The sequence below is a fragment of the Scomber scombrus genome, chromosome 2 (assembly GCF_963691925.1).
Source record: "Scomber scombrus chromosome 2, fScoSco1.1, whole genome shotgun sequence".
NCBI lineage: Eukaryota > Metazoa > Chordata > Actinopteri > Scombriformes > Scombridae > Scomber > Scomber scombrus.
The window spans coordinates 21,345,565-21,489,065 of record NC_084971.1 but is presented as its reverse complement, the minus strand read 5'-3'; the positions used below and the strand labels follow the sequence as shown (position 1 = coordinate 21,489,065).

The window sequence follows — 143,501 nt, the reverse complement described above, 5'->3', positions numbered from 1 at the left end:
GACTCTTAATCATACAGCTTGCTGAATATTAAAAGCGATCATAGCGTCTTTCAAATTAAAGTAAATGATTGCTCTGATTTTAAGGACTGATCCATGTTATTTTGAAACTGACACTAGGGGGCACTAAACTTTCAAATTTTTTAATTCTGCAGATGAGTTGGGTATTTAAAGGACCAGTGTTTAAAATGTAGTTGCATCTAGTGAAATTCTTTCTCTGCATGGACTTCTCACAAATAATACATAAAAGACAGAGCAGCCTTTTTTTTTTAAATTGTTTGGATGTAACAATACACAACATTGTGAAAAAAACAGAGATGTTGTAGAATACCATCATTTCAGGAAAGACTTAGGCTTATAACTAACTAGGCATTTAAAAGAAAAAAAATAATTTCAGTGTATTTCCTTCTAACACAATCTAAACAATCAGCCATCTTGTAGATTCACCATCATGTGACTTTGTTTTTAAAAAGAAACACCTGTCACTTTTGTGGTATTATGGATTAACTCGTAGTATTCCATTTCAAGTATCTTTACTCACATATCCTTTTAAAATGTATGATCACTAGCATTTATAGCATTTATAACAGAATGCCTTGCGTTCTCTTTTCATCATGAAATTTGAGGGTAAAATTAATTTACTGGTGTTTTTTACAAACAAAACCTTGTTAAAAAAAATGGGGAATTATATAATTTAATTGTAAATTAATGACAGTAAAACCTAAAAAGAGACATTGTCTGCACTCAACAATTTTCTTAAAAAAATGTAAAAATCACTGTGAAATGATGTGACATTTTACTGCACATTGTAAATTTACATTTTCATTTCCACTGATCAAATGTATTGTAGAGATTTAACAGGCATGTATTATGTGCCATTTCAGCAGCAGTCATGAAAATGTGTCCTCTTCTCTGATGTGAAACTAACATACACAGTAACTATCAGACCTCAGAGGTTTGTGTGTTCAGCTCAGTGCCATCATGTTGTAAACGATTCAACACAGTTAGCCATCTTTTAAAGATATGAAATTATGTAAAACACCTCTATAAGTTTACTTTTCTGCACTGCTGTATCAAACTCTCCAGGTCATGTTTTATTGCTATTTGCTTTACACAGTTTAAACTACATGACGCACAGATCAGACACCAGACAAAGTGTGACACTCATCTGATTAAATGTGATTAAATGATGCCTGAATTATTCATGTAAAATAGAGGGGAAACAATTTTTAATGCAACTAATGATATTATCCACCATCACTTAATAGCCTGTGACATTTTTAGCTTTAGGGACAGGAAGTGTTTATAGGAGGTTTAAATGGTGACATTTAAGACAGGGAGTGGCCCAAAAACAGTCCTCTGGGTAATGAGGTCTTACTGAGAGGAAACAGACTTGTTGACCTTCTTGTGGTCTTTCACCAGTGTGCACAGCTTGTGTTTATGTGCTCTGCAGAGAATGACCCAAAGAACTGCTGATAAAACTTTGCGGTGTTGCCATTTCCCTCAGAAAACAGTGAAGGGGAAGTAAAAGTTTATACAATACAAGTGTGGAAATAAAACAACACATGAAACAATGCAACATATACTGTAAAAACAAGCTCAGTAGGTGCACTTTAGGCTAATTGGTAGTAATGTAAACAGCGTGAGCAAGAGACACTATTTATTTTATTTTTATGAGAGAGATATGTTCATCAGCTTGAATTTGGATTATAACATCTTTTGCAAATGATTTCAGATCTCTGTGGTTGATATTTGAGTTTCAAAAGTATCTGAACGTTTAATAAAGTGAATCTTGTGATGCTTAGTACACTGTAAAATGCCTTAAAATTTGAGGTTCAGTCAAGACATACAAATAATTCTTCTAACAGCACCAAGAGTTGTCATAACTAAGAGTGGTGGGTTTAACTATATTAATTAATTCAGATTAAACTTAGTTTACTTTATATTTTCTTAATTTGCAGAGTCAGTTTATCATTGGACACAACAAACTTACAGCTATAGATGGTGCTGATAGTCTGAGTCACAATGATAATGCACAGCACTGTTATTAGGGATCTAATTGTTCTACAGCAGTAGGGAATGAATTCATTACTAACCTTTGTCATGGTTTGCATTATTTTAACTGCGATAAAAGAAACAATCATGACTTATTTTAACATTTTGTTTTCTTCTTTAAGGTTAATTGGTGACTCTAAATTGCCCATGAGTGTGAGTATGAGTGTCTGTCTCTATGCTAGCCCAGTTATAGACTAATGACCTGTTCAGGTTGTAGCCTGCCTCTTGCCCAATGTCAGATGAGTTTGGCTCCAGCTTCCCTGCGACACTCTGGTGTCTCTGGTCTCTGGTGAGTTTTAGCTACAGAGAACTGGAAGATAACTGGATTCAGCGTTGGAGGCGGGGCCATGTTCATTCCCATGAAAAGGAAATAAGTGGCAAATGACACCAAAAAAGCCACTTCCCACGATAAAGAAATTACCCAGATGACAACTAGAGACCTTAACAATTTAATCTTGACTTTCCAAATGTTATCGGACTGAACAAATCAAATTCTGATTGTGAAATGAGTCATTTCACAGGGGTTGTGAGCCTTTAAAAAATGTATTAAACATTTTAAAGCCTTTCCTTTTCCAATGATTGTGTACAGGAAAAATGATTTTTGGGCTGCTGGTGGACCCAGAAATTGTAATTTCACAGTTTGGCCACTATGTCAAATTGGCTTCAAAGCCCAGCACATTTCTTGGGGGGCTGCTAATCCGCTGACCATGTTTCTTTAAACACTATTTAAGTAATTTAATGAGTTGAGTGAACTCTCAGCAGTTCATTCATTCAACTCATCATTTCAAGTTTAAAAAAACGATAAGACAAAAATGAGTTCTGAAATGGTATTTAATTTAAACTACTAATTTTTAGTTTGAATTAACTGTTTTAAATTATGACAAAATGTGGGCTGACTCCAGTAAATTACTGTATGATGTCTTACAGTGTAATGTGTGATGTGCCCATACTGATGTTTTGAAGAATCTACATTTTTAGACTTTCAAACATAATAGTAATGCTACAAAATGTTTTAATTATTTTCAAATGAATTTTTATTTTTGTGTGTCTTTTGTTTTCGATGAGTTTGAGTGTGTATGTTCGTTCTTGACCTCCAGAATAGTCATCTGACAAATTAATCTTAACTCAAGGTCCATTTACTACCTTTTTTATTTAATCTTTTAATTAATTTGACTGATCTCCAGTTGAACATGACTGAAATTTTGTGGGTTATTTCACTAAAACATTTTCTCTCTGTGCAGACTTCACTTTTTATCCCAGATCATCTGCGCAACTGGCACAGTTTTGACCCTCATGTCTGTCAGAACTCAGATCAGACTGAAAACAGACTCAAAAAAACTGTAATCCATTTTATATGTGGAGCATGATTTTTTTTTACCTAAATGTTACACTGAGATACACTAACAGACTTCTCCATCACTTTATGGCCCTTACACTTGATCTCTTTTACTGAGCTTATAGTTGCATAATGCACGACCTTAAAATCCTGCAGCTATAAGCTTTGCTTTTGATGGCATCACTATTAAGGATTAACTGTTTCAAACTCAGACTGATCCAAGGCTTCTGACAGCTCTTGAATAGATGACATTTATCAGAGATTTAACCAACGTATTTGAATCATACTGTAAGAGTAACAAATGTGAGCAGAATAAACACCTGTTGATCAGGTTTGGGTCATTAAAACATCTCAGCTTAAAAGAGGACATTTAATGCACTTAATGTAAATTGTTTTGGTCAAAACTACCAAATGGATCCATGTCACATAATGCAAAGTTGTAAGCAAAGTAAAAAATCATAAACCTGTTTAATGAACAGAAAAAAGTTGGATTTTGCTTTAAAATACCCTGCAGATATTATTCATATGAGCTTTGTTGGATTTATCTGGTCAGGACTTTTCCCAGAATAAAAAAAAAGCCTTATCAGCTGGATTTGCATGTTTCTATGTTGCGCTTTATTTATTAATATATTTCATTCTCCTTGTGAGAGATAACACTGACTGGCTGCATCAGTAGGCTACCTCTCTCTGTCTCACTGGTCACATGTTAACACTCTTGCGCGTATGTTGGGCATCAGAGGTGCCAAAGTGATTTATTCCGCCTGTCAGCAGCGGCCTGAAGCAGATGTGACTGTAGATACTTGAGGAATGGCCTCTGAACGGGATGGATCCAACTCTACCAGAAATCTGACCAACCAGTTTGTGCAGCCGGCGTGGCGCATCGCGCTGTGGTCAGTGGCGTACAGCTCCGTGCTCTCTGTGGCTGTTTTCGGGAACTTGATCGTGATTTGGATTATTCTGGCACACAAGCGGATGAGGACCGTGACCAACTATTTCCTGCTCAATTTGGCTTTTTCTGATGTTTCGACGGCTGCTTTCAACACGCTCATCAACTTCATCTACGCGGCTCACGGAGAGTGGTACTTTGGAGAAGTGTACTGCAGGTTTCACAACTTCTTCCCGGTGACTGCTGTGTTCTCCAGCATCTACTCCATGACTGCCATCGCTATGGACAGGTAGAGACTGTGTGGGGGATAAACATGGGATCACACAGTTTACATAGAAGGCTTTATCACTGAGTTTCACATAATAATTAAGAGATAATTGTTTCTTGCAATTATCTTTTCCCCCCCATAACATTATCATCATAAATTCACACTATAAGGTTAAGTAACAGACATTTGGGTCAGTTTACCATGTTTAATTTAAAGCTTTTTGCAGTGCTCTGAATGAAGATTTAAGGATTTGTGACCTTCTGTGCAGCCAATATAATCAATGCCACATACACAGTTTCTCTCTTTTGCTTTAGATTTCAGTGTGTTTACTTCACATTTGTTCAAGTATTTGGTTTTAAAACTGATAACAAACTTTTAAGATGCTCTTAATTAATATTGGCCAAACTATCACTACAGAATTACAGCATTATCACTTTTCTTTTCACTGCTTAAAGTTTGTGTGACCTGTTGAATTGTTTCCTTAAGCAGCTTTAAACTTGTCTTTAAACAGATATGCATCACAGTGTTGTGCCTCAAGTAATAAAATGCATCACTCACGTAGTGAGCCACAGTAACTTATTCTGCAAGATATCAACTGTGAAGATAATGATAGGACTGCATTAAACCCAGCGTACTGAAACGATTATTTTTGTAATTTGTGAATTAACCATTAACAAACTCACAGTTTAAGACTATGTTGGGACCTGTGACCTGTAGGTACATGGCCATCATCCATCCACTGAAACCTCGTCTCTCAGCGAAAGCCACAATGGGAATTATCGTGTGTATTTGGAGTCTGGCTGTGATTCTGGCCTTCCCTCTTTGCTACTTCTCCACCACCCGAGCCCTGCCCCGCAGAACCCTCTGCTACGTGGCCTGGCCCCGTATGGCCGATGACTCCTTTAAGTGAGTGCACACATGACGCATGGATACACACAAACTAACAACAGACACTCACAAACCCTGTTTTTTTTTATCAGCATTCTCCTGACAAATGTTGGCTATAATCTTGTGTTTTGTATGTGCTTTGTTGTGCAGGTATCACATCATAGTGACAGTTCTGGTATATGTGCTGCCTTTAGTGGTGATGGGCATCACTTATACAATCATAGGGGTGACACTGTGGGGAGGGGAAATCCCAGGAGACTCATCTGATAAGTATCATGGACAACTCCGGGCTAAGAGGAAGGTAAAAAATGAGTTTCTTACTAAATTGTTAGAAATAGCAGAGCAGGTGGACCCAAATGCAGAGACGGGGCTGATTTGGGCTTAAAAAAGTACTTTATTCTTCGTCTGAGCAGGAAAAAAAACCCCAAAAACTGGCTGTGCTGAACAAAACAGATCACAGGACTGGTTGAATAAACCAGGGTAAAGTGAACAGAACAGTCTAAACCAAACAAAACAGAGAATCCAACAAAGCTGAACTGCTACCAAGTAGAAAGAAGTAATAAGGGAATGGGGAACAGGTGACGACACACAACAGCAGGCTGGGAGTCAATTGGCTGGGAAGACACTGGGAGCAGGTCAGGCCTGAGGACAAGTGCAGTGCACAGAAGGGAAACAGAGCAAACTGAAAACCAAACCCCTCTTAAAACACAATACTGTTAATACAGCCCAACATTACTTGAGCTGTCCAAAAACAACATCCCTCTCCTTACACCCTTGATTGCAATAAGAACAACTTTAACTGGGAAAATACAGGAAAAAACTCAAGAAGAGTAACAGAGGAAAGATTTCTCTTCTAGGAAAGACAGACATGCAGCAGATGTTGTGTGTAGAATAGACCAGATAACAAAATAAATAAAAAAATACAGCATGAAAAAGCATACAGAACTGTAGACAGAATTGTAGATGGATTACATGATGACATGCATGGAAAAATCTGACCAGGAGGATTTCAAGCAACTTCTAGGTGCCACCGAACAGATTTCACCTGAGCAAATGCAGCAGACTGGCAGATAAAATATTACTGCACTACTTACAAACTACCAAGTTCACACTCTGTGTTCTACATTTCACCTGGGTGTAAGACACATTTCCCCTCTGACAGGGAAGTTAACGTTGAAGTTGCAAGTTTATTAAAGAAGGAAAAAAGCTGAAATATTATAGAAAACACTAACTTCAATAGGCTGAATGTAATACAAAGTAGGCTTATCATTTTTCAATTTTCAAGCCGGCTCCCTTTCTGCAGAAAATAAAGACACAAAATAAACGAATACAATAATATCAACAAAAACCCAAAACATAACTATTACCTGCACTCTCAACAACTTAAATTTAGCAAATAGTACAAAGTGCATTGATGTTGTGCTGTACTCAGACAGTATAACCTCATGCACACATGACTACTTATTCAGTTGCATCTGCAGCCCAGAAGAGGAGGAAAACATCAGTTTTAGAGTGCAGAGACACTTGTTTGACATCATCAGCCAAACAGCGCACTGAGTGGTTTGCAGCAGCTACTCAGAGGCTCGGGTTAAACAGGGATTAAGGTCATCACAGTTGTCATGACGAGCATCTATCAAGACAGCTGCCCGATTAAAAGCAAAGAATACAATTTATTGATGAACATCACAAATACTGCAGGTTGACATGTTGGATTATTCAGAGAGATTTCACAAAGGTTAGGCTGTGGATGTATTCAGATAAAATATGTTTTGGATGACATTTTTCTTAAATCATGAAAACTATTTCCTCATCTGTGTATCAGCAACTTTTTTGTCATTGACCACTGATCAGTTTCTTCTTAATTAGGCTCATATTTATCTTGTAAAATGAAGTAAATAGCAATGCAAATTTCAAAACTGTACCTTGAAAATAGATTTATAGTTCTGGTACCACAAACCCACTTATTCAGAGACAGAGACAGACACAGGTGGAGGCTCGCTCTTTACAATCTTCATTGAAAAAAAACATCAGTGGCTCAGATTGCTGGCAAAATTGAGCTGTGGAAGATAAAAGAGATTTATAAATGTCAGGAAACAAAGCTACAAAACAATGTCAGGCCTGATTCAAAGGACCTTACTGACGAGATGCCATCTGGGGTGGCGATAAGAGGAAGTCGCTTTCATCTCTCTCGTGTTTCGCTGATGAGCTTTGGCTGATGCTATAATAGCCGCCTCCTTTTAACCCCTCACAACCCCGCATTGTGCTGTAACATGCTGATGAGTTCTGTGGCGCTCCTGTCCGCCCTACCTGGAACATGCTGGGTCCGATGCGTCATCACTGACCTTTCCGTCACTTCATACAACAACAATTTTGGAATCAATGAATGGAGAAGACTGAAGAGAAACAGACAACACCCTTTCCACTTCAGAGACAATGTGCATATAAAACAGCTGCCATGGCTTCAACTATTCAAAATCATAGTGAAATTAGATTTTTAAATTTTATCACTTGACTTTGCAGTTCCCGTCAACTCTGCTGAGCTTTTTAGCATCTTTCAGCTCCTTGTTTTCATCCCCGCAACTTCACTGTTCAATCTCACTGCTTTCTTAAATTTGGTTTCCTGCTGCAACAGGCTGCTTTTTTTTTTGTTAGTAAAAAGTTGAGTTATCGACCGGCTGTTGAACAAAGTTAAGCATTTACCAGCTAAAGAGACAAATATTTGTGACAGGAGCCATAAAAGGAGCCCCCCCACTGGTTACAATGTAGGTAAAGCACAGAAGTAATAACATTGAATTGAATCCCATTTAGCTGGTTCAGATTCAGGGTCCTGGTGTCGTGCATGTTGGCTCACTGTCACCCTGTCATGCTTTACTGGGACACTTGAATAATACTGGTTATGTTATTCGTAACACCTGTGCTCGTCCTACTGTGACATGTTAAAATGAAAGATACCTGTTGAAGTTTTTTTTCTTGTTGAGGATTTTTGCATTTTTCTCATTTCTCTTGCAGGTGGTGAAGATGATGATCATTGTAGTGGTGACCTTTGCCCTCTGCTGGCTGCCCTATCATATCTACTTCATTGTGACGGGCCTTAACAAGCGTCTGAGCAAGTGGAAGTACATCCAGCAGGTCTACCTGTCGGTGCTGTGGCTGGCCATGAGCTCCACCATGTACAACCCCATCATCTACTGCTGCCTCAACAGCAGGTGGGTACAACTAACACCACCTCACACACATGTAGGTCATGTATGTACACGACAGCAGGATGACATGTCGGGGAATGATTTGGGTGCAGGTTCCGGGCTGGCTTCAAGCGGGTTTTCTGCTGGTGTCCGTTTATCCGGGTGTCGACGTACGATGAGCTGGAGCTCCAAAACACAAGACTCCGTCCGGATCACCAGGGCAGCATGTGCACCCTCTCTCGGGTTGACACCAGCATCCTCAGCAAAGACAAGAGCACTCACAGGTCACGGTTCAACTCCGAGTCCATTAATAAAGACAGTTGTCAACAGTAGGTGCAGTTTTTTTTTTGACAGTAGTTTTTTAGGTTGGAGAATGCATTTGAAAATAGTTTTTGTTCACATGTAGTGCTGAGAAATTAACTTCAATGGGTTTGGTGAATCTATTTAAATCTGAATACGATGTAAACAGTACAAATTGTTCACTCACTTGAGCTCATTGTCTCTTTTTTGCCTCTGCAGTTGTGTGACGTTTCACTTTATCTAAATTATTAAAAATTGAAATTCATATAGATCATTTTTGAGATTAATGCTTTTTTCACATGAAATGTATGGATATACTTTCATTTGTATTTAGTCATAAAATCCTGCTTTTCATTCATTTTAAAAAAAAATAGGTACATTTTATAAATAGGTTAAATGAGTTTCAACCTTGTAAAATCTGAAAAAAAGATTGACATTCAGTTTGATCTGATGAATACATATGTGGGTTTTAAAGAACATTTTCAGCACTTCATTAATACCAAGAAATTTAAAATATTGTATTTTTATTTTTAGATTTTTTTTATCATATACTGTATCATTTATTGATATTTATTTATTTATTTATTCATTCTAATATATATATTTTTATTTAACAATATACATGGCAACGGTCCTCAGTCCAACAAAGCTTCATATAGACTACTATATAATATATATAATATACAAGCTATAAGTGTAATCTCTCTGTAGGTACTGTAGTAAAAAGACCCATTGAGCAAGCTTTCAGTTATCACACATCCCATGATTATGATAATGTATAAACATTTTTTAGATACCACAGGAAAGATATTTCTTGAGTATGGTGAACGATATATTTCAAGCTGCTTTTGACATTTTGTTGTCACATTTGCATCAGCATGCTATTATATAACATAGTGTAATATACTGTATGATTTGATGAAATACTTTACTCATGGTAGAAGTTCAGTATATTTAATCATATTAGACCATTTACTCAGTGGGTGGGTTTTATCAACAATCACTGCAGCAACAGTATGAATACCGCTCCAGCCAACTTTAATACCCTAAATGTTTTTTTTATAGTGACACTGATGGTAATAAATTAATCTGTTTAGATGTTACCTGCATTTAATTCACAAGTGCTTGTTGGTGTAGTTTTAGTTAGCTGAAGAAAACATGTGCCATTTTGAATTTGACTTTTGGGGGACTTTTTAAGGTACTGTATATGTAAGTATATATTTTTGTATATAATGATATGTGTGAGATGCCGTTGATAGCTATTTTGTACATGGTTTATTTTGTTAATTAGCCTGGTGAATGTGGAAGGGTTTTTGTTTTGTTTGTATTATTTAAACCTATTCAGTGCAATGTGTTTTGTCTTGCTTTTATTATGTAGAGTACTGTTATATTTGTATGTGTGAAATGAAATTATTACTGGAATGTTTTTAAATAATTTGAGGAACCTAAAACTGATTATGAAAGGCTTGTATTTGTGCTTTGTTTAGTTCCACAGTGCTGAATAAAATAAAGAAGCAGCACCCCTCAGACACTCTGCCTTGTTTTTCATGAGGCCAAAGGCTGCTACACTATAAAAGCTCAGATTGTGTGTGATGAACTGTTTCTGTGAGCTGTCATCTTTCAGTGCTTTGAGTGAAAACAAAAAATATTTATCCAAACACAAAAGTTAAAAAGTACACTCTCACTTTGAACAGCTTTTCACATACTGATCAAAAATCTTAGCGTCACATGAGATGATCAATTTAATTTCTATGGGTCAAACCTCTTGCATATGATTTCCATCAAACTAAATCAAAATTCAAATTTTTGCTTCATTACTCATTTAATATGATGTTTATTTATGCTTAGCTTTACTGCATCATCTCTTATACACATTTAGGTTGCAGCCTGTGTTTGAACTCTGCAACTGTTGTTGTCACATGAAAAGATATTTGCTGGTTAGTCCTGAAATTAACACATTTAAATGAATGAAAGGCATGACATGGATAGTTCAACCTGTTGTATTTGTGTTTGTATTTCAAAAGGAAAACTCTTTACATCTAAAAGCTGAAACTGTCATCAGAAATCCCAGATATAGTGAGATGATGATCTGATGGTTACATGTGTAACCCCAGCAAACTATCTTTCCAGTTCCGTACATACATCATAATATATTTAAAACTGGTTCAACTTAGAAGTTAGCAAGTTCCCCTGCTACCTTTTAAATTGTGAGTTTACTCAACCTATGTTGAACAGTTGAATAAATTGCAGGTATTAAGTTGAATCAACAATTGTTGAGTCACATTGACACTCTCTGCTCTCTTTAAATATTGTCAGTTTGAAGAGTCAGTTTTTCATTAAACACAAACTACTTAAAACTCCTGTTGTCCATCATGTTTGCATTGTTTTCATAAAAAAAAAAAACTACCATGACTTATCTCAGCGTGTATTAAAGGCACACAGCAGGTTTCCATCAGGTATACTTTCTTTAAACTAAATCCAAAAGGTCTCTAAAAAGTTTTTAACTCTCAAACAATGCATGCTGGAACATCTGCTAATATGCTGATCATGTTTCTTTAAAAACTTAACGAGTTGAGAGAACTCTCAGCTGTGTATTTTTAAACTTATCATTTGAGGTCAAAAGACTTCAGGTCAAGTGAGCTTAAGTTTATAAGTTCAAAAATGGTCTGACGTACATATTTAAGTAAATAACAAAACTTTAGTTGAATCGAGTAAATTCCTACATGTTTTACAGTGCATGCAGTGTACAGTAGAGAGATAGTCTCAACATGATAGAGAATGTACATATAGATATACATAAAGACAAAAAACACCCTCAGTCTAAAATTCAGAAAATGTGGTGAAGGTAAAAACAGTGATAGGATTATATTAATGCATCAGACTATAATAACACAGCAGTTGGCAAAGGATCACAGCAAAGCATAATTTTGCAGCCGTACTAAGGAGTGTGTGGTGTTGTGATAACTCCCAGAGCATCCTCAGACAATGAGTGTTGATGCTCAGCAGTTAAAGAAATAAAGAGAGAAAACCGCAAGCACCAACACAAGCCACTTAGTGGAGACGTCGCCTGGTGAGCTGCAGAGATGGAAACAGAGAGAGAACGAGGCATCAGTATCTTATTAGCTACAGTTGTAGTAGCCTGTTAAAATATCTTGAAGTATATCTAAGGGTCTATTTTAGGTGAAGAGCAGTTTTTAAACAATACCCAATTTTACATATCGCTACAGTAACCAGGCAGAACTTTTCTGAGCTTTGCATCTATTTCACATTATTTTTCAACATTCGCATATCACACACGTGTATAGAGCCTCAAAACTTGAGCAAATTTCATGTTTTTTATGAACATTTAAGCCTTACCGTGAGAACATGTAACAGTTGTGATAGCTGGTCATTTTTGAGTGTTTCAAACGTATCTCATTGTATCCATCGTGTTCTATTGCAGCCACCACTGTGAACTCTTCAGTTGGAGATATGACAGCAGTATCATCAAAATCATTGCAAAAGCTTGTCACGTTGACAAAGAAGCAAGTGGTGAAGAAGAAAAGGGTTCCCTCAGGTTCTTCATGTAGTGATGGGTCGGTATTAACTTTGGTGAATCTTCCAAATCTCACGTTTGAGCCATTTTTTGCTTCGTATCTATTGTCCGTCATAAAATACATCTCTTTACAGTGCTCTGGTTTCTGCAGCTTCATGGAGTCCATGAGCAGGAAGTGAAGAGACTTGAATTGGAAGTAGTTTTCATAGGTGCTAACATTTCCTCCCATTGTTTCCACTGCATCGTTAAAGACGTTCCTGAATTTTGTGCCTTTGTCTAGATACGCCAAAAGTGCATCAGTGTGCACCTGTACTCGTCCAGGGATCAGATTTGAACATTTATTGCTGCCCCACGCTGACTGGAATCCCTCACTGCTGTTTAGCTCTTGTCTTAATAGGCCTGACTGAACCATCTCCAAGGCCTTTGTGTTGCATCCCTTGTATAGGTCATCTACTGCTTCTGGGGCCATGGTCAGCCATTTTACTGCAGTCACCTTTAATTGAGTGTTGAATTTAAAATACAGCTTCAAGAGAAGACAATATGCATTTTTATTTACATAAAACCCTGAGGAAGGCAAGTGGTGTATTTTTATAATTTTCTATCTTACATTCATCAAAGCCTCTGTATTTTTAACCATCTACTTGAGTTCCTGGATATTTTTCTTCATACCACACCCCACCCATTGATCTTTTTAAAATTACATCACAACAAGTTTTGACTGAATATTTGCAAGAGAAATAACACTTACTTTGTAGCAGAGAGCTGTGAAAATCACAACAGCAACAAGTGTTTTTCTTCTGTACCACATTTTGAAACGGCTCTTCTCGTCTTTTTATTTGCACAGACTGCTGCAACAGGAAATAAAAGAAAAGCACTGCAGGACCAAACATGAATGACTTCCATGACGTTATACAAGTTCAGAACTAAAATGATCTGCATAACTTAGTCTCTTGCGCAAATACTTTGTTTAAACAAGCCCTCAATCTCCTCTTATCAGTTTTCTTCCTTGCCATGCAGGGCCAGATCACATAAACACAAATATTCAACCACTAAAATGAAAAGCAAATGCTGAAGAAGTTGAGAGGCACATACCTTAAACAAGGAGTATTCATATATGGAAGCAAATCATGAAATCAAGTCTGTGTACATCAGACTGCAGTGGTGTGAGCATTCTCTGCTGGAAGTTAGAAAAACCCTTATCTCACACAGCAAGTCCTTTTCTCTTCCTGCGGGAGGAAATTGCACACCGTCAGGAACCCTGATACTTAGTCATTTCTTGTGCCAGAGCTACTGAGTTACTGTAGCTTGTTTTGAATCTGTTGCTGATGTTCTGGTATATATTTATAGATAAAACTACATAGTCCCACCCAGCAAACTGTTCATTGTCTTCATTGCCTGTTTAAGCACGTGCTCTGTTGTTCTGTCTTTCTGGTAATTTTGGGGATAAATTTACAAACTGGCAGTTTTTCTTTGTTTTCTTCTTAAAGAGGAGGTCCATGGACTGTCTTAAAACAATACTGATATACTCATATGTACACTGGAACAGTTTTTGCTTGCAGTAATAATGAATCCTGCTCAAACTGGCCATTGAAACTGCCCTTAACAGCATGCTTCATTGCAAATGCATTCCATCATTTATCTGAAGTCAAGATGAGCTTGACTTCATCAGATCAAGTGGATATTTTCAAAAACTACATAAAAGGAAATGCACCAAGCTTTGCAGAATGTAGTCTCATCTAAGTCAGACGGGTTTCCACTGTGTATGATATGAATTTTGAATATGAATTTTAAAATACATCTCCCACAAGGCCCTTTGTGGGATCCATATATATATAACAATATACAGTTAAAACAGTGAAAAGACTACAAACCCGGTACAATTCCACTAAAACCAGCTTACATCATTGGTATCCACACACACAGATGACTGTACACAGTACTATAGAAACAGATTATACATAGCCTTTCTTCCTGCATAAAGACATACCTGATGACTGTGTTCAGTATTTATGTTTTCTTTGCTTTTCCCTTGAGACGAACCGTGTGAGCATTCTTCCATGCAAGGTTATGTTCCACCAGTTGACCCTCACTTCCTTCCTTTCCTACTTGCACAATATAATCCTGATGGGCTGGGGCTAAGATTTGTAGAGCACACTGACTCACAATTCTTTTCTTCTTATGCACAACTGTTTTTTCTGTGTGGGAGGATTAACAACATCCCATCCTGTCCAGATCCAAGGAGTGCCAGGCTGTAACGCAGTATGAGATAATACATTTATGGAGTCTTGTGAGTGCCACACGTTTTCAGCAGTTAATTATAATGAATTAAGTACTGTTTTTTAAAAGCAGTCTATAAAACGATAATCAAATGTACTTATATATTGTGGCATACATTCGATTCTAGAGTTGAAAAAGATTATATCATGGACATTACAGAATCCAGCCAGTATTTCTGTTTAATGATCTCTGTCTTAAATAAATAATATATTCATGACATTGTTTTTTTAAATACATTTTAAAGGCTTTAAAATTGTACTTTTTGTTGCAGCAATAATAATTATAATGATGAAATAATAATAATAATTCATGAGTAGTCCACCACAGCTATGACTGTCTGTGACCTCCAGTGTTGGAAAAGGGAAAATTCATCCCAAAGTCAAAAATAGCCTAAATGCAGATGCATAAATGTGCATGTTTCAGTAAGTGATGGAAACAGAACAGTGACCTGAACCGAGGTGTGGGCTACATAAGAGCTGCAGACGTTTGCAATTTTTCATTTGCACTTGAACTTGATACAGGTGGACCTAATGCAAAACATGTCTGCTAGAAACGACATACCTGGACAACTGATCACCTGGAAAACATCTGTTGAAGACAAGCTGTGGTATGCCTAAAGAAGAAGAAACCAAGAGGACAACCTTATTGTAAAAGTGACCTGCTGCTGGAGAAATGGCCTCTAGTGGACCCCCTGTGGAGGAGCACTGAGTCAAACGGTGGATCAACTATCCACGGGACACATCTTTTAGTATGATGCCTAATGTGTTAATTATTCTCACTGATACCTTTAAAAAGTGTTTCAGTACAACATTAGGACTTTATTCATATACATTCTTGAAGTTAAAGATGTACAATTCATTCACCTCTTTGAAAAACACAGATTTATCTGTTTTAAATAAATATTAAGTGGTAGGAGTGTGCTGATTTTCCCTGGATAGGTGTGGAATGCGTTAATACAAATTTGTCATCTATGATTTGGGAAAGGCTTCATTTAAATAATGAAGGTAGTACATTTAAGTTACAGCATATAAAGGCTGCTTTCATATTAATGCATCAGAAAAATAATCCATAGATATAATATTTAATAATATAACACAAGACCATTGTGCTGCATAATAGGTATTTTTACTTTTGATACTGAAAGTACATTTTGCTGAGAATACTTGTGTACTTTTACTTTAAGAAAATATCGAATTAATAACTTTTTAAAATTGTGGCATTGCTTATTTTACTAAATTAATAGATCTGAATACTTTTTCCACCACTGCAGTTAAGTCTGATAACCAGGTTAATCTGTAAATTGAGACAATTTACACAGTTTATTGTTAACCAGGGAGAATTGGAGACAGTGACAAGTGACAAATCCCTTAGTGCTGAAAACAGTCCTGAAAGAATTTTTGAAAATCAAAATAAATATTGAAGTCTTTAGACTGTATATCCGTGGAAGTGCATGAGACTCATTTAGTGACCCATGGGACATTCACTCACACACTCACAGTTGTTTTGACAAACTCTGTTTTGAGAAGCTACTATCTCAATCTACAATCACAAGAGTTACCTCGTCCTGTTCTGCTCCCATGGCTCTTAGTTTTCTTTTGACTAGCATTTTCGTCCTGTCCTGTCCTATCCTATCCTATCCTCTCCTATCCTATCCTATCTTATCCTATCCTATCCTATCCTTTACTGTTCTCTGCTATTATTTCACTTGACCACCTGAGCTGCTGCTGTTCACTCTAGATGAAAAGGTGATTCTGATCTTTATACATTTAGTTTATACATTTAATATAAGTGATTTAATCATTAAAGTTTGCCTCACTAACAATTTTTATCCTTGTTTTCTCTCATCCTACTCTTAAACATCTGAGCTGCTGCCACTCAGGTGAGGACAGGTGAGCACAAGCTTTTGACTCAGAAAGAAAGTGACCTGAAATAAACAACTAATATGAAGACAGAGAGAGTATTTTTTTAATTGTGTAAACTTAATAAGTAGCTATTGTGTGCTTCATCTGTTCAGTACAATATCACTTATTTAATAGTCCAAAGAATTTTCCGAACATTATTTTTCATTCTCTGCTCTCATCGTATTATAATACCTGCTGCTACTGGACTATAGTATAAATTGTAACGTTTCACTTTTTGAGACTAAACCATACATTTTCTGTTTGTGTTGCAGAGATAACAGCTATATCATTTAATAGCAGACACATCTCACTAGTTTGCATCAATTTTTGAATGCACTAGTATAAAAGAACTACATGCTACAGAAAGAAATGTCAAAAATGTTACAATATCTCAGATTTTCTGCACATTGCACATTTATTTATTTTTATCTGTATGAGGGTATATTCTGTATGTAAATCTCAGGAACATTCACATGTATAATCTCATGAACTTCTGCATATTGCACATTTATATATTGCAGATTTATTTACACAAAGATCCAGTTTATTGTATTTATCTATTTATTTAATCCTATTTTTGTCTTATTTATTGTTGATTCTATTTTTAGTACTCTTTCACCTTTACGCTGCTACTTTTTTTCTCTACTGTGTCAATTAATTTCTTCAAAGGGGGATCAATAAAGCTACATCTTATCTCTTTTTATCTTTCAACACTGCAGGTTTTAAAATCTATTGGGTCATCAAATATTTTTTTCCTAGGATGGCGAAGTCATGCTCAGGTTTAGGCAGGATGAATGTGATTGGTCAGAGTCAGGGTAAGAATATCAGGATAAACCAATCAGAGGCAGTGGAGGGCGGGTCATGACACCGGAAAGACATGACATACGCGCCAAAAAGAAAACAAGACGTAGTGACTTAAAAGTTTGTTTATATTTCTGTAGCAATCACTGTCAGAGTCTCCAGCCGGAATATTTAACATTAACACAGATTAACGTCCTTTGTTGCACTTTTTCACCATCGAACAATAACTAAGGGTGAGTTTTCACTCGTACATCATACAAAAACGGAAACATTGTCAGATAATTTAGGTTAATTTACGCATAAATACGGCTTTGACGCTCAAGTGCTGCTGTTTACAGAGTTACACTTCAATCTAATGTCACAGTGTCAGTATATTGTTTTAGCAGTTGGTGGGAGAAGTATCTTGACCTTACCTTACTTTACACTTCTACTTCACTGAATTTCTTTTACAGCTTCAATAAGTTAATTCTGAGGTTAACTATACTGAGAAATAAACTGAACATATAAAAAATACTGCATTTAAATGAAAAAAAACCCCAAAACAAATTAAACCCTAGCAGTTACAATATTTAAAGTTTACAGTAGCTTCACTGCGATGATCCACATAACATGCTCCTAACAGGCATCCAGTTATCTACAATAATATAACACTGACAGGCCTCTCTGCAGTCAGTGCTTTTTTCTTTTGATGCAAAGTTGAAAAGTAACACATTGAATACAGGATGTACTTAAACTGAGTAATTGTGATGAGTACAAGTAGCTATTCTGCAGTATAATTATACTGAACACCAAATGAGTCCTGAAATCTAAATATTGTCAGTATCAAAAGTAAAAGTACTCGTTATGCAGATTAACTCCTTTAAGTTGTATTATTGTATAATTATTACTGATGTCAACAAAGTTTGAATGTTAAAATTCAGTTGAAAATATTTTGGGATGTTTAATAATCTATAAAGATGCATTAAATGTTATCATATTTTACTGGTGCTGATCATATGTTGGTATGTAAAATTTGGGTCTTCAATAATATAGTTTAGCTACTCCCCACTTGCGTCCCAACAATGAATTAATCAACGTTATTGATTTTTACTGTTCAATGGATGACAGGAGGACTGAAGTGCCCCCGATAACTGAATTTCTACCAGCTCCAGGACGCTGCACTTACTGCTTATCTCACTAAGGAGGTGAACAAAGGATGAACAAGCTTCGCTGTGGCTGCAGTAAAGGCTTGAATAGAAGAGGTCAGTAAGCAGCTGAGGATGAAGAAGTGGGGAGACCGACTGAAGAAGGTTGAGCAGCTGGCTCAGTCGTTTCAGCAGAGTCCCTTGGCCACACGCTACAAACCTCGACTGTGGCCATGTCAACCTTCTTCCATCTGGAAGCTCTACCCTCGTCAAAGTTTGGCTATCAGCTTCGCTCAGAGCTGCAAAGAGGTAACAAAATACTTTGCTGACGCTGGTCTGCCCATGTTATCTGTAGGGTTTGAAAAGTCTTGGGAAGCACCGAATTCAGTTTTTCTCAACAAATAAAAAAGGCATTAGAAGGTATTAACATTTCTTCATGGCTCCAGCTAATGCTTATTTTTATTCTCAATAAATCTCATTTTCGCAGTGAATCGATCAGTCGTTTGGGCTATAACATATCAAAAAATGGTGAAAAATGTCAACAACTGTTTTCCAAAAGCCCAAGGTGAAACCTTAAATATCTTGTCTTGCCCCATTGAACAATCCACAACCCAAAGATACTCATTTAACTATCGCAGATGACTAAAGAAACCTTTTAAGAAACATTTAAGAAGCTGGAACACGATCATTTTTGTATCTTTTCTTACAAAATGACTCAAAACAATAAATTGTTCATCATAATTGTTGCAATCTGTCTGTTGACTTATTCATTCATTGACTAATCACTGCAGCTATAAATGTCTTTAAGTTCATGTATAAAAGTTTGAAATGTTTAAATGTTTAAATATTTTCTGTAGGCTGTTTAATCTTTTTTTGTGGCGTTTTCAGTCAGATCTGTAGCAAACATTGTCACTGCTGCCAGCTACAGTGAGCAAAAGGAAAGTGTTGATTTTTAGTAAATGTCATAAGCTTTTAATTAATCATATCATCAATAATTATTGTTGTATACATCTGTGAATTAGTTTTTTTAAAAAAGACATAATAATAGATCCTTTTCAGCCACATTGTCCTTAATGGTTTTCCATCATACTTGGAGAATCCTGCAGAAATTATGTCTCTCTTCAGTTTGCACCTTATCTGTGTGAATTTATTTTCTAATTTATCGGGTAAAAAAAATCTTCTCTACTCTTGTACTCTAACATTTTTTAGGCTGTTCACGTTTTTGCACTTGAAAAAGAAATGTCACCCCAGGGTCAGAGGATCTTCCTTGTTACCAGTTACAGTGAGCTGTGGCATTATTACAGGTGAAGACTCCCAGAATACTTTGTAAAATTAGGAACATCTATTATTGTATTTATGAATAGATGTGATGATGTGCAGTCATGGTGATCCATTCCTTGTTTTTTATTCTCAGGACCTACACTCAGACCTTGATGCACTGCTATGAGGTGATACCAGAGGGCACCGTCTGTAAGCTTTACTTTGACTTGGAGTTCCACAAGCCGTCAAACAAAAAGGCTGATGGGAAAAACATTGTGTCGTCACTTATCCAGGTTTTGTTAACTTTTGCATCTTCACTGTCAATATATTTTATTTGTATTTGCAGACACTGTGCCTGTTACACACACACGGGCGCGCAGCAGCACACAAACATGCAAAACATCACAAATAAAAGGACCACAATGTGAATTCGTATTATGATGTACATCAACATATTAAAAAAAAGTCACAATGACGTGCCACTATGTATCAGAATCAGTCAATCGCAGTAATGATCAATGAAACTGTCAATGTAGTCATGTGACCAATCGTGGTAAATTCGCCATCAAACTAACAATCCGCCAAGGTGAAAGCGCGCCTGGATAATAAATGGAATGGGAGATGACACTCTGATTGTTTACTGCGTGTTACGCCCAAAACACGCCTATGATTAATGAGGGGACTTAAGTCCGACCCTTTTAGACCATGCGCCTGGAGCAGTTACCATTTTTCCGCCGTTAAAATAGCAAAAGTGGATTTGGACACGCCCCAAAGGCACTTGCGCCACGCGCTTCACGCCATGCGCTATAGATCGTTAAAATAGGGCCCATCATGTTTTTATAGCGCAGCTTGATTCACACAGTGATGACTATTTGCTCGGTGAAAGAACATGAGAACAGTTTTGAAATATTAAAAATGTGAAAACTGTTAAGATTGTCTTGTTATTTCAAGCTGTAGGGTTAATTAATTATTAGTTTTCAAATTCTATCATTGAGACTTTTTTTAGCATATTGAATTTAAATAAAGACCATCTGGCCACAGGTTAAGAGTTTGGTCTGTAGTTCTCTTCCATTATACTGCATATATATCCCAATGTATTTTTTCCCCTTTCTGTGTTTTGTGCGTTGACAGTATGTTTGTGAAAAGCTGATGGACATTTATGGGATTGAATGCTCTGCAAAAAACATCCTCAATCTTGATTCCAGCACAGAAGAGAAGTTCAGTCGTCATCTTATCTTCAATCTCCAAAATGCGGCTTTCAAAGACAACATACATGTTGGTAGGTTACAGTAAGTGTCTGTTACATTTGATTTAATACGTAATTTATTAATATTTGGTCTGATTTTTTCCTTTAGGTGCATTTATTCATGCAGTTCTTCAGCAAGTCTTGAGCATAACCAAAAGTGGAAGTTGTTTGGATGTTGGGATTAATTCAACAGCAGAAAACAGTGAAACAGGGTTTGTCTTTTTAATCCTGTAAAATAAAATCTTCTTATTTACTCTGCAGTCATCACTATGTGTAACTTTTCACAATGATATACTGACAACAGAGCAAATGCTGATCTTGATGTGAAACCAGCAAAGACAGATGAGGAGGCTGAAAGACCGCAGACCAAAAAGCGTAAACAGGAAGAGAGAGACCTCAGCTTCCTTCGGGTGAAAAACAAAGATGGCCAAGATTGTCTATTTGTTGATCTGGGTAAGACAAATCTAAAGCTCGTGTTTGTCCTTTTTTACCCTTAGACAAATGCAGTTGCATAGCTTAATTCCTATCCTTTAGCCCCTTTTCACGTATACTCTCCTGTATGAACCTGTGGATTACAATTATAACAGTTATACATTTACAAACACAGGAGTTTACACCAAGAACAGAAATTTCCGCCTTTATAAGTCATCAAAAGTGGGAAAGAACGTTGCCTTCACCGTGGCAGACGACAACAAGTTCATTACCAAACCTGAGCAGGGCGTCTCTGCAGAGGAAAGCGTATTCTTGGCATCATTAGTCTGTAATGTGAGGTATGTTGATAACAACTGAATATTTTTCTGTGTGTTGTAAATATAATTTCTACCAAACTGATTTCTGTTTTCAGCTTCACAGGTCAGAGGATTCTTACGTGGGACATCCCACAAACAAAGGAAAGTAAAAGCACAGGGCCTCTTTGCCAGCAGGAAGCAGTGATAAATCCAGGTAACAAAGAGACTGCTCTCTATATTTTGCTTATAAATATTGTTTAATAATCAGACAGCATATGATTATAAATATTATAGATAGTTCTAGCTTGATATCCCCCCTTCTGGCATTGGCAGGCACAATCTCTGGCTGCCTGTCGTCTCCTCACCAAGAAGTGGATGACTTTGTGTTAACTGTGGTTAAAAAGGATGGCATACAAGGAAGTAAGTGCTTGAGCGGACACAGGATGCCCTCCAGTAGAAGATCTGTCAATTATAAAGCATTTCACAAGACGACATCCACGTTATAGCTGGGCATTATACCAATATAGTATGAATATCATGATGGGAGACTAGATATAATCTCAAATCTTGGTTATCTGTGTTGATTCCTCATTAGAATTGTGAAATAGCTTGAATTTATGTTTTTATCTGTTATAAGCTACTTTAAAGTCAAATGTCAGATTTTTTTTTAGCATATGATCACTGTAGGTGAGAGAAATTAACAATTAATATTCCTACTTATTCGATCATCCCATACACAACTGATTCTTTAAGAAAAATCATATGTACAAATCAGCTCGTTATGTATGTCAAAAACATGTTGTAAGGTCAAAAATGTTGTGATATTTGTGTAAGAACACCTTGCAAAAAGTATTTAGTATTTGTCCCCAGAAGATGTAAAGACTGATTTGTGTGTAAGTGTATCAGTCATATCAGGACAGTCGTGTCTCTTACATTCACATCAACAGGCATCAGACGATGGAGCTACTTTGCCGCTGAACAACTGCTCGTCTACGACATCGTTAAATACCGCTGGTGTGAAAATGTGGGCCGGTTCCATAAAAGCAACAACATTAAGTATGAATGCTTTTTTTTAATGTTGTGTAGTTTATCATCTGTGTGTGTGTGTGTGCGCCGTCTGTTTGACTTGGTCTCATCCTCTTCTGCAGGATTGTTGTGGATCTCAAAGAAGAAGCTTGGTACCAGAAGTGTCACGATCCTGAATGCAAGAACTTCAGATCCTCAAGTATGTCACCGTTTTTCAAAGAAAAAATACAGTAAAGCTTTTTTTACAGGCCTCTTCATTTATACTAATTTCCTGGACATAAATCTGGAGTGGATCATGGAATAAATTGCAGGTTTTAGAAGTTAATTTTTATTACATTTTACACAGATGATTGTGCAGTTTAGTACAAATCATAAGAAAAAAGAAAAAAAACGGTTAAATTGGTTTAGTTGGTAAGAACGTACTTATATTTTTCTTAATACATAGTTGTGAATTTCAGAAATTATTTTCCATTTGTAGTTTTGTGTGTCAAATGATAGGTCAGCATATTAGGACATTTCCTTGAAAGGGTATTTAGTAATATATGGAACATTTGCTCATTACAGAGTTTTTAAGAAACAACCTAATTTGTAGTTTGAGTATTTTCTGTCAATTGAAGAATTGTAAAGAATCTAATTTATTGAGAGTTTTGGCAAATTAACAACTATTAACCCAAATATAGTGGATACTGATATTTCTTATAATTTGTACCAAATTGCACCAACCTTTCTGTAAAATGTCCTAAAAATTAACTGTTAAATACGTCCAAGTTACCCAGAACATTTCTGGGAAAATTAGTATAAAATCATATGAGCTGTAGAATAAAGCGTAACCAAAAATACAGTAAATTGCACAATCTGTCTTGGGTTGTGAATAAATTACAGGTGGTGACACACCTTAGCTAAGCTAAACTATTCTCATGTTACAGGTCACCCGCTGCCACAGGAGATCTGCGTCAGCTACATCATGACACTGGTTAGTTCATTTCATTTCTTCCATTTTTTATGACTGAAAAAGTCAAAAAGTCTACATCCTGCCTGTCCTGTTGCTGCGGTGTTGTGTTCACTGACAGGATGAGGAGGACCAGGGGTACTTAATGGATGATGCTGGCAACATTGAACCCAGCCAGACACCAAAGCAGGCGTCACTGAGCAAAGTGTGTCCAGAGGAGGAACCTGCTGATGCGTGGGGAAGCGGACAGGAAGACCAGGACTACTTAGAGAGCCTCGAGGACTTTGAACAGAAAGGCGGGGAGATCTCAGATCAGCTTCTGCTCAAATGCATGGCAGACTTTGATTCCCCTTAGAAGGTGATGTTTGCACTGACAAAACACCATCGAATATACTTATTAATGCATTTTATCGAACCATTGTTAATATCAACCATAACATATATTAATTTACATAGGTTTCCGATTAAAAAAACCCAACAAAAACGGCAGTGTCTGAAGAAAGTATTTATTTGGTACAGTCGACAAATATAGATACTCCAGCACAAAACTGCTCCTTTGCCCTTTTCTTACTGTAGGTTTCCTTAAAAAAAAAACTAGAACAATATGGCTTTAGCTGTCAAGGAGGCCTCAACATGATTACATGTACACATTGATCAAAATTCAGCCCAAACATCTGAATTCACGACAAACGTTTTTTGTCCAACAGCTGAAATGCTGCTCCGTTTAACACAAATATGCTGCATTATTGACCATCAGTGACTTCTTAAAATTAACTGTGATGTCATCGTTGGCGGATATTTACGCTGAATACTTGTTCATCACACGAATGGCAGTGTGCAGTTTCATCCTGCAGCCTGTGGCACTGAAAATTGAAAAGACGTCTAATAGAAGTAACATGTATAGTAACATTCAATATTTCCCATGCATTGTTAACAGAAAAAAACCAAAAGCCCACCAAAAAAAGAGACATAAAATCTGTCAACATGGTTCCCAACAGGCTGCTCACTACATTGTGTTCTTAAACAGGCTCATTGGCCTTTCTGTCCTGAAACATGGGAATGCAGGGAATTAATAACACAGAATATCAGGCACGATACACATAACTTTTCAGCAAATACACTATTTACAGGTGTTATGATTACATTAAGTATCAGCTTAAATAGATTACCAAAACATTATTCTGATATATAAATAGTTAATGTGTCACTTGTTGGAAAAGCATGTTTAAAATCTCCCAGCTCCCAAAAATGGAAAAATAATCAGAAATGTGTTCAGAGGCCGGACGTTTCTGACCATGAAGTAGTAGGTTTTTGGCAGTTAAGGCATGAGCAAGTCACATCTCCCCTTTGCATGTTTTTATCTTTATCCATGAATAAATAATACCAGCAACATGATGACATGTTCTGAAGGAAAAATCTAGTGGTACAATTACAAGATGAAGTCAAAACTGAGATTTGTTACCCAGTCTGTTCAAAAACAGTCTCTACAAATGTGTCACTGGCAGAGAGACAGGAGAGGGAGGGGAGGGGAGGGGCGATGTCCTCTTCAGTTAACTATTTGGTTCTGGCTGTGTGCTATACATGATTGTCACCTTCCCAGCTCACATCTTGATTTTGGCATAAAGTTCATCAATCTGCTCTCTGAAGCAGCTCCGGAGCTCAGTCCTCTTGGCTTTCAGGGTGGGCGTCAGCAGGCCGTTCTGGACAGAAAACATCTCAGGATGTAACGCGATGTCTCTCACCTGCAGAGGGAGAACAGAGCATGAGGAGAATGAATGACAGAAAGAACAACTACTTATTTGTGTGCTATGTTTAGTAGCTTTTGGGCATTAATTGGCATTTGAGATTTGTAGCAAATAGCAAAAATATAGAAAATCAATAACCATCATTTGGTTCATAAAATGTCAGAAAACAGTCGAAAGCTTAATGTGACGTCTTTTCCTTAATGTCCAACAATGAAGAACAGTTAAAAACCCTTCTTTTTGTTAGCTGGTCATCTAGTTTCTATAAATTATTTCATCTCTACTTTGAAGATTGAGGAAGAAATTATTACTGAATCAAATAAGTTTCACTTTAAAAAGTTTTCTAGTGATGCAGTAGATGAATCAGAGTGAAATAAACTGAACTTGATGGTATTTTGATGCATTAAACTGAAATGTGGTAAGAATTACCTGCTCAAAAGACTTGAGTCCTGCTTCTCTGCCCAACCTCAGGATGTCCTCCAGAATGGCAGTCTTCACATCCTAGAAACAGTTAAAAAAATGTTAGCATGCATAGAAAGTTAGGCTGCATCTTTTTTTTTTGGACTGCTGCTGTAACAGATCTCACCTTGCTATTGCACAGATCAGAGTAGGATCCTTGAATGCCTTTGTTCTTGGCCCAAATCGGTAAAAAGTCAGGATCGGGTACCACGACTCCCACCAGACATGCCTTTAAAATACAACACAACATAACATGAAGATCAAACAAATATCAGTGTAGATACAAATGATAAAAAAAACAAAGAAAAGTGAGATTGATTAAGACTGAATTATTCACCTGTAAGCTATCACCATGAACAAATATCTGAGCCACTGGATCACTACGATTATAGACCATTTCTATTTTCTCGGGGGCGATGTATTCTCCTTGGGCCAGCTTGAAAATGTGTTTCTTTCTGTCGATGACCTTCAGAGTGCCGTTCTGCAAAGAACCAGATGGGAAACACAGTGATGTGAAGCAACTTGACATCATGTGTTCAGTACAATAATCAGAGATCATCGGGGCCACTCAGCCCATTGTGCTTACAGGAAGCCATTTCCCAACGTCCCCTGTGTGCAGCCATCCATCCTTGTCTATTGCCTCAGCTGTCCTATCAGGGTCATCCAGGTATCCCTGAAATACATTTGGTCCTTTGACACACACCTGGTGAGAGAGATAGCAGGGAAAAAAATAACATTTACAGAACTTTAACTTTTTGGCATTTTCTCATTTGATATTGGACATTTTTATTCTGTGTTTCATGTGTTACTGATGTTTTATGATTTTATCTGCCTTCTTTATTTTGCTCTGCAAGTGTTTACCAGCTACTGTCTGATTTATTTTGAGTAAATCCAACTGACATGCAGTTTATCTTCAGAGATAGAAAATACAAAAATGGAGCTACACCGGACTTGTTCATTCAAATTTAGCAACATGGTTCTGTATCATATTTTTAATAGTTTTTGGACCCAAGTGAAGTTGTATGGTAGCACTAGTTAGCAATATATATATAAATTTAGTTTTTGGTCTTTGCAGGGCAATTGTTGATGATAAGTTAAATATCTAAATAATTCTGTTTGCAAAATAAAAAGTCACGTAAAAAGTGTGTTTGTATTTGATTGCTACTTAAGCAGCACTCCTCACCTCTCCCTCTCCGTTGGCTGCCAGGTAATTCATTTCTGCCACATCCACCAGTTTGATACTGTTGCAGGGCAGAGGAGGCCCGACGTGACCTGGACACACACACACACACACACACACACACAGAATAGTCGGATTTTAATGTTATTATCCAAGCAGTCTTCAACATGTAGCGTCACGTTCTCTCTTTCTACTAGAACAGACGTAATTGTGTACGTGAAGAATATAAAATTTACCTGCTGTCCAGTCCCCAGGCATAGACATGGAGCACCCAGCTGTGCATTCAGTCTGGCCGTAACCTTCATAAAACTGTGGAGTGCAGGGCAGATTTTTAATGACATTTGTATTAAAAATGTAAAAGCTACTGATTAAAATGCCCAGATGGAAAAGAGTGACGTCAGTATTTTGGTAACCTGACAGCCCAGAGCAGCTCGTAGGAATGTCAGGATAGTTGGGGACACGGGTGCTGCGCCTGTAATCATGAGCCTCACACGTCCACCCAGACCCGCCTGCAGAGTGTGAAATAAACAGGAAGACAACTCAAGATGGTTGAATGTATACCAAAGTTTGTCGAGTGAGGGTTTAAAATACTTTTAATTGACAATTTAACACATGTCCACTGAATGTGGGTTTAATTTCCTTGTATGACAGACTTCGGCTGATGTGGTGTGTCGTATTTGTTTTGTGGCTCTTGCATATTATGAAGTGCCAAGTTATATAGTTGCATATCGGAGCTTTCGGAAAAATCCAATTTTCCAAGTATTGTACCATAGTCATAAACTTGTAATTAAAATAACTCCAACATGACATCAGCATGCCAGATGATTAAAATATTACAATGACATAACTAAATGACTAATGGCGTAACTAATATAATTTGTGAAACTTTACAGTCATGAGTTTATACAACATTAAAAAAGAAAGAAATATTGTGCCTTAAAGCTGAGTTTAACACGTGTATGTGTCAGCTGATATTGTGACACTGCGACTATATCAGAAGCCAATTGTGGTCCGTTATGAAACTTACACAAGAGTGACGTGGAAACTTGAAGCCTCCAGTGAACACACTATGAAATTAGACTTCTTATGTCAAACAGTTAAACTTTGAAATGAACAATATGTGCATATTTATAGATTCTGGACTTCTAAATGAGGAAAAGGAGAGAAGTAGAGTTTGTTAAAAAATATATTATTTAGGTAATTTAACTTTTTGTGAGAAAACTACATCAGAAACAAAATATTATACGCAGCATGGCTTATGAGGCAAGTGAAATGAGTGGTTTCTTGAAACCTTACAGTAGGTATAGTATAGTAAAATAAGTTTTAGAATGGAGCCAAAACTTTTAGGATCATGTCAGTGTTACCTGCACTTTTTTGAAGATGAGTTTGTCCCACATGCTGTCTCTTCTGACCACACCGCTACGAAGCTCTGCCTCCTTCCTCCTAAAAGCAAAATCAAGCAGCCATCTCTTCAGCGGCGTGTTGGCTTGACTAAACACCTGTAGAGAAATGGAAAACCTGTATTGTACAAGCCTCAGCCACAGAGGATCATCACAAAAGTATGCAACTGCTGACCATTAATACTATAATTAATGTCAAAATAGTGAACATAAAGCACCTTTAAGACACTTTTATTGACCTCACAATGTATCTGTGTCGACAATCAGTGAACAACATGATCAGATTTTAGTCTGACCTTATCAAACATGCGATTAAGGAGACGCGGGACCACCGGGAACACTGTTGGCTGCAGCGTCTTCAAATCATCCATCAAAAGCCGAATGTCTCCTTGGAAGTATCCGATACGAGCCCCGTGGATGAGGATGACACCCTGATGAAAACAGAGCTGCTTATTAATTCATCTGCAGGTCAGTATTTTAGCCACATGGTGGCACTGTTGTGGAGATTTTGTTCACACACATTCAATGCTTGTTATTTAAACCTTTTTGTGGTAAAATATGGATTTTACCACATTGAGAAGCAGCTGTCTGCTCTGCTGTGTTACTTCAAAAGCCAGAACCGTGTTGGACAAATTAATAAAAGCAGATAAAGGAGCACATGAGCATGCGTGTTATAGTTTCATAACACCACACACAGATTCACTCACTTCATTTAAAGCTGAGTTTTGGTACCTGCACTGATACTATAGTTGAGCTCCAGTAGATACCACAGTGCTACTTTTTTGAGGATTATAAACATGTTTTTTTTTCCATAAAACCCTTAAAAGAAATTAACAAAATGAGCCAAACTTCACCAGAATCTGCATTTAGTTTTGTCTTTCACAAAAAGCACAATTTATTATCATTTCAATAGATATCTGATCAAAGAATATGTAAACAGCAATCTGTTCAAGACTGATTAAAGTTTCAGTAGAGCTTTCTATACGTTGTGGTATGGACACATATTTCAGTCAATACTCAAAAAATATTGATATTCTAATCTATACCCAGTCATAAGTGTGTAAAAGTATCAAGAAAATTGTTATAACATACCACTATGTAAAAAATATCACATAATATGGATTTAAAACTTCTTTACAAATACATCTGAAGGAACCACAGACACAACTATAAGCATTCAAATAAAGTCATAAGAGACCTGACACTACTTGCTTCTCAACTATTCTGACAGTGATCCTTTAACTCTAACTTTAAACTCTACTTATGATTTCATGATACAATGGTAAGCAAACCCAAGACATACCTGTACAACCCTCTCAAACATATGAGCTAGGGGGAGATAGGATGCATGAATGTCATGAAGACTCAGCATGCAGTGTACCTGCAGAAGACACACAAAACACATGCGCGTATGCAGGTCAAGCATAGCGTACTATACCTCCACCACCCTCTCAAACATATGGGCCAAAGGAAGGAAAGAGATGAGCACATCTTTAGTGGAGGGCTTCAATAAGCTCTGGACGTCGTACACAGAGGAGGAAGAGATATAAGAGGAAGAACAGGAAAATAAAAGAGGACAAGGAGGGTCAACCTGGGTCACACAAGGATTTTAGATTATAGGCTTATAGTTAAATGCTTTGATTTTATTTGATCCAGATGTAATATATGTTTAATTTATCTACCATTAACATTTATCTACCAAACATGAAATCCTTATTATTTTTGTGCTTTCTATAATATTTGTAGTTTAACAAAGTTGAAATGTCCTGTGTAAATAGCTTTGATGGAATACTGTCTTTGCATCTTTATCCCAAAGAGCTTCATTGTCTTATCTTCAATGTTCAATTCTTCCGTCTTTTTGGAGAAATAAAAACATAGATTTTTTTTTGTTCTCGTCATGCCAGCAGTGTGGCTCTGGGGATGGCAATGTCAGTTGGTTGGCCCACCACTTTGGTCAGGACTGAAATATCTTGATAACTCACTATTCAATTTTATACAGACATTCAAGGTTCCCAGAGGATGAATCTTACTTTGTGAACCAAAACTTGTTTGATATTTGATGAGATGAGCTTATCAACATTTTTTTCAACTCCTTCCTTATCTCATCTAGATATAGTGACAACTACTAAGTGAGATGTTTAATTTTCTTAATGATTAAATTAGACTGTAAGAGTTGAAAGAGAAAACAAGGATTTTGAATAGTGAGCAGCCCGTGACACCAGTGGACATTACTACCTTATATTAGTGAATAGAAAGTCAAATAAAATATATTTGTTTGAAGACAAAAACAGAAGCATCTGTCTTAAAGCAAGAGGGAAAGAATCAAATATACATTATTAAACAATGAAGTTTATGTCAAGACTGAAACTGTATCAAGTTTAGCTGTTGTGTTTGTTTACCTGTGTTACTCTAATGAAAGCTGCAGTGTTGGAGATGACATTTCCATGAGTAAGCATTGCACCTTTTGGGTTTCCTGAAAGGAAAATTATGATAATGATTGTGCAAAAAACATAACAACAAGTAACATTAAAACAAAACATTAAATCTGCAACCATTTCAGTACTTACCTGTGGTTCCAGATGTAAAGCAGATAAGTGCAAGGTCGTCTGGTTTAGGAGGCTGTAATCAGATTACAGATGTACATTAAAGCATATGAAGCCTGAATTGCTGTTGCATTAAAATGTACATAATGCCAAATTAAATTTTTCCTTTGACAGAATCCTACTATTGCAAATAAATGATAATGATAATAAAGGATAAATTAAGCTGAAATGTGATTCCTAATTTAGTTAAGGGGCCTGTTTTTATGCTAAAGGTCAAACAAAGTGTGCTGTTTCTACTCACCACTGGTTCCTGGCGGTTTGCTTTACCTAAGGCCTGGAGAAAAAAAATACAAAATATACAATGAGATATAGTTTGCCTCTTCAGGAAGTGCTGATAACAACTACGCTTTCAAACACACACCACCTAATTTCCATCCAGATCTAATCAGACGTAGCTGAAGGGCAGAGTGACTCATACAGCCACAACTGCAGGTTCAGTTCATTTTTCTGAACATTTGTTAATGGTTGCTCGATCAAACGAGTCGATGCATGTTGTATAACAAGCACAGAAGGAATTATAATGTAGTTGAACTGAGAAACATGTTTGAACACCTCACTTCAATAAAATCTTTAAGGGTGTTACTCTCACCTCGAACTCCCTCAGGCTCAGTATATCAACACCACACTCCTTTCCGCGGGTCACCAGGTCACTGTCGAAGGCCTCCATTACCACAACCGTCTTCACTGTTCGTCCTTTTCTACTGACGCACTCCAGAATCATTTGAGCCTTTTCTGGTATGTCACAGATCACTGATGAGATGGCGGCTGAAAAAACACACAGCGACAAATGAACCGCTGAGTTTGTGCCGATATCAGTGTCCTTTATTTAAAACTGCGATAGCGCAGCAGATGGTGTGAGGTTAGTGTGTTTAGGTGCTCTTTTGTGTACCTTTGTCAATAATGTAGGAGATGGCCTCTGTGCCGAGTGTGTCGTACAGCGGAACTGCCACGAGGGAATATGTGTAACAAGCCAGCTCTGAAGTGGTCCACTGAAAGACCAAAAACATGCACAAACATAGATTTATGGTTTATTACAAATATCCAAATACTGCAACTTTGAGTTTAGTCATCAAAACATTCCAGATAATAATCTTTATAACATTTTACACTGAATAACTGACCACTATTTTTATTTTACCTCGTTTGAATGAACTTTTGCACAGTGCTGTATTTGTAGTGCGTAAAATGGCAAACACTGTTCAGGTGGTTACTCTCATCCGACAGTTACCTTTTTTCTGTCTTTACAGTTCATGGTAGCAGTTAGCTCTTAGTTGACACTGACATTTGGACAACAATGTAGGACACAGACTAATATATCTTTGCTTAAACAACCGTGCAACAGAAGTGCAGAGGCTAACGAGAAAAGAGAGGAATTAGAAAAATATCTATACATTTAAAAAAAATGTAATTATGCATTTGTTTAACCTCTGGTCTGTTCTGGGAAAAGATGCCAACGAACTTGTCTCCTGTGTGCGAGTGTCCTCTGTGAAGTAGAGCAGAGCCAATGTGCTCTGCCCTGTCTGCCACCTGTGCAAAGCAAAACAAAACAAAAACAGACAAGTGACTCAGATGATCATGTTGTTAAAAATAGATTATTTCATGTCTCGTAATCCACATCTCACCTGTCTGTATGACTGCCACTCGTAAGGTTGGTTTGGTTTTCTTGATCCTAAACAGGGTCCATCATCTGTGAGGGAAAGTTAGAAAGTTACATCTTCTCACACTGGAAGCATTGTAAAAAAAAAAAAAAAAAATCACTTGTCACGTACTACAGAGCCACACTCACTTGATACTCGGAGCCCTCGTAGAAACACCTCGTACATCGTGCGTCCATCATCGTAGAAGTGTGTCATGTGCTCATTGCTGTCGTTTAGTATGGACCTTCTGATACGTTCTTCACCCTAAAAGAAAACAACATGAAAAGTTATGACTGGCGCTGGCTGAACCTTCCACACCTCTACATGATGACATGTTATGTTTCTCTGATCGTCTGCAACCGTCAGCTGTTCAAAAGACTGAACAAATGTTGGAAGATTTTCAGTTTATTGTGTGGTACGCCTGTGCTCAGGAGAAATATTCTGACAACATGAATCCTGTTTACTAGCAGATCCCAAACTTTTTTATTGGACATTCAGCCCTATAAGATGAAGCACCCCTTCATGGACAATACCCATTATGCTCCAAATGTGTTCGTTTGAATGGATTTGATTGTTTATTTATTGTTTATGTTTCTATTAACTGTGCTACATAAGATGTACTTTGCTCCTTGAAAACTTACTGATCCTGGACTTGTCAATGTTTAGTACACAGCAAAAGGGTTCTTGGTTTGAACTGAGGCCCTTTTCTGTGGAGTTTTCATGTTCTCCTTGTGTGGGTTTTCTCCGGGGGCTTTGGATTCCTCCCACAGACCAAAAACATGTAGCTTAGGTTACGTGGTGAATTGTTTGTAGGTGTGAATGTGAGTGTGAATTGTTGTCTGTCTCTATTGTGTTAGCTCTGTGAGTGACTATCTAAGGTGTGCCACGCCTATGGCCCAATGTCAGCTGAGATTGGCTCCAGCTCACCCACAACCCTCTAGAGGATAAGCAGTAAAGAAAAATGAATGAATGGATGAATGAATGAATGAATGAATGAATGAATGAATGAATGAGCTGCTCCATAATACATGTACACCCTGACAACAGCAGAGGTACTCCTGTTTGGAAGTCAGTGCTCGATACAAAGCAGCAGTTTTAGATAGTGCTGAAATATTCACTGATGTATACTAAAATATTAAAAGTCACATAATTTTAACAAAGATGTGTACATTTTGTGCAACTGTGCAGATGTTACAGTCTACCAAGTGAAATCTGTAAGGACTATTCTACTTAATTATGAGCTCTAATATAATCATAATATTGCAAATTGACTTTTATTAACAAACACCCACAGCACTGTAGCATGACTATCACTGTGTGTCTCAGTGTTTACACAATGACATATTTATAATAATCACTACAGCGTCATAATAATGACGCTGTAGTGATTATTCCCACTTCACCAGCAGAGCCAGCTTTAACTATTCTGAGATAAACCTTTTATCACTTCAAATGTGACAAGGAGTGAGGAAATGAGGGCTTGTAATTTGCAGAGCTGCAACGAGGTCAGCTGTGATTAAAGCTGCTGGAGGGGATACCATTAACATTCCTGCTGAATGAGGCCTGCTGTCTCACTTTGTTTTGCATTCCAGTCGTTGGATCATTTTTTCCAAAGTTGTAGGATCTATTGTGCAGGAAAGAATCTCTCCCGTTTCTTTTTTAAAATATCACTGTAACTCATAAAAGTTTGAAAAAGAAATTCAATGCCATACAAATACACACTCCACAGAGTATACCTGGAAAAGAAAGGACAAGAAACAAGATCCCTTACTGGTATTTCCACTGACTGCGCGCTAAGGTCACAAGGTGGCTTGAGGGCTTTTGGCCGGCTGGCGAACCAGTAGGTGGTGAGGGCAGCGAAGGCACCCATGCCCATGAGCGCATTGGTGGGCAATCCGCGCAAATATTGCCGGACTTCATCCAGCTCGGGAATCCGCAGCTGTCTCAGGACTTCCTGAGCCTGCATGGCTGTTGTGCACTGACCCTGCAGGAAAACAGAGAGGGGAACATTCAATTAGGAAACGTTCAGTCATGATTCTGCACCAATTCTCCTGACTGGATTAAAAAATGTATTATCATTTGTTCTGGAACTCTTTTTAGAAGTGTTTCATGCCATCAAAAACATTTCTCATTGTTTCAAAAGGAAATGATCTCCCTCGTGAAGGGTCTTTCTGGTTATGTCTGTACTACAGGATATGGTGATGGAGCAGAAAGTAGTATTTTATCTTTTTATGAATGGGTCTATTGTTTTAGACCATTACATAACAAGAAGGCATGCTTAAAGTTAAACACCTTTTACTATGTCTATACTTTGTCTACATTTTCACAAATGCTTGCAATACTTCATGTTGTTGGATTTTTTTCATTCTGTTTTATATTAGTCCAGATTAGTTATTTTTGCATTTTTGTATTAATTTTTTAGGTCAGCAGTGAATGTTCAGACAAGAAACACAAATAGAGTGGAGAGCTGAAACAGATATATATGTTGTAGTTATATGGTATGCAGCTTAACCATTAGGCCACCAGGAAGACCATTTTTTCGTTTCTAAACTGTTAAAATCTAATATTTATGGCAACCAACAGCTGCTCAAACTAAAAACAACAAAAAAACCCAATTTGGATCAAACAGATGTGAAATTTCCTATCTACGCCTTCTATTTCTTCCTGGGTATCTGACAGAAAGCAGATTTTAGTGTAACACAGCTTTGATTTGAGCACTTGTTTCTGGTGCAGTGATGTAATAGTATCAGAAACATACAGTATAAATCCAAATAAAGCTTCAAGGACAGATCCTCGGTGAATCACACAGGGCAGGGTGATGCAGCAGCAGCAGCAGCAGCAGCGTTCAGCCTTGTGAAGTCAGAGATGATCCATCACTTCAGAGATACTGTGCTGGATTATTTGGCTCGGGCGATTATTAGATCTGCCTCACAGATATCGAGTTATTTGAATACATTTTTATATTAACAACAAATTTGAAGTAGTTAAATTTGGCCCAACTCACTGCAGAAATCTTAGCTGTAAAGATCTTAACAGACTATTTAACCATTAATATGTGTGGTCAGAAATCACCTTTTATGTTCAGCTACTGTTGTTTTATTTGTGTCTTCTTTTTAAAGTAGTCTATTGAAGCCATTAAAGTAGTGATATACAGATAAAGACGATCATTTAAGGTGAATCAGAGCAACTACTTGCTGTAATAAAATGTTTAAAAAGAAGAAATTTAAGACCTTGAATGAGACGAGAACATTTTTATCGACTGCAACCTCTATTTTTAGAGATATTGAATAAGCTATATAATCAATAAAACTACAAAAAGAGATGAATATCAATCAAAAATACACCCATAACACAAATTCAAGCAGTTCAGAAATATGCTGCTGAAAAACCTGCATTTTTACATCTGCTATGCTCTTATTTTTTGTATTCTGCACTTTGATAAATGCTGTATTAAAAAAAGGGAGATGTGCTAACCTATCCTAACAGCTGTGCACTCGGAAAACAAAGACACAGGAAGGAAATATGACTCGCCGCAAATTTTCAAAATCACAAGCCTCCGCAGAGATATAAAAGACAAACCCACAGCCACTGTACACACGGCGCTGAACAATACACCCCTCATATTTGAAGGGAAGGGAAGCTTAGCGGTCAGGATGCTTCAGAAATGAGATCACCGGGCTGAAAGCACAAACCTCAGACTCCCTGAAATATACGTTGCTGCTCTACTTAACCAGAACTGTATTCTAATTACATTTGAATGTAAAATACAAATGAAATGAGCCTGAGGCAAGAAAGACCGAGTTTAAGTGTTCAACTATATCTAACTAGCATTTATTTTTCAGTTCCAAATATCCAAATATGTAAATACATGAATTTAGTGGCATACTGTACTGTCTCAACATTATGAGACCATGCAGCTTTACGTACATCATATTGAATTCATTTGACCCTCAGAGAGGAAGGTAACAGCCCTTTAAGTAAATGAATGAGTGAACAACCACCACAGAGGTAACAATTGACTTATAACCTACTTCTATTATTAACACCAAGCCCATGACAAATGGGATTGGTGCCAAGTGGGGCAAAAGTACTTTAGAAAAGCTGCCATACAAGTTTTTTTTTCTTAAACTGACGTGGAGATTATAAAGCAATCATATTCTAAGTGCAGCAATTTAATGAAAGCGTTGAAATGAAATCAATGACAACCTCGAATTCTTCCTTTGGAGCATCACTCAGAAAAGTGTCAGCAATCCCTATTAAAGCATTATGTTTCTGTTTATCCCCTTCAGAGAGATATCTAAATTAAATCTCACAAATGTAGCACTTAATCTCGCAGGTGTCGCCATTAACTGCAATGAAAGGCGAGTAGGGATCACTGCTAAGTCAGCTCCAGGATGATATTAAACGCAACTAAATGTTTTTGTTTTTTTGTAAAAGTTCAGCATTGAGGGTTAAGACAAAATTAAATCAGGTGTACTCACAGCCGCACAATGTGTTTAAAACCAGAGGTAGGAGCTCCGTCCAGGAGTGGAGCGGTGTAGTTTATGTTTAAGGCCCTTGGCCGCAGAAGTTGCTATCAGAAGGGACTCGCAGTGACTTCTAATAGACCTCTGCGGTTCTCACAACTATGAATAGCAGAAACACGCCCCTTCCAAACAGAAACACAGACGCATGAGGCAGGCGTCACTGAGAGCCTCTAACTGGAGCGTAATTCAAATAGCAGCTTGATGTTAAACCACAAGATAGACTGTTTTATCTCATTTCAAACAGTATCTACTGCTTGTTTTATCCAACAAAATGAACAAATGAACAAGTGGACAACAACCAGATGACAGCTGTTCATGTTTCTGTGCAACAGCGGACGGGAATTTAATCTGGACTGTAAAGACTGATTCAAAATGAACGAGCTGAACTGAGAGATTTGAGTATTTTCAGTAACATTGATTCAAGACTCAATCATTGATACCTTATCAAAAATGATCCGAGCGTGTGTGCAATTCTTGCGTTGCTTGTTAGCGTCCAAACTATTAAAACATAATTACACCGCAATTACAGGAAAGTGTGTGTATTCTCCTGTCCTTATATTGACATACAGTGTTTGCTGAGGGAACATGCGCCTTATTTTTAGGTATTTTACACTTCACGAGACGAGTGAAAACTGTGGACAATGTTGATGTTGACACTAATATTTCACACATGCATTTTTACATTTCCTGCTGACACTGTCAGCTAAAGCAAGGACAGGGTAAATATTTGTAAGTATTAGATTGAGCTGTGACTATAGCAAACAAAATATACAAGATTTTTTTGTATCAGAAAGATATATTACAATACTGAAATAGATCAACACACATGAAACCCTCTCTCACGATATGCAAGTTAAGTCATGATATTGATCATGATTTAGTAGTTTCTGGATACAATAATCTGGCATGAATTTAAGTTCTTGGTTCATCAAGTGAATTTAACACCTGATAAATCAAGATATGTCATCACACCACCAAAAGAAAATTTGACATAAATCATTGAAGTCATATATTAAATAACAAATTAGCTACTTTTACAAACATCAGGATGTGTCACTTTTGTCTGATATCATTGCAAATTGACTGTTTGCATTTTTTCTTACTTTCAAATGTAGAAATTTTAATACATGATTTTGATCTTTGAAAACATGTTTTTGTCATCATTCAAAATAATACATTTTACAGACTAAACAATCAATCGAATGAAAAATCTGATGAATAGTCAATATGAACAGGATAACAGGTTTTAGCTGCAGCCCTCGATGTGTGTGTGTGTGTATATGTGTGTGTGTCTTTATGTCAGTTGACCAACAGCAGGCACATGCCATTGGTGTCATGCTTGGCTGACAGTCGTTGGAGGCGAAAGGTACTTCAACGCCCCCACCACCACCCTCTAACACTACCTCCACTCTCCATACTTGGCCTGAGAGGATGACAAGCCAATGGCAGAGCCAGCTCACTAGTCACCCCACACCCCAGCAAACACAAGACACTGGAAAAAAAGGGTGGAGGGGGTGGAAGGGAGGAGGAGGAGGAGAGGGGGGCAGCTGGCTCATCTGACACATAACAGAACATCAAGACTAGTTCCCTGAAGCTCAAGAGGAGACTACAGCTGCAGTTTCAATAAAGAGTAGCCCCAAACCACAGCCAGGAAGACACACACACACACACACACACACACACACACACACACACACACACACACACACACACACACACACACACACACACACACACACACACACACACACACACACACACACACACACACACACACACACACACACACGGTCATACTTGAAATCCTCAGAATGCTGAAGTTCCTCCTTGTGGACCAATGCACTGAGAGAGGATGTTAAGCATTAGGTCAACTGATTTAAGCTCATTATTACGACCTTATCACTGCAGGATTAGCACACAGAGCCTTTAAACACACAGTACGTAATCCCATTTTCACAAGACAGCGATTTACAAATCTGGGGAGCCACTTTCTCTGGATCTGCCTAATATGACACACAGTATGTCACGCGCAGCTGAACCGATTAGAGGATTAATCGACTGACAGAAAATTCAAAGGCAAATACTTTGATAATGGATTGATTGTTTCAGTCATTTATCAACGACGTCTGGTCGCAGACTCTCATCTCTGAGGATCTGCTGCTTTTCTTTGTCTGATGGGATGATAATCTGAGAATATTAAGGCATGGATGAACAAAATAAACATAATAAAATCATATAAACCAGGCGTAGATCTGGAAGTTTCCTTTTGTAAAAACGACCTATCATGTTATAAAGAGAAATGTGTCTTGCTTTAACAAGATTAAGTGTAATAATGGGAAAGTGTTGTGATGTAACAAGATCAAGAAAAAGGTTTCTCTTGTAAAAACATGAACAATATCTTGTTTTAATGAGAATATGAGCAATACTCAGAAGTTAATTAGTTGCAGCCCTACGGTCATTAATCTGTAAATCAAAGGATCTTCCATATCCATGATGAGCGTCAATGATTGTTTCACTAAAAAAAAGGAACAGGACTTCGTTTGTAGACTTGAAACCATAAATGTGGTACCAGACTTCTGCACGAAGGGTAAAAAAAATAACCCAGACACATTACAACATGCCCGTGCAGTCTAAACTCTCAAATTCTTCAAACTTGACTGCAGCTTCCTCATTTTCAGACTAGACGATGAGCACTCACTATTGATTTTGATCTAAAAATGCAAAATGTTGACATGTGAAATTCATGAGTTATTGACTTATGGGATCCTGTTGCTGCTGTTGGTCAGTTACTGCCAATAACTCATTGATAATTCAACAGTTTTACAAATAGTCCGGCACGTCACGAGGGAGGAAATGTAAATAGCAGGATGAGTCAATAAGTGCATGAATCCATTTACACACTTGACACATTTCTTGTTATGACATGACTGCTGAAAGTTGTTTTTACAAGAGGAAAACGAGTCGACGCCTAAATATAAGATATCGTAGCGAAGATCGTCTAGAACCACTGTCAGGTTTTCTTTGATTAAGGGTAATTTTGTGTTTGGGACGTCCAAAACATGATCCATCCCTTACTGAACAGGAAGAAGCAGACTAGAAACCCTCTCACTGTTTACCGCTGGACAGTTGTTTATGTCTTTCATCTGCTTCTTCCTTCTGCCTGCCTGACTCGAGTCCATCCTCCTCCGGTCAGGCAGGTTTTAGGGACACAAAGGCTGACCTCGCACAAGACAACCACACTCAGGAGTGCAGGTCCTGACCTTCACCATGAAATCACACACACTCCCCGGTCACATGGTGGCACAGTGGAGAAATGTTGGAGGGGGGGAGGGGGTGGAGGATGGGATTTGTGAACTGGAACAAAGGTCACTCGTCACCAGCTAGCGATGCAGCATCAGGACACACGACCTCTAACAGCAGGTCACAGAAAACATTTTCAAATGATTGTAAACAAGACTCGGAAAAATCTAACTAACGTGCTTTTAGCGCTTCCTCTAACGTGACTTTTAGAAACTGAAGAGTACGATCATCTTCATCTTCAATTAATCTGATGATTATTTCCTTAATTAATCCTTTGAATTTTAATTCATAAAACTTTCATTTCTAAAAACATTAGAAAATACCAATCACTCTACCCTGAAGTAGCGGACTGCATTGGGTTTGGGATCCTGCGGGCCCGGCGAGGCCCAACACAAATCTCACGGGAGCAGGCGGTCAAAAAATAAACTGTGGGTCTCAGGATACCAAGTGACTCATTTAAACATTTCCTTCATTTAATTCATGGACTTGGAAACTTTGTGGCAGTGCGGCCGACTCGGTTTTCAGTTGCGTGTGATGGTGATGTGTTAGTGTTACATTTAAATGCACAAAGGAACGATAATGAAAGACATAGAGAAACTAAACAAAAACCACAATGTAATTTTGCCCCAGAATAACTGTACTTATTGCACTAGTATGAATATAATTACGCACTAGAAATAATCTCCCTACGTTATCACCGACATCATTATCACTGGTATGCATCTCTTTATTAATACTACGCAGTAAAATAATGTGAGAAGACACAAAGAATTGTGAGAAAAATGAAAAATGACAATTATTTGATTATCAAAACAGTCAAACATTGATAGATCGATGTATGTTTTAGCACCTGTCATTAGTATTACTATTAGGAAACAGGACTACACAGTTGACTGAAACGAGCGAAACGAGGCCAGCTTTCATGCTCCTGTTTTAATCATTATTTTTTTAAACTGAATGATATTTTCCAAGAATCGGATGATTTATTTGTAACTCTCTGATATTTTCCAAGAAGTAACATGGGGAAAATCATTCAGCACAAACAGCACTCACAGTAATTCATTCTTCTCTTAACACTCCATACAGGAGCATGATCATTTGAGGCCGGTTCGTTAAACCAGATCCTCCACTTGCTGACTCACATGATTGTTTTAAATTCGATTTAGCCGGTTTACGACATCATGAAACAGTGGTTGGGATGGTTTTCTTGATCAAACCCCGAAGCACTGACATTCCTGCTTTTAAAAAAGGCCTTAAGTCAGAGCTGCCTTTGAGTGTTGTGTAAACATCAGCTAGCTTGGTATTTCGCACGCTATACAACCCCAAAACAGACAGGATGGGTTGATGCTGGTACTCTCAAATGACTGAAACAGGGTGATGGCAGGGTCGCGTTCTGCTCCTAAATCACAAAGTCACAAAGTGTCCTTCTGTTTCCTCTAATGAAAGCTGCTCCTGTAAGTCAGGGGCAAGAAAAACACATGATTGCACGGTCACTTTTCTGTCATCCCATGTAGTGTAGTGTAACTGCACTGCACTGCACTGCACTGCACTGCACGGCTAAACAAGCATTACCTCATCTTTTAAAAATGTTGTCTAAAAAAAAAAAAAAAAAAAAAGAAGGGTGAGGAAAATGAAAAACTCCACACCACATTCCTCAGATTCCTGATAGAGGAAGTTTGCTATAAAACTTCTCCGGTGCCGAGCTAAAATCCTCTCTGAAGAGGAACATCCACTCAAATTTAGCAAATACAATAAGTGTCCTTAACACATTTCTCCGTCAGTCAGACTTTTCATTCATGGATTTAAAGTGCCTTGTACATGCAAAAACAGACAGCCTGTCCAATATTTGATATGAATAACTGCTGTTTTACAGCCTCAGTGTAGAAGAACCACTCAAATGTGTTAGTGTATGTTTTAGTTCCTCACCTACAAATCATCTATTATATACTTTACACTGTTGTAATTTAAATGCACGTTAAGAGAGTTATGGATTAACTGCAGGCTACTGTTCAGGCACCCACTGGTTTCCATACATTTCCAGATGATTGAATCCTGTAATCCATCACAGTTACCATCTAATATGCATTCATTTTCCCCAAGTGTTACATTATCTTTGTGGGGCAACACAAACTGAAGCCTCACCAACAAATCGCTCTGGCTGATAATAACCTTAGATTTGTCAATATCAGTATCAGTAGAAGTAACAACAAATTGCATCACTGATATGACAAAAACAAAGGTGGGCCGGTGGGGGTTTTGACCTTTGTTGCATGTCATTTTCAATCTCTCCTGTCATTTGCATGTCATTTCTCCATGGCCAACTCTATAATAAATGCAAAAAAATGCTCAAAAAAAGTCAAAAAAGATGATTTAGAAGAAGTGTCTCCATTATTACAGAATGTGTCCATCAGAAAGCATTGACAACTTGGTCATTTAGGACAACACTGATACCACTCTTTTATTGTTCAGTTAATATGAAGCTGTCTCAAGAAGACATTACCATAGCTTAGCATAAAAACTGAAAACATGACAAACATCAAATGGGGTGTTCACTGTGACAGATAGCCTAACATCAACCCAGACACCTTTCAAGAGATTAGATTGGATTAGATTAGGAGCTCATACATGAGAAGGGTGAAAAAAAGTACCAGCATGGTTTTAATGCTAATCTCACTTCCTCATTTAGGTTTGCTGAACGACATGCTTTTGATAATACTGTCATGTTTCCCTTTTAAAACTTGTTATGATCTTATTTTATTGAGGCTAACTTCACTGGCGTCATCGTGCAGGCCAGGTATACAGATTAAATGGAGATTAAACTTTGAGTGTCAAAAACACTACGTATCATTTGAGACAGTAGCAGCCCTGATGCTACGTGTCCATATCTCTTATTGTAACGCAGTTTAAGAGGACGTTCACACGGCTTTATCAGCCACAGTTAAGAGTGATGAACACATTATTCTGATGATGCGGACTGAGCATGATGTCGATGTGAACATTATGAGCATCATTAGGAAGATATGATGCGGCTACGTAGGAGGAAAAACAAAGATACAAAACGTGGCTCTGGTCTATTTTAAGGCAACAATAAATTAAAAAAAAGAGAACAGCAGCTGGTTTCAAAGGGCTCGTCATGGCACCCCACTACTAAAATAACTCTTTAAATAATTATCAGTCAACAGTAACGCACTTAATATTTGAGTTTTTAAGTGTCAAAATGTGTCCACAAACCTGCGAGCTGCTGTAAATCCGGAGACTTCAAAACTGACTCTTCAAGAAGCAACAGCACCAGCAGCGTTACGTTACGTTCAGCTGGTGCAACTCAGCCAATCACAGACGGCCTTACGTGTTGTTTGGCCAAATGTTTGAAAGGAGTGATGTGATTGGTCTATGTGTCGTGACGACGCCGTTTGTGTATAATTTACATATAATGATGGTTTAAGTGACAGGCTGTGTGTGTATGCCAGCGGTGTATGCTAATGTTAACAGACACATCCTGGTGAAAAGTCACGTGCTGCCACATACTGAGTAGCAGAGAAAGACAAGCCGACGCTACACATTTTTCATGTGACATTGGGTTGATATGAGTCAATAAAAGTACACAGGGGATAACCATATAAGATAAGATAAAACTTAATTGATGCCACAGTGGGGAAAAGGAATGCCTACAGCAGCTCAAAAAGATAGTGATATGAGAAAAAACTAATCTATACAACAATAAAATGGTGGACAGTTTGGCCAAAACCCTCCTCTCTCCCACCACCTCTATGGAGTCCAGGGGGCAGCCATAATGATCTAGCTCTTTTTATCAGTCTGTTGAGTATGTTCTTGTACCGCTCAGAACATCCCCCTACCCAACACACCACTGCATAATAGAGTATGTAATAATAATAATAATAATAATAATAATAATAATAATAATAATAATAACAACAACAACAATAATAATAATATCAGCAGGGTTGGGAAGGTTAGTTTGGAAATGTAATTGGTTACAAATTACTAGACGTTACCCTATTTAAATTGTAATAATAAGTAATGTAACTATTTCTCTTACACTACTTAATCAAAGTAATGTAACTTATTACATTTGATTACTTTTTGATTACTAATTTTCTAACAAATGTTTTCAGTTGTTAGGTTAAGTGTACCCATTAAGGCCTCCAAAATCTAAGTTCAGGCGTTTCTCATGGATACTGACATGATTTATAAGGGAGATCATTTCTTATAAAGCAAGATTTATCTGTGAAAATGTATTCAGTAGTTTTTGGAACATAAAATAAGATTTATGAAAAAAGTCCAAAGTCTGGCATGGGATCAATTGGTACTGTGACGCCGTTTAAGCCCACGTCATGATTAACTTACAATATATAAAAATATATTGTTTTCAAAGAATTAAAAACAGCAATATATGTATTCAGTAACATGTTAAATAGTGAAAAATTAGGAAAAAACCCTCCTCTTGAGCAAAATCTTAAAGTTCTGACTTCAGATGTAACCACCTTTGTCAACATTTCCATAAGTTACTCTAACTTAAATACACATTTTTATTGTAACGGATTACATGTTACAATTTTGTAATTACATTACATAACGGCATTACATGAAACTAGTTACTCCCCAATACTGAATATCAGCCAAAGATGGGTCAGAAAAAAAACAGTGAGTTTTTTGTGACTATAAGCTGTGCATATTGTACAGCTTTTGAGAGGTTTTATAAATATTGCCCACCAGACTGCAAGAATTGTCTTTAGCTTGCTAAAAGCACAACAAGAACAAGGACAAAAAACAAAAAACAAACAACAAACAACAAAACAAAAAACAAACAAACACACAATAACATAAACTGCATGGTGTTGCTCACTAAAAGCACCACACAAATGTGTAACAAAAACACTGCAGCAAAACAAACTGTCACAGTCACATAAAAAAGCACAATGTTGCTCACTATAACTTAACATAACATATCACAACACAACACAACACAACACAACACAACATAACACAACACAACACAACATATAACATAACATATAACATCAAATCACATATAACATAACATATAACATAACATAAAACATAAAACATACCAGCATAACAGTATAACAGCATAACAGCATAACATCACATTACATATAACATATAACATATAACATATAACATATAACATATAACATATAACATATAGCATAACCACAAGAACTGCAACAAAACAAACAATCAAATAAACAAAAAGTATAAAGCACACTATAGTGGTTAAAAACAACTCATTGCATACTTAATAAACAGCAAAAGACATAAAAGGTTTTTTTTAGATTTTTGTTTTTTAATAGATAATTGCACTTGGGATATTTTTGGCGACCTAATGCAGCGCCATCAGTCCCAAATTAGTTTCCAAATTATTTGAGCAATTATATTTAATTTTTTCTTTATTTTATAATTATTGTTAACTTGACTGCATACAGAGATGCACTGACCCTGATCAAAACCTGTGATCACGAAGAAATTGTTGTTTTTTGGAGGATTTGGAGGATTAAACCAGCCACGACTAAGGTCTTTTTCTGTGAAATTGTTTTTTTTAGAAATTTAGGGAGAGTTATGTTCTCCTGTAGCAGGTATGAAAGTATTTAGGCTAATTCCAGTATTTTAAGATTACGTATTTGACAACTTTCAGGCCAAGAAAATAAATAAAGGACTCAGTATTTCTCCTGGTGAGGGCTTGGGAAAAGCATTTAGACCTTTATATTGGAAAGCTTCATTTCACAGGTCTGTATTCTCTTATTATTTCTTAGAAGAAGCAATGTCACCTGGTCCTGAGACTCTAACTAGTAAGTCCAGTCAGAATTTAGCTTTCTGTGTTGAGTTTATGAGTCCAAACTCAAAGAGTAAAACTTGCAGAAAATGTGACTGAAAATGTATGTCAGTAAAGTAAATAAAACAAATACAATATGATAAGAGACTTTCTGTATGGTCTTATGTTTGATTTATGACAAGTATTTCTAAAATCCTGGCTGCAGCTCTTCTGTCCAACAGTATGAAGTAGTTACAGTACAGTGAACGTGGTCTACTTTTCCTTCATTTTAATGCAATACTTTTACTTGAAATGGAGCATTTTAAACCAGCTCAACTTCACTTACAAAACACAGCTGATCAGCACAGAGAGAGAAAAAAACAGAACGAGGATCTGAGTACAGTACCACCACTGAGGCAAAGTGGCAGAAGCATCATGTTTGCAAAACATTAATAACGTCCTTTATATTTCAATTCTTAGGAGAAGCTATACATTTGAGATTTAAAGTCGTAAAGTGAAACATTTATCTGCAAAATTCCACATGTCAGCAATAACCTGTAGGTCTACTGGAAGCTTATCTGAATTTAGACTATTGATTCTCAGTTGTGAGTTTCTAACATCCTGATCATTTTAAATCTATGATATGACATTTTATGTTTTAACTGTCTGACACTTGAAAATCATGCTGTCATTACTGCATAAATGACGCTGTAATATAAGAAATAGACTTTATGTTGTGTTTTTTTAAGACAGAGACTACAGTTTGTTTAAGTGTCTGCAGAAAACTATGAGAAGTTTTTCATTTTATCTCTAAAATATCTTCTAGTTGACAGGTCACTGTAGTTACCAAAGTACACCACAGGAGGGAGCAGTTGTACACTTAAAAGTTTGGTTGATTGTAGTCCTTTAGCTTCAGTATTTGATTGAAAAACATACTTATACATACAAACATACTTAAATAAAGACATTTCCACCTAACTGCTGTAGTGATCCAACTACACACCAGTTTATCATGAATCAGAGATAAAATAGTAATCAAATAAATCTTCATGTTGTTTCATAATATTATTATTTCAACGTCTCCGTGAAAAACAAACATTTTTTAATCTCACCAAATGTAATATCATAGTATTATTTCTGTAAGGATTTAAGGAATCGATAGTGATTTAAAATAGTTTTAACTTGAGGACATTCCTGTGATATTATAATATTACAGAACATTTCGTGAGAAGAACAGAATAGCTAGGCTATACTGTTGTTCCCATGTTTACAACCTTTAATCAGTGCAACCTAGAAAGCTGCTGTGTTTGTTTTTCAAAGGAGCCCATGATGCCTGAATTCAGCCTTAGATCATCTCCCCGGGCTCAATGGGGACCGTGTGAACTGCTGCAGTTCAGGCTGAGGGTGGCGCACCAAGCCAAAGGATTGTGTCGGGGACCCTCAAAGGTCACCACGGGTCAGAGCGCAGCGCCTGACAACACGGAGTCCTCACAGGCTGCTGCTGCTGCTGCTGCTGCACACAGCTCTGTCACACATTAGGCTTGACTGGAGACGCGTTTATGTTTTCCTGCAGAGCTGCTGTACAGATAGTGAGACCTCTGGATAATACAAGAATAAAGATACAAATGAATGCTGGAATCGACACATATTGAGACACAATTAAGTCCATAGTCTAGCAATTCTGACATCAATTATTTGTTTTTTTTAGGGATTAAGTCTGTTTGTGTGCGTTTGCATGCGTCCAAGAGCCTGCAATAGGCTATTACATTATTATTATCATGCACAACCAAAAGCTTCTGTGTTACACCAATCATGCAGGATTAAGCTACAACCTCACTGTCATACAAAACATGCGCAATATGTTAATTCACTCTAATATTGTGAATTATTTTCATACCGCAAGAATGCAATGCAACTATTATTAAGGGCACTTTAGAGGTCTGTTGTGTGCAGTAGTGCTGATACTTTGTTCTCATTTGCCAAAATAGATTTCAATGTATTTCTGACTTTAATGCATCTGCATCTTTTCTAAATAAATAAATATATAATAAATATTACATGCAAAATAGCAACATGTGGATTAAACATTGAATGGACACTGTATTTTTGTTGCAGACAATTGTTTACAGTGACACTATCCTACAGTAGGTTAAGCGCATCTGCCTGATTGTGCAGCTTTACAGTATGTAATATTGCACAGGATTAGTGCGTCAAAACGCCAGAGTTTGAAGTAAAAATGATCACTGAAGCCTAATTTTCAGTCAGGTGCTGTGAACAGTAGGTCTGTCTACGGGAGCTCCAAAAAAAGAAAAAGAAATGTTATTTTCATATTATTAATATAACCACTTAATAGTCTAAAGTCATCAAGCTAGTTTATTTCCTATGACATCACTGTATTATGTTGCATTATGTGACAATTTGTTGGTGTGTTCCAGTGTTGTATCTTTATATACAAATTACTGTTCTATCGTCTTTTTTTTTTTTTTTTACCAATTTGAATGTACAGCAGTGAGTCAACATGCTATTAAATAATCTACCTATTGCATATTAGTGTCTAGAATATGACAAATACAATCAAAACATTGTCATACATTCAAAATTAATCCAAAATGAATGTGTTACTGTGTCCATTTATGCATAGAGAATGCAACTATTCTGAATAATGCAAGCAATCTAGACCCGTATTTGTACGATATCTGAGGAATAATGCTGCTGCTAAAACAACTCGACCACAACCATTAAACAGTTTGTTTAAATAATAACAATCATGGCACCGAGTCATAAAAGTTGCCAAATATTCCAATTATGGTGTGGTATAAATGTGGAAACGCAATGACTAGACAAATAATTGAGTCAGAAGAGCCCCGGCTAAATACTGTGCATGTTCATATATTAAAACAGACAGGTGTCAAACCAGTTAACAAATAATTTGGACACGGAAATACAAATTTCACATCAACGTAATACAAAAACTATGATGAAGTAAAATCCTGACGCATCGTTTGGCTTCGTACTGACGCAACACTTGGCTTTAAAAAGTCGGTCAGCAAAAACTTCCAGTCTTTAATTCAGTTTTTAAAAAAGCAACAACACAGACGTCCCTCCATATTTCAAAGGACAAACATATAAAAAGTGTTAAAATCTGCACAGCCAAGTAATTGGATTTAATGCCCTCGTCCCACTCGCTCGCGCTTTTCTCTCCATGGTGCTCTACAAACTCTCCAAACGCTTCAGATGTCTTGTGAGCCTTTCTTTCACAATCCGCTGCTTTTTTTATTCTTCGACACTGCTCACAGGATCAAATATATCCAAGCACGATGAAACTATCGAGATTAAAACGTTCTCAGTGGAAAAAAAAAGAAATCGGAGCAAACTGTTTTGGCGCATGAGAGCAGTTTGAATCTGTGAGAAGGAGCGCACACAATAAACCTGTTGTTAACCTTGCTGTGAAAATATGTTTGAAGAAAACAGCCAATTGTTGTATGAAATGTATTCAAGTATAAAATAATGCCCTTTGTTTGGGGGGAAAAACTTGAGCAATGTGAGGGTACAAAAGTCCCCTGTGGCATTTACTAGCACCCTTTGTGCAGTTTGCGCTTTGGCGTCTCCACTTGGCGCATTACCCAGGCCCCTTTAAACGCGATTGTTTCTTTCTTTCTAATGACATTTACCGGATCAAAACATGCTGTTAATTCGATCAGAAAGCTTCACCCTTCATAACAATGGCAGTATAATTTCTCCCAAAGTTTGTTAAGTTGACCGAAATTAGGCAAATGAATAGGGGTCTCCAGGCTATCCATCTTGCAGGTGACGGGGAATAATGCGCGTTCACACCAGCTGCATTCTTCTTTATTTCTCCCTTTCTTTCACAGCATTATTAAAATTTAGGCCAATGAAACTATTCATTCGACTGAATAGACATTTTCTTATAGGATAATAGGATACAAATTGAGCCTCTCCAAAGAGTCTCCAGTGGTGGGTAACCCTCGTGTGCCAGAGGCTGCTGGAGACGCTGGCCTTGACGCAGACGACGCTCGTGTGCCAGGGCTAATCACACACCTGCCGAGGAGTCCAACAAAATAAAGAATGTAAACAAAAAGCTTGCCATCTCTCATAAAAGATGGACGTGTCACCAAGTCGTGTGAGAAACGCCGAGAACAAACGGGGGGACTCCGTCTCCAAAAGATCTCCCCTGAACTTGGCGGAACAGCCTATTAAAGGCTTACTTAATTACTCTAATGACACTGGACAGGCCTTAAAACTCGGACCAGGCTTGGACGAGAGTTAAGATCGCTTGCTGGGATTTGTAAACAGGCGATCGTGTGAGAAACGCGAGTTGGAAGAAAGAGGGTTTCTTTTTTCGCCGGCTTTGTTTTCAGTGCGCACAGTGCGCCCCGCCGGATCAGGCGATCCCAACGCTCAGTTCTTATTTCCCGCCTGGGTTGTTACTATGCAAATAATATTCCAAAAGTAATCACGTGTCTTTTGAACAGCCACGTGGATTAACAAAGCAGGTTTGCCCCCCTGCTAGCCCATGGCTTTAGATTTTTACTATTTCTTTAACTGATCCTAAATGCACACATTTACCCAATGCATGGCTCTAATCCCATGGAATAATTTACACCATGAATGCAGGAGTCCCTTGGATGATCCCTTTATAAGGACCAGCTTTCCCCTCAAACCTCAGTCTGCTTCATCTTCTACGAGAGCAGCACATCTCTCCAACCACCAGCTGAAGTGATTTTTAATAAGTTTGTCTGAAATTCGTCGATGGCATCTAAAATGAAAGATCGGAAGGTATGCACTCCATGTGCGCTCTGTGTGAGGACTGAAATATTTGGAAACATGCCATTTTTAACACTTTTCAATCACTTTATGGAATTTTGTTCTTCATTATTGACATCGAATATTGTTTAACTACCACTTGGAGGTATTTTTATGGTAGAAGAAGGGACATCTATCGTGTACCTACTGTGTGGCACGCGTTACAGGATAACTACGGCGCACTACCGGTGTAAAAGAGCCTTTCTGACACTTATGTATATAGCAGCAATAATGTACTTAATTATGTTACAAACGCTTGGAATGTATTCAATTCACTGTGTTAAGTTTGCTGAAAGATATGTTAAGCATTTCTAATGAGGCCTCTGAGATATAGAAACTGTCTGGAGCGCAGCTGTCTGCCGCGCGCTCTAGAGCTGCGCGCAGCGCGCCAAACTCTCCAAGAGTTATAGATCTCATGATCAAGTTTCCAAAATATTTCGTCGCTGGTTAAGTTTAATATACATCTATTTTTCGTATTTCTGACACAAACAAAAACTGTAAATGTGATGTATTGTATTATTTTCGTGTGCTCATGTTTGTTCTCTCCCTGCTTTTACAGAGAACTCCCATCTCTCACAAAGTTATTGAGAAACGAAGACGGGACCGCATTAATCGTTGCCTAAACGAATTAGGAAAAACAGTTCCAATGGCGCTGGCAAAACAGGTATTGTACATTTAGTCATGTATAGCTATTCAGAAAAAAGTGATTATTACTATGATTATTACTTTTCATACAGTACTGATCATTTGGTAATGGGCTGTACATCGTATTTATAAGTTGATGTGATCATGGTGAATATTTGCAATCAGTTTCTAATGTTATTTTTTATATTTTGGCAGAACTCTGGAAAACTGGAGAAGGCTGAAATCTTGGAGATGACAGTTCAATATCTGCGAGCGCTCCACTCAGCGGATTTCCCCCGTGGGAGAGAAAAAGGTGGGAAAACTTAACGCACAGGAGTTATACTTTACGCATCCCAACACCACAGCTCTGCCAGCGAATAACACGCATTTTATACAGCGATGATTTGGGATAAATCTGGATTATTTGAAAATGTTTGTTGTTTTTAGTTCAACCCTAACTTCTGTTCAGACATTTTACCGCAAGTCCACTTTTACGCACCGGAATTAGACCTGTAAATCATCATTTTGTGTCATCAGGAGTTTAAATCGCAATTTACTTTTATTCATTTCAGGTGAACTGCTAGCTGAGTTTGCGAACTACTTCCACTACGGATACCACGAGTGTATGAAGAACCTGGTGCACTACCTGACCACAGAGGATAGGGCTGAAACCAAAGACATCAAGTACGCACGGATCCTCGCCTTCTTACAGTCCAAATCTCGTGCGGTCACCGAGCCAGTGTTCGGCTCAGTTGGCTCGATGCCAGAACCATCTGACTACCTCGGTCAGCTGCACTCATCACCGGAGCACCAAAGCCACAGCCCCACTGACGCCGTGTACCAGCAGAGCCCACCGGGACACTTCTCGTGGCACAGCACGGCCCGCAGCCCGGGCATCTCGTACCCAACAGTGCCGCTCTCTGCGCACACACAACAGCACGGTGGATACTTGTCACCGGTGCAGGGACTCGATCACCACTATTTCAACTTTATCGGTCACACCCACGCAAACACGTTCAGTTTGCACAGTGCGCAACATGCCATGTAAATAATTATGCCTTGTTTCTTGTTTTTATTTATATAACTGTGAATGATGGAGACAGACCTTGTACATGATGTGAATAAATATTTCTGATGAATATTCAGCCTCTTTGACATTATTTACACTGATTTTTAGGTGTTCAAGTGACGCTTTGGTGAGTAATTAGAGATCACCAAAAGCAATTACAACTCAAATATCTTCCTGTAAACATAGTTGGAAAGGCAGTAAAAAGAGAAAAGAGGAGATAAATTGTTTTCAAGGGCAACTTTGTGAAAATTATTTCATAATGTTTTTAACCTTTAACCAAATTATTAGTGATTTTACCATATTTATAAAAGTAAAAGGAAAAATGCTACTACATAGACTAGATAGCCTTTTACATTTATTATATGAAGGAAAATAAGAGCAGTACAGGATTTGGAGTAATTTTTCTTTGTAAAGTGAACAATTTGGACAAGACATGCTACTCAAAGTTTATTTAAAAAACTCAAAAAGGCTCCCTATTTGGTGTATTCCTTCCTTTTTCAGAAGAATTCAGACACACATATAAATAGCCTCTTTTATCCACAAAGAGTCTGTTCATGGACTGATCCTTGGGTTTAGTGGTGGATGCAACAGCAGGTTCCAGGGGGCAGACGTGAGCCTGATTCCCACTGGGCCACCACACTCCTGACTTAAACAAACCTGCACTTAACACAACCACTTGTGCACTCAACATCCAAGCCTCCTTAAAATTTAAATCCGTCCTTTCAACTCTGAAACTTTTTTTGAATCCAATAAGGAAAATAACAAAGAAAACAAAAGTAATTGTGACGTGTTTTGCACAAAGACTTGCATTTCTAGGATCTCAAAGATGATTTCAAGAAGAAAAGGGCGGACATTTGCCCCCTCTGAACTTCAATCAAAATGTGACATTCCCACATATGAAGGCAAAATAGGCTGACTATTCATTAAAATTAAAGAGGGAAGTTATGCAGGGGACAAAAAATTGGTGCTTATTTACATGTAAAAATGTACAATTCTTTGGTGAAACGCAAGCCACAGAGCAGCATTACTTCCATATGTATCATTTGCTCAACAAGAAAAGAAATCTGTAGGATTTACATGCAAAAAAGTAACTTGCTTCTAAGTCTTTTAAACTTTCTCTTTGTGAAGAGAAGACATATTGGGACCAGTTACTGGCAGAAGGGGCTCTTGCCCTTCTAAGAATAAAGAATTACTCCGATCAAAAGGGAATTGTTTTTGCCAAGCTTGTGTCTCCAATATGTGACCACAGTGTCTCAATAAATGCATTAAACTCCTTCCAGGCCTCTTCTGTCCTCCTTTAAGTAAGTTGTATAGTGTTAGATTGTAAAAGAGAGGTTAAAAAAAGAGAGAGAGAAAGGGAGGAAACTCGTTGTTTTTTTTTAACCAAGGAGCCCCATTGTGGTGCATCTGAAAAGGGAACAATCTCTGCGTCCTTGTGCTTCATCCTTGAGTGATTGCGAAGAAACATAATCAACACCATGAAATCAAAGTTTCTCTCTGAGAAGAGTGCAAGAAAACCCTTTTTTCCCCTCACAGTTTTACTTTAGAAGTAAGGTTGAAATTAGTACATATCTTACTCCTGTATCAACTTAAGCCACTCTACCTGATAATATTATTAAAGGACAAAAAAAAGGTGTGTTGTACATACAGATATGATGGATGGAAGAATCATTTCTGGGTGGATGGGTCGATGACGGCTGCGTGGATAAACCCGCATTAATCGCCTGGATGGTTGGATAAACCCACATTAACCAGCCCCTGACCAAAAAAGACAAGAAACAAGAGAGCAAATGAAAGAAATGAAAGACAGTGGCCATGCAGATGGAAAAGTGACAATGCGATAAAAGAGAAAATGCTTTGAGGGAATACTTGGATCCCCGCAGCTCCAATATTGGTTTAAATCCTGACTCTAAACAAAGTTTAGCAGGAAAAAAGACTCATGTTCAGCCAGATGAAAAAGATTTAGCCTCAGCACATCACATGAATAATAATAAATTGAGCAAGGATAAAAAAAAAGGACTCTAAGGACATTTATTGTCATGTAAACTGAGCTGCGGTGGTAAAGCTTCAGTTGGAGAATGTTTATCTTTCACGTCACATGCTGAACATTAACAATCCGCTCTTTTGAGAAATCATTCGTCAAAGAAAAACACATTCATGCTCAGAATTGAGACTTTGATAAGCATGAAGTCAAGGAAGTTTATAAGGGGAAAAAAAACAAGTTCTCACCCAGTTGAAACATAAGGAATATTGATGGGAATAAGTCCAGGACTTTATCATTATTTGACAAGGTCTGACAAGTGTTTATTTCATTCATGTGTTAGAATTTTGACATTAAACCGAAAGTGAAAAGCAGCTATGTTAAATGAGTTGTACAACTTTGAGAAGCTTTGTGTATGCAGCCATTTACTGTTTTTAAAACTGTTTTCATATTAAAGAGTTGATTCATTATGATATGATTGTTGCAATTAAATTGAAACATTGAACCTTCATTTTGTACATAATAATAATATATATTGTATTCTAGGTTTTACACTTACAATAATAAGTCAGTTTAGTGTAAAATATATTCTCTGTTTTCATTTTCTAAGTCCAGAACTTTATCATTCATTGGGAAAAAACAGCAGAAAACAGCTTCATTACTGCAATGCAAGCTTCCAGTGATGGTCAAATCAAGTTAATGTTATTTATATAGCATCAAATCACAACAGATGTTATCTCAGTAGGTCTAAAACTGTACTCTTTATGGTTTATAAACTATAACAGAAATACTGGAGGGATAAATCTAATACATCACAAGACCATTGTAAACATGTCTTTAAAAACATGGATACTTTAACCTCTTCATGCCTCTTAAATACTTCAAATGGAACAATCTGAAGAAAACTGTTCATAACTCATTTTCATACTGATGTAATGACCTGTGATTGGAGGGTCCCAAGGGCACATGGCATCATTATGAAGGAATAGTTCAACATTTTGTGAAATGCTCTCATTCATTTTCTTGCTGAGAGCTTGATGAAAAGATTGACACCACTCTCGTTTGTCCATTTGATATCACCCTAAGTGTAACATGTAGCTAGCTTGGCTTGGCATAGAAGCCAGAAACCATGAATTTATTAGATCAGGACATGGCACAGCCACTCCTCCTTGTTGACAGCAATCCCCTACAGCCCAAAAAGCATTTTCCCATAGACCACCATCATAAAAGAGATGTTTATAAATCTGAACAGAGTAAATGATTACTTTCCAGAAACCCTATTGCGCATATTCAGTGGCTTATGCACCAAGCAAGAAGTTTTCATTTAAATGAATGGGTGCCATCCAGTTCCTATAACACATCCATAGTGAAAATGGAAAAAACAAATCCAACACATAAACCCCAGGAAAACAACAAATTGTCATTTTTAACTTTTGTTTTTTGTACAGATGAAACAAACAAGAGATGATAGTGGGTGGATTTTGTTCTATATGGACATAGCTGTGCTAGCTGTTTCCCCCTGTTTTCAGTCTTTATGCTCAGCTAAGCTAATGTTGGCTGTAGCTTCATATCTAACAGACAGATATGACAGTGGTATCAGTCAGATCAATAGATTTTCAAAAACTGTTCCTTTACGACAGCCGTAGCCTTATGAAGGACACATAAGTAGTGATCTACCCTGTAAGTGTGTGAATGCTCCTGTTTTGATCTTTGCACCCGTATGAGCACCAGAGTCAGGCTTAGACAGTTAGATAAGCTTCTGAGAGTACAACAGCAAATCTCCTTTCCTTTACCATGGTGTAGTGTGTTTGTGTTGCCTCTGTTAGTGTGTGTGTGTGTGTGTGTGTGTGTGTGTGTGTGTGTGTGTGTGTGTGTGTGTGTGTGTGTGTGTGTGTGTGTGTGTGTGTGTGTGTGTGTGTGTGTGTTTGTGTGAATGATGGGTACAGTCGAGGTTTTGGGAGCAAAGCCAAAGCAGTACACAAGCTGTGAGAAATCCAACAGTCAGTCCTGATTGGTAATAAAAGTGCTTCAGTGGCATTGGGTCTCCGCCGGCTCACCTCAGGATGGTCGTCTGATCTACAGCATGAAAAGACAGAGACAGAGAGCAGGGGGGAAGGAGGGAGGGAGGGAGGAGGGGAGGGAGAGAAGAAAACAGTGAGAGAAACAGAAACAGCGAGAGAGAGCGAGAGAGAGGGATTGTTAAGAAAAGGAGATCATTCCCACAACAGATACCACTATCTCACAGGGTTTAAAGGGCCCCCTTTCCATACACCTCCCCCGTTCCCCCTCCTCTTTCTTCTCCTCCTCCTCCTCCTCTTCTTCTCCCCTCACTAATAATGCCAAAACTTGGCAGCCAACCCAGCACATGAGCAACAGTTTCCCATCAGAGAGAAGCAGCCATCCTACTGCCTTGGCACCAGCTATGTCTGAAGAATGACGGGCACTGTAAGAGGAAAGCAGACATGAATGGAGTCTGTTAGGAAAGAAAAAAAAAACAACAACAACACATATCAATGCCTTTTGATTGTCTGGGAGCATATCATTGTGATAATATATTAATAGAAGGGTGTTTGTTAGGATAACCGCAGAAAAAAACATGTTAATTATAATTTTACAGGCAGACTTTTTTAAATATTTTGTCCAGACAAACTGTAGAAAATGGATTTACAGTGTATTTTTTTATAGTCATCTCTGAACCCTGCCAAGAGATGACGGTTTCACCTTTTTGCACTTGGCACAGCCCTCTATGTGCTCACCAGCAATCCAACCCCAATGCCATCAGATTATGCAAATCCGTGGAGATGTCCTATTCAACTCCACCTCCATTTAAGACTGAGATAGTCGAGCCAAAAATGAATAGAGTGATAAAGGAGGCAGTGTTTTAAAGAAAGGAGAGCAGCAAAGGGTCAAAGACTTCTCTAATATAAATTAAAACATAATGAATACTGTACAGAATACCCCACTGTGGACCATCATTTCAGTCGTGCCCTTGCTTTTTATTCTTCTTTTGTCTTTTTCTGTTGTTTTTGTTTGGTTTTTCTTGTGTTTTTCTAATTCTTTGACATGGACAATCTGAGAAATATGGCGGCGTAGAGAAGAGCACGGCATGGGAACAGACCAACAAGCGTGCAACGACACGCTATAGAAAAAGAGCTACGAGTTAAAGAAACAAAAACAAAAAGAAACAAAATTGGACCCAAACTCTTTGTTATTCATGGGAAAAAAAGAGCAAGCTTGTTAACTTGCACAATTAAGGCATCATTTGCCAAGAGAAAGTGCAGTTCTCTGTTCGCCTTTGTTTTTGGGGACAAAAGGTTGAAAAAGCATGTTTCACGTTGGTCCTGTGAGTTTCATGCGGGTGGGTTTGGTTATCTGCTGTGCCACAACAAGGGGCACTTTTGTCACGAGCACAGACAGTGTGACATCGGAAAGTGCTCGAGATAAATCAGGTAATTTTGCATGGTAGTTAGACAAAGAGCACCATACATTCCAGTTCCTGTGTGTGTTTATAAAAGGAGTATGTGTTAAAAGGGAGGCAAATATAACACCGTGTGAGTCATTTCACAAGATGTCTCCAATAGAACGGCATAAATCTATAAATTAAGTCCTTTTTGTTAAAGCCTAATGGCATTAAGTTTGACAACATCAATAAATTATTCATATTTGAAAAAATATGCGAGATTAGAGAACCCAAATAGAGATATTTCTCTACAATTGCATTCCTTCACATTTACAATAATTGAGAGTAGAACTACTTTTGTTTTAAAAGATTTCTGGGGACATTTTGTTTTAGTTGGATGTCAGAAAGGATTCTGACTCCTCATTCCTTTATTTCACTTTGATACCACTTTGCTCTCAGCCAACTTTCTCTCAGTGAGCAATTTTTATTGGAACAGAAATAGATAAGATAGTGAAGTGTGTGGATTATCAAGAGGGACAACGTTTCTCAATGCTTTGAACACCACAAAATACATTTCGGTCACCTCATTGATTCAGGACTGAAGCAGAAATCTACTAAATTCATTTACTCCAGCCTTAAAGTCTCAGTCCACTAAAAAAAACTCTCTCCTTCTGCAGAATGATCAGACTTTGTTTTAACATTCATCTGCTGAGCTCACTATAAATATGAGTTTTAGGTGTGTAACTACAGTCAAGATTTGTGACATCACCGTTTCACATACATACATACAATTTAGTAGACAAAGTAGTAGACAGCTTGTAATCAGTAGTTAGACTTTTAAATGCACAATATTTGTATAATAGATTGTGGATTTTGGATTTAACAAGGCAGAAGGAATAGATGTTACTTCAAGGATATTTGACAATGTCATCAAAGTAATTGTTTTTTTTTTTGAGGGGAAAAAACATTTATCACAATTTATCATTCCAAGCTGAGGATTCCGTGTTTGAGCACTTAAAACATGACTGGGTGGAATCTTTATGAGCAGTTTTGAGGTACTTCATTTGGGTATTCCCATTGTACGCTACTTTGTACCTCAAATCAACCATGTTTCAGAAGGTCGAAGGGTATTGTATGGGTATATATATATATATATATATATATATATATATATATATATATATATATATGTATATACACACATACATTTAAACACAGTCGCCAATAAAGTTGGAATAAAATATTTTTTACCTCTTTCCATGAAATGATTGTGACAATGTGATTTATTCTTGATAGATAAAGTGTATATATTCTCAAAATTGTATTGATCAATCTCATTATACCTGGTCAAAGGTGATTACTGATGTATATAAATGGAAAATAAAAAGAGGAATGTGTCTGAAAACAAAATTATTCCACCTTTATGGGCGACCGTGTATATATATTATATTATATTATTACCATAATGTGTGAAGAGCAGTTAAATTAAGACCAAACTCAATAGGCAACAATGTTAAAATGCTGATTAGATGTAAACATATCTGTAATTAGATTCCACTATTGAAATATATAGCGTGCATATTCTGCTCATATGTATTCTTACTTTTTATACTTTAAATGCTTTATATTGTTCTGATAATTCTACTTAATTTTCATGTAGTACTAAACTTCTAAGAGAGTATTTTTACATTGTGTTTTTACTTGATACTTTTACTCAGTGAAGGATCTAAGTTTTTCTTCCACCACTGGAGACAGATATCTCAACCTGAGTAGATAAAATCAAAACTGTCTACATCAGTAGAGTGATAAAATGTGCTTCTTAGTAATTTGGGTGAACCGCTCCTTTAAGTTTTGTGTTCATAAAAACAGTTTTTCAGCTCATGGTTGAGCCTGGCAAGGCTTTCCTAAAAACAGCTTTCCTCTGTGTTTATAAAAGGAAATAATTCAATTAGCCTTAATGTATTGAGTGGTAAACTGCTCTTGCTGTTAATTTCCGTGCATCAATCACTCAGTTAACTCGCCTCTTGCTGCTTCTATTCTGCAAGCAGAGCTCAAGATCTCCAGCAGCACAGGAATCTCTGTCTTGGGATTCAATGAGGAGAGCCGTCCTTTCAGCTTCAATCACTCTCGTGCTTGTGGGATTGCATTCACGTGTAAAGGTTTTCTTTAAGAAAGCCTTTAAGTTGTAACTGGGGCTGGTTTACTCCTGCCAGAAATCTTTCTCAAACATAACGCTTCAGTGGCGAGTAGAGAATATGAAATCCGACAACGTGAATCAGGAGAATGCAACATGAAGGTCTTTGGTTGACTGAAAAGCTGTGTGTGATGTGGTCAGACGGTCACAGCTGAGGCACCTGACAAACTTGACGCCCCAGTCGACTCTTTGCAGGGCTAAAAAGAAAGGGTAAATAAAACCCAGAGGTCCTAATGTGCTCCCTGTGCGCTTGGCTGGACTCATGAGGGGCGAGCATGGTATGTTCACCCTTTTGTCCAGTGAGATGACGGCCGCTCTTCTGTATTTAGCTGTGTCCGGGGCCAGCGTAGGGCCAGCAAGGGGGCGCCCCGGGGCTTCACAGGTCACCCTCTGAGGTCACGATCTGAGTAACCAATCCAGAGAAAGAAATAAAGCAGAAATGAGATTGGCAGCCAGTGAGGGTGAACGGTCTGTCGAAGACTTCATCTCAAGTGACTGAATGAATGAATGAATGACGAGATTCAGCTAATACATTTTTATGTGACTGTGATAGTGTGACTGAAAGCTATTATTGTAAATGAAGGAGTTTTTTGTGTTTTTTTAAGGGGGAAGGGTAGTAACTTTAAGATAAATGGAGCTTGAGTTGATCCAAAGAAAGACATTCACACGCTGAGGGGAGACACAGGGACAATGAGAGCAGTGTTAAAAAAACACCAAACAACACTGTACATTTAAAGAATGTTTCCTTCAGTTTTTAGTATTTTAACAGTCTGACTGGTCATCTGGCAGTGGTCATCGTGATGGTGGGTGAAGAGGTCATACCCTCTCTGACCCTCCTGTGACCCTCACAGCAGGGCACCCATGTCTGACACCAAGAACATGATACAACAATAACACAGACTACAGAACAACAACAACGACATATGGCTTTCATGCAGTTAGACAGAATGAGCTACCAGACAACCATCTACTTTATATTTCTACAGTGTGATATGTCTCTATAAAACATAACTGCAACTACAGCTCCATGAGTATGTATGAGTACGTATTTTGGGATCATTTTTGTGCCTTTATTAGATGTCAAAATTGTCTCTGGCTGGTCTCAAACTGGGGACATTATCATGACATGCCCAGCTTCTTAAAACTCTTGGCTCCCAGGATACCAGCATCTTTTCAGACTTTGATAATATTCAAAATCTGCAATGTATTGTTCTTTATTCCTGGTCACAGAATACAGACATCATCAGAAATTGTTGATGCATTATATCACCAGGAAACAGTATGTTGATGCACATCAGTCTTTTTTTTATGTTGCTTATTAAAAGAGTTTTAATATAAATTCTATCACAAGTATCTACGAGGAAACATATCAGTTGTATTTTGATGTAAAAGGTTTGGAGGGGTGTTTCTTTCTTGTAGGATTTTGTTGTCTTAAATCTTTTTTTTAATAACCTTGTTCCAGTGTTTATTTTTTGATGATTATTTGTGATATTTATTTTTTTCTACATAAAAATAAAACACTGTGTACATACATCTACTGATGCCTAGTCTGGACGCATCCTCAGTGATGTTCCTGGGCTCATAGGGCGTTTCGGGTCTTTCAACATCATACGCCCTCCTCCAGGTGACCCAGCCAGGGCTGATCAGACCCCAGCTTGCGTCCAGACGGCTAGCTAACTACCATGACTCAATGGCTCCCCTCTTTTGAGCCAAAGCCATCTTGAGGCTCTTTCTGCCGCTTCGGTGGTGCTGCGGATGGCTCTCCTCTTTCTCTCTCCCTCGATGCCTAAGCTACTGAAGGCTCTGGCCAATGATCGGGCTGCGAAACCCCTGCATCCAACCTCCACAGGGAAACACCTTGCTCTCCAGCAATAACGCATATAATTCTTAGATAGATACCGATTTTCCAATAAGACAAGATTTTTTAGTTTGAAAGCAACCTGTTCAGGCAGCTGATTAACAGTCAGTGTAACAACTTTAAAGCTAAACATTGAAACATCCCATGATCATTTTCGTGGTCTTAAATATGACTTGATTTACTTTTTGCTTATATATTGTTACCAGTAACCTCGCAAAAATATCTGCTGAAAGTCCTGGGAAGATAAAATCTAATAAACTGTATGAACTGCATTCATTACAACTATCTTTCATATACGAGCGTGAAAGTTCACTCTTGACCATGGCAACATAAGTTTGACAAAATAAATTCTAAATCAAGATCATCTTGTCATCTTTCTTCAATCGCATTTCAAGGTCTTCATTGGTGGCTGGAGATTAAATCTCTACAACTCTATTCACTGATGAAGTCTGTAAGATGCTGCTAAAAGCTCTGGAAAAGGAAGCAAACCCTGAGCAAAGATTATTTTGTCAAACTATTTTTCATATCTTTATAGTTTATTTGACATTGTGCAGGCTCTCCTGCTGCTGCCTCTGAACTCTATCAGCACAGCGCTAACATACACAGAAAGGAGTGGTGTTTTTTAATACCCATTAGGAAAACAAACAAGTGCTTGTGAGCGCATCATTCAGAGATATCTGCTGCACTCAGAGTTGGCAGCTCTTCTTGCCAACATGCCAACACTGGGGGTGACTCTCAGGCTTTACACAGACTGGCTGGGATCCATTCAAAGCGACGACCGAACTGATTGTTTGAACAGAGATGAAATTGTTTGGTGTCAGACGTAAATCTAGACAAACAAATCTTCACCGTCAAATCATATATGTAGGTAGGGACATTGTACTTGCAGGAATTACTTCTCTAATCTGTGTGTTTTTCCTGTCTTTTTTCAGAAAGTCTCCTGTTAGTATTACCAGTATTATAATTCTACATATACAGAGATATGTTTGACTTGAACACATTATTGCAGCTAAGTGATGCTGCTGCTCTTATGGTGGACAGGAAGAAAAATAAGAAGTTAATTTTTTGTCTAGAAATATATATAAGGAAAAGATTGCTAGGAGAATGTATCATAAAATGGATGTTACTTTTACATATGGTTTCAGAATGATCATTACATTAAAACAAACTAAAACTTTTCAATCCTATGATGAGCAGAAAGTGCCAAGAAGTTTCTCTTTTAATTCAAAAATCAGGGAGATCAGGAGATCAGCAGTGAGATGCACAAAGTCCATTTGAAGCATCAGAGCTGAGCTAAAATGCCAATGGGAAACCTTGTGGATAAACAGCAAACAACAGGAGACAAAAAAAAGTTTCCAGTCTTAGTTTCAGTTGCACATTCTCTGCTAAAATCCAGCAGGAGAGAGAGAGAGAGAGAGAGAGAGAGAGAGAGAGAGAGAGAGAGAGAGAGAGAGAGAGAGAGAGAGAGAGAGAGAGAGAGAGAGAGAGAGAGAGAGAGAGAGAGAGAGAGAAATAGGAGGATTAAAACAGCCACAGAAACAAGTGGGGAGAAGACACCCACAGATAACTTTCTGAATGGCCGCTTACGCTTCTCCTTTTCTCTCCCCATCATAAGATAGGAGAGGAGAGAACAAGGACTAACAAGATGCACATTTTACATTGAAAACTGTTATTGTTCCCCTCCTAATCTGGCCCACCATCTGAGAGAGGAGGGCTGCGCTAAAGAGCGGGGGGCTTTAATGGGAGGACGAGAGCCAAATCAGGGACGAGGGTAGGAGAGGAGAGAAAGGGGGGAGGTGGGGGTGGGTTGGTCTTTGGCTTTAAGGAGGGGATCAGTTGGGAAGTGTAGAATGGATGTTTCTTTTTCTCTATGGGGGGAACTTTGTATTTGACTGTTGTTTGTATCTGTCTTTCAGTGGCCTGATCCCCGTGGGCCTGGACAGAGAGATGCTTCTATATGTGTTTGCATGTGTGGTGCAGTGTGTACGTCTATGTGTGTGTGTGTGTGAGGCAGAGAGAGAGGGTGATGGTGGGATCTACCCCTCTTCTTTCCTACAGCTGCAGCTCAGCGGATTAGCCGTCATCCACAAGGCAACATTACACAAGTAGCCTTTGAACAAAAGTCATGGATACTATTAATGATATGGTAATCCGTAATGGAGCTACCTCCCAGTAGTGATTATACTGACATGGGAAGAATGTCCAAGAGTCCTGGACGCAACTACCCAAACAACACTGTGGCTATTGTTGCCAGGCCTGGTCTGAGGCCTGCACCTACATCCACTGGCATCAGCCGACTAACAATCCCTTCCTGCCACACACACACACACACACACACACACTAAACTGCCCCCTGCTTTCTTGACACCCTTCCCTCCACCCCGATCACCCTATGAATAAAAATGAAAACCCAAAAATGGATGCGGAGAAAGAGAGGGAGGGAATGGGGTGGGAGCGGAGGGGAGAAAAACAAAGTGTCTTGGCCAGGATCAGCCAGGGATTTCTCCCTATGTGGTTCCCACACACTGACTCGAGCTGGATCCCTCATCTCTCTCTCTCTGGCTACCCGGTCCATCCTTTCTCCCCATGGCCAGGGAGGACCACACAAACACTAAATGATTTCACGTTTTAATCTCGGATGGTGGTGGAGAGGATGAGAGTTGAGTCAGTGCGCTCCTTTTCATTCCTAGTGTGCTACAAGCTTCGATAGTGGGTGTGTGTGTTGGGTGGGGTGGGGGTGGGGATAGAGGACACTGTTTGTTGGGGTAAATGTTCTCTGTTGGACAGGCCAGGTCACAGCAGGGGTATTTAACCCTAAAAACTCCAGTTATGAAGGTGAACACAGTCAGGGTGCATAAAGTCATAAGTGTGTATGATGTTATACCAACTGCAAAGCTGTGATCAATTTAATAAATACCCTGAAACAACATGCAGCATGTAATAAATCATTAAACTAACAGATTAGAGTGAATGCATCGTAATAACTTGCCATAACAGTACATAAAAAATATTATTAAGTATAGTAGTACAAAGTATAAATATGTATGACTCCTTAAGAACCCAGGTCCTCTTTAACAGCTAAAAAAAAAACATGTTTAACATTGTTTCATCAGTTAAATAAAGTTTGTAAAGTTTGACGCAGGAAGGCATTTTCACATTCATCTGCTAAACGGGGAAAATGTCTCTGTACTCATAACATAACTAGTTTGCTGCCAGCAAGCAGGGTACAAAGGTGATGAGGAAACTTGAAGCCTGCAGTGCACATACATTGAGAATGCAATTTACAGTGAAGCAAGAGGTTTTTTAAAACTGACGATTTTTTTGTGGAAAAAAACAAAAAACAGACAGAATTTTACTATTGCTAGCAGGGGATTTTTATGTGTCCTAAAACATGTCTGGAGGGGATCTTTAACAAGAGGTAGTTTAGTCATTGTTGTTAAAAACATTTAAAAATGATGTTATTTTATCATAATTTTTTAATGATTTTTTCAAAATCAGGTGTCCTATATATCAGAATGGGAAATGGTTTGTGAGATATTTGTCCGTCCATCCCTCAGGGGTTGACGTATTTATGTGTGAACGTGTGTGGCATTTGGGAGGCATAATATCTGCATAATTAATCTCAGTGGGCTGCACTCAGATGTTGTGATTTCTGCAATTCTTTACACAACGTTGTCACACTGGACGTGTCAGAGACTGATTTCAACACTTTAAAAAATTAAAGTTATTGTCCAAAATTATTTTTGCTCCATGTTACAATTGAAACTTTTGTAAATATTCATGTTACTGATGTGGAAGTCCTCTTTCTTTCAGCTTAATCTCTGGTTCAGCCTGTTTAAAATTACAAAAGTTTGTTAAGATCATGTTAAAGGGGCAGTCCACCAATTTTATACATAAAGATCAGTGAACTAGTCATGCAGAGCATTAACTCAAGTTGTAAAAAAAAAAAAAGAAAAAAAAAAAAAGAAAAAAGTTTGATGTGAGGCTGTGGAGGAGCTTTCTCATGTCTGAAAAAAATAACTGGTGATGTCATCCTGTTATCTCATCTTGAGCTCAGAGACTGCAGCTGTGCAACAGAAAGCCTGTGATAAAAATTTGAGGCTTGGAGTTTGAAAGCAGGCAGGGAAGCTCTAATACAAATATTCTTTTGGGCTTTTGCATTATTGGAAATGCAGGATCCTGTATTTTAGTGAAATTTGTGACAGATTTGTGAAGGATTTAAAAGAGTAGCGTAAAATCGAAGATAAAAAATTAAATAAGACAGATGAAATGGGAGAATACGTTATGTCAGGTGTGAATTTGTTTATTTACAGTTTATTCACCTGTGTGAATGTGTGTTCAGTAACTATTCCCCCAACATTATATACATGTTTTTAACCAGAAAAGGCTACATTTTCTGTTGAAAATTGTAGGAGCGAACAGTGTGAACACATTAAAATGTCTTAAAATGTTGTGTACCAGTTGCAGTTGAAGCTGAAGTAGTTGAAGCTGAGGTTGAAGCACTGAAAGGCTTGAGGTGTCTGCTGAAGTGCAATTGGTGAACAGTTTTATTATCTGTTAAAGTTTAGCATTGATAGCCATTGAAATTTTTGACTGACCACCGCTCAGTGTAGCTTGAATAGTGATGTAGAGCGAAGCAGCTATGAGCAGCTGCTGGCAGAGTCTGTTTGAGCTTTGATGGTCACTAGAAGCACGTTCATGTCTGTGTGTGGTACCTCTGTTGTAGCTGAGCTAGTGGCTCTACTACAAGTGGCTCTCCAGTGTTTGTGTGTATGTGTGTGTGTGTGTGTGTCTGTGGGGGAGTGTCAGTACATAGCCATATCCCTACTGTTCATCTCAGTTAACGTTACGTCAGCCCTGAATATCTTGTTAAGGCCTGAAAATAGCAGCTATCAGTATTGTTTTTACACCACAGGAAATAAATAAATCTCCCATTTATGTATGATGTCACCTCTCTGCCGTCTCTTATCAGCAGCTGTGTGTGAGAGCAAGGATGTATGAATGTAAAAGCTTGATACTGGACTCAAATATGGCGCCTATTCAGCAATAGTAAAAAAAAAAAAAAAGTACAATAAGAATTGCTCACCTGGTGCATATGCCAAAAAAAGTTTCTAGCTTCCAGGTTTACTTCCAGGCATTTTGCAGCCCACTGATTATGTGCAGAAGTGTTTCTCCCACTGGCCCCACTCATAAGTTCCAGCTCTGCCCATAGACTTTACATCGTGGTGACGTCACAGATTTTTATATTGCTTTTCTTGAATTGAGGTACCACCATGGATCAAAAACTAATAGCAGAAAGAGTCATAATCGACCTTGTGTGCAGTTCCAAGTGCTCTGACAACAATTTTACAGACGTCTACTTTGTAATGGTGGTCTATGGGGAAAATGCTTTGGGCCATAGGGGAATTTTTCACTGCAATACCGTGACTGACTACTGGGAAAAATTGGAAGCAAGGCACGGCAGTGGCGCCACATCCATCTTTTATGATACATCCACGTGTGAGAGGCACAGACTGAGGACACAGTTAGCCAGTGTTCTGATATTTACACTTGGCGAAGCAGCCGATATATGAAGTGGACTTCAGAGTTACGTCACTGGTAGGGAGGGACAGAGAATTTGGCTGAACTGCATTTTTTAATCCAAGCATAAATTAGATAATTTTGAACAGAAAAAGCTTCTCCTCTTCTTTTTTTGACAAAATAAGTGTATTAGGCCTATATATTAACATCATATGCCAACATAATCCTCTGTGATTACATGTACAGTGTAAAAAAAGTGATTTATAGTGTAGTTACCTTTTAAGTGTGTTAATAGTCAAAGTGTCAGTTGCTATGCAAACAGTATCAGTGGTTGAATTTAAACTATAATAAATTATTAATATGTTTTATTAAGTATTTTCCAATATCATATTACTGTTTAAATATTTATGCAGTGTTTTATATTATAAGCTGCTCCACACTCTGTACACTTTGTAATGAAGTCATGCATGATGTAATAATACTGTTGTAGAAACTATAAATCATAATAAAGCCAAGCCAAACCACTTTACTGTATCAAAGTATGATGCTGCAAGCTTTCATGCTCTCAAAATTTGAGCATATATGATATGTTGCTGAGGCGATTTGCGGCAGTGTGTTTCAAGAGGGTCTCTTAATTAATGCAAATTTACAAACAACATTTAAAATGCCACTTCTTAACCATTAGGCTGCCTCTGGATCAGTCCTCTTTGTAACAGCTCTGTCCTTGCTTGACTGATATGTCAAAGTTGAGGACGCTGCGGAAAGCAGAGAATGAAAATGCCACACAAGCACTGACATAGGGATCAATCCGATTGGAATGATTTAGCATTTCTACATTTTGAATAAAAATGAGTGCGCTAGACGGTGGAGCAGTTTGATTAGTGGGATCTCTAAGTCCCTCGAAGCCTTCATGGCCCTTTCTCTCTTCCTTCACTGCTAGAAGAAAAGTCTTCTTTCTCTCTTTTCAGAAGTCCCTTGGTACCCCGGCTTTTTCCTCAATGTTGGTATTACAAAATCCCCATTCAAAACAACCCTTGTCACCTGTCAACTAAGCCCGGCTGGTTTGCTAGGTCTTTATCCTCAGCACATACACTCACACGTACACAGTGACTGACTCCCAGCCCCCAACCCCATTTATGCACATATCCCCTACATTCATACAGATACATAGACACAGACACAACTGCAAATCCCAACCGCACACACACACGCTCACACACTAAAACCACATGTCTGAGAGCTGTTACTATAGCAATTTAAAATTCATTACCCTGTTCACTTTAACAAACGTCCACACTGGGATCTTTCAGCTGGGCTTTTCGCTCACAGTGGTGAGGCCCAAGACTTCACGTGCACCAAGAGACAACCCTGATGCATTGTGGGCCAAATCTGCTGACCATTTCTGACAAATTTACACAAACAGGAAAGGTTTAGACATTAAAAGGAAAGGATTAAAAGCACAGTTTGAATTTATATTGGCTGCAGAAAATTAAGACTTATAGGTCAAAGTATTTTTGTTTGTTGTTGTTGTGGTATTTTTACTGCTGTTAGTTAATCAAACACTATATTCTCCTTTTGATCTCACATGTGTTATGATCTTTGATTATTCTCTTCATCTAAATCATTAAAAGTCAGTCTTATATATGTTGAACATGGATGTTTTCTGTGGAGAATTCTTTTTCCTACCTCAATTGTGGAGTTATTGTAGTTTTTAATTGCTTATAACTTATCTATAAAGTATGAACTATTAATAAAGTCTTAAGTAACAAGTTACAGTATAAAACCTTCATAAAGTACGTCCTATTTGAAAGTTTCTGAAATTGGTAGCACCCTTGCAATTTAGTATTTATAAACGGCATATTACAAACAGATTAACAAAACACTGTAATGTAGTTATAAGCATGTACTGACAGTTTTAAACCCACCTGTAAATGATTTGCACATCTGTTGCACAGTTAACAAATACTTTATAAGACACTGTGAGGATTTGTTCATAAGTATAATTGTGTGTATATACAAAATCAGATATGTACAATCAGATTACATATGATTACAGCTGTGTTATACTGTATAACTAGTTTATACATAAATGATGGATACACATAACTAATGCCCTTATATCAGCTTATATTATATTATTATAATTAGGTGTTTATATAGTGCTTATAAATGTAAAATAAGGTGGTTAAAGGTTAACACCAGTGTTTGAAAAAGATTTTGTATTAAAGTATAATGTTTACAGTGATTCTATTGATGTACATGCATATAATAATGTGTCATTTGTGTGTGCCTGCTTGTGTTGGGAGGGGTCCCAAGCTGCCATTACGATGAGGTGGTAAACATTTCCGTTGTTGAGAAGTGAAAGCTTGAGTAGCAGCTGTACAAACCTGAGCTTAAGCAGGCTTCAGTCTAGGAGGGGGGAGGAAGGAAGAGAGAGGAGAAGGATGGGTGTTGTGTGGCGGTGGAGGTGGAGGGATGTGTAACTGATGGCCGTAGAGAGGCATAAGGGTCAGAGCAGAGGGTGGTCATCCGGACAGGTCACTTAGCCAAGGCCCAGCGCGCCCCGAGCAGCCGTCGCTCATTAACCCGCTGACAGGAGCTCCGGACACCCAAGCGCAGTTGCCCCACACAGGAGGGTCACGGGGTCAATCAGCCCTCTCTCCGGCCATCAAATCAAGATGGACGCACAAGCAGCGACTTATCCCTCAATCAAAGGGTCAGTGACGCATTGTCAGACACACTTAAACACAAACACAACACACACACACACACACACACACACACAGAAACACACATCAAAACAAATTGATTTATCAAAGGTGTTAAGGCTTATTCATACTAATCTACTTTTAAGGTTTTCAGATAACCGCAAATCATGTTTCAACAAAGACGAGCAGAGTATGAAGATGTTTGGCTTGTTTTGGCTAAACTTTTGTGACAGTTAGAGGGTGTTTTAGCATTTCAATTATTTATTAGCAGAAGGTGTACATATGAGGGATAGAATAGAATAGAAATGCATTGACAAAGATTTCACTCACCTTAGCTGTGGTAAAAATATTTCAAAACCAAAATCACAGGTTTAATGTTCAATGTGTAGTTGTAGTGTTTTGGTGAAATTATACAAACTCTTCCAAACGGGTCTGCATCTTACTCAAATAATAAAATACAATTCATATATTACAAGATCTCAAAGGTGATGTCTTCAAATTGCTTGATTTGTCAAACAAGATATCTAATTTATGATTATATAAAACAAAAAAAAGCAACTCTGCACATTTGAGAAGCAGTAAGAACGTTAATGTTTACCCAATGATCTATTGATGTCTGAAATGATTGCTGAATAATTTTGTATCTATGACCTTAATAATTAATTAGACAACTAATTCAGCACTAAATTAATCTTAAACCATCCTTTTAATTACATTTAGATTGCATCTTTTGGAACAACATATATGTTAGATTTAGGCTTTTCTCCTTTACACTGTAGTTGCCAATCTGAAGCAGAACTGGCCATAAAGCAACTCCTGTCTTACTTGTCGATTTCCCCTGCTTGCCTTACCACAAGTCATACAAATATACAGGAGTGGACAAAATTACATGCAAACCAATACAATAGTGCTATTATAAATGCTACTGAAGCTTCAATTCAACTGTTTTTGTGGCTGTAACGGGTTCTGATTATTTTATCCATCTTGTACTTGTAGCGTCCAAGTCTGGGCTGGATTATCTGCACTTCATGCTGTGGTCATGCCCACATTATATTCAAAAGACTTATCAAGTACCATTACAGTGTAATGAAGACAGACATGAAGGATAATTTCTGAGTAATATGTGTGCAGTAAAGCTAAGCACACTTGGAGACATTTCCCAAAGCCTTCCTATGTATAAATGGATGACGTAATCCTTTTTTTTTTCTTGTTTGAAAGTTTTTACTCTGAATTCAAGAGGAACATAAAAGATGTTCTCAGCACTAGGAAGGAGCAGAACCTCTCTACAACATAATGTCCATAATAAAAACCAATACATTTACATACCAGCACATTTGCACAATAGAGCTACTGCAGGTTAAACCCTTGACATGCTGTGTGACAAAGTCTTACTCATTACACACTCATTCCAGATGAGATTATTTCACAGCTAAAATGACCCACACTAATTTGGGACTAAGGGCTGTTAAGAGGGTTCAGAATCCGTCTTAAATGGCCTTGAGTTTTGAAGAGGTTGTTGTCTTTGTGGGGAGGAATGAAGAATGAATGAATGTAGTTCACACACTCGTGTAGGATGGGACCATCATCTTAAGGGTGCTACAAATATATTACTCCTCTGAATTGATTAGTTTGTCTTGAGCGACCGCCGGTTCGAGTGGAATTCTTTCTTTGTGAGCGAGAGATGAGTGCTGCTATTTAAGATTTTCTACACTTTGGTGTAAAGAAAACAGGGTAGCGGAAGGTAAAAGGGACTGAAACGTCACAGCAGAGAAATTAGAGTTTTTGTTCTGGCCCTATGTTGTATTGTGGGGTTGTTGCAAAATCCAAGGGATAACCATGAAACACAAGAACTACATTATTTAATTGGTGGAATTTAACAATATTGTGATATTCTGTTAGCATAAAACCTGATTATTCATCTGTTACATGCATGTTAGACAGACTGAAGTGTGATAACTGTTTTAATAAAGAAATTCGAGAAATGAATGGGAGACAGAGAAAACAACAAAGCCACACAACAAAAAACAAAGATTTTATACAGGATAATGATTCACATCCTGCGCAGTGAACATTCAAGAAAAGTCTAATTATTCCTCATCAGGCTATTTTATGACATTAATTACTTTATATTTATTTTATAATGAATGCCAAAAACAGGAATAACTAATAAAGATACCATGTCTACATACATCTACTCATACAAACACTCCCCCTCTCTCTTCTGCTGGGACTGGGACTGATCCTGATCATTCTCATTCCTAAACCCTGAAGATGGACTGTGAGCAAAGTTTACTTTGTCTAATTCATCCAATTTGGGGAAGTTAATCTGTGGAGTTTCTGCCTGCACTGGTGCTTCTCATTCTCAGCTTCACAGCTCGAGTATAAACAGTGTGACACTTTTGAACTCTGCAAACTTTAATCACAAAAGCCACTACAACACTTAAGTCAAATGCAATGCTGTGTTGACTCGGCGTAATTAAGTAAGTGAATGAAAAAAATCTATTTTGTTTTGATTTATTAGGATCCCCATTAGCTGTGCCCCAAAGCACAGCCGGTTGTCCTGGAACCCACATTTAAAAACATACATTAAACACTGAAATCAACACAATTGGCAAACATAAGACATATTAGAGTATAACATTAATACGAATGAGTCAGACTTACACTGCAAAAAACAACACATTTGCATATGTATTGCATCCTACTAATAAGAAGGATGCTATAACTTAGTGTTAAAGAAATCCATGTTTTCAATGCTCCATATACTGCTGTTTGTTTCAGAAAATTAGTATTAGTAGGGGAGTAAAAGCCAGCCCTCTCTTGCCTGTCTGGTGGCATGTATGACGGATTGTAAAGATTGTAAAACTTTCCATGTTGAGAGTATAAGCGCAGCGGTCAACCTGTCTTCAAGTTTTGGCCAGTAGAGACGGAGGTTCGTGCTATCGAGCAATCAGTCTGGGTTTACACAATCTGATGCATTATACAACAGTGGTCCAGCACACACATGCACGCGCGCACGCACACGCACGCACGCACGCACCCACACACACACACACACACACACACACACACACACACACACACACACAATTCAGAGACCACTCTGTTTCTCTGTTGAGAAGAACCTCCAAATACATTTGCTAAGATTTGTGTTTGGATTAAAAATATATATTTTTATAGTTAAAAAGCTGAAAATGTAATTGTAAATGTGATTTTGAAGGATTTGATAGCACCACTGTGGCGACTAATAAATATCAGTATTGTCACTTGCAGTTTTCCGACCTCACATTCAGACCATCATACTCTGCCAAGTCTCCTCCGACCACACGAATGATCACAAGATATTTTTAGATGATAACCATACATGGACAACAGATAGTGAGCTTTAGAAACAGTCCTGTCAGTCAGGCATTAGCAAAGCCAAAGAGTTTGAACCCCTCCAACCTCAGATTTTCTAGTCGGCCTCTTTTTCTACCTCCATCTTTCCACCTCAGCACCACTCCTTCTCTCCCGTTCTTACTTACACCCCACCCCTATTTCTCATGGACTTCTTTTCTTTCTGCTTCTCTCCCTCAGCCCCAGTGTGTCTCACCCTCCACCCCCACTCCTGCCATGTCCATCGCTCCGTCTCCCACTGACTGTGTGTCTCCAGGTCTTCCTGATTGGTCATGGGGATTTCTCAGTGTGTGTGTGTGTGTATGTGTGTGTGTGTGTGTGTGTGTGTCCGTGTCCACTTTGGATGGTCTGCCATGGGCACTGCCCCGACTGCGGGGTGAGCAACATCAGCTACATGATGCTCTCTCTCTCTCTCTCTCTCTCTCTCTCTCTCTCTCTCTCTCTCTCTCTCTCTCTCTCTCTCTCTCTCTCTCTCTCTCTCTCTCTCTCTTTCTTTCACACACACACACACACACGTGCCTTTGACGCATATTGTCCACAGTCAGCTTTTTTAACGTTTAAGAAAACAGGCCAACAGCCAAGAAATGGCACCAAAGAGAAGAGGGTGAACTCAAATAATCTCCTTCACCCTGAGCTCAGTCTCTCTGTCTGCTCAGGAGAGCCCAGTGTGCATCCCAGCCTGCTGGATTTGAAGCCACAGGATTGTATTAGCAGCATGACTTTCAACAGGAGACTCATGGGAGCGCACATTGTTCTGGAATAAACAACCAACATGATCGTCTCTTAAATAGGAGCAGGCTGAGCTTTTGTCGACTCTGTGTTGTTCTGCGCAAAACCTGCGGGATAATGCTGCTGGTTGTATATTATATTCAGGCTGCAACAAACAACATATTCATTGTCCAATTATATGCTAATTACTGCCTCACTTAATCGTTTAGTCAACAAAATATCAGAAAGTAGTAAAAAGCACATTATGATCACAAAATATCTAGTTAACTATCATATATGACACAAAACAGTAAGAGATACTGTCATTTGAGCAGCTAGCACTAGAACATGTTTGGCATTTTTGCTTGGAAAAATTATTTGAATGATTTAACAATTATCAAAATCATTGCCAATGAACTGCAAACATTGTGGAGAGGTAATATTTTAATTTAAGGAGAGACTGATCTCTGAGCAGATTCATAAACTAGAGTCAAAAGCAGCCACTCGTCCCATGCTGGCCAGTTTTGACCCTAATATCTGTGGTTTTAACCCTGTCTGACATTCATAATCTCTATTATCTTTGAGCCTTTACTGGTCTAGGATAGACAGTAGGGGATCAGACGAATTATAAAGATGTTTGTCACAGTTGTTTCTTAACAGATATTATCAGTGACTGTATTGGCGCAGGACGAGCTGTGCGCCAACGGCTTTGTGTGTGTATGTGTGTGTAAGCGTGCATGCATGTTTATGTGTGTGTCGGGGGCAGGCTCTAACTGTCTGACACCTGCAGCTCTTCATACTCAAAATGCAAATCCAAGCACACACACACCCCCCCTGCCCCCCCAACCCTTCCACAACCCCTCCCTCCATCTCTGAGATCCAAGGTAACTGAGCAACGACTTTTCCCAAATCTAAATCAGATTTAAATAATCATGCAAGAAGAGTTTAGGCGGCATTAAACACAAGAATTAAAGCCTGTCTGGAAATAATAAGAAAAGCAAATTTTCTGATCTAGAGCACGTGTAGACCAACAAAATGTTAAGTTTACTGGGCGACTGTTGGTGAGCTTTACAATAAGTCACTCTAAATTAAATCTTTTTGGAAATAAGCAAATGAAAACGTCTCTCAGTCAAATCATTTAAATTATAGCAACTAGTTGATTATTTTGCAGATACTAATTATATAATATAATATAATATATATAGAGAGAGATAGATAGATAGATAGATATTATATTATATAAACAATCCAGGGAGTTTGAGTTGCACATGATTTTAACTTCACTGATGGAGGAATGGAGGAATGTCTATGATGTTAATGATTTTAAAGCAAATCATTATTTTAATTGTATGTTTTAATGTTTCCATGTTTTTACTATTATTGGGTTTTATTTTTATTTCTCAAATTGCATGTTTTTATGTTTTTTTCATTTCCAATTCTTACTGTTAAATATTTGTTTTATGTAAAGCACATTGAGTTGCCATATAAATAAAGCTGCCTTGCCTTGCCTTGCCTATGAGAGGCAGAAGTTGTATCTACCTGTACACCTAAATACCTGACATCTCAGAATGAAAGAGTTTAGAAGAGTAACATGTGAGTTTAACCCAAGTGTTTCTCTATGTGCTCTGAAACTGGAAAAAAGTATGACTTTTGCTTGCAAAAAAAGCAGGTGCAAGCCTCTGTGTCAGCAAGCATCTGCCTTTACCGAAGAATTGAAGTGAACAAGATGCTGAATCTCTAACCAGCTACCAAGGCTCAGCAGCTGAGTCTGACCTCTGACCTCGTTGGTGGGAGCTACTTAAGAGTATTTCCCTGCGGAGAACAAGTAAAGTGGTGTGTTATTTGTGTTATTGTGTGTGGAGTGTGGAGTAAATGAGGAGAAAGCACCTGTTTCACTGGGTACCACGTTTTTGACTGTGAGGACGTTGAGGCAGCTCTTGAATGTAACCCAGCTCTTTAGTGCCACCCACTGACTGGTCTAGAAAACACAACACAGCAGCAGGGAGATGGGGAAAGTGGAACCACGGTCTAAAGTAGCCTCCAACATACCACCCTACAGATAAAATTGTATAACTGGAAATCTCAGTGTTTTTATTCCCATCCTGGTAGTCACATTGGTCTATACACTAATTACATATCACTAGCGTTATTAACTCTAACATGCTGTTTGGGACCCATTTTGATATTTTAAAGCAGTAAAGACACTCTAAATAATATAATTTAAAAATGAAATGTACTGTACCAGTCAAAAGTTTGGACACACTTTCTCACTGATGTAAATGACAAAGTGTGTCCAAACCTTTGACTGGTACTGTATATATTTTCCTTAAGTGTCCCAGAATATCCACCAAAATTATGTATTTTTGTGCAGCTCGTATAAATATTTGTACATAGAGGGTGTTCTGAGTTAAAACACATTTATAAATGACTGATATATCTATGAATGCAAATACATATTTGGTTCAACATTTGGTGTAGGTAATAATTATATAGGGATACTTGAGCCAGATCAAAAATGACCCACTGCGTACTATGACCAGAATATGAACAGAATGTAGCTAGGGGTTAAATGTGGGAAAATAATCTTTAGGAACAAATTAAACTACAATTATTTAGTAAGAGTTAGTGAGATAACAACACAGCAACACCCTTGGATTTAGTGTAATACCTGTTTTTCCCTGTATTATAATCAGTACTATTGTCAATGCTAGTGTTATTAGTAAAGTTATCAATATTGCTATAGAAATTATCAGTATTACTAGTTTGATATAATCATGTTAGGAAAATTCTCGACAACGTTGGTAGTAACTGCACACAGTCGAGGAGCGCCGACAAGTGGTCGTAAAGTGGAAGTTTTAGTCTTGGAAAGAGGACAGAGTGTGAAACTTCAAAAACACAACGCTGTACATTATGTTCAGAGTCAGAGAGACTATGTATAAAAGTATGACCTCTTCACTGCATTAGAAAGAAGCCAAGTTGGCCCGTTTACCAGTTTGGATCGTGTTGCGTTTTCCATTCAGAGCAGCGAGGCGTTGCGTCCTTACTCGCGTCAATGCCAGTTAGAATAAGCTTTCCGATGCGATATTTCACAATAAATTCCACTCACACACGGTTGTTGCCATGTGGTGTAGTAACAGACAGTTTGTTGTGAAGGACACACAGCCGTTTCCGTTCTCACTGTGTCTCATCGTGTCCTTGTGCGGGCTTGACACATGTTTCTAACAGGTGCTAAAAATGAATGTGCAGCAAAACTGTCCGCGTGGAAAAGGCCAGTCTAAAAAGAAATACAGTAACAGTTTGACAGTATCAATGAGCTGTATTTCAACCAAAATGACAATTTTCCCTCTAATAACAATAACAACAACAACAACAACAACAACAATAATAATAATAATAATAATAATAATAATAATAATAATAATAATAATAATAATAAACAATGTATAGGCTACTTATGATTGTACCTTTCCTAGAAACATTTGTGTTTGGAAATACTGAGATCAATGAAGTCCCTGTATGTGCACGTGTGCCGTGCCTCTCTCTCTGTGTGTGTGTGTGTTTGTGTGTGTGTGTGTGTGTTCATGTAGGTTAAAAGGGTCATCTTTACTACACTTAAGCTCTGAGATGTTAAACGTGGCCTATAAAGATGGTCTGACCCATTATAAACGCATCCTACTTGTAGAATTCCTGCCTTCATTTTAAGACTTTTGTAAACTGAGTTGATCTATAAATCCAGGCTGTGTTATGTCTGGATTTTAGATGAGGATGCTGCTTTACAGAAGGATTGCAGGTAAAGGTTTTTACCATGCTGAGGATTGGAGTAGGGTCGAAATTAAAGTGTGTTTTTATTACAATCAAATAACATAGATTGTGTCCTTTAAACGTCCCCGGCTTGGGCGACTCTTTCCTTGAGGAACATGGCGCACGTCTTGAACTTTAACCTCGGATATTTATCCAACCTCGTTTATCGGTTTGACAAGCTCCAAATCCATCACTCAAAATTCTCGCGATAAATGACCCCCATATATTAGGGCAGATGGGGGGGACTCGTCCACTTGAAGGAGCGTCGGGTTTCCTTGAAGACCGTGGTTAGGTTTTGGAACAGTCAGGGGTCTCACATCCTGCACAAGAAAGATCCAACCATGTCGGACGCGGTGGTTAGTTTCATGAAGGACTTTTTGGCTGGTGGCATAGCCGCTGCCATCTCCAAAACAGCTGTCGCTCCCATTGAGAGAGTCAAGTTGTTGCTCCAGGTAAATAACTGAACCAACTTTTCCCCCCACAGCTGGACCGCATATTCACTATTGTGTGCGTAAAGTGTGCGTAAATGTTGGATAACTGGTAAAGCAAACGTTAAAACTGTAAAACTGCTTATTAAAAACATATTTTTAATGGAAGACAAGTGCCACTGTGCTAGTGGGTTCATATGGTCTGTGCGTAATGTCAAGGAGCACGTGAGAGGTCCTTCGTTAATGAGGAGATAGTTTTACGCACTGGCTCTTGTAATGTTGGTGATGATGGCAAGACTGCCTGACAGTATACAGTTTGTGCTTCAATAAAACGGCCATAATATACATTTTCTGAGCTATTACTATGTGTAATAAGTTAATTATTATTATTACAGTTGAACGGATGACCGCAGTAATATTCAGTGAAAGTTAATTGCTAAATTTAACTTCAAGTATGTAATCTAATCCACAGCTGATTCTCAAATGACAGGAGTGTGCCTGTAGACGGCAAGGCCTACAACTAATTCACAACTCCTGGCTGGAGAATATTAAACACCGGCTAAGATAGTTACAATTAAAATATCACAATTACAATTTCACAAAAACAATATGCAGCTGCTCAGAGGAAAGGTGCCCTGGCACAGTTACTTTCCACCAAGTTTTTCTAAAAGACTCGTCACATTTGTTGGGAGGAAGAATATTTCTTTTTTCATGATCTTTTTTCTGTCCGTGCTTGCAGGTCCAACATGCCAGCAAACAGATCACAGTGGATATGCAGTACAAGGGAATCATGGACTGTGTGTACAGGATCCCAAAAGAACAGGGATTTATTTCCTTCTGGAGAGGCAACCTGGCCAACGTGATCCGTTACTTCCCCACCCAAGCCCTCAACTTCGCCTTCAAAGACAAGTACAAGAAGATCTTCCTCGGTGGTGTGGATCAAAAAACACAGTTCTGGCGTTACTTCGCTGGCAACCTGGCATCTGGCGGTGCGGCCGGTGCGACTTCCCTCTGCTTCGTCTATCCTCTTGACTTCGCCAGAACAAGACTCGCTGCCGACATCGGCAAGGGCTCAGCTGAGAGAGAGTTCACCGGTCTTGGAAACTGCATCAGCAAGATCTTCAAAACCGATGGCCTCAAGGGTCTTTACCTCGGATTCAACGTGTCAGTCCAGGGTATCATCATCTACAGAGCAGCCTATTTCGGATGCTTCGACACAGCCAAAGGTGCGCACATCTGTTCGACTCGACCTTTACCCTTTTTTATCCTCCTATAGGTGTATTTTCTTGTGACTTTCGTGTAACTATACTGCTCTTCCAACAGGTATGCTCCCAGATCCCAAGAACACACACATCGTCGTCACCTGGATGATTGCCCAGTCTGTCACCGCCGTAGCTGGTCTTATCTCATACCCCTTCGACACCGTCAGACGTCGTATGATGATGCAGTCTGGACGTAAAGGAGGTGAGTGTCACTAAGCTTGTGAATTATGTCATTACAGTAACGGATTTTGGCGCTATTGCGCACTTTAGGCATGCATTTATGAACATTGCGCATCACTATCCATGTCTCCATTTCCACAGCTGACATCATGTACAAGGGCACAATGGACTGCTGGAAGAAGATCATTAAGGATGAGGGATCAAAAGCATTCTTCAAGGGTGCCTGGTCCAACGTGATCAGAGGCATGGGTGGTGCCTTTGTGCTGGTGCTGTACGACGAGATCAAGAAGTACACATAGGCTACTAATGTCTGTAATCCACCAATCCCCAAAGAAACCCTCCACCTCTCTTAAGTCTTAGTTTTTGTTATGAAGGGATAACAGCTCGTGTTACAGCGCGGGGAAAGTACGTATATTTGATGTGTCTCCTCAGAAAAATCTGTATATATATCCCGTCTACACTGTGCCAAAAGGCATGGCCAGTCTTTTCAGTGTGATAGTCAAGCTGGTGGTTCAATGGAGTTGTGCTGATGAGGATGTCACCACCTTTTATATGCTGAGGCCCATGTGTTGTTACGTTGTGACCATTCTGATTCTGTATCCCACTTCATACATTATTTAAATAAGAATAAAGATTTCTTATTTCTCTTACTCTTTATGTGATGCCAGTGTTCTGTTGTCTTGGCGAGCTGTCGTTGACTTTGAAAGAAAGAAGTCAAATAATTATTTTTTGCTTTTGTTGCGGACAAAAGATATCCATCATAAACACACAGAGACCTGCAGTACAGAGGTAACCTCTAAAATGATCAATATTCAAGTTCAGTTTCACATGATTCAAGTAATCAAGTCATTTTTGGAAAAAACATGCTCAGACAGTGTTGTATCTGTTCACTATTCTCCCATTTGAAAGTGAAAAATTACTAAAATACCAAGTGCTAAAATAAGCAGCTTTATTTAGCAAGAAGCAATATATAGAAAGCAAAAACAATATTTCAAATGCATTTCTAAATGTGTAAAAACTATTCTCAAGTGCAACAAATAGCGGATGTCATCAATGGGAGGCAGTGATGTGCTGCTTTGTAGATCAGATGACTGGAAACAGCAGTGTTGTTAGCACCATGCGGGTCGGACTGAGCTGAGTTTTTTTGACGTGGGTACAGATGTGCTGCTGAAGTCACTGGTGATGGAGGCTGCTCTGCTGTGGTGGGCAGTACTGGCCGACCTGGAACCCTTACCTGCTGGTGTGGACAACAGAGAGAGGTTTTCTGGTTACAGGTTAACTGTCACATACTCAAATCAAAAACCAAACTTTTTACTTTTTTTTTTTAACTCCAAACTTCCACTGAGAAAGAAAATAAAAATTGACATTTAATACGTAAACCTTATCAAAACATGTACCAGCAATGACTTTAAGTTTATACAATATGATGATATATAATGATGAAAAATCTCACCGTTTTTTCTCATCAACACTTTGCCATTTGAATTGGCTTTGATATAAAGTACTTGGAGCAGTAACATCAGTCTTTACTGATCTATGAATGAATGGGTGAGTCTTACCAGTCATCCACAGCCGTCTTACACTGTTTAAAACTCTTCGCCTTCAGTTAACTGAGTCTCTGCAGCCACCTGGAGGCGGCAGGTCATATATGTGTGATAAATCTGCAGCCTCCAATATGACAAGTGGCGCGTCACAGTACAGTGCCATTACACACGCTGAGCCACGTTGTTTAAATCATGATGCACAAATGACACAAGTCTGCTACAAAACACAGACACGATGTAACCTTTTGTATTACGGACCAGTTTACCCAGGACTGCCGTTTTACACAGGACATCCCGAGACACCGGATTACTGAGGCTTACTGGTGTGTCTCTCCAATGTCACCGTGTTGCAAAATAAAACCGGCAACATTAGCAGAACACAAGTCTTGATTGGATTTTGAGCACCCGTGCACAAGAGATTGAATATTTCTGTTATGTAAAAATTACAGATTATTTCAGATATGCGACTTAAAGTTGGTATAACACTCATATTTAGGAAGTGCTGTTTAGTAAAACGAGTACACAAAATGACAACCGTTCGACGTGGGGATAATAATTTTACAGACAGACAAACACACACATACATCAACCTGCTCATGTGGAGTCAGATCATTCACTGAAGGTTAGGTGTATACAGCAGATGCTTTCTCACAGAAGGTCTGTTTTAAAGGTGATAAACCACATTTCCTCGATGGTTCTCCTCATATGTCCTCATATGATCGAGAAGCAAGTTTAATGGTACATACCTGGTATGAGCAGGTCACCATACTGTCATACTGTATGAGGTACATAAATTAAATAACATTTAAGCATTTTTTAAGCACAGTAACACTCAGACCTTAACAGTTTGTAAGTAATTTAACCTGATGTGGTATTAGAGAGTGCCAAAGTGTCAGATTGGATATGATACATTAATTTAGCATATTAGTCTCATTCACAATCTTATCACATCTGTTCGTTCTGAATGAGCCATCGTCGTTTAAAACATGTTTTGATGTAGATATGAGTCACCTACCTGAGGCTATCCTGCTGGTGGACCTCTCTTTACTTGTGGTGGATGTATAGATTGGGGGCTGGGGACCTCCTGGGTATCCACTTAGGCGTTGATAGTCTGACAGTTGTTCTGAGCGCTTCAGTCCAGGTGAAGCCTTGACGGACTCCAACCTCTTCAGGAAAGCCTGAAAAAAACAAAAGCAAATCCGTACATAATTAAAACCATAATTGCAAATGTCCTGACATAAGATGTGGGTATATAAAGTGTGTGAGGTCAGTGTCAATAGCTTTCATGGGGAAGCTATCAATCATTTTGAACATAAAGTGCTTCATTATACTGTATATACTCTACAGGAAGTCTTCAGTGCCTCCAAGTGTGTATAACAGCAGAATTAAATATGCAGCAGGAGTTTTTTGTGAATGAAAAAGCTTTTTCTAGCCTCTGATTCAAAGAGCCATTCACTGTTAGTGGACAATCTTTGTTCCGGCTGTTGACCAACAAATTATAACAAACCACATCATATTTAAAAAGTGTTTATCATTCATAAAATGAATGAGTATTTGACTCAGAAATGAAGCACAAAATTGTAATTCTACAAATCCCTATTAAAGTATATAAATAGACTAAATGTGGCGCTTCGCAGCAAACACAACCGAACAGCACGAGGTTGAACAGTGAAGGCTCTTAAAGTCACACTCCCACATGCATGCTGTGCACACATCGCTCACTAAGCAAAAGCTCCACGTAAAGCAGAACAACTGGGAAAAAAACCCAACAGTCGATAGCAATTCCCCTAAAGTGCATAAGTCCGTTAGTCGTCACAAAAAGACATTACTGGTTCCTAGCTGGGAACAGACTATAGTCACCTACTGCATTTCCAGTGTGTAAGCACAAATCTCTTCAAACTAAATCTAAATCACTTTTTTGGCAGAAAATTAAGCATATTGTGTAATTTACCAATTTTTAAATACATAGAAGTAGTTCTACTTGTGCAGGACAAATGAGGTGTATTTTATATGATGTGTGGGGCAGTTATACTGACTACACAGCATATTCAGTTACTTCACTCTAAGAATAGAGAGGGCAAAAAGCATCCATGACAACGCAGGGAGTTCGACTCAGGAGAGGGGACAGTCTGTCCTGAAATGGTTTGAGACACATTTCTTGATAACAACAACTCTAAAGATCTTAAAATCAGTGATAATGAGAAACATTAGTGACAGTAATGTTGAAGAAAATAACACAAGTTTTCTGTTTTCACTTTACAACACCTGTCTGAGGTGGAAGCGGCATGCTGCTGTTGGCCAGTGACTAATCTAATGATCGTTTCCTGATTAATTTGAAAGGAAGTGCCACTTGTCGAGCCCTGGGTTTCTATCATTAGTGGTCAGGTGAGGTTAATGTATGGGGTGAGAGGCTTAAGCTGAAGAGGTCTTATAATGTCACTCCGTGGCACTGCCTGAAGTCTGCCACCTGCTGCCATCTGTCCAAATCCATCCGTGTCTGCTTTCAGGGGAGGCTCTCTCAGACTGCCAGCACCTACAGGATCTAACCAGTATCTAACATATATGAACACTTAAGGAAGCAAATACATGTTAAAATAATAAGTAACATAACTGCCCAAAATCACAGTTATGTACACACAGAGTAAAATATGACTGTGATTAGTTTAACTACCTAAACTGCGGACATGTTTTCTTTTGGCGTCTACAATAGCTGATTAAAACCAATTACAGAACATTTAATTAAAAACACGTCAGCATATCAAACTCAGACATGTGGACAAGTTTTTAGAGGAAATCACAGCCGTTTGTGAAGGCGGCTGCACCGCCACAATTAGTTGATTCATTGATTGAGTGCCTGAACCAGGTTTTTCTTTTGGATCATAATTCTTCCGCTCTCTTCAATTAGTTGATTGTCAGAAAATTAAATTTGTAACCATTTTGATAATCAAATGATCATTTTAGTCAAACTTTTCTGTGTCATAAATGATAATAAAATGGATATCTCCAAACAAACTTTGAGCTTTAAGAAATTATCAAGGGAATTATTCTTTACTTTCTGACATTTTATAGTCAAAACAATTAGCTTATTAATCGAGAATATAATGGGCAGATTAATCGATAATGAAAATAACCGTTAGTTGCAGCCATAGCCACTATTAAAATACATTTGCAAACAACACATCTTCACTGGCAAACCAAGGATGAGAACTTACATATAAAGAAGCAACAGCGGCTACGTATTTTAGTGTCTGTTTAGATACAATTACGCAAATAAGAAACCCTGAATCTTCTTTCTTGAGACTAAACGTCACCAATATCACCCAACGATCACGTAATTTAATTTAAATAACTGAAAAGCCAGCAGTGTGAATGCAGCTGCATATTTGCAGCTGTTTGTTGTGACTGAGAAGCATTAAATATCTATATACTTCATCAGTTTTTAAACTCTTATTGTTTAACATTGTGACTAAATAACCGCAGATTTGTTTTAAAGATTATTTGGCACGTAGGCTTGTTTGGATGGATCAGTTTAACTAGAGATGGGAATTAATGTCACATGTCAAAGGTTTTTCATCAAATTTTTACTCTGAGGTAATTTCCTGCTGCACTGCTCTAAAATTTGACACCAGTGCTACAGTGAATACAGCAAATTAGGGCTGAAACTAACAATTATTTTCATTATCAATTAATCACTTGCCTATAAAATGTCAGTAAAGATAGAAAAATACCTGTCACATTTCCCATAATTCAATAAGATGTCCTAAAGTTTCTTATTTTGTTTGCAATGACAAAAGAAAGCAGCATCCTCTTTTTCAGAGAGCTAGAAATAGTTATTTAAAAAATTATTTATTATTATTATATTATTATTATTTATTTCAATTATTTATCGATTATCAAAATAGTTGCGGTTTCATTTTCTATTCATCAACTAATCGACCAGGTCCAAATCAGCTTCCTAAGATCTTGTACTACTACATGGTGATCCAAGGAAACATAATTCTGATGTACAGTGGATTTAATGAGCGTAATTGACACTGTTTAGCTACAGCGAATGAATCATTAATGTGAAGCACAAGAAACATTTTGCTCTGTGCAACTTTCCTTCGTTTTAAAGAGCACTGAAGAAAGTGGTTTGAAGTTCCCACACTGGAAGGCAAACTCACTAGGTTGTCCCTCTCGATACGTCGCAGTTCCCGCTGCCTTTTGATTCCCTTGCTGGTGGACCTCTCTTTATTTGTGGTGGATGTATAGATGGTGGGTGGAGGACCTACTGGGTATCCACTTAGGCGTTGATAGTCTGACAGTTGTTCTGAGCGCTTCAGTCCAGGTGAAGCCTTGACGGACTCCAATCTCTTCAGGAAATCCTGTAAAAAAAAAAAAAGAAGAAACTATTTTGAATATAAAGTGCTTCATTATACTGTATAATTAAGTGTAATTAAGTGTTTATCATTCATAAAATGAGCGAGTATTTGACTCAGAAATGAAACACAAAATTCTAATTTTACAAATCCCTATTAAAGTATAAAAATAGACTAAATGTGGCACTTCACAGCAAACAAAACCAAACAGCACGAGGCTGAACAGTGATGGCGAGTTGCTGAATGTGAGACATGCAATCACACTCCCACATGCATGCTGTGCACAAATCGCTCACTAAGCAAAAGCTCCACGTGAAGCAACGCAATTGGAAAAAATCCCCACAGTCGATAGCAAAAAGACATCAGTGGCTCCAAGCTGGGAACAGACTAGTCACCTACTGCATTTCCAGTGTATGAGCACTTTGATCAAATCTCTGTAATTTCCCAGCTTGGGATCAATAAAGTATATCTATCTATCTTCACTCTAAGAATAGAGAGGCCTTTGCTACACGGTGGTCCAAGGAAACACAGATTTGATATAGATTTGAAGAGCTGCAGTAGTGTTGACATTGCTGAGCGTATCATCAATGACATTAAGCTACAGCTAATGAGATACAAACTTAAAGCAAAAGAAATGTTCTTCTCAGCCTTCTTCAATTTTAAAGAGAGAAGAAAGTGAAAAAAAGTAAATATGCCAAAGAAGTGATTTTCTAACCTCCGGCCAATATTTAATAAATATCTAATGAATATATTTTTTAAATGATCAAGTTCCCACACACGACTCACCAGGTTGTCCCTCTCGATGCGTTGCTGTTCCTGTTGCCTTTTGAGCCCGCTGTGAGAGTGTTGAACGACAGGCAAGGTGTTCCCTGCGTGGGATTTCCTTCCCGCTGCACTTCCCGGTCTGGACGTTGGAGAAATGCGCGACAGCTTACGAAGAAGTCGCTGGTTCTCCCGATCTATGCGCCGGACGTCATCGTTGGTGAACGAGTAGTTCTTTCTGTTACTCCTTCCTGGACAGCTGTAGACCACTTTACCTCCGAGCTGAATCTCTGAGATGAGAGAGCCTGATTTATGGAAAGGGAAGTTGTCAGTTTAATTGGTCTTTAAAAGGTAGTTCCTGCATTTTATGTGAAGTACAAATGGCTCTTTGACTTGAGGACGAATTGTCAAGTACGGTTTTGCTTCTTTCCATCAAATACATCCAGAATACATGGAAAATATGTACAACAATTAAAAAAAAAAAAAAAGGCTATTTCCTTTAAATGCTTTTAAAAATAACATATATGATATACATCATCTTAAATGTAACTGACAGACGACAATGGCAAAGTTTTACTCACACTCCTCCACATCTGGATCCGAGTCCTCATCGTGATGTCTGTTACTATGGCCAGTGGAGGACACACTCTCCTGCTGCTGCTTTTTAAGGCTCCCGTCTTCAACCCCCGTGTGATTCAGGTCCAAATACGGGACAGGGCTGATGTCAGGAGTTGAGAGGGGGCTCACATCTGTCACTGAACCGTCTGACTCCACTGTGCGGACTCTGGTTCTTCTCGCTCGAGGGGATAAAGAAGGCGACCTTCCTGAGTTTGTGTCCGTGCTGACCTCACTTGAAATGGGAGACGGACTTCGGCGGTGTTGTGTGGGGGATTTTGTATTCCTCCCCTTTGAGTGTTTGGGATTGGATGGTAACACTGCTTCAGTCTCATTGGTGTCGGCCAACAGAGCCATAAATGTTCCACTGGACTTTTTTGAGTTCAAATTAGAGTCCTTCCCACAGTTACCAGCGTTATTGATTACTTTATGTGATTTAGACAACACGCTGGACCTCTGCGCCCTGCTCCTCACGTCTTCCTTCAAATGAAAGCTGTTGTCCTGCTTTTGGTACTTTTTGGTCCGATCAGTACTTGGGGACAACCCACCTGCTGTATTGCATGTATTTTCAGTCTTCGAGCCTCTGTCCATCTTTTTCCCTCCATCTCTGCTGGCATGGCTGTCATCACAGTCGCTGTCGAAAAACGAGTGATCCACCTCACCTTCTAGCTCACTGGGGTTGAACATGGCAGTCTGTGTCAAGTAAACACTGGACCTGTTGTGTAAGATTGAAGTATAGTTAATTTAAAGATTATAAAGCGAACATGCCACCAAATCACATATACGTACATTACATGAAAATCTGATGTTTTAAAGAAAATGAATGCCACTCCGCACATCCACTGGTTTCTATTTGTACAAAAAAATCAATTACCAAACTCTTTTGCTTGTGTTAATTAGTCCATCACAATAGATACAAAGTAGTAATATTATTATTAATAATAATAATAATAATAACTTTATTTGTATAGCACCTTTCATACAGTAAATGCAGCTCAAAGTGCTTTACAACAAAATAAATTACGAACACCAAGTGGTTTCACATAAAATGAGCATAAACAATGTTAAAAAAGAACAGAAAAGAAATAGGAAAGAAATAAAAACATTCATGTAATATAAGATGGGATATAAGAGTAAAATAACAGTACATAGTAAAAGTAACTAAACATTATATTACATATACTATTATAAGAGAAGTGCAGTAGTAAGTAATATAAGAGCTAATTAAAAGCTAAAGTAAAGAGCTACGTATTTTGCTCTCTCTTAAAAATACTTAATGAAAGTCTGAGACAATCTTTGACTAAATTACTTTAATCTGCCGATTTGAAATAGAGAAAAGCAACAAATGTTAAGCTGGAACTGAAGAACAATTGTGTGAGAAATGACTGAAATGATTATGTGATATTATGAGTAAATGTCAATTAATTTTCTGTCAGTCGACACATCAATTAACTGACTAATCATTGTACAGTAGCTCTAAATTACATATTACCAGACAATTTGTACAATTGCTGTTCACTGTGATCCATCGCAAAGGTCAAGCAGGGTTCAATTATCTGTGAGTTGTTTTTTAAACTATACATAAATTAATGGAAATCAATGGCTTCTTCAACAGGAAGACAAGTACATCTGAATCATACATGATTATTTTACTCTTGTAAAAATGTAGGTATATGCATAATAAATTAAGATATGGTTTTATGTTATGGTTATTGGTTTCTTAGTTTAAGTAATCAGCACGTTGATTAGGATGCTGTGATTTTATGGGAATGAGTTTTCATGTTCATGGCCTGCATTTGATGACAGAAAAAAAAGTGTGTGACATGATTTTATTTAAGGAGCTAAAACCTGTACAACCACTAATTTAACTACTGTCACATTATTGTTAAGTTATCTCATAACAAAGTTGGTTCAGCTTTACTATAATGTCTGCAGCTTATTGACAGCACATACATTAAGGAATTTGGCATGGCATTTGGACATTTAGGGCAACGTTACTGCCATGACAACACTTTCCACATAAAGTAAAGTTTAAAACATGAATACTCTACGATGCTTGTGAGGGTAAAGCACAGTTTAAAATGTTCATATTATCACTTAAACCTTGATAACATCAGGTTAACTAGCATTGCTAAATTTGCTAACATTAGTTCAGTGCGGATATAGCTTTAGCTAAAGCATTAGCTGTACGATAACGACATCTCACCTGGTAAAAGGTCGCACCATAAACAGTCTGTCACGTTTACATTTGCATTTTTTGCTGCATGCTGCCCTTTAAGGGATTTATTCCGTCGAGCAGACAAGTAAATTAAACGTAAAGCTGCATTAAAAACAACTTGCTGGTGTTGTCTCTAGGCAACGTCACTTCCTGACAACGGGACCGCTGCAGTAGTACAGCCAGCTGATTTATTTTTGCTAGGCCTCTTTACACTTTTGATGAGTGTTGCTCCACAGAAATGACACATTTTTAATATGAAAAAAAAAACTATCGCTCGATTTTTTTTCTTTCAAGTCTGGAGAGCCTGGAGTTTAGTTACGTCGTGGACACCGCCATATTTGTTCGCGCAAAGTGACTGGGTAGTGTACTAACTAACGTTGCCATGGAGATTGTAGTTTTCACTGAACTTCCTAAAACCATGGATGGATGGATGGATGACATGTAACATCCTTCTCTAAATTATTAAATAATCTTACTAAACAAGCCATCAGGTTACCATTGAGACGACTCTGTAATTTCTGTTTCGCGTCATGTGTATCTAGTGTATTATAATATAATCCAGGTTGATAATCTGAACCAAACTGTAAGGATTAATGTAAACACAGTATAAATTGGCATAACTATGTCCTAAATATCACTAAATGTCAATTATAACTAGCTTAATCTGCTGATAAAATCATGTTTGGTGGGGGAAAAAAACACTAAATTAACCGTAATAAAATATATCCCATTTGAAGATTTTGAAATGTGAATGTACATCCATTGATACACTGGTCTCCATCAAGGTCAATACAAAAAAAATATATATATATATAATCTGACTAACAAAGAATTTGAGTTTACACATTACATCATTAAGAAGAGCTGTTTGGTGAGTCCCCTGAATAATTATAATTTGTTTATTTGTATTTATTCTTTTTATGTATTTCTGTATCTTTATGTTTTCAGTAAGTGACGTGAATCAATGTATTAAGATCGGTCAACTGAGCAGCTCAACAGCAAAAACGTTCTGTCTCAACTTTACAGAGAAGCCTATAGAGTTCACACTGCAGTGATTTGCCCTTGCAATCAAAAGCTTAAATAAAAAAATACAAAATCTTATCAGGGAACAGAACCTGTGGAGGAATAGAGAAGAGGTCATTTGCTTTTTCCTTGGGGATCTATTATGCCAAAGTAACTGCTCTCCCTGGTGCATCTCCCATCAACAGAAAGGGGATTATCTGTAGGCGCGTCCCCTGAAATTACAATTTGTCACGGGTTTTCTTTTAATAACATAGTTAGACCTAGAAGTGACACACACTAATGAAATACCAATGTCCTGGGACAATAGCACTTGGGGGAATATATCGTAAAACCTGTGTCTGGTCACTGTCATATAATTTACATGCCAATGCAGGATGGGTAGAGATGAGGATTGAATGGGGGGGATTTCTGTTGCAGTCCCATAGTTACACAATCAACCACAGGGCAACAAATCACAAAGAGTGACAATAAGGCATCTGCAAAATGTCCTGTCGGTATAAGCTTTAAAGATTTTTAAAGAAAATTCAAATTTTCTAATCTTTATGGCAACTCGTGAGAAGAGAAAGCTTCCATTTTGACTCTGACAATTGACTGGTTGTGAAAACTCAATTACAGAGCGTGATTGTTTTCCAATAATGGGCTGTGTCAGAGGGATCAGTGCAGTTCAGGACACATTCAGAAGCAGCTTCTTCTACACTAGTAGTTCTCAGAGTGAGACCAAAAGCGCCGGGAGGTCGTTTAAATGTTTCCTGGGGGTCTGCAGCAAAATGAGGATTAGCGTTACTTCACTTATTCACTAGCAAATATCAAATTTTTGGAATTTGAATGAGAACTGTAGTGATAGATTTCTCTCTACAGGTATAAATATGACAATTTAAAAAAAAAGATTTGTCCGGTGAAAGTTTGGAGCTTGTGTCATTTGATTGACATTAAAACATATGTAGCACCTAACCAATAACTCCAATAAATCAATCTGTTAATTAACTAATACTAAGTCAGTAAAAGTAACTATTTTTCGACAACAACAAAAAAAAAAGCCATATTTGTTGGTTCAAACTTTTCAAATGTGACGGTTTGCTTCTTTTTTTTGGGTCATATGTGATAGTAAACTGAGTATCTTTACGTTTTGGACTGAAAGTTAGACAAAACAAGTAATTCTAAGACAACTACCAACTCAGGCTCTGAAAGAATTATTAAGAACATTAAAAAAAAAACAACCTTTTTTCTGACATTTTAAAAGGCAAAATTATCAATTAATTGAGAAAATAACTGTCAAAGTAAGCAGTAAGGACTGATTGACATCATTTGTTGTAGCCCAAAACATTTTAACAGAGGCAGGAAGATTGAGTACATAACAGATACTTTATAATTTAATTATTTGTAAAATCTGCCATATAGTACAATGGAAAAGGTCTTCTACAACATCAGGTTACATCATCCAGCAGTAGATCAGAGTTGGATTTGGGATCTTTAGTCTACCAATAACATAAAACAATGATCAAACTAGTTCACACTAGTTTCTGCAGAGCCTATACCGTACATTTTACTGACATTTTTCATATTACATTATAACAATTACAGGAAGTGTATAATCAGTTTATCTTTTCAATAGAAAAACTACATTAATCTGTGACTGTGCCTTTGTTTTATGAACAATTATTGATAAAAGGCTGGACTAAAACTGTTCGTGTTAAATACAAAAATTTAACATCATTACAGAAATTATACCAATTTGAAAAGTTGGATATGTTCCTGTCAAAGCGGTTTAAAGTTTTTAATGTTGTACCGATGCCAAATGATGTCACACTGACAGACTGAGAGCTCAGATGACCTTTGGCCTTTGAGGCAGACACAGATTATAATACGCAGTTTGATCCCAAAACTCTGGTCCTTTCCAGCCACACCAACCCTGAGAAGGATACACAACATGGTCAACACTTTCAACATTTTATACATAAACTTACATTATACAGTGAGACATAATATACAGCTAACCTTGTCTGTTACGACTTGTAAGTCCTCTGCTCCTGTGTAATGTGGATCTAGGATCAGATAGCGGATCTGCCCGGTGGTCTCACTCCATGCCACACCCAAGATAGTGTGAGCCAAAACTCCCCCTCCTGCAACAAAGAGCAGACGAAAATCAAAAAGTCATTTATCTAAATTATTAAAATCTTGTAAAAGGGAATTAAGATTTGTTTGTCTTTTCAAGCCATAACTAAGCCTTTGAAAATGTTGAACACCTCCTTTACCAAATCTACAATATACAGAATATATAAACATAAACAGTATGAATATAGATATGCTGTATATTCACATATTAAGCAGAATCAAAGCGCAAAACGAACTACAAAATAACTGAACTGATAATTGAGGTATGAAAGAGTTATTTCACTTATGTTTACAAATGCTGCTGATGAAAAAAACCTTTCACTACATCAGAAAACATTAATAACTTAGATTAAGATGATGGTGTTCTCGTCAAATATATTTTAAACAATGTACAAAATTACGGTTTTTGTAGGGTGTTAAGCTCAAAAAGTTAATTAATCCTTTAACCCCAGAATGGTTGTAAAAGTGATTTGACATTCAGCTCACCAATCATGATGGGAGACCCTTCAGTAAGGAAGTGGTTGGCCAGTTCTCTGCCTTTAGACGCCAACTCCAACCCCTGACTAAAGAGTACAAACATGTCATCAGATAAATCTATAAAAACAATAATCCACATCATGCACACAAAGTGCAAGGCATGATCACACAACACACCTCACAAACATGATCTTGGAAGTGACCCCGAGCAGCTGGTTCAGAACAGCCTGAACCTCAATAGATCCAATCCACTGACGTGATCCCACAAAGGAAGATTGTTTGTCTCCGACGTCCACTAAAGCCTGAAGAGAAATTAGCCAGATAAAAACAGCTGTCTTTGAGAAAAGCACAAATAATACCAAGCAGTGATTCTTATGCAGTGTATTATATGTACAGTGTCACTACCTGCTGGATGTCCTTGTGAGTGGGTACAGACCGCTCTACGTAGCCTTGCTGCTGAAACCAGGAGCAGATGGTCTGGAGGGAGCGGTAAGCGCAGCCCCAGCCATTGTCATCCATACGGTCCTGCATGTAGTGGTGATAGCTGTAGATCCCTTGGACCAAGTACACCTGAAAAACACAAAAAGACAAATCAAGTTTAACATTTCTTGGACAGTACGTTTCATTACCTATCTTAAAAAGAGGAGACAGACTGTGATGTCTTTAAAGGTATAATATGTAAGTTTTCTGCATTGAAATGTGTAAAAATGACTAGACCAATGTTATACATTGTGTTGAATGTGATTATCCCAAATGTTTCCACAATTTTCAAACCCAGTCACCTGTTAGTAGTGTCATATCCCTTTTGCGCATTCTTAATCATTGTGCTTGTCTCCAGAAATGGTAAAAATTTGACTTTTAATCCAGTACAACTTTTAGATCTTGGTCATTTTTAACTATATCTTTAAACCCGGACCAAGGATTTTAGTAATCGGACATCTGGATCGTAAGTTATTAAAGAAACAAGCTGAGCAAACGTTAGCAGCAGCTTGCAGTCCCTTCAGACATCCAGTGTCACCCACCAGGGTTGAAGAAAAACTGAATTTTAATGTGCGACTGCCTTATTCAGTGTTATTCCCGGTTTTAATCACTGTGTTCATTTGTTTTGGAGAGAGACCTCTGAGGATACTTTTGCTCCAAGTAATAAACCTCTTGAACCATGAACACTGAGGGAACACTAACTAGGAGAAACTGACTGCAATGAAAAAGACAACAACTCCCACAATCCTACACTACTTCACAATGTCTTCAGACTCCGTCTTTTGTTATTGTTTTGAATGAGAGACTCCTAGTGGCAGAAAATTACTTATTTTGTGATTAGTATGTTAAATCATATGAATATTTGAATGGTTTTACCTTTCCGTTGTCCAGGGTGGGATGTGTGAGGACTTGATGGGGGTTTCGGAGGTAACCGTCTTTGAAGGGTTCATTGGGAAAGTGGTAAGCATTGGCTCTTCTAAAATAAGGCTTGTCTTCTGGGAGCTCAAAGCGTTGATGTAATTCCTACTCAGAAAGAGATTAGTGCAAAATGAAATGAAAAAAGAAAGTTGCTGCCGCAAATGTTTCTGCTTAACAAAATGACAAAAACAATTATTAAGTTATCAAAACAGTTGCTGATTAATCAAGTAACCAACTAATCAAAACAGCTCTAAACTGCATGAACAGTTAGATTTTCTGTATTTCAGCACTCATATCTCTTGTTGTCATATGTTGTATGAGTGAAAAAGATGCTCACACAGAAACAGGAACTACAATACATGCCACCTGTTCATGGGGGATTTTAACGAAATTCACTCTGTGGTTCTTACCCTGCGCTGTGTCTCTAGTTGGCTGTCAGGCACTCCTGCTGGATATACCACAGTCACCAGTCCTTTTGGCTCTGGGAGGAGGAAGTGGAGCGGTTCAGGGACCAGCAGCGTGGTTCCTTTCATGTGATCCAGGGTCACTTTCTCCATCTCACACAGCTGATGAGTTAGCGCCTCCACCAGGTGCTCACAGGCTCTGCAACACCACAACACAAATCTTCATGGATCTGAATTCACGGTTGTAGCCAGTAGTGAATTCCTGACAAACTTACTTATACTGACACACTAAGCTTTCAGATTTTTTTCGTATCATTTAAGGGTGAAACATACTTTTTTGTGGTGTCACTGTAGCTGGTGCGGACGACACAGTCCATGGGAAGAGTTGTAGACAGAAAGTGTGAATTCTGGGCTGTTCTGCTGAGGATCGGAGCTGAGGCTGGGCCTCGTGTGGTCATGTCCATCATCAGGTGAAGGTTTATGACATTCTGAATGTGCATTTATATAAACACAGAAACACACACCATAGAGACAACAGGTTCTATGTGAATATGCTCAAGTTAATTCAATTCAATGCAATTAAATTCAGTTTGTTATCATCAAATTACAACAACAGTTATCTCAAAGCACTTTTCACATTGAGCAGGTCTAAACGACACTCTTTAATTTAATTTTAAGACACTCAACACTCCCCCATAAGCAAGCACTTGATGACAGTGGCAAGAAAAAACTCCCCTTTTATAGCAAAGCAGTTATAAATTAAGTTATAGAAGTGTATGTAATTCTTCTAATATGCCATAGCGGCATATCTTCATATGAAAAATATCAACATACCACTGCTGAGCTCTTCTTGTTTTTCTTTTTTGAAGATCTCTTGCTCTCTTGTTCATTTGTCCTGAAATAAACATTTGGAATTAATGGAAAATAGGCAACAGATTCCATACAAGAAGAGAAGGACTTACTGGAGAACTTACTGTATCCACTGATGTAAATCTTCACACGGTGCATTACCACTTTTGTTTGGCCAAATAATAACAGGACTGTCACAGATGGTGAGAACACAGGACTCAGATTTCACCTTGGAACGGAGGGTCTCAAATGTTCTTGAGATTACTTTTTGAATGATCAGCGCTGAAAGAAAACATTTGTTATCATTGTTAAACTTTTATTTAACCAGGTGAATCCCATTGTGATTACAAGATCTCTTTTTCAAGGGAGCTTTGGCCAAGATAGCAGAAATAGCAGACAGTGTTTCAAACAACATACATGCAAATATTTAAAAACACATGAAACAAAACATACACTAGGAACTCACAAAATCATATATTACTGCAATATCACTGCTTTACCATTACTACACTGTTATGATTCTTATTTTTGTCTTCTGTTCCTGTTTCCTTTTATGCACAATGTAGCACTGAAGGACCAGAAACCCTTTGAGCATTTTTGTACAAAATGAATGTTTGGACACACTGTGGATTTTGTCTTCCATCACTTAAACAGAGCGTGCATTGGGAGTGGATCTTGTAATAGCCAGTATGAACCAGAGGAATGAGTACAGTAAGTAAAACCACTTTCAGTGTTTATATGGACACCTGATATGGATCAGCGGCCCTGCTCTGTGGCCCGAGGTAAGGAAGCTAAAAATGCTATTTTTTGCTTTTTTATCTAAGACTTTTGGATGCAGTGACCATCGGGCAGTGTAAGGTCAGGTTTATGAATATTATTTGCTCCTGTTTTGTCTAACTCAATGCAGCATCCAAGATGGAGACAGGAGTATGGATAGGGAAAACGATGCCAGTGACATTAAACTGCATTGGTGGAGAGTAACTAAGTGCATTTACTCAAGTACTTTATTTTAGTAAGACTCTTAAGTGTTTATACGTTACTAAAGTATTTCCATTTGATGCCACTGTATACTTCTACTCCACTACATTTCAAAGGGAAATATTGTACTTTCTACTACATGACATTTATTTGAGAGCTTTAGTTATTTTTCAGATGATGTTAAAAATTAAACCAGTTGGTTCCAGTCTTTTGCCCTCTTACAAACAGCAATGTGTAGTCAGGGTCACATAACTCCAGATGTCTAGGAGTTGTTAACAGCTCCACCAAATAGTGATTTTACCTCCAAACTTCTCTCATGTTTTCATTTGTTAATGCAAAAATGCTGCTGACACAATGATCAATAATCTAATGATATCATAGATAATGTCAGTCAAAGGGACCAAACCAGTATTTTTACTTTAATACTTTAAGTACACTTTGCTGCTAATATTTATGTACTTTTACTTAATGAGGTTTTTTCATGCAGGACTAGCAGGAATACTTTTTCCACCACTGTTAAACTGTTGCTTGTGGCCCACTGAAGCATATCTGGTACAGCTCTGGGAAACATGATTAAATGCATTGTGGTTAGAAAGTCCATGAATGTTACCATCTGTGCTGTCCAGCTGACATCTGAACTCCAGCGGCCCTCTGACACGAAGGATGGTGACAGTGTCGGAGGGATGTGAGTCCATAACCTGAGATAACAAAAAAAAAAGTCAGCAGCTGCCTAGAAAAGGAGTTAGAAGAGTTTATAACCTTAAAAATATCTCTGTTGTCTTATCAAATGCCTACAACAAACTGCAGCACTGTGTCATCCAGCTGGAGCTTTTCTAGGGCCCAGCAGCAGGTTGAGAATAAATTGAAGCTACAAAAAGCAACACAGACATTTCCCTTCACTAATTAATCAATTAACTTACCATTGTGGAGTTCAGTTCAGTAATTTAAGATCACAAAGCTAAGCTATCCGTGGTGCTCTGTGTACCGGAGGCTGTCATGTCTGTTGTAGGAAACGTGTCTCTCTCTGCTTCATTCTATTGGACCCCGTTGACCGCGCCCACTTCTGTGGCGTTCAGGGTAGCTCGTAATTTGTATAACTTATTAAAAAAAACGTGACAGCCTTATTTATTCACTCAGATCACTTTATAAAAAGGCTGTATTTCATATTCAATAGATTTTTTTTTTGGTAAACACATACAACCATCACACAGTTTCTTTTTTCTTTTTTTTCACTTCGTAATGTAATGAATGATCCATATAGTCTTTCATGATAAAGGGATCAGTCAGATATATAGTATTCAAACATGGGTGAGAAGACACTGTAATTGTATTTTGTAAATGTATGATAGCATGCTGAACTAATGAACTATATTTATATATCTACATCTATATAGCCTTGCAGACAGTCTCCAAGTAGATACATTACACCCACTGTAGCTCCAAACATGCTGTAGATGTACACTTTAAAGTCTTCTGTAGTGGTGCTATTTATATCAAGTATGTCTCTAATGCTGGTTTAGTGTCTACTAGGATGGAGTGAAGCATACTATATATCTAATTATTCCAGCATCACTGCCCATGTCACCCGTCTTATGCAACATTTGAAATCATGCGTGAACTTTCTTATATTCTTATCTTTTTGTTCCACCATATACTTGTAATTTTTACTTACCTTTTTTTTCAAGGAGGTAAAAATAATGCAACTAGACACAATTAAATACAGAGCAGAGCAGTGAATGGAGTTTCTTTGTGCATTGCCTGTTTGCGTCAGGTCTTGACATGGCAGCAATGCGTGATAGACCAGGCAGAGTGACACTGTATGTAGTTTTTATGCATGTAGAAGTGGTAGCTTTGGTTAAGCAAACATCACACCCAACCTCAACAGCTTCAGAGAAATAAATCAACCTCAAAGCTTCATTTGGAGCAACAAGATAAATCAGGTAACTGTGTGTATTTACCTGCTTTTTGCCAAATAAAAGCAACTTTTCTCAGCATATAAATAAGGGGTAAACTATGTCTTGCTTGGCAGGATTCCCATTTACAGCTCTTTGTAATATTATGGATATTTTACACCTGAATATGTTTGAACTTATTAACTGTTCTTTGTTGTTATGGCAAAGTTGAATAATCACAAAAGAGGCCAAGCTGAAAATGAGGTCAGCTTTCGATTAGTTATGTTTTGCTCTAACATTGCCTCTGGATAAAATCATGAAGGGTTTGTTAGGATTACTGGGAAAAGGAGCTGAGATGGTCCTTTTCATACACGTTGAAAAAAATAAAAAATAAATCCTCTGAGTGTAGCAGACTGTCAGGAAAAAATTAAATAAACACACTTGATATCTCCAATGTTCAAGGCTGGACTGGAGTTTTAACACTACACAGGCAGATTAAATGGTTGTGTTGTACAATTCCTCAACTTTAATAACTGTTTTGAAAAGACAGAAAACATAATGTTTTATAACGTAAAAATGAAAGATGAGTTTGTGCTGATCCAAACCTCGGCTGGTGTGTTTACTACTATTCAAAGATCCACTGTAAAATGGAGAACAGAACAGCACCAAAGATTAACTGCAAGTATCTTTTAAAGGGCTTCATCTGCCTGAATGTTGCTATCTGCCTGAAAAAAGGCTTCTTTTTTTAGATTGAGTGCAGCTATACTTATACTGAAGTCACTACTGTTGAGCTCTGTGGACTTTGTGTGCTAGGCTTGATTTGTGATGAGATTTGCTATCTCACTGCATATCATAAACAGAGTATCAGGATCTCTGGGAGAGTGTGTGCAGGGAGTGAATATATGGCACACGCTATGGAAACTTGCATTACAAAATGCACATTCATCATATAGACGTCAGCAAAGGTTATCTTTGGACACATCTGTGACAAAGTGACAGATGGCGGGATGTAACAACAGGGATGAGACAAATAATTTGTGTACCTGCCATGGAACTGCAGATGGAAATGAGCTAATAGCGAAATCAATCATAAATAATCTTGAGATTAATATTTTTTTGTGCGTGGTCCTTGTTTAATAAAGACTGAAGACTTTAGTGGAATAATCAACTTCATCTCTCTGCTTCTACTGTTTTTTCATTTCTTTTCAGGAATGTTCAAATGCTTTTTCCCAAGATAACACACTATACTGGAAATTCTCTGTGCAGCAAAAGTGACATACACTGTGTTCAGGTAGCTGCATTGTGTGTATGCTGCAGGGGCTGAAAATAACCAAAAATAATGTAAAACTAACCGTAAAAAAAGCTTCTATTTCACCTGTTGTTTCTAGTGACATTTAATTTTTTATTAAACTCTCTGTTATTTTTGGTTATATTGCATCGGGCTCATTATAGCTTATCACCTTAACATTGTCATAAGCACCATGGTTGCTCAAGTGAAACATTTTTATCATGTTGTGCTCAGGGGATGCACTGATAAAACAAGATGCTGTTGGTCTGTGTGTGTATGTGCATGCAGTTGTGTGTGTGCGTGCATGTGTGTGCATGTGTGCATGTGTGTGTGTGTGTGTGTGTGTGTGTGTGTGTGTGTGTGTGTGTGTGTGTGTGTGTGTGTGTGTGTGTGTGTTTGTGTATCTGTATGTGTACTGTGCTTTCCAAGGCTAAAAGAAGAATGTAGTTCATACTAATGAAATTCTGCATCTATATCAGCCAATTGCCATCAAGTGAAAACATTGTCTCTCCAGTTTTGGTGAGGACTACATGTTCCTTCATGGGTTTAGACTGTCTGATGCACTTGTCTGATACAATTGGCCCCTAAAACTACTTCAAAGCCCATCAGATCATGTTAGAATGTATTTTTTCCTCCAAGCTTTTTTCAAGCTCCTGAAGTTGCCATTTTTGGAAAAATATGACAACCCTCAACAGCTACTTCATGCAATCCAGCTGTTGAGGTTTAATATTTCTTAAATGATATCATTTCCACGAACAGTAAGAATCTTTGAGAGATAACAACTGCAAAACAGGTTAGTCCATGGAAATATCTTGATGCAGCATACAGCACAGACATCTTTTGCCTCTGGATATCCAATGACCTTAGCTTCACATCATTGGTCCTCTACTGAGCCATGATTCTCTGAATCCTGGTCCTGAGTCATCCTCCACTGCTAATGGGTTTACCCGGGGACATCACCATCTAAGAGATGAACAGATGAAACAAATGTTCAACATCACGCCTGATTCCAGTGGTGGAGGCTAGCTGAGTGCATTTACTCAAGTACTGTACATAAATACAATTTCCTGGAACCTTTACTTGCACATTAAACTACTTTATACTTACACTGTTCTACGTTTCAGATGGAAACATTTATTTTTTTTACTTCACTGCATTTATTGGACAGCTACAGTTACTTGTTACTTTGCAGATTAAGATTTCACATACAAAATGTGATCAGTGCTGCTACAGATAAAATTTCCAAAGAGTACAAAAGGCAGCTTCACATCTGCCAGCTACACAATAAAAATGCTCTGCACATGCCAGTGCATCAGTAATAAATATTTAGTCATATAATTAATAATAATAAAAAACTGACAAGGGTAATCCTGTTGAATTATTTGCTTCTTCTCTTGCATCTGGTCTATACTGCCTCTATCCTTTTTTGTCTGAACCACAACCTCTTCATGATTCCTTGTAGCCCTGGATGAGGACGTCCATCTTCTTGCAGATGAGGAGAGTCAGTGGAGAAAATCTGAACCACATTTTCTGCCTTCCCCATTTAGGAGCATGTTCTATGTGGACTGAGATTTAAAAAAAAAAAAAAAGGGTTAGAGAAGTGGCCTGCAGTGTGATCGTTGCTCTCATTTTGTTGGACGGATGCTTCGGGACTCGATTCGGGCTGTCTTCTTCACCTCTGAGTTCTCACTCTCTTGGCAAAGGTCAGAGGGGGCATGTTGTAGATAATAGAGATTGGTTCATGCCCATACAGCTGGTGTTACCTCCTCTGGGTCCCGGTGAGAGGCAGCAACAACAGCTGTTTCCTCTGTGGTAGCAGATGGGTCACTAAGACTCGAGGACAGCCTGTAAGATCTGCTTCAAGATGTCACTGAAATGCATTTGCATCTGCATTTTCGTCTTGAACCGAAAGAACTAACAGAGGAAATTTTGAGTATGTCTGTCATGTAGAAGAAAGAAGCATGTCAGTGTTGTAACATGGTGCAATGCTGTGACTTCAGTGTGCTGAAGGGGTCCTTGAGGAGCTTCCAGGGAGCTCCTCAGCAAAAAGGGGAATCATTTATTTTCACTGTTATTCCATCCATAAGTAACATGTCATCTTCATGGGTTGCATATAGACTTTCTGTAAAGACTTTTCTGTAAAGTGTAATTCTGTAAAGTGGGAGTCTGTGTGAGTTTATAACTCCTTGATGTGAAAAAATGTAACCACTACTGTAGAAACTCTTTTTTTTATTTTTTTTATTTCCATAATAAATTCAGCTTGTTGCTTTTAATAATCTTGTTTCAATTTGATACAACTCCCAAATAAGCAAAAAAAACACTGAGATTTAATTCACTTCATTTTCATTAGATCCTCATCATAATACAAAGTTGATTTCCCTCGATAAGATCATGTGAGATGTTTGACCACTTTAATCTGTTATTTGGCCTCTAAAAGTGTTTGACAGCCATCCCTTTCCATCCAGCACGTTCTCATATAGAAACGACCACATAGCTTGATTGTAGCATTCACTCCAGAACTAACCACAGGAGTTTTTTCTTATAGGGCCCTTTCCAAAACCATTTCAAATCAGTTAAAAAATAATGGAACTCAGGTTAAATTGCTTTAAGATATTAAGTGATACCATGATCTCAATTAATTTTGCACTCTTTGCCTCATGTGTAATTATTGTTAAGAAGGTTTGCAAAACACTTGATTTCTACAAAATATATATATATATATATGTATAGGTATATATGTATATATATATATATATATATATATATGTATAGGTATACAATCCAAGATCAATGACATAAACTGCACTCTTTAAAATAGAGAGTTTAATGAATTATCTGCACCAAGGAACTTGGCCACCTTGTAGCCAGCTGAAAGGATCCCCCCTTTAATCTCTAACCTATGAACTTTTTGTTGTCACATGAGAGCAACATCAACATCCCAGGCCTCGTTTTGAACTACAGCCAACATAAACAGCGAGCTTCTCCAGAGCTGTCCTGCGAGAGTAAAAACTCCCAAGGGACGATGCTGTTTATTATTTAAGCTCTGATATGGATTTATTATATTAGACAACGAGAATACTCCTTTCAGACCAAACAAGGCCAACAAGCAGCGCTGCAGCCTCAGTATGGCACATGGATTTTTTATAAATGATCACCAAACATGTCTAATCATCACTGAACATTTTTCTGACCACTTTTAAATAAAACTAATTATTCACTTCATGTTGTACTTAAACAAAAATTTGTTCTAGCATGTATTTATGTGAGATATGGAAATAACTCAAAAGAGCCACTGTGAGTGTGGAAAATATTCTAATGTTGTAGTAAATTCAATTTATTTATTTATACGTAGTAGGCATAATATAATCGTCATTTCTCTACATGTGCCAGCTGGTGTTAGCTGGCTGGCTCAGCTCTCAACTGCGGTCCTTTGGCAAGATGTTCTCATACCAGTGAAGTGACAACTTAAGAAATACAAACACGGGACAGTAAGATGCCAAAGTGACGATAGCAACAAAATCACAAGATACAAACCACACAGAGTGTCAAGAAGCCGCAATATAATAATTACATACACTATTTATTAAGATAGATAGATAGATAGATAGATAGATAGATAGATAGATAGATAGATAGATAGATAGATAGATAGATAGATAGATAGATAGATAGATAGATAAATAGATAGATAGATAGATAGATAGATAGATAGATAGATAGATAGATAGATAGATAGATAGATAGATAGATAGATAGATAGATAGATAGATAGATAGATAGATAGATAGATAGATAGATAGATAGATAGATAGATAGATAGATAGATAGATAGATAGATAGATAGATAGATAGACTAAAGGAGTTGCTCCTGTAGGGATTACACAGTCCCCTCAGCAGATTGTGTCAGCTTGTTAACTTTAGACACACATACAGGCATATGTGTCTGTTGATGCTTTATCAATCTTCAAACTAAAAAATACACTATACACTGACTATATATACACATCCATATGTATTGTTTTATTTATTTATCTTTTGTAAAATGATACTAACTTCCATGCCAGTGTTTGCTGATTAGTTATGTTTGATGTACTGTTGTTGTTTTATGTGTGTCTTGTAAGGTGTCCTTGAGTGCTTTGAAAGGTGTCTTTAAATAAAATGTATTATCATTATTATTATTATTGTTTTTACTATACAAACCAATGAAAACCAAACCAAATCAATAAATAATAAATAAGTCAATTTAAAATTGCAACAAATAAAAGGGCAAAAATTTAAAAAAGCATGGAGACAATAAGACTAATACCAGTGAGGGTAAAAAGTTGATGAGACATGACAACTGATTGTACTAACTGTACATGGACATGCAGAGGAAAATGTGCAAATGTGCAATAGAGGTAAAGAGAGAAAGAGAAACAGAGAGAGAGAGAGATAGAAAATATAAAATAATAATAATTAATACATCACTGGATCAACATGTTATTGAATATAGCACCAATACAATACTGAGTTAACTAAAAACTGTCACAAATTTATTGTTTCTTGTACAAAGGATGTACATATGTCAGTCAAAAGACAAACAAGTTATTAATCATCAATAACAAACTGCAACATTTAAGTTTTAAAAGAGCAGACAAGTTTATAATAAGCTTCAAATAACCCAACAGTAAATAAAAAAACATAACAACCCCTTGTCTTAGCTTAGTAGCTTTCTGTGTTGGTGCTATATTGACCCAAATTGGATACATTTTGTCAGTGATTTTCAGTAGTAGAAGATACATATGTTTAATCAAGTATTGTACTTAAGTACAGTTTGGAGGCAATTGTATTTCCATTTTGTGCTATTATACTTCTACTTCACTACCTTTTTAGAGGGAAATATTGTACTTTTTACTTTTCATGTAGATATTTAATACATAATTCATATGATCAGTTTGTCATACAGTATATGTTATGTTATATATTAGATTATTCAACAGTAAAGGTGTTTCACCTTGACAACAATAAAATAAGACTTCGGCCTTTATTAAAACAACAGTAAGTTGCCCAAATGAACACTGAAATAGGTTTTTCCTTCTGATCATACTGGCCATTAAATGATCCACAGTTCTCCTTCTGTGCAAAAATGTCTTTAAAAGTTTATCTGAAGCTAATATGAAGCTTCAGCCCTCCAAATTAGTCAAATCAAGTAGATATCTTTAGTGTTGAAGTCATTCTTTTAGTTACAATAGTCTGCTAGACCTCAGAAGGGAAGCACTGTCTGAGGAAACATTAAGAGGGAATTTGATGCTAAAAAGACTGTAATTGTGGCAGATATCCACTTGATATGACTAACTCAGACTGCTGAAACATCCATAGAAGCTTCAGATAAACGTTTGAATGCATATTTGCACAAAATGACACACTGTGGATTTTGTCCCATTGCTTACATTGAAAGCACATTTTAAAGTGATCATTTAATAGTCAGTATGAACAGGAGGAATGATTGCAGCGAGGGAAAACCTCTTTCGGTGTTTATATGGACACCTGACTGCTGTTTAAAACAGATTTGAAAAATTGTGATCCTTACTATCCTTTAAGATTACACTGAGGTCCATGTATATTTAACAGTGATGCTATGTGGGGACCAGTTTCATATTATGGGACCCAGTCCAGAGGCTGATTTGAGTAAGTAAAAAAGTCCATTGCATGCGAGGAGTCGGCTGGAAATAATTTCTCTTTGCTGATAGGTTGCTCAACCACTCCAGCCCCACTTGCGCATGGATTGGTCTGCTACTCTTTTTTCTCCAGTTTCTCATTGGCTTTTGGTTTATGGATGGTTCCTTGCCATTATTTGCCCATGCAGGTTTCAGTGAATATTGTATGTGGTCTGTGGCTTTGGTGCTGATCATATCAGCTACTCGCAGAGAGGAAGGTAAATCCTGGATGAGCACACCAGATGATGGAATTTCTCCCGGAGACCGCAGCTGCTCGACCAGGATTGTCTCCCTCCGAAATCAGATAAATAAAAATTAAAAAAAACATAGGGAGAGAGAGAGAGAGAGAGAGAGAGAGAGAGAGAGAGAGAGAGAGAGAGAGAGAGAGAGAGAGAGAGAGAAGCCTGGAGATCACAGCAAAGCGAAGATGTTCTGCGCGAAGCTGAAAGAACTGAAGATATCAGGAGAGTGTCCATTCTCCAGCAGCGCTAAGAATAATGAGCTGGGAGACTTTGAGCAGCGCTCAAGTGACGCTGCGGATTTATTGCCTATTTCTCAGGACGTGCACGGGAAAATAGGTGAGGCTATACCTCGGCAGAAGACAAGCAGAGGCAAAGTTAACCTGCATACACTTGGGGAGAGCATCCGAAAATTGGCATGCCCGGAGGTGAGTTAAAATGTATTATTATTCAGGATGCAACTATGTTTTACATATGAAAAACATGTCTCATGTGTCTCGTCTGCATTAAGGCACATGCATCACGCATGTTTATGCATTTGAGATACATCAGATGTTTTCATTTAATCTAACCTTTTGATCCTGCTTTTTTTATTTATTTATTGGTGCTTGCATAATTACAGCTGCTTTTAAATCCTGTCTGACGATGACCTTTAACTTGCTGGACACTTTGTCACACAGTTTCAAAGGCTGCATACTGCCGTCCAACGAATGATGAGGCTATCAGTTCAAACCAGGGACTCTGAAAGGTAAAATGTGTCATCAAGACTTCAATAGCAGCTACACCGCTGCTTGACAGCTACAAATACCATTACTACTGCTTAAATTAAACCTCTGCAACAATGGCATGTACCCATGATAACATGATCTCATTGTTGGCCTACTGTTTAGCTTAAAGATACCTCAACATCCCTTCAAAATGTCTCCTGCTTGATACAGGGTCAAGCTGCTGTGACTAAATATATAAATAAAAAGAAAACATACATCTGCTGAAAAACATATGACTAGGTTACAGCAAACAATAAAACATTCTGTATTCTTTTCTCTAAATATGATCTAATCTGAAGCTGCAGTAGAATATTTGGTAGACTTATTAATTGGCCACACACTGCTTTGATAATTAATTAATCATTATTTTTCAATAAGTATTTTTTCAAGTATAACTGGCAAACATTTGCTGGTGGCAGCTTCTCAACTCTGAGCTGCTTATTTGGCACATATGATAGTAAACTGAATATCTTTGGGTTTTTGGATGTTTGGGCGGACAGAACAAGAGAGTTTAAATGTCGCCTTGGACTCTGGAGAATGATAAAAAGCGCCTTTTCACTTCTTCCAGACAAAATTATTCATTTATTAATTTTAAAAATGTGGCAGAATATTTGATCATGAAAATAGTGATTAGTAAAAGTCTCATGTAGGCCTATTTTTCTTGAAATTTGGTCTGGTTTACATGTCTGACTTTGCTCTTTGTTGTCTCTGCAGCCCAGTAATTTGTCGCACGGAATGTCAGAGTAGCAACGATGAACCAGAACATTTCGTGGACATGATGAACATTTATTCAGCCAAAACAGGTAATATTAAATCTGAAAATAATACTGTAAAATATGTCATGTGTATCGTTAAGTCCTTATAAGTCATGTGTGCTTCACATCTTCACCTGTTTCCCTTCATGCACCCGACAGCAATCCCGATGGAGGCTTTGAAAGTTTCTCTTGGCGAGGAGCTCTTTAACATGTGTTACGAGGAGGACGGACACATTTTGAGGGTGGTGGGGGGAGCTCTTCATGATTTCCTCAACAGCTTCAATGTCTTGTTAAAACAGAGCAGCATGCCACCCAACCTGGACAGAGAGGATTGTGTAAACGAACCTTCGGTGCTGTGCTTAGACAAGGATCCGGGTCTGCTTACTGTCTACTTCTTCAACCCCCGCCCGACCACTGAGCTCTTTTTCCCTGGAGTTATCAAAGCAGCTGCCCGCCTGCTGTATCACACCACTGTGGATGTGTTGATGGATCCTCCCAGTGCTAAAGACAGCATCTTGCAATCCAGCCCGCAGCCCAGTCTTCTGTACACAGTTGTAGTTAAGGATGCTAAAAATCTGAGCCCCAGTCCGCTGCGGGCGACCTCAGCTGGGACCCTTCCTACCTCTCTGTTCTCCACTATCTTCCCTTTCCATCTGATCCTGGACCAAGACCTAGTTCTGGTGCAAATAGGATATGGGCTCAGGAAGAGGCTGAGCAGAAAGGATGGACTGAGACGGTCTGCTACCTTCCAAGAACACTTCTCTATTGTCTCCCCCCAGATCAAATGTACCTTTCAGGGTATTCTGACCATGCTGAACACACAGTTCATCATTAGGATCAAGCACGGAGTGTCCGCCACAGATAACCCAGGGAAGGTATGTCGGCATATATGTGAGATATAAGTGACTGATGAGGTGGAAAAATTTTTCCAGTCATTGTTTTTATATTCAAAGAAAAAAGAATCAGGCTGTTTATAAGCAGTCCAGCTTATTAGGGGTGTATTTGTGTGCACTTGGTCTGAGGTAGAGATCAACAGTAAACCCCCAGCGGAGATCAGAAGCAAATGTCAAACCATTTTATGCATCAAAGGCACAGCCATGCTTATGCCATTTATGTAAGGGTGCACTGCAACTGGTCGCCATGACGAGAAAATGAAAGTCTCAGTGAGCAAACATGACAGTGGTATAATGACCAACGACATTCAGTCAGAGATGATTCGACTTTACAGTATATAGACACCAGTCGTACAGAGGGAGGTGCACCTTTAGTGGCTGCAGTCCAAATAAAACAGGTGAAAAATCAGCGAGTGGATGAGCAATAAGCAGAGGCTCAGTGATGTAGAAATTAATGAATTACTCAGCTGACAAGTCTGCTGTGAACAAATGTGACTGTGTCAACAGAAGTGGCCGACATGTCACACGAGACTACTGTTGGTTTAACAATCAACAAATGACGACAAAGTGACGTCAGCAGTTGAGCTTGAAAATGTGTTGCTTATCTTTAGCAGTCGTGATGACGTAAATGTAATAATTTGCCAGAGGGTGAATAAGAATCAGAAGTTAAAGTATGACGTCAGAAATTGTTGAGATGCTTTGATACAGACATATCTAGGGCTGAAACTAATGGTTATGTCTGCCTCACATGTCCTGTGGTGACATCCTCACATGTCCTGTTTTGTCCACAACACTCTACAACCCAAATATATCCAGTTTACTATCACAGATGCCTAAAGAAATCATAAAATATTCACATTTGAGAAGCTGGAATCTGAGAATTTGGATTTTTTCTCTCTCGAAAAAAAGAAAAGAAAAAAACAACTAATTGATTATTAAAATAATTGACAATTAAATAGTTGCCAAATAATCTATTAATTGAATAATTGTAGCAGCTCGAGATACATACACCTTTTTACACCTCAGTGAATCCAAATGTGGTGTCAGTTATTAAGTGAGAAGTTGTTGTTGTTCTTTTATCAACTATAATTCAATATTTCAGTTAAGCATGTTAGCATATTATCTAACATGCAAAGTGGCATTACACATAATATGCCGCTGAGATGTATGTGAATGTCATTGATTTTGAAGGTATATTTGGTCATAAACCAAAGTATTGGACACATTTTGAACCAATAATGGAGCGAAAATCAGGAGATCACCAAACTCATATATCCAATATGACCAATAATGTTTGTATCAAGGTTCATGGCAATTTGTATAATATTTGTCGAGGTATTTCCGTCTGGACCTAAGCTGTGCAACAATCGATCAACATTGCTTTACTGCTTAGTGTGGGAAATAAAACCGTACTTGGGTTGGATGGGATTTTGTTTTTTTCCCCCTCCAAATAAATAAACAATAAGTTTGTTTTTCCCTTTTCTCAAATGTTTACATTTCTATGAATATCTTCAAGAAGTAAACATTGTATGTTTTCCATAATGCACAGACACAGGCAACCTTTTTTTACTCCTTCCTTAAAGATAGTTTAAAAAAATCTTGTTTTTTCTGTGGGGAATTTGAACTTAAAGAAAATAATATGGGACTGCTGCTGCAGGATGTATTGTAAACATTCATCTTCATCAATCTACCTTAAAAAAACAAAGTCATTATGCAACGAGAGCAGTTAGTTCATATAATTACGCGATTCCTACTAACTTCCAACAAAATTAACTCTTCTCATCAACTGATTTTTCCTTTCAGCTCATGGACCTGAAAGGCCAGATGATCTATGTTTCCGAGTCAAACGTCATCTTGTTCTTGGGTTCACCGTGTGTGGACAAGCTGGAGGAGCTAACAGGCCGTGGCCTCTACTTGTCAGACATCCCCATTCATAACGCATTGCGTGACGTAGTCCTGGTCGGGGAACAGGCCAAAGCGCAGGACGGTTTGAAGAAGCGTCTGGGGAAGGCCAAAGCAGCTTTGGAGCATGCTCACCAAGCACTGGAGGAGGAGAAGAAGAAAACAGTGGACCTCCTCTTTTCCATCTTCCCTGGCACTGTGGCGCAGCAGCTCTGGCAGGGTCAAACGGTCCAGGCCAAAAAGTTTGACCGAGTCACAATGCTATTTTCTGACCTCGTGGGCTTCACAGCTATTTGCTCACGCTGTACCCCAATGCAAGTGATCACCATGCTCAATGAGCTGTACACCAGGTTTGACCACCAATGTGGAGACCTTGATGTTTATAAGGTATGTTAATGGTACGTAAGAGCATTTGTAGAGCTGATGCCAGAACCTTTTTTTAGCAGCTGTTGAGCATCTGACAAATTTCAGATAAGTAGCTGACATTAGACGGTTACACTTCACAAGATGGAAAAACGTAAACAAAACATTTAGGTGTCAGTAGAAAAGGTCCTTTAAATTGGGCAAAAAAAAGCAGAAATCAGCAAGTGAACAGTCTTCTGAATGATGTTGTGCAAAACTACGTCATTTCAAATTCAAATTTACAAGAGAGAGTGAATATTTTTGGTTTATTTTATCTATTTTACAGCATTACAATGATATTTTTTTGTATCCTTGTAATAGTTACTGCTGAAAAATCTTATGTTTTAATTGAATTTTACAAATGATTTGATCAAATCCTGTAAGAACTTTGTAGCTAGAGTATTTATTTATTTATTTATTTTCCAAAATGTTGTTTCAAATCCATCTCTGCACTACCAGATATGTAATTGTGGAGGAAAATTTGAGGTCTCTTTAATGTTTATTTAAAGCCTAAAATAGTCAAGTTTTAAGATATCAGCCTAAACATTAGAATGATCGTGTGTATACTCGTCTTCATGTCATTAACACCTTAAACCTTAACCAGAAATATTACCAATGACATGACCTGAGTGTCCTGAGTGGTAGCTCCAGCCCTGCCTGTAGCTCACTACATACGCCTACATTTGCTTTTAAATTAATAATTTTTGATGCTGACAAAAATGAAAAATAAGCAAAAAGTTGAGATTTTCAAAAGTAGATCATTACAGTAGCTAAAAAATCCAAACACAGAGATGCATGTTTCCTTTTTTGACACCAGCTTAATAATTCATCAGGTAGCAGCATAAGGTTGAGGAGCCAGCCAAGTCATTCAAAACCAATTACTTCATTAATTAAAAAAATTTGAACAAGAAAATGATACAGTGTTCCACCGCAAATTCAAAAGACAAACTGTGACTGCAGCTCAAACAACTACCCTTGTGTCTGCCAAACGCTCCTAATCTGCAGGGAGGTTGGATAATGTAATCAAAGTGTCACAGAAGCATAACAGAGAGAGCAGCATGTTTGACAAATATCTCGTAAAACGCTAGGAAGTCAGAGGTTCCTCCAGGACCCTGTTTCCACTCCACATGTATGCACCTAAAAATAGTTCCACTTTGTCTCTGCCACATAGCTGTTGAGTGCTCTCCGGTCCAGATTTACATGAAAGAAGAAGAAAGGACTTTTTAATATGGCAAGGGATAAAGTACTATTACAATTTAAGTTTTATTACTCCTTGATTTTTCTGCTCTCTGTCTCCTACCGATCATTAAGAAGTTTTGATAAATATCCACTTAACATTTGACATTTTGTTCACGGTGGATTATCTACATTTTAAATATAGGTTTAGCTTTCTGGTTGAGCACAGTATGTGAGCTTAGATTCACTGACAGGAAAGCCTTTGACTTTGTGTTGGAGGGGCAACAAACAGCTTCTGAAAATTGTTTTTTCATGTTCATATTAGATATAATTGTAATGATCATCCACTGTATTCAGGTGGAGACCATTGGTGACGCATATTGTGTAGCTGGTGGCTTACACAAGGAGAGTGAGACTCACGCTGTTCAAATAGCACTCATGGCCTTAAAGATGATGGAGCTCTCAGACGAAGTTATGACGCCAACTGGAGAACGAATACAGGTTAGGGTCAAGCACTGCTTACTGTTGTACTACTCATTCAAAGTGATGATATAACTTCCAATGATGCAATTTCAAAATGTTGCTCATCAAAAAGTTTCCACATCAAGAGTTTTCATACAACAGGAAATTATGAAAATAAATGATGCCAACTCTAACAGAAGGGTTTCTGTCATATAAGTAAAATGTAAATTTTAGCCGTAAAGACGTCCTCATAAAGTAATCATGGTTTTGACTGACGGGTATGTATACTCAATTTAAAGTACTGATTGTTGAACTGAAATGTTGAAATAATCTATAACTTTCCATAATAGTATAATCCAGTGAATAAATCAGGAAATTAGCAATCTGCATTCTGCTTCATTTTAATTAATTTTAATTAGGTTCTTTAATTAAATAAAGAACCTAAAATGATAATAATAAATAAATGATTTTTTTTTTGCATCACAAACAAAACAGCTGCCATTTTATCAGAGCCAGTTTAAGTTAACAGGAAAAATATTTCATGCTTAATTATAGTTGTGTTAACACAATTGTGCACATTTTTATCTGATGCAAATGTGCAGCCATAAAAAAAGCATGCTAATATGGTTTTATATATTTGACCAAAATAATGATATTTAACATGTATGATGGATAATGTCTGACATTGTCGTGCAGCGTAGAAAAATATTTTTGTATCTATAAATCTATTAATGAAGTTTTAGGGAAACCTTCAGAGCTGCGTTCACTGTTATTTAACTTGTACATTTAAACCAGACCAAACAACCTCAAAATACTAAAAGAGTTTAAAGGATGGGATACCATATATTTTACTCATGTCAACAAATCACATAAAAAACCAAAACCAACCATGCATGAGTGTGTTGGTCTTTCTCTTAATACTTTCCAGCTTCTTTGCCCCATCTGTGTCTCTTAGCCCCAAGACCATCAGCTCCTACTGAAGACAGACATTTTTAAAATTAGAATATACACATTCATTTTTGAGAAAGACTCAGTAATTTCTTCTAAAACAACTTGGCACTGTCGTTTATAGCAAAAATGTTACTTCAACAGTGCATTTTTGGGGACTACTGGGTTCGCCAGAAAGTATATATAGCAAGTCGATGTGTGTGGTATTGCTTAAGATTCAATTTATTGTTGATTTTTGACTTTTCATGGGATTGTTTGACAAAAAAAAGTGTAATATCAAACAGAAATGAATTTGCAGATGCAGAGCAAATACAAGAGCAGTATTAATGCCAACGCCAGCTCTCATATACCGTACAGTTACAGAGTGAAGTAGAAGCCTTCGATTCAGTTCACAAACTGAGTGTTGAATATTGTATTTTTTTCCCAGATGCGTATCGGCCTCCACACTGGTTCAGTACTGGCTGGTGTAGTTGGGGTGAGGATGCCACGTTACTGCCTTTTTGGGAACAATGTCACATTGGCCAATAAGTTTGAATCCTGCAGCCAAACAAGAAAAATCAACATCAGCCCCACGACCCACAGGTAATGCTAATTCACTCTTAACTTCCCTCTCTCAAAACATTTTATTTGACTTTAAGACTGAAAAACAAGGAAATATTGATCATCTTAAATAAACAGTGGTCACATTTCAATGAGCCAACACTGAATGGTGTCATTTGTTTCCAGAGTTGCAGAGAGAGAGAAAAAAACAGAGTGCTCTGGATAGGAAACTGAGGTTTTAGAAGGAGCACTGTGTTTCTTCTTCTGTCAAATAATTTGCCACATTGTTTTTAGATTCATGTTTTATTTGTGTGCTCTTTGTCCCAGATTACTGAAGGATCGTCCAGAGTTTGTCTTCATTCCCAGGAGCAGACAGGAGCTTCCGGCCAACTTCCCAGAAGACATCCCTGGAGTTTGTTACTTTTTGGAGGCGTCCTTCAAATCTTCAAAACTGACTCTGAAATGAAGTCAAGCTGCTGCAGAGCCCCCCCCCCCCCCCTGTACCAACTCCAAAAAAAACCCCATAAGATATGAAGACATATCCAGTGAATACAGTGCAAACACCTTACAGTATATATTTTGATTTGGGTTGTTTAGATATTGATGATATTGTCTATCACTGTCTATCTATGCGGCTGCTTAATTACAGAGAAGTCAGTTTGCTGTCAAACATGAGTCTTGTTCCTTTACAATTACCCATTTGTACAGCTGTAGTGGAGAGAAGTACTCACTTCCATAATTTTTCTTCCAGAATGAGTCATCTCTATACATTTATTTTAAAAAAAAGTAGTACTCTTTGCAAGCTGTTGAGTTAGGATACAGACCATCATTCAAAGATTATGAGAGATGAGAGAAGATTATTATTTTTTTTTACATTTAAGATGTAAGATGAAAATGATGAAGCAAGCCAGAGACTGTTTGGAGCGTTGTAATGAAATATGAATCTTTCATCTTGTTTTATGTAGATAAGATAATGAAATGCATTCTGGATCCTCAGCGTGATGTTATAAAAGAGTGTCACCTTTTATCAAGTTTTTGTTCTGTAAATATCTTACTGGTCCATTCACATCTGTCTACACTGCTGTGACTGGGTGGGTACCTGCTAAAGCACCTTGACTTGACAGAAAAAATGCAGATAAACGCTAAATCAGCTCAGTGTGTTTTTAGTGGAGAATTTGGAGACATAATCTATAAAGCTGAAGCACAATTAAAGATTAAAGATACATATATAAACCAAGATTAACTCAAATGAAAGGGTTAGCGATACAGGCTGGATCATAGTTTATTCCTACTTATTTTTATTGCTTATCAATATACACATCAATAAGGGACAGGGACAGTAAAACAACATTATTTTTGAGGTGTGTGGTTCCAGCTCAATATATATTTGTAATAACATGTAACTACAACTTCCATATATATATATATATATATATATATATATATATATATATATATATATATATATATATATATATATATATATATATATATATATACGACATGAAGCATTCCAAGATCCCATTTTCCAAATAATAATTGTATTTTTACTTTTTTCACTGTACACATATTTATACTATATTTATTACATTGGTTTCATAGCACTTCTTTCCCATACAGTGGGGATATGACACAACAAGAATACAATGAATGTTCTACTATCACTCATAATGATGTGCTTTAACCATTAATGTAATGTAATCAAAGCGCAATAAATATTAACATAAACTGACATCACTCACTGACTCTATGGTACATGCAATGCTCTTTATTACAGAAAATGTCCAATGTTAAATTGGGCTGTTGGCCAGTGGTGGAAAGTAACTAACTACAATTATTCAAGTACTCTACTTAAACACATATTTGAGTATTTCCATTTTATGCTAACTTAATATTTAAACTACACTAGATTTCAGAGAGAACTTTTATACTTTTTTTTACCTCACTACATGTAGTTGCCACTTATAGTTACTACTTTTCAGAGTTTAAGATTTAAGATTTTACACAAAAAAATCTTAACCCTAAACCTCACTTGTTTAAATGTTATACTATAAATCTACCCTAGGTATCTAAAATTGGCTGTACATTGATTAACTACAACATAAAAATGCTCTACATGTACGTATTACAGATACAAACAAACAAATACTATAATACTATAATACTATAATACTATAATAACATAACACTCTAAAAGATGCCAGTCTATGAGTATGAGTGTGAGTCTATGTAAGGAGTACATCCACTTTTGATAGCCTACTTTAAGTACATTTTGCTGGTAATGCATCTGTACTTTTACTTCACTAAAAAATTGAAGTCAGGACTTTTACTTTTAATAGAGTATTATAGTATTTCTACTTTTACTTTTAAGTAGATGCTATTAGTACTTCGTCCACCACTACTGTACACAAATACAAACATTATATAATATACACTAGAAGAAAACAAGTACTTGGGTAGTGCCTTACTCTTACTGCACTACATTTCAGAGGAAAATATCTTTCTTTTTACTCCACTACATATCTTTGGCAGCTATAGTTACAAGTTACTTTACTTTTACTTTAGTTACTTTGTTTTATGTCAAAATGAATACATAGTCTTATTGCTATATTTGATATAGCATATAAAGTTGTTGAAATTAGTTCCCCTTTGACCCCACCCAAAAAAATATCAAGATGCTGTTTAGATGTTAATAAATAAAAAATAATGATCCAATAGTAATATACTCTACTTATAATTTTTGCTGAAACAAGACATTCTGCACAATGACCATTTTTACAATTGATTGTTTTATTCCATTTTATTGATAATAGCCCTGTACTTTAAAACAATATGAGATTCTTTTACTAGTTTAGTTGTTAATATTTTCATATCATTGGATTTTAGTACTTTCATTGCTGATAAAATTACATTATAGTTGAATTATTGATTAGTTACTAACTATTAAATTAAACACCAACTATTTTGATAATCAATAATTTGTTTTGTGTCACTTCCTAAGAAAAAAACAGTCCAAATTCTCTGATTCCAACTTCATAAATGTGAATATTTCTTGCTTTAATCCTCTATGACAGTGAACTCAATATCTTTGGTTTGTGAATTTGAGGATGTCATTTTGGGCTGAGGGAAACAGTCATCCCCATTTTCACAATTTTCTGACATTTTATGGGAGCAACTAATCGGTAAATAGAAAATAATAATTAGATAATCGGCAGATGATAATTACATATTAGGCTAGTTGCAGCCCTATTTGATGGCATATATCATGTTTTGAATGTTATCCCATTCAGTCAAATTACTGCTTTTTTAACACATGTTTAGCCTACTTCTTACCACAAAACGCAGATAATATTACTTGTTCTAATAAAACATGCTGTATAATACGAGACGCTATAGGAAGATTTCAGGTCCCACCAGCATTAGTAGGACAACCGTGGCGTCCTTCTCATTGGTCAGCTATCGTTACGTGACACCCTCTCTGGCCTGCTATTGGTCAGGTTGGCCGTCAGTCTCCTGCTGAGGCTAAAAGAGGGGGCAGAGACTGTCATCAGCATCTGCTCTAAACGATGACGGTAGTGCCAGAAACAGCAGTTTTTGCTTAAAAATAAGGGGAAAGTCAGAGCAGCTGCAATCATGGTACGTATCCATTGATTTTATTTACTCTTCTAATGCTGGTAAAATGATGTGTTTGTATCGCGACGCTATGCGTTTGACATTTCCTGCTAGTATACCTCTCTCCTCTGCGATGTACGATAATTTCCCTGATAAGATATACTGTGCATATTAACAGGTGAACAAAAACTGCATTTGTGTACATTTTAAGTATATAGTATGTTTGGAGCATGTGTTATGTAATGTACAACAAGTATGAATCGCCCAGCTTAGGTAATTATATGTTTCAGGGGAAAAAAAGAAAAAAAGTCTGTTTTACATAATATTCATGTTCGTGTTTTCCATAAATTTGCAGTATGGTTTTGTGAATCACGCCTTGGAGCTCTTGGTTTTAAGGAATTACGGGCCGGAAGTGTGGGAAGACATCAAGTGAGTTTGTGGATCATGTGTGTTTACTATCCAGGCCCTGCTGGTATCATAGGTTACACTGTGGCCAACCAGAGCACAAACAAGGATACAAGACAGGCCTACTGCTCAGTAAGCAGCACATTTTGAGCTCTAATACATGGACAGTGTTTCAGCAGTAGGAATGGATGTTTGCTTGTAATGATTTACCACTATCATCTGCAGGCTTACACTGAAACTCTGAAGCTGATAAAAAAAAATAAAACAAAACAAAACAAAACAAAAAAAAACAAAAAATATATATATATACACACACACACACACACACACACACACACACACACACACACACACACACACACACACACACACACACACACATATTACAGTTCAATTTCTGTCCCACAGTAACACTTCACAATTTCTCCAGTGATTGAAGGCTGAATTAATGATTGGAAAATATATACTTGATGTTAATAATTACACTTAGTGGCAAAATAAGTTGTATTACTCCTACAACAAAAATCTCACTTAAATATAATGTATGTATGCAAGTAAGATCAATGGACTTCAACTAATGGTCAGTTTCATTAACAATTAATCTGTCAATTCTTTTCTTGATGTAGTTGTTTGAGTCTATGAAATGTCAGAAACTGGTGAAAACTATTTCACACAGCCTGAGGTGTGAGGTTTTGTCCACAACAAGATATTTGGTTTAACTAACAGAAGTCAAGAAAGAAACCAAAAAATATTCACATGTAAGAAGAAAAAAAATTTCTTGTGAAAAAAGTACTCTAAATACTGAATCAATGATCAAAATCTAGTTGTTGACTAATGTAATAGTTTAGCTCTATATTACAACAATGTAAAAATACTTCTGCATTAAAAGTCTCATCTAAATAAGTTGATGCAGTTATGACCAGCAAAAGGTACTTAAAGATCATATCAGAAATAAAAGTAATTGATTACTAATTTGATTACTATTACTAAGGCATTGAAGTACTAGTGTGTAAGATTTGGTGGCATCTAGTGGTGAGGTTGCAGATTGCAACCCCCCCCCCCCCCCCCCCCCCCCCCCCATCATGTAGGAGAACCTATAGTGACTGTGAAAATCATACAAAACTGCGACAGACCCTCTCAGAGCCAGTGTTTAGTTTTTCTGTTCTTGGTTACTGTAGAAACATGGTGGTGCAACATGGCGGGCTCAGTAGAGGCATTTCTGCCAAGTCCGTTCCAATAGATGCCACTAAATTCTACGCACTGCACCTTTAATGTGTAAGTAGCATTTTAGGGGCTTTTCACACTGCACTTAGTCCAGGACTAAAAGTGTTGTTAGACCCATCTTAGCCCCAGGTTAATGGAGCTATTAAAGAAACCTTTCACACTGACACGTTTCCAAGGGGGCTAACTCTGACTTTTGTGTAGGGCTTGCTGGTGCAGTGTGAATCATAAAGCCCTGAGTTTAGGTTTACCCTGGGTTAACAATGTTTGTGTGAAAAGGGGCTGAATTATCCCAGAGTCAACTCTTATTCATAGACCTGGGCTAAAGGATACCCTGGAATACAAATATGCAGTGTGAAAAGTCCTGTAATGTAGCTGATTGAGGTGGAACTATTTTTAATGTCTTTATATATTGGTGGGTAACAATTTGTGCATATGTTTTGTATATAAAAAAATTGCAGTGTAAAAAGGATTAATTAGTGATATTTGACTGTTAGATAAATGTTGTGGAGCAAAAATACAAAGTAGCATAAAATATTTCTCAAGTAAAGTATCTGAAGTACCTCAAAGTTGTACTTAAGTACGTAAGTAAATTTACTTGGGCTACACCTAACTTCATTGTTGATTAATCTGTAGATTATTTTCTTAATTTAATCGATTAGTTTTTGGCCTAAAAAATATCAGTAAACTAAAAAATGTTTAATGTCAGTGTCAAATATTTTAGTTTGTCCTGACCAACAGTCCACAACCAAAATATGTCCACTTTACTGTCATAGAAGACTCCTGAATGTAGTTGATGATTATTTTTTTGTTAGTTGACTAATTGATTATTTGACTAATGATTGCAGCTCTACAATTTACTGCTACTGTCTCGTTGTAGGTAACATTTTAATGGCCAGTCTGCAAGCTGATGATGCTGCAAGTAGTAAACTAAACTACTGTAGCCTTCTGTCGCTGTCCAATGCAAAACATGTCCTTATTTGGTGACTCTGAATTTTCCAGATAGGCTTATGGATAACTTGTGTCTTTATGGGTTGAGGAATTCTTTCTATTCCTTGTTTAAAAAACGCTTTGTTTATCTGAAAAATGCATCATCACAAATCTGAAAAAAGGGATGTTTATCTTAGCTCATGAAAAGTTTAGGTCTCTGAGATATATAGTTTTCATAGGACAGAGATCTATTATAGCTTCAACGATTAGTCGATTATTCAATCAACAGAAAAGTAATTGGCAGCTATTTTGATAATTGAATAATTCTTTTAATCAATCCAATCATTTGCGAGTTTTAGCCTCTCAGATGTGATGATTTAATGACTGTCATTCAACTTTTCTGTCATTTTACAGGCAAAATGATTGACCGATCAAAGAAGACAGTTATCATCAGATTAATCAATAATGATAATAATCGGTCAAGCAGCAGCAGCAGCAGCAGCAGCAAAGTATCATTAAACAATCCTTTTAAAGTAGATCAGCCTAAAAAATGTGTTTTATTCTTATGTAACTTGAAAGAGTTTTCTCAATTACAACACATTTGATGAATGTAATTCCAGTCCTCCGGTATAATGTTAACATTGTATTTTTTCAGCATGTTGAAATATTTGGCTCAAGATTAGTTTATTTTTCATATGTAGTCTTAACTGCCCTACTCCTGACCCGGCCTAAAAGAAAAAAAAAGAAAAGAAAGCAGAGCAAAACTGCAGCAGCTGCCTTATGTAAATGTTTTCTAAGTTGTCATTGTCCAGCTTTAAAAAAACCCCAAAACCTTATTGTGCTCTGCTGCGTCATATCTCCACAAATGTAACTTATTGTTATTTAATGCACAATTTATCACGTCTGTTCTGTTTTCAGACTTTGATGAGTTGAGTCATTTTAAAATGAATTCTTATTTTCTTTGCAAAGCCTTTCATAGTTTGGTATGTTTCTTCAGCTGTTGTACGTCCTGTTAAAATGGTGATTGCTGGTCAGCTCTGTAAATCATTTTTTGTTTTCTCAGTTAAACAGTTGTAATCAGAAACTCATTAAGCCCAAACACAGTTTTGTAACAATTGGACTGTTAAATGTATAAATAGCAAAGTGCACCCTGACTTTTGAGCTGTGCTTTTTACCAAAGGACCTGCATTACGTACATCTAGTCCTGCATCATTTAAACCCTTCAGCAATGCAGGTTTGAAACCACACAATCACTTCAAAGCAACATGGAAACCTTTTTCATGTTACTGTAATAAAAAATCAGGTTAGCTCACACTGACTGGCCACAAATAAAACCCAGCAAAGCAATTCCAGAAAGACAAAGCCACAATGTATTGGATTCATGAACATGTTGTCTACAGTGACTGTTTACTTGCTGCTGTGATGTTTGCGCTGGTTCACGAGTAACAACTTCACTTTGTTTTCAGGAGAGAGGCCCAACTTGATATCGAGGGTCAGTTCCTCGTTAGAATCATATATGAAGACGCCAAAACGTATGATCTTGTCGCCGCTGCAAGTAAAGTTCTCAGTAAGGGCTTTTTTTCTAATTATTGGAAATAAAAACATTGTATGTGGTAAAAATATATGACACAAATACAACTTTATAAAACAATAAGAACTTGTGATTGACCATACTAGAGCTTTCAATCACATCACAGTCCTTTCCAGCAGATGGAGTTTGTCCAGCTGTCATGGATTTGCAGATGTATAAATTGAAATATTTCTCTGCAGTTAAAGGATTTCTTTGATTGAAAGTCAAAGCCTAAGAACTACAATTGATCCTTTCTGTATTTCAGAGATAAATGCAGGAGATATCTTGCAGATGTTTGGGAAGATGTTTTTCGAATTCTGTCAGGAGTCCGGATATGACACCATCTTGCGAGTGCTAGGATCGAATGTCCGTGAATTCCTGCAGGTGAGCTCCTTTGTATATAAGTGAGCTGGACGATATTACTAACCAAAACCAATCTTAAAGTGGATGTATCATTCACATTTTCAGGTCCATACTGGAATATCTTTGTATGAAAAACTCCTTATGTATCTGGTCTCAGTTCAGCGTCTGTCTGAAACATGCTGTTTTAGCTCCCGTCTCTGTAAGGCCCCACTCTCCTGATGAGCCCACTGTGATCTGATTGGTTAGCATCCATAAAACAGTGTCATGCCCAACTTCAGGTGCTGCTGGGGCTTTTAAAAAAGAGATGTCTATAAAACTGTTGACAGGACAATTCGAACGGCAAACAAGGTCAATTATGACAGTTTCTAGTAAGAATTTTTGATCCATAGAGGTTTTATATTTGTAAAACTTTCCTCAAGCCCAGAAAAGCTATTTAAAAATCTGTGACATCATCACAATGTAAAGTGTATGGGGGAAACATCACTGCACATATTCAGTGGGCTGTGCACCATGGAAGCAAACCCAGATGTTCTTTTTTGTGTATGTGTCAGCTGAGCAATTCTTATTGGACTAAACGTGTGCCATTTTCAGCTCGGTATCCAGCTCTTATAATACATCCCTGGTAGGGTTTCACTACTTTTCCTGCTCTTTCCTCAAAATGTCGACTTCTCAAATATGTCCATACATGTTCAAGCTGAAATCCATCTGAAATATGAGGACAAAGTGAACAAGACATGGAAGAACCTTAACAACATGCTTACCAACCAATGCACAAGTAGCTGGTAGGAAAAAAAATGACGTAGAAAAAACTGTCACAAACTGTCAAACTGTCATTCAGATCAGGTTGAAACCTGGGCTTTTGACTAACAGGCCTGATGACCTCACGTTTGGCAGTGTGACTATGTTTAGTATAGATATACGACATCATAACAGTATATATATAACAAAAAAACAGAAAAAGCTTATATCCCCTTTGAAATTTCAACCATTAAAGGGTTTAACATGGAGGTAATTTTACTTATCACAAAGAGTACTACTACTAATACTCAGCCTGTGTCCTCAGTGACCTAGCAGGAGGTTTGTTAAGTCTGAGACATTAACCCTGGAGTACCCCTTTAATATTTAATATATAATTTAGTATAATTCATTACACTTCAGCAGGGTTTAATTACTTTGCTGCTATTGAATGTTGCATATTTCATATTCACTCTCACTTTCAGAATCTGGATGCTCTCCATGACCACCTGGGTACCATTTATCCCGGGATGAGGGCTCCTTCGTTTCGCTGCACTGACGCAGAGAAGGGGAACAATCTGATTCTTCACTACTACTCAGAGAGAGAAGGCCTGCAAGACATTGTGATTGGCATCATTAAAACAGTCGCTCAGCAAATCCACGGAACAGAGATAGAGATGAAGGTCTGCTTTGCTGTTTTGTTCACTTTTTTCCAGCAGCTCTAATATCTCACTCTGCTGCTGCTGCTGATGAATGAAGATGACTTTATGGTTTTCCAGCTCCTCTCTCTAATTTATGGCACAACATTCAGTGGAGAAATCCCTGTTATTCTTTGTGTCAGAAAGTGTGTGTGTGTGTGTGTGTGTGTGTGTGTGTGTGTGTGTGTGTGTGTGTGTGTGTGTGTGTGTGTGTGTGTGTGTGTGTGTGTGTGTGTCAGGATATAATTAGAGAGGTTATAATTTGAAGATTAAACAACAGAAAGTTACAAAATACCCAAATGGGAACAGTCCTGCGCCGTGACAACTGCAGTTGAGCAGTGAGTTTTTGGCCAATGTCTGTGAGTCAGAGGTTATTTTTAGATCTAAGTTATAGAGTCTCTAGCTTGGAGATGTCGGGAATCTTTCAGGGAGTTTTTTTTATTGCCTTCCACAGGGTTATTTTAACTTTGTCTAACTGTGGCTGAATTCAAATAGGCTGCACAGTTATAAGATAATACATCCTGAGAGTGGATCTATCATTTTATATAGCCTCTCATTTGACGACCACACTAATCACATTTTGACTCAACTTATACGAAGAATTGTAGCAGCTACACATCATAACTGTCCGTCACTGGAATTTTTTTTGTATGTTAATGTTGAGCCCACCATTCACAGCCTGTAATCAATACCAATAACTGCGACATGTTACTCTCCTATGAGATGTCTGCTGTACTTTGGCTGGAGTTTGCTCTTCATTTCATAAGCGAGTGACACCCACCCTCCCCGAAGCTAATCATATTGTACAGACAGGATAATATTTTTCAGCAATTGTGTGTGTAATGAAAGAACAGAAAATGGCAGACACTCCAAATGTGACACCCAATTTCTGGAAATATTAGCCACGGTTGCTGTGGCAACAGGGTGCAGAGACAGCTGCCTGATGTCAGCATGCCTTATGTCCACAAACCCACTGAATAATGTCATATACTCCCCTAATTCTTTAATAATAGGCTAGATTAATATTCATATTTTTGCAATATTATTAATGACAATTATATTGTGAGGGTAAAATATTTAATCAAGAATGTTGTATTGCTGCAGCATGTGCCACAATATAATAGGAATGTTTAACCTAAATTTGGTCCGTTTTGTAACAATATCATGAATATAGAATAAATTATTTCACTTTATCTAATACAGATGATCCAACCCAAAAGCGAGGAGTGCGACCACATCAAGTTCCTGATTGAGGAGAAGGATTCAGAGGAGGAGGCGTTCTATGAGGATCTGGACGGCTTTGAGGAGAACGGCACGCAGGAGACTCGGATCAGCCCGTACACATTTTGCAAGGCCTTTCCGTTCCACCTCATGTTTGACAAAGACCTGATGCTCACACAGTGCGGGAACGCCATTTATCGAATCCTGCCCCAGGTGTGGATTCACATGCAATCATGCAATGCAACCAAAATCTGTTTTATATGCAGCAAAAACTCTTTCATAGGATCTGTGTTTGAATGCTACAGTAATTAATGCATACACAGTCAATAAAGCAATAATTTCTAATCTTTTGTAACTAAATTATGCATATTTTGGCCTCCACAGCTCCAGCCTGGTGCCTGTATCCTCCCTTCAGTTTTCTCTTTGGTCCGTCCCCACATTGACTTCAGTTTTCATGGCATCCTTTCTCACATCAACACTGTCTTCGTTCTGAGAAGCAAGGTACATATTACATTTAGAAACTCTATTTTTGTTACAGCACTGTTGGCTAATCATGTTACTACTTTTCTTATATAAGCAGTTTTCCAGGAGGCAAAAAGCACTAAAACAGAAGGTGATCCTATGATCAAAACATGTTTTCATTGTACATGACAAAACGTGTTAATAGTCATATATTAATATTGATGAGCTCACTGATATTTTTAGAGGCTGCATAATAATTTGACTGGATATGGGATTCATCAACACTGCTCATGAGAATGAAACTGTTCACAGTCATCTACACAGTAATGTGTGTAAAACAAGTCATTTATGCATTAAAGAAATTGAGATGTAACATTTTACAGTCTGTGGCAGTGAGTGCAAGACATCTGAAAAAAACGTAATCATGCAATATAGTTAAGAATTGTTCAGAGAGTAAAGAAACTGAGAAAAAAGGTGTAGCAAATAGTTTTGAAATTAAATGGAAACGTGTGCTTATGGGACAGTAAATGCTTAGGTCTTAAAATAATTTCTGCTATGCCTTGAAGGAGGTTTTAAGTACATTAAACTCATGGTGCTGCTACATAAGCCATGATACAAGAAAAAAGTTGATTTAATCTTAATTTTTCCTTATTCAGATACAGATGCATAGAATTTCTTACCCATGGCAGACGATGCATTCAAGATTTAAAGCAAAAAAAAACAACAAACAAAAAGCAGACAGATATAGAAATAAAGAGTGAGCTGAACTGGTGCCTATGCACTTTTGAGGCAGATTTCGAGGGGAACATATATTGAAATATTCATAAATGTGATGTAATCCTGACAGGAGGGCCTGCTGAATGTGGAGACTGTAGAGAACGAGGACGAGCTGACGGGGGTGGAGATCAGCTGTCTGAGATTGAAAGGACAGATGATTTACTTGCCAGAGGCGGAGAACATCCTTTTTCTTTGCTCACCCAGGTAAACTCACAGTCTGTGCAGAGAAGCACTAATGAAACACCAAAACCTAGAACCTATTGTAGTGACTGGCTTGTATAGGAACTTTCACATTTCTGGTGAAGATAAGAGTCCTGAATGCTTATGTGTTAATTCACTTTGATAAATAAAACTGAGCAACAAATACTGTATTATTTTATATGTAAATAAAATATCTGATAATAATATATATACAGGCCACAATATACATAAACAATCTTTTTAATAAGTACATTTTTGGAGTTTTCACAATTTTCTACACTTTGTCAAAATAGTGTTGGTTTTTGTTCACTGTTCCTTCAGTCCCTCTCGTCTAGATTGATGATGTTCAGTAAGGTTAACTACAAGGTATTAGTCTTTCTTTTCATGTTTTTTGACCCCTGCTCTGATGGCGATGTTCAGCACAAAGGTTATCCATTCCTACTAAGACCTAAAAGCTAAGCAATTACCTAAAACAAATTGGCACTGTCGTCTTTACTAAATGTTAACTTCAACCAGGAGTAGAAAGTGCATTTTTCTAGGGACTATTTTCAGATGTGGATTAATATGTCCTATGTTGGGATTGACTCAAATAAACTTCAGTGCCTGTGTTTATCATAATGAAGGAACATGTCACCCAGTGCAACACTGCACTTTATATGTTTCTGAAGGGACAGTACAGTTATTTTGGATTGCACTTTGATAAGTTAGTATGGCTTAAGCTCCAAAAACATTGGATCCTGCAATTCATCTAATGCAACTCAATAACGTGTTATTCAAATCCAACCTGAGATAACCCCGATGACATCATCAGTGTTATTTTTAAGGCTTTAGAAAGCACCTCCAGAGCCAAAGAACATATTATACAACTGTTTTCACAGGCTGACTTGTACAGTTGTTCTTTCATGTCAAGGAGCCCTAAACTGACACAAATTGGACTATGGACCCTAATTTGTCCCGGGGTCCCCCATCTGATAAGATAAGTGTATGAAGCCCTTGACCAAAATAGTCATACATCCTGTCAGTTTGTTACTTATGGATGAAATTATACTGAAAATAATTAATTCCCCTTTTTGCTGTGGATCTTTGTGTGTGTAATTGGTGGAGTGCCCCTTTAGTAGAGGTCTACGACTCAGAGAAATTTGCTATGTCGGGCTTTGGTTACACAGTCAATACTTGTATAATAAATGTTTTGTTGGTTTTGGTCCTTTAAATAGATTTTCTAACTATGAAAAGAATCTCAGATATTGCCACCTTTATCCTTTACCAGTAAGAAAATTATGAAATGTTGGAAACATTTTAACCTGAAACTTGTTTTGCTTTTAATTCAAATACGCTCATAATCACAGTAATTGCAATATGATTATTCATTTCATGTAGTCATCACACAGTCATTTCATCAAGCAATTACCAAACCAGCTCGCTCAAATGTATTTTGCTTTCAGTCTTTCATAAACAAAACATTAGTAGTTACATGACCGGAGAGAAGAAAAAAACACAGAGGAGCAAGGAAACCTTCAAGCTGGTAATTACACTGGTTCTTCTGTTGTCACCTCCATTAGTCTCTGTGACCCTTATATAACCAATCATACATATCAAGTGAAATATCGGATGCAGGAGAGCAGGGTTCAAGAGATCTCAGATTGAAGACACTTTGCAGAGTACAAGAGCAGTGATTTCACAAAAAGGTTGCCGCCTAGAAGTAAATAACAGGGGCTGAAACAGAGAGGCATGCTCATTCACCTGCCCAGAGAAGAGTCACGCAGACAACATGATCTCATCACCTCAGACAAACATTTATCTGGAGACAGTAGACTCAACCTTGAAAGTAGGAAAGTGATCTCACTACTAGTTGTTTATACTTTATGGTCTTCCTGATATAAGCAAGTTTTACTCTTATCCACACACACAAATCACTATACACGCTGTAACACCAGCAATATCTAATGCATATTTCTCTGTTTTCTGTTTTCTTTTTTAACAGTGTGATGAACCTGGATGATCTGACAAGAAGGGGACTGTACCTGAGCGACATCCCGCTACATGATGCCACGCGTGACCTGGTGCTGCTGGGTGAGCAGTTTCGTGAGGAGTACAAGCTGACCCAGGAGCTGGAAATCCTGACAGATCGTCTGCAGCATACACTCCGGGCCCTGGAGGACGAGAAGAAAAAGACTGACAGGTAAGACCATATTTCTCGATTTTTTATTAATTGTGAATTTAGCATGGCATTAACTAAAGCCTTCTAAAACCTTTTGGCTTGTGACTTCCTAAAAGCAACTTAAACCTCTCATCAACATTATTTAATTAAGATATTTCTATGACCTGAAGAGAAATACAAATAAAAAGGGAAATGTCACAGTGTTATGTACCTGAAATATGTTTTATTTTTTCCTAACTTGTTAATTATCTCCTCAGATTCATCTCGTGACCCTTTAGAGGTGTCTCAACCCAAAACCACTGCTTAAAGCAATGACCTTTTTATTCGCATCCACATTAAGCTGTGTTTACAAGCTTTCCCTCGACTACGTTACTGTGAAAAACTCAATTAATTAGTTTAATTCGTTGGTACAGTTTTAATTACGCATAATTATATTAGGGCCCTGTAGTTGTAGGTATGTTCTCTCTAAAATAAATGTGTCATAACATTGCTGACTTTGTGCAAAATCAGTGGCCAAGATTTTTCATTAGTCCATCTTTTAAGACTCAAGTATTCAATTTTAAGGATCGGCTCAAGACAAATATACAGCAGGACTTACACACTGACAGTCCCATTCAGTCATGTTGAGGTTACATGACAGTAGGACCACTGAGGGTCAGAATCTATCGTTATACCCCAGATGATATTTGCCTGAGCTACTCTTCAGTCCCTGTTATGGTGAAGACACTCAGTTAGTTTTGACTCCGGCTTATAGAAAGGAGCTTGTCATAGTAATTTGGCACAGCAGTGGGTGACAGCTGGAGAGGACCACAGAGGTGGAGCGTGGTCTTTATTAAGGCCCTGTCCTCTCATAGGAAAAGACTCTCACTCTGTCGTTGGATCCCTGAATTATGATTCTCGCCATTCTCCTGTCTGAGAGTGCCTCGGGCTCTTGGCATTGATTAGAATTCACGGCTCCTCTCTAAATATTTAAAAGAGCGGCTGCTGCTCTGTCGTTGAATTTTCAGGACTTTACAACACTGCGTTTTCTGATAATGAAAAGATACATGAATTAACTTAATGCTTTTTTTGTTGCTGTTTGGGTATCTATCTCACTAAGAGAAAAACACTCTGGACGCCCTTGTATGTGAATTGTTAAAGATAAATATATATTCTATATAAAATATGTCTGTATGTATAGATTCTTGTGTGGTGAACGCTATCTGTACGTATCGTGTCCTCAAATTATGATGCATCATGGAAGGTATTTTGCTCTTAACAGACGGCCATGATCTAACCAGTTACCATAGAAACACCACCATCCCATCTGAGAGCAGCTTGCATAGAGAAATGACCAAAAGGTGGTGGGTGAGCTAATAAAACCTTGATCCAATGGATGGACTTCAGTCTGGCAGCACTCTGCCGCTTGAGTACAACATAACTGCACTTTAGCTCAAAATGTTCATTCCTCTCATTCCTTTCAGATTGCTGTATTCTGTTCTGCCGCCATCTGTCGCCAACGAGCTGCGACACAAACGGCCTGTCCCAGCAAAACGCTACGACAACTTGACCATCCTCTTCAGTGGCATCGTTGGATTCAATGCCTTCTGTAGCAAGCACGCCTCTGCCGAGGGAGCCATCAAGATAGTCAACCTGCTCAATGATGTTTACACACGTTTTGACATCTTGACAGACTCCCGGAAGAACCCTTATGTATACAAGGTTGGAAGCAAGAATTTTACTCATGACAGTAAATCATGCATTTGTGTAAACAAATAAAAAAGGAGGGGATCTGTGCAGCAGTGTGATAATGATCGAAGTGTAAAAAACACCAGATTTGTATCTAAAATGAAAAAAATCGAGTGCTTTTAACGAGCATGTTCTCTGCTGGTTGAATGCACCAGTGACTCTCTGGTGAAAAATGTTATGCAATTATGCACATACAAGTCAGCAAGAGAGTATTTATATCAATTGGCTTGAGTTTTTCACCATAAGAAGAGTAGCACTGAGTTCTAAACACAGTGTAGTTTTACAGAGGGACTGCACCATTTTATAGGGTTCATGCAGCAGATTTATACTCCAGGCTTTCAGACAAGAATGCACTTTAAAAAGTCAAACAGACCCCGGCACTTCCAGGGGATCGACTTCAGGCACTGGGTCACCAAAAGAAGTAATATTTACTCTACAAGCTGAATGGCTAGGTGGTCCCAGGGTTTTAGCAGACCTCAAAGAGGCCCTGAATGTCTTAAAGCTGATGTAAGTGTTTAAGTGTTTATCTCAGGGTGTTTCAGTGTATTTCTGGCTGTACAGTGTTTTGTTTTTTTTAAAACTCATATCATATGATTACATGAATCAAAAGTAAAGCAAAACAGGTTATAGTGTTGCTCACGTGATGCTTTTCTTTATACAGGTGGAAACAGTCGGTGATAAATACATGACGGTGAGCGGCCTGCCGGAGCCGTGCATACATCACGCCAAGTCAATCTGCCACCTCGCTCTTGATATGTTGGAGATTGCTGGACAAGTCGAAGTGGATGGTGAACCTGTACAGGTGTGATATGAATCTGTGGCCTCAGAAAATATTTTCTGTATTTTATGGCTAAAAATAATTTAAAAAAAAAAATGATATGATCAATTATTGTGCAACATGCAGCTGATAAGCTTTTTTTTTTTTTTTTTTTATATTTGTATTTGTAGGTTAGATTAATTAGACACTGGCAAACATGCCTAGCATTATTATATATTTATAGCATATTATATTGTATATAATAAAGTCAGACCAATGCCAAAGTTGTGTGTTAAATACAGATAATTATATACATTTTTTACATAAATACATAACTTAAACAACATTTTGATAAAGATTCATTCAATTTGGATATTAATGAATTGTGATTAATACTGAGCGGGACATTTCACAGTTGAAAAATAAACTGGTGCAAAACCTTTTAATGGAGACACTGTTTCTATCTCAGTCATATCTTCTATCCTGCAATTTCCTCTTCATTACCAGCAGAAATACATACGGCAGTACAGAGATATCTGTAATAATCTAATATTGGCCCAGCTTATTTATTGGCAGGGCTCTAACATATAATAGTTTGGCATTTTTCATTGTGGGAATGGAAACAACTGATAAACTTCAGGGAAAGTTGCTTCAGTATTCCTAATTCTGGACTGAGTGCAGCTGCAAAAATGTTTTATGAGAATATGAGATGATAGATGTTATAAATAAGAATGAAACATCACAAAATCAACCTCAAGTATGTTCTCATAGAACAAGTTTCAATGCTGTTTGAAATGTTTGTTTCAGTCATTACGTGAATAATCTCAAAGACAAAAATCAAACTATGAAATTATATTTAGTGAGAGTCACTAGTTTAACCACTATACTGCATGAATGCCGCTATCATTTTGTTTTTCTCCAAATTTTTTTAAACACTATTTATTTGTCTTTCATATCACTTTTGCCTTGTTTCTTTTGGTGATGCTGTTTGTGTTTGGCACATGTAGTCATGATTTTCAAACTGTTCATCCTCACACATTTAATTATTTTGCTTAATTTTTTTAGGGATACTTCTGTTATTTTGGCACAGACATTTTTTTGGAGCTCATTTAGTTTTCTAACATTGCTTTAAAAATTCACATCACTGGAGTGCCAGAGTCACAGACCTGTTCTGCAGTTGAAAAGTGATGCTAAGCTAATATAATCTGCTAATTGATTTCATGATTGATTATATCTGGGCATCTGGACATATTTCCATGCTGAGGTAATACGCAGTGAAAAGTTGGATAAAAGACAGCAGACTTTTGTTTGACTGACTGTTGGAGATTGTTATTGTATCAATGACTGTTGAGACTTAACTTTGGAAAATCATGTCTGTTTAACAAAAGGCTGTTTATTTTGGGACATGGCATGGGGCTGTAGAAGAGTCCGGTTTAGTAGCAGAAACAGACTCAAATCATCTCACGATCCTGCAGCTAAAAATAGATTCTCATTTGTCCCAGACACTTGCAGCGTGTTCATGCTCTGCAGACAACAAGCGCTGAAGTGCCTACAAGTCTAAATATTAGTCTATAGATTGTTCAGGACTCATTTTGGAATTGTTACTTTATTGCAAACCTAAAAATATATCTAATTTTGTGCATGGAGTGATTTCTGGCAAACTTAACTTTGTTGTCCACCCACTAAAAGTTACACCTTTTCAGCCGATAGCTGTAAGACTTTCTGCCAACACGCTAAGAGAAGCATTCCGCTGCTTAGCTGCTTGCAATTTTTTATCCCTCTCTCTGCGGAGCACAAATCATCATCCAGTCCTTGATTACACATTTTAACAAGTTTTTTTTGTCAGACTCAAACTTACTGCCAGCATAATTTAAAAAAGGATACATTTTTCATAGCTGCTCTCCAGGTGTCGTCATATGCTGCTTTCAGTAATTAATTTACAGCAGATGTGTGTGTCTGAATACTGATGAGAGCTGCAGAGATCTGTTTGATAATAAATATTACAACTTGGTTTGCCAGTTATGAACAAGAAGTGGGAAAAATATTCACTATATTTATTCAATATATTTATTTGCATTTGAGATAAGTGACAACTGATAGTGGATTGAATGAATAGTGTCCTTTCTTTTCATCCTCCTTTCTTTCCAGATTACTATTGGGATCCACACAGGAGAGGTTGTGACTGGGGTGATTGGCCAGAGGATGCCCAGATACTGCCTCTTTGGAAATACAGTCAACCTCACTAGTCGTACAGAAACTACTGGTGAAAAAGGCAAAATAAACGTCTCAGAGTATACTTACCGGTAAGAACAAGTGCCTCCTTATTTTATTTTTTTAGTATACTTGATTCTTTTGAAGTCATGTTTGGATTTTTATCACTGGCAGTAAAGAAACAAGGCAGATTTGCAACTCGGTTAAACAGTATTAAAAAGGATTTATAAGATGATAAGAGAATACCCAAATTAGACATGGAAGATGAGTTGGAATCTATTTATAACATGAACTAGGACGTCTATACAAGGACAGAAAGATATACTTATTCAATGTTCTTTCTTTCCAAAGTTGTAAGGATTTGTACAAGCAGAGTGATTTGCGGTGCTGTTGACGTTGTGTTCCAGGTGTTTGCAGTCAGCTGAGAACGCCGACCCTCAGTTTCATTTGGAGTATCGAGGCCCCGTCACCATGAAAGGAAAGAAGGAACCGATGAAGGTGTGGTTTCTGTCCAGGAAGCCCACTGACACCGAGTCGACCTCAGTTAAAGCTTAACTATTCTCATTCAACACTGTGTCATGGTACCATACTAGTCAGATTTTGACACAGGGATGAGAAGGATTAGTGATGATCTATCCACAAACGTACAGATATTTTTAATATGATAAACCACATGAACTCGTTTCAAAGTGTATCTGAATCTACTGTATTAATCTTTGTTTCTGGCCTCACCGTATATTTTTTTAGCGCACACACACAAAATGCAGTACTGTAAGGTACACCTAAATTTGATACATTTTTTGACAAATTACGATAATTATTTTATAAAACATCACTGAACAGATTTTGATGATTAAAAACATTTTTCATCTAACCTCAATGTTTTTAGTTGCTAGTTTTGTCGTAAATATCGTGTACCAGCCAAAAATGCTGAGAATAAATAGTTCACCCTGTGTGCCAAAAATAACTAATGTAGGTTTAGATATATGAGATATGTTTGAATCATTGTTTGTTTGACTTTTCGAGTGATGATAAAATGAAATGAAATCAAACAGATTTGGCTAAAATCGCTACTGTGTTAGTTAAACAATGACATTGTTTCTTTATATCATGTTTGTGTCCAAACCCTTGCTGTCTCTGTTTTTGTGCGAATCATTTTTGTTCATTGGATACGACAGTAAAGAGGTTTTACACTGAATATATTACACTGGCATCGAGAAGACATTATTAAATATTGAATTCAGCTTCACCAGAGCAAACACAGCTCTGCCAGCTCCCTTCAGTGATTGTGTGTCTTAACAGTTCCCTTTAAAAAAATGAATTTAGATATTATAGCTATATGTATTTATATAAATTTATATCACTGTGTTCATCAGCTCTTTGGCACTAAAGTCACTGTGCTTACTAGTTTGATATCTTTCAAATCAAAGATATATTTGATGTTTAGTTATAAAAAAAAATAAAGTCACTGATGATGTAGTGTTTGAGCCATAAGCAAACCTCTTTCATCACGTATCTATAACTGAAGTATTAAAGCAGTCCCACCATAGAGCACTATACACCACTTTATTTAATATACACACACACTGCACCTCTCTCCTTATCATCTATGAAAATAACATTGATTACTGTTTTGAATTCTACTGTTCATTGCTGAGATATTCTTAAAAATTGACATATTTATTGTTACTTGGTATTTATTTTGTGATAAGATCTCTATATTATAAAATGTAGCTATGACCTTTAGAAAACAGAATATACAATGAAAAATAAACTTTATTACGGATGAAACTAATGTATGTGCCTCCATGATGTTTATTATTACACTAAAACATGTACTGTACACATTGAATTAATTTCTCATGAGTATACTGTATGTACTGTACTCTTTTCTCCGTGTTTTTCCATATTCACTATTATTAAACCTCAAATAAGAACCTTGCAGGCAATCCAGATCCATGCAGACTGAAACAGAAGCCTCTTGTCCTGTAGAAGTGCATTTCAACGCTTGTTTTTATTTGAATAATGTTTCTGTTGGATAAACTAATAAAAACAAAGTCTTGAGAAGTGTTGGTTGCCTGATATTACTTTTGTATAGCAACTTTGCTGTCAGCCTGCATATTGCAGTTCTGGACACGATTTGACAGATGAACAGAAACAAGAACTGTGTGTCAGCAATCTGTAGGTTTTTTTTGTAAAGGGCTCCCTCTAGTGGTTTGTAAAATGATTACAATCCCTAAGTCATTAAATTCAGTTCAGGTCACTTATCATTGACCTGTGCCCTGCTGTCTGATATTGGGACATGAAACTATTTTCACATGACGCAAGACGCAATCAAAGTAACAACTCATCATATTTAATAAGCAGCTACAGATAGAGTTACATAGTCCATTACAGTGATCTGTCTACTTTAATTCCTCTTCTCAAAGTTATGACAATTGCAATGCAGTTTAAAAATAAGGACATAACTTTCTGGAAAGTCAGCACTGTATGACCACAGAATGATAACATAACTGTGACAGACTGACATATTACACGCAAGAGTTGATAAAAGAGTTTATTTTAATACTGTACTGAAATGGATGAAAACCAATAGAACCTGGAGGGTGGGAAAATTGTAGACTGGTTAAGCGTGTGACCCTTTCTTTATAGATCATCAAACATGTTAGGGTGTCAAGACCTCGGTTTGATTTTTCTTGATGGTGACCACTCTGATTTTAAATGATAATTCACTTGATAACTTAGCATACTGTTCAACATAGCAGTCCTATCATCTTAATGTAGATAGGGCTGCATATGGACAATTCAACTAATTATTGCTATGTTTTTCAAATATGAAGGTTTCTCACGAGATATCTGCTGTGCTTCAAGAAGCTGTAGAGGAGGAGAGAAAAGCCAAAGCTAGACTTCACAGGGATTATGATGAGACTGAATCCTAGCAGAGGAGAGGAGCAGAGAGACTGCATCGCCTGAATCTTGAAAACCAGCAACTGGCTTCTGAGAAGACAAGACTACAAAATGATACTGAGACCGCTCTAAATGAGAGGCAGGTTGCTCTATAATGGCTACAGGAGGTCCGTGAAGCAAGGAGGCCATAAAAGGTCTGGTTTCAGGCGGCGTACAGAAAGCTACAGATGCTAGATAAAGAGCTCTCTAAGAAAACTGTGGATTTAGAAAAGAGTGTAACTGCTGACAATTTTTTGAGAACATCCCTCAAAAATGAGAAGCGTCCCTCAACCAGATGGTTTTACAAAGGGAAGCCGAAGTCAATCCAGTAACGGGCCTAGGCAACCACCTAAGAGAAGCCTCTTTGTCCTCACAGCATCTGAGACGTGTAGATGGAGAATACAGACATCAGGGTCAAATACACCAGGGAGACAGAATATGACAGCTCAATCTAAACCCAGCTCTCTCTCTCTCTCTCTCTCTCTCTCTCTCTCTCTCTCTCTCTCTCTCTCTCTGACCACCATGATGAAATGATGTCAAAGAAAAATTACAACATCTCTGAGAATCAACCTGTCATTGCTGAGCTCCAGAGAGGCGGTAGATGACCTCAAAGCGTGTCAGAGACAAGGACAAGACGGGCAGAACATGAAGATGCCCTACAATGGAAGAAGACAAGAAAGTCCAAGCTGCAGCACAGAGATGATAAAAACTGCCGCAGCTCTCGAAAAGGAAAAAGACCAAGTGTGAAAGCATTGTGTCAATCTCAAGGAAGCTTTGACCGAGCAGATAGAGGCACTGGAAGAACAGCTACAGAAAGAAACTAGCTGTGGTCCTGCAGAAGGTCCAAGACCGTTACTCCAGGCTCCAGTAACAACAGCAGGCAGAAGCAATGTTTCAGTTCAGACAGCTCACTGGCATCAAGCTCCAGCTAAACCTGTAGCAAATTGCCCCAGATGAGAGCAGAAAGGCTCTACAAGAACTGCAAAAGGATTACACAGATCTAGGAAGAGGGCACAGTGACATTAATTCTGCCTACTGCGAGCTCCTTAACAGTCACAATGCCCTCGTAGTTAGCTATGAGAGGCTCAGCTATGCTCAGGGTAATCCCCAGCCAAAATTCAGTCCCGGAGTCCACAATGACTTCCACCACTCACTCAAGAGACTAAACCAGATTTACAGACAGCCATGGACGTTCAAATGGTTGGGCAATCCACTTTTAAAATATCACACCTCTCAACCAGTATGTAGCCTCCAGATATTAATTGTGTCTACTGTTTGTATATGTGAGTGTGTGTAATACTTTGTGAACATTGTAAACATGGTCTATTGACTTGAGGTCAGAGCTGACACGCTTACAGTGATTTATCACGAGATAAGTATGAATAATGTCTGACAGTTTATTGTTACAATGCTGATTATTTACTTAAGAGGAAATAGAAATACCTCACTCACTGTGTAAAGAACCCTGCATTTGACATTCAACTTTAGTAAAAGTACAGAAGAAATTGAAACAAAGTGTACTCAGTGTATGAAAAAGGCTTAAGTCTATCTGAAGAGAGTACCCTTTATACAGAGTGGTCCCTTTTCATTGTTATATTTGACCAGCTGTGGACAAATGGAGGGACGTGGGCCAAATATTTCCCTCAAATATCCCCCTCATCATCTTAAACATGCATGAACTATAAAAAATAATGTGCGTGGCAGCCAAAACGTCACCCATTGATTTGCGGATTTTGAAGCCTCGAGTTTGACATTAATTTTGGTCTATCACAATCTTTGATTTTTGGAGTCAGAAGTGATGAGAAATTATTTTGAGGAGAGAGTGGAGCAGAGGAGCAGACCCTAATGCTAGCTGGTAGCTTGGCCAAAGATATATAATATAATATACTAACCAGAAATAACTGAATACCCAACTCCTTAGAGCAACTAAACACTGAGCAAGACTCTTTTAGGGTGACCAAAACGTTGGGGACAATAATTTACAAAATGAACATGAAGAAGACTTGAAAGTAGCAGTTGAGGCCACAAACCCATAAGAGAAGTGTGTAATTAGGTCATAGGCCAAATTAAGGTCATTTTCTCATAGACTTCCATACAATCTGACTTCATTTGGAGCCAGTGGAGTAACAGGCTATTTAATGGCAGGTATTCTTTATTACCTTAAATATATGTTAACTGTTTATTCGCTCATCTCCTTATTTGTTTTCCTTACCATTCATAATTGACTAGAGTAAACTGCAGCTTCTGTCCCTTTAATTCACCATCTTTATCAGTTTCATCATCTTATCTCATTTTGAATGTACTACAACTGATATTACAACTTTGATCAAATGTATTATGATCCATGTTGTAATGTGATGTAATTTATTGTGTTAATGATTAATGTCTGCAGATCTTTATCAAGGAGAATTTCCCTCAAACTCACTTTTCAATGTCATCATTGGCAGCACTGACAGTGGAAAGGTCTTTTGTGCGATAAGAGGGAGATTCATAGAGGACAAAATGAAGATCAGGCAAAGGTCTCTCATGCAGAATAGTGAGAGTAGGAGATACTGATAATTAAAAAATAGTTGTGCACATTTTGCTCCATCCTTTATCAAATTTAGCAGGGATATTAAAGAGATACTTTGACTAGAAAGTCTAAATGTAATTCATCTTTTTTTAATGCTTTTCTTCCCTGCCTGCTGAAGAAAAATACTTAACCCTAACCCTTTTCCCCCTACAAAAACATATTGTCATTCATTTTCAATCATTTTTAATCCTTTGAGTTTATAGTGCTTGACTCTATAAAAGACAAATCAGAACCATTGTCATATCTTAATGACAGATATTAATGTTCACATAATAACTGTGTACACAAACGTTTGTTTGATATCAACTTCAAGTATCAAAGGTCTCGTTTATCAACAATGGCCTGAATCAGGTCAAAGGTATTGGAAAATCAAAATCCCCCGCTCTGATCACAATTGTGTTTGTACAAGGTAGTTAAATCCTGTGCAGCAGTATCCTGGCTCAGTGATAAGAGGCTGAGCAAAATTACCTCAGAGACTGTTGCCAGTAGTGCAAATACTTTTTGTTTGGTCCCAGCCTGATGTACAGGCACAAAGAAATGAGACATTAAAAACATTATTCTGTATTTATGGCAGTCTCACATAAAAAATATATATTAGTCTTATTTTTGTAATAAATACTGCATGCTCACAAGTCCTGCACTCAACACTGTTGATGTGGTTAAACAAGGACATCACCCTTTGTAAACACAGGTACAGGTACAACCAGAATATCAACTCAGGAAACATACAGTATTTGTGTGGCATGTTTTATTAGTTATGCCAAGGGATCTATCCAGAGCCATTGGCATTGCCCAAACAGTTGCAGCTTCTTGGCATTGCCCCAACAGTTGCAACTTCGGGCTATTCCTTGAGAAAATATGAACTTTAAACAGCCACATCAGCATTCAGACAGATGATGAGATAAGAGGGAATGCAGTATAAAAGGAGCAGCACAGACTTTGAGAAAGACACTCCTTGCTGCAGATTTGACCAGTCCTCCCTAACAGCCACCATGACCTTCAACGGCAACTGGAAAGTTGATCGCAGTGACAACTATGAGAAATTCATGGAACAAATGGGTAAGTGATTAAACTACAGACATACCTTTAAAGACATTCTTTCATTCAGTGCAGTTTAAAAAAATATTACCATACTATGTCTTCTCTTTGTGTAACATGATGACCATAATACAATCAAGACTTATGGGACAAATGATAAAATGCAGCAAATCATGTTTGTAAAATGTTATGAGGATATTTGTTTTTAAGTCAAAATGTCATTTATGCAGCAAATGTTTTATTTGATCAAATTTATAAGCATGTTTTTAATTTTTGCAATCATTAGGTAAGTTATTATCTTTTAAGTCTTTTAAATACTTAACTATAAAACAGAACCAAATACTGGAGCTAAGGTTTTAATTGTAAACACTTGGTGGCATGAAGAATCTGAATGTCTTTATTAGCAAAGTATGCAAGCATACAGAGAATCTATGCTGATGACCTACAACACATATTTGTAATTTGACTTTTGTACCTACTTACCGTCTTTGAATGCACAAACAAAGGAACTGCCTTTGTAGCACATGCATGAAAAGTGATTAAATCCTGACAAAACTTCCTCTGATTGTTGTCTGATTCTGAAGTCTGTTAAACATATTTTGGCATGTCTGTTCATAGGCATTAACATGGTGAAGAGGAAGCTGGCCGCTCATGACAACCTCAAGATAACCATTGAACAAACTGGAGACAAATTCAATGTCAAGGAGAACAGCACTTTCCGCAACCTGGAAATAGACTTCACCCTGGGGATCCCCTTTGAGTACAGCCTTGCAGATGGAACAGAGCTAGCCGTAAGTAAAACTGAGATCCAGTGTGCAACCCTTATCCATCATTATGCTCGCGATTACTTACAAACTGACCTTTAGAAGACAAAACTCAAGTTTGTTTAAATTTGAGTCATTTGTCTAAAATAATCTAAAATATCATAAAACTTTCAACCAGCCCCACTTGCACTTGCAATTAACTATTTCCACCTGCAGTAGTATTCATGTCATGGGAAATGTTATGTTCCACCCTGCAGGGCTCATGGACTATGGAGGGAGCCATGATGAAGGGTGTTTTCAACAGAAAGGACAACGGAAAGCAGCTGACAACAACTAGAGTTGTGGAGGGAGATGAACTCATTCAGGTAGGTTCAATATTTAAGGGAATTCAAAATCCACATTTTATCACAAATAGAGATATTGGGTGAAGATTGTTAAACATTGTGTATTTGATACTCCTGTTGTTGCTCCTCATCTCAGATAATATGCTCTATATAAACATATGCCTGTCACAATGTAATTGACATCGGTCTATGGTAACTCAAATAAGTTAAATAAGTAATCAAAACTTCTCAAATATTCAAGATTACATGACTAAGTGTATCTTGTACCATCTTTCTCTCACAGAGCTACAACTACGAAGGTGTGGACGCAAAGAGGATTTTCAAGAAATGTTAGAAAAAAATGAGCAGTTGAATATGAGATGTTTGACATCTGGATTACAAAAAGTATTGTTTTGAAGCATTTTTTTTCTTTTTCAAACGTAACCTGTAAAACATGCACTACTTGTTATGCCTACACAGTATATAAAAACGTTTTTGAGTTGCAACAGATTTGTGCACTGGCACTAATAAAGTTATAACTGTGTTTATGTGTGGTGTTTAGTGATTTGTTCAATTTTCAGTGAGAATCTGTGCAGATTTGTGTGAGTTTAAAGGAGTGACGCAGTAAAGAGACTCATTTTAGAGTGATACAGTAATTCAACTTTATTCAACAATGAATAAAAATAAATATATATTATCTACAAAAATATAAAGTGTAGACAGATTTGACATGTTTCTTTAGATTGATCTGTACTTACACAAGTCATGAAGCATTCACTGAAGCACCAACAACTCAATTCAGCAGTAATGTCAGGCCAAATCCTAACCATTCACAGGATTGAGTGAGGCATACAGATCCTTCACATCAGCCAGTAACTTATTAGATAAAACCAGTGACACAATGTGGAAGATCTTGAGTGTTGATGCAATACAGTGTGATTAGATTCTGTCCCCTTAGATTTACAGCAAGATAAAAGATACGGATTGATGCAATACCAACTGTGATGTTGTGTGACACAAAACCATTCGTGACACAGACCTCCAGATTATATGAAGCCTTTACTGAAGGCTATTGATCATGGGCGCAAGAGGAAAACCAATTATCAGCTTCTGTTTCCAAGCTCGCACACAAACGGACACACAGGCATGTACATTTAATAATCCAATTTTAGCAATGGAAAAAAAATCTGTTATTATACATTAAAGCTCTTTCAAACTGGGAAACACAAAGGTTTGTACCCAGGAGGTGGTATGAATTTACAAGACCAGATATTTCCCATTTCTGCCAATGACAATTAAACATGTCAAACTTTTGCTTAATGCAGCTGAATGAAAAGTGAACTGCTGAGCTTGCTGCTTGGTACTGTGGTTGTAGCTTCCAAATCTGAAAGGGCTTTTGGGAATATTGGACCTGGCACACATCCCTTCCCTCGCTGCTCACACCCACACACCCACACACCCACACAGCCACACACACACACACACACACACACACACACACACACACACACACACACACACACACACACACAGAGGAGTGTCATCAGATATGTGACTATTAGAACTGCATATTCAAAAGTTTTGCATGACATCCTCTGCTCCCTTTCATTCATCTCCTTCATTTTCTGGTTTCATTCACAAAAATCTCATCCCACTGAAAATGTCAAGGCACTCTTGATACAATTGAAGACACAAAGATCAGGATTAAAAATAAAACTTATGTAAAAACAATAGATTTGCTCTCTTGTCAGAAAAATAAGTAAATCACAGAAAAAACAGGAAAAATACCGTCAATAAATGAAATAACCAGTAGCCACATAATAAACCACAAAACACACTTAACAGATGAGACAACAACATAATCTGGTTGATACACTCTAACTGAGATTTGTCTAATCCAGTAATTTAGTAATTTCGATTTCTTTATCCAATACAGTATGTCATTTATAATAACTACAGCACAATCAGCTTGTTTAAAGGCATCCTTGTATTATTTGTCATATACTGTCACTGTGTATCAGTGAGAGATTTGACAAGACTGCTCAATTTAAGAAATTCTTAATACCTCAGTTACATTATGTTCCGTATTTTTCTTGCATTTAAACAGTACTGATAACTTTAAACGGTACCAATAAATAAGTCATGACAAATGCAAGTAGGCTCTGAAATAACAAGTTTAGGTGTGATTAAACACACAAATCTCTTAACACCATCTTTTGATGTCAGACAGCACAAACACAACATGCACAAACAGCAAATTTAGTGACTAAATATGTGCAGTGAGAATAGTTGAGAAATACCTGGACAAAGGTTAGTGTTGATAGAAAAAATGCAAGCGAATGAGAAAAATGGCTCGATGTTCAGGAAAAGACTTGGCAATCTAGTAAGAACATAAAAATTGGTACAGTTCATTTTTTAAAATTCGAATATTTACGTGTTCTTGGGAATGTTGGATGTTGAATACAAAGCTTTAAAAAGCTTTGAAAGAAATCTTAAAGTGATTTTAATGAATGCATAGTATGTCTTGGACAGTCTGTTGTGTTGCAGAGCGAAATTTGCATCATACTTTCATATTTACAACTGATGCATAATAATAAGTATGTCCTTGCATAAACAAGAGAACATTCAAGTGTTAAAATGTTTTTAAATCAATTGAAATTACAAATGTAATGAGTTAATTTTGTTACAATTAAATAAAACCCAATAGAATTTATGTTTGCTGGACTCACAGTCTGGTATTTTCATGCTCATGCTTATGCTG

General features: G+C 37.6%; 11 protein-coding genes across 14 annotated transcripts; 7 read left to right on the top strand and 4 right to left on the bottom strand.

Moving 5' to 3' along the window:
• Positions 1 to 4,195: 4,195 nt before the first annotated feature.
• On the top strand, positions 4,196 to 8,945 carry tacr3l (tachykinin receptor 3-like). The gene is made up of 5 exons (XM_062426021.1): positions 4,196 to 4,563; positions 5,260 to 5,448; positions 5,581 to 5,731; positions 8,440 to 8,636; positions 8,726 to 8,945. Exons 1-5 carry the CDS (start codon positions 4,196 to 4,198, stop codon positions 8,943 to 8,945), a joined length of 1,125 nt encoding a protein of 374 aa, XP_062282005.1.
• Positions 8,946 to 10,896: 1,951 nt separating this feature from the next.
• Positions 10,897 to 14,636, bottom strand: LOC133997050 (T-cell ecto-ADP-ribosyltransferase 1-like). Of its 2 annotated transcripts, XM_062436609.1 has the most exons (5): positions 14,435 to 14,636; positions 13,540 to 13,673; positions 13,196 to 13,292; positions 12,270 to 12,940; positions 10,897 to 11,987 (listed from the first exon to the last, which is right to left on the bottom strand). In XM_062436609.1, exons 3-5 carry the CDS (start codon positions 13,253 to 13,255, stop codon positions 11,912 to 11,914), a joined length of 807 nt encoding a protein of 268 aa, XP_062292593.1. In that variant the 5' UTR covers positions 13,256 to 13,292; positions 13,540 to 13,673; positions 14,435 to 14,636; the 3' UTR covers positions 10,897 to 11,911. The 2 variants fall into 2 exon arrangements, with proteins under 2 accessions (XP_062292593.1, XP_062292600.1); XM_062436616.1 differs by lacking the exon at positions 14,435 to 14,636 and having other exon boundaries at positions 13,540 to 13,716.
• Positions 14,637 to 17,607: 2,971 nt separating this feature from the next.
• primpol (primase and polymerase (DNA-directed)) lies at positions 17,608 to 24,137 on the top strand. Its single transcript, XM_062430943.1, has 14 exons — positions 17,608 to 17,659; positions 18,534 to 18,859; positions 19,760 to 19,854; positions 19,965 to 20,103; positions 20,942 to 21,089; positions 21,166 to 21,268; positions 21,361 to 21,509; positions 21,664 to 21,826; positions 21,901 to 21,998; positions 22,118 to 22,204; positions 22,732 to 22,840; positions 22,933 to 23,009; positions 23,737 to 23,783; positions 23,881 to 24,137. The coding sequence occupies exons 2-14, from the start codon at positions 18,686 to 18,688 to the stop codon at positions 24,112 to 24,114; spliced, it is 1,623 nt and encodes a 540-aa protein (XP_062286927.1). The 5' UTR covers positions 17,608 to 17,659; positions 18,534 to 18,685; the 3' UTR covers positions 24,115 to 24,137.
• A 110-nt stretch (positions 24,138 to 24,247) lies between these two features.
• acsl1a (acyl-CoA synthetase long chain family member 1a) lies at positions 24,248 to 43,916 on the bottom strand. 2 transcript variants are annotated; one of them, XM_062430931.1, is made up of 21 exons: positions 43,838 to 43,916; positions 34,552 to 34,764; positions 32,930 to 33,044; positions 32,766 to 32,830; positions 32,569 to 32,670; positions 32,033 to 32,132; positions 31,733 to 31,908; positions 31,385 to 31,417; positions 31,108 to 31,159; positions 30,940 to 31,013; positions 29,844 to 29,921; positions 28,837 to 28,971; positions 28,505 to 28,639; positions 27,554 to 27,649; positions 27,377 to 27,449; positions 27,144 to 27,232; positions 26,547 to 26,663; positions 26,298 to 26,441; positions 26,088 to 26,189; positions 25,931 to 26,002; positions 24,248 to 25,501 (listed from the first exon to the last, which is right to left on the bottom strand). In XM_062430931.1, the coding sequence occupies exons 2-21, from the start codon at positions 34,744 to 34,746 to the stop codon at positions 25,361 to 25,363; spliced, it is 2,094 nt and encodes a 697-aa protein (XP_062286915.1). In that variant the 5' UTR covers positions 34,747 to 34,764; positions 43,838 to 43,916; the 3' UTR covers positions 24,248 to 25,360. The 2 variants fall into 2 exon arrangements, with proteins under 2 accessions (XP_062286915.1, XP_062286906.1); XM_062430922.1 differs by lacking the exon at positions 43,838 to 43,916 and adding an exon at positions 37,262 to 37,352.
• Positions 43,917 to 51,167: 7,251 nt separating this feature from the next.
• helt (helt bHLH transcription factor) lies at positions 51,168 to 52,893 on the top strand. Its single transcript, XM_062440659.1, has 4 exons — positions 51,168 to 51,194; positions 51,781 to 51,885; positions 52,062 to 52,158; positions 52,418 to 52,893. The coding sequence occupies exons 1-4, from the start codon at positions 51,168 to 51,170 to the stop codon at positions 52,891 to 52,893; spliced, it is 705 nt and encodes a 234-aa protein (XP_062296643.1).
• Positions 52,894 to 78,725: 25,832 nt separating this feature from the next.
• Positions 78,726 to 81,000, top strand: slc25a4 (solute carrier family 25 member 4). Its single transcript, XM_062432603.1, has 4 exons — positions 78,726 to 78,932; positions 79,648 to 80,134; positions 80,232 to 80,372; positions 80,492 to 81,000. Exons 1-4 carry the CDS (start codon positions 78,822 to 78,824, stop codon positions 80,647 to 80,649), a joined length of 897 nt encoding a protein of 298 aa, XP_062288587.1. The 5' UTR covers positions 78,726 to 78,821; the 3' UTR covers positions 80,650 to 81,000.
• A 302-nt stretch (positions 81,001 to 81,302) lies between these two features.
• On the bottom strand, positions 81,303 to 89,969 carry cfap97 (cilia and flagella associated protein 97). 2 transcript variants are annotated; one of them, XM_062432588.1, is made up of 6 exons: positions 89,836 to 89,969; positions 87,596 to 88,344; positions 87,039 to 87,319; positions 86,058 to 86,258; positions 82,910 to 83,072; positions 81,303 to 81,587 (listed from the first exon to the last, which is right to left on the bottom strand). In XM_062432588.1, the coding sequence occupies exons 1-6, from the start codon at positions 89,853 to 89,855 to the stop codon at positions 81,460 to 81,462; spliced, it is 1,542 nt and encodes a 513-aa protein (XP_062288572.1). In that variant the 5' UTR covers positions 89,856 to 89,969; the 3' UTR covers positions 81,303 to 81,459. The 2 variants fall into 2 exon arrangements, with proteins under 2 accessions (XP_062288572.1, XP_062288576.1); XM_062432592.1 differs by having other exon boundaries at positions 81,303 to 81,584.
• Positions 89,970 to 92,267: 2,298 nt separating this feature from the next.
• ufsp2 (ufm1-specific peptidase 2) lies at positions 92,268 to 98,109 on the bottom strand. Its single transcript, XM_062430707.1, has 12 exons — positions 98,009 to 98,109; positions 97,699 to 97,786; positions 96,236 to 96,392; positions 96,096 to 96,156; positions 95,595 to 95,749; positions 95,268 to 95,460; positions 94,816 to 94,962; positions 93,865 to 94,029; positions 93,637 to 93,761; positions 93,469 to 93,545; positions 92,866 to 92,990; positions 92,268 to 92,779 (listed from the first exon to the last, which is right to left on the bottom strand). The coding sequence occupies exons 1-12, from the start codon at positions 98,009 to 98,011 to the stop codon at positions 92,693 to 92,695; spliced, it is 1,383 nt and encodes a 460-aa protein (XP_062286691.1). The 5' UTR covers positions 98,012 to 98,109; the 3' UTR covers positions 92,268 to 92,692.
• An 8,282-nt stretch (positions 98,110 to 106,391) lies between these two features.
• Positions 106,392 to 114,514, top strand: gucy1a1 (guanylate cyclase 1 soluble subunit alpha 1). The gene is made up of 8 exons (XM_062435441.1): positions 106,392 to 106,631; positions 106,884 to 106,951; positions 107,685 to 107,773; positions 107,885 to 108,600; positions 110,422 to 110,907; positions 112,456 to 112,599; positions 113,936 to 114,090; positions 114,376 to 114,514. Exons 1-8 carry the CDS (start codon positions 106,392 to 106,394, stop codon positions 114,512 to 114,514), a joined length of 2,037 nt encoding a protein of 678 aa, XP_062291425.1.
• A 3,075-nt stretch (positions 114,515 to 117,589) lies between these two features.
• Positions 117,590 to 133,859, top strand: gucy1b1 (guanylate cyclase 1 soluble subunit beta 1). Its single transcript, XM_062431868.1, has 13 exons — positions 117,590 to 117,684; positions 118,016 to 118,089; positions 121,683 to 121,783; positions 122,052 to 122,170; positions 123,370 to 123,567; positions 124,786 to 125,016; positions 125,188 to 125,304; positions 126,113 to 126,246; positions 128,225 to 128,422; positions 129,865 to 130,102; positions 130,791 to 130,931; positions 133,035 to 133,189; positions 133,505 to 133,859. The coding sequence occupies exons 1-13, from the start codon at positions 117,682 to 117,684 to the stop codon at positions 133,650 to 133,652; spliced, it is 1,857 nt and encodes a 618-aa protein (XP_062287852.1). The 5' UTR covers positions 117,590 to 117,681; the 3' UTR covers positions 133,653 to 133,859.
• A 5,674-nt stretch (positions 133,860 to 139,533) lies between these two features.
• On the top strand, positions 139,534 to 141,284 carry fabp2 (fatty acid binding protein 2, intestinal). The gene is made up of 4 exons (XM_062432230.1): positions 139,534 to 139,674; positions 140,272 to 140,444; positions 140,675 to 140,782; positions 141,045 to 141,284. Exons 1-4 carry the CDS (start codon positions 139,608 to 139,610, stop codon positions 141,093 to 141,095), a joined length of 399 nt encoding a protein of 132 aa, XP_062288214.1. The 5' UTR covers positions 139,534 to 139,607; the 3' UTR covers positions 141,096 to 141,284.
• Positions 141,285 to 143,501: the final 2,217 nt, after the last annotated feature.

Excerpts from the sequence above, each read along its gene's own strand:
- tacr3l (XM_062426021.1), top strand. The coding sequence starts at position 4,196 with ATGGCCTCTGAACGGGATGGATCCAACTCTACCAGAAATCTGACCAAC. Across the intron at positions 5,449-5,580 it reads ATGGCCGATGACTCCTTTAA|GTATCACATCATAGTGACAG; the intron begins GTGAGTGCACAC and ends TTTGTTGTGCAG. Across the intron at positions 5,732-8,439 it reads AACTCCGGGCTAAGAGGAAG|GTGGTGAAGATGATGATCAT; the intron begins GTAAAAAATGAG and ends TTTCTCTTGCAG.
- LOC133997050 (XM_062436609.1), bottom strand. The coding sequence starts at position 13,255 with ATGTGGTACAGAAGAAAAACACTTGTTGCTGTTGTGATTTTCACAGCT. Across the intron at positions 12,941-13,195 it reads TCACAGCTCTCTGCTACAAA|GTGACTGCAGTAAAATGGCT; the intron begins GTAAGTGTTATT and ends ACTCAATTAAAG. Across the intron at positions 11,988-12,269 it reads AACTGTTACATGTTCTCACG|CTCACCAGGCGACGTCTCCA; the intron begins GTAAGGCTTAAA and ends CCATCTCTGCAG.
- primpol (XM_062430943.1), top strand. The coding sequence starts at position 18,686 with ATGAAGAAGTGGGGAGACCGACTGAAGAAGGTTGAGCAGCTGGCTCAG. Across the intron at positions 18,860-19,759 it reads TCGCTCAGAGCTGCAAAGAG|GCTGTTCACGTTTTTGCACT; the intron begins GTAACAAAATAC and ends AACATTTTTTAG. Across the intron at positions 21,510-21,663 it reads TTGTCTATTTGTTGATCTGG|GAGTTTACACCAAGAACAGA; the intron begins GTAAGACAAATC and ends TTACAAACACAG.
- acsl1a (XM_062430931.1), bottom strand. The coding sequence starts at position 34,746 with ATGCAGGCTCAGGAAGTCCTGAGACAGCTGCGGATTCCCGAGCTGGAT. Across the intron at positions 31,160-31,384 it reads CAAACCGCCAGGAACCAGTG|CCTCCTAAACCAGACGACCT; the intron begins GTGAGTAGAAAC and ends ATCTGATTACAG. Across the intron at positions 26,190-26,297 it reads TTCATGGTGATAGCTTACAG|GCATGTCTGGTGGGAGTCGT; the intron begins GTGAATAATTCA and ends TGTATTTTAAAG.
- helt (XM_062440659.1), top strand. The coding sequence starts at position 51,168 with ATGGCATCTAAAATGAAAGATCGGAAG. Across the intron at positions 51,195-51,780 it reads CTAAAATGAAAGATCGGAAG|AGAACTCCCATCTCTCACAA; the intron begins GTATGCACTCCA and ends CTGCTTTTACAG. Across the intron at positions 52,159-52,417 it reads CCCCCGTGGGAGAGAAAAAG|GTGAACTGCTAGCTGAGTTT; the intron begins GTGGGAAAACTT and ends TATTCATTTCAG.
- slc25a4 (XM_062432603.1), top strand. The coding sequence starts at position 78,822 with ATGTCGGACGCGGTGGTTAGTTTCATGAAGGACTTTTTGGCTGGTGGC. Across the intron at positions 78,933-79,647 it reads GAGTCAAGTTGTTGCTCCAG|GTCCAACATGCCAGCAAACA; the intron begins GTAAATAACTGA and ends CCGTGCTTGCAG. Across the intron at positions 80,373-80,491 it reads GCAGTCTGGACGTAAAGGAG|CTGACATCATGTACAAGGGC; the intron begins GTGAGTGTCACT and ends CCATTTCCACAG.
- cfap97 (XM_062432588.1), bottom strand. The coding sequence starts at position 89,855 with ATGGTGCGACCTTTTACCAG. Across the intron at positions 87,320-87,595 it reads GGATCCAGATGTGGAGGAGT|GCTCTCTCATCTCAGAGATT; the intron begins GTGAGTAAAACT and ends TCCATAAATCAG. Across the intron at positions 81,588-82,909 it reads CACCAGCAGGATAGCCTCAG|CAGGTAAGGGTTCCAGGTCG; the intron begins GTAGGTGACTCA and ends TGTCCACACCAG.
- ufsp2 (XM_062430707.1), bottom strand. Across the intron at positions 96,393-97,698 it reads TCAGCTGGACAGCACAGATG|CGCTGATCATTCAAAAAGTA; the intron begins GTAACATTCATG and ends GTTTTCTTTCAG. Across the intron at positions 94,963-95,267 it reads AACTAGAGACACAGCGCAGG|GAATTACATCAACGCTTTGA; the intron begins GTAAGAACCACA and ends CTTTCTGAGTAG.
- gucy1a1 (XM_062435441.1), top strand. The coding sequence starts at position 106,392 with ATGTTCTGCGCGAAGCTGAAAGAACTGAAGATATCAGGAGAGTGTCCA. Across the intron at positions 106,632-106,883 it reads GAAAATTGGCATGCCCGGAG|TTTCAAAGGCTGCATACTGC; the intron begins GTGAGTTAAAAT and ends TTTGTCACACAG. Across the intron at positions 108,601-110,421 it reads CCACAGATAACCCAGGGAAG|CTCATGGACCTGAAAGGCCA; the intron begins GTATGTCGGCAT and ends TTTTCCTTTCAG.
- gucy1b1 (XM_062431868.1), top strand. Across the intron at positions 125,017-125,187 it reads TTTATCGAATCCTGCCCCAG|CTCCAGCCTGGTGCCTGTAT; the intron begins GTGTGGATTCAC and ends TGGCCTCCACAG. Across the intron at positions 130,932-133,034 it reads TGGATGGTGAACCTGTACAG|ATTACTATTGGGATCCACAC; the intron begins GTGTGATATGAA and ends CTTTCTTTCCAG.
- fabp2 (XM_062432230.1), top strand. The coding sequence starts at position 139,608 with ATGACCTTCAACGGCAACTGGAAAGTTGATCGCAGTGACAACTATGAG. Across the intron at positions 139,675-140,271 it reads GAAATTCATGGAACAAATGG|GCATTAACATGGTGAAGAGG; the intron begins GTAAGTGATTAA and ends GTCTGTTCATAG. Across the intron at positions 140,445-140,674 it reads CAGATGGAACAGAGCTAGCC|GGCTCATGGACTATGGAGGG; the intron begins GTAAGTAAAACT and ends TCCACCCTGCAG.